At 43.6% G+C, this 144,179-nt stretch overlaps 4 protein-coding genes across 6 annotated transcripts; 1 reads left to right on the top strand and 3 right to left on the bottom strand.

Moving 5' to 3' along the window:
- Window positions 1-7,745: 7,745 nt before the first annotated feature.
- RNF26 (ring finger protein 26) lies at window positions 7,746-9,697 on the top strand. The gene has a single exon (XM_075278802.1). It carries the CDS (start codon window positions 7,953-7,955, stop codon window positions 9,270-9,272), a length of 1,320 nt encoding a protein of 439 aa, XP_075134903.1. The 5' UTR covers window positions 7,746-7,952; the 3' UTR covers window positions 9,273-9,697.
- A 14,806-nt stretch (window positions 9,698-24,503) lies between these two features.
- On the bottom strand, window positions 24,504-30,373 carry C1QTNF5 (C1q and TNF related 5). The gene is made up of 3 exons (XM_075278801.1): window positions 29,931-30,373; window positions 26,945-27,159; window positions 24,504-25,435 (listed from the first exon to the last, which is right to left on the bottom strand). Exons 2-3 carry the CDS (start codon window positions 27,153-27,155, stop codon window positions 24,897-24,899), a joined length of 750 nt encoding a protein of 249 aa, XP_075134902.1. The 5' UTR covers window positions 27,156-27,159; window positions 29,931-30,373; the 3' UTR covers window positions 24,504-24,896.
- A 1,990-nt stretch (window positions 30,374-32,363) lies between these two features.
- Window positions 32,364-57,524, bottom strand: MFRP (membrane frizzled-related protein). Its single transcript, XM_075277717.1, has 13 exons — window positions 57,446-57,524; window positions 52,600-52,767; window positions 50,829-50,931; window positions 47,294-47,407; window positions 43,989-44,093; window positions 43,351-43,558; window positions 43,135-43,265; window positions 42,939-43,064; window positions 41,392-41,617; window positions 40,432-40,562; window positions 39,856-39,990; window positions 38,038-38,165; window positions 32,364-32,760 (listed from the first exon to the last, which is right to left on the bottom strand). Exons 2-13 carry the CDS (start codon window positions 52,747-52,749, stop codon window positions 32,536-32,538), a joined length of 1,782 nt encoding a protein of 593 aa, XP_075133818.1. The 5' UTR covers window positions 52,750-52,767; window positions 57,446-57,524; the 3' UTR covers window positions 32,364-32,535.
- Window positions 57,525-65,560: 8,036 nt separating this feature from the next.
- Window positions 65,561-124,498, bottom strand: USP2 (ubiquitin specific peptidase 2). 3 transcript variants are annotated; one of them, XM_075277720.1, is made up of 13 exons: window positions 124,376-124,498; window positions 97,474-98,134; window positions 80,730-80,780; window positions 79,866-79,986; window positions 77,638-77,749; window positions 75,511-75,621; window positions 73,388-73,452; window positions 72,401-72,504; window positions 71,098-71,178; window positions 70,631-70,709; window positions 70,003-70,110; window positions 69,057-69,177; window positions 65,561-68,058 (listed from the first exon to the last, which is right to left on the bottom strand). In XM_075277720.1, exons 2-13 carry the CDS (start codon window positions 98,092-98,094, stop codon window positions 67,971-67,973), a joined length of 1,662 nt encoding a protein of 553 aa, XP_075133821.1. In that variant the 5' UTR covers window positions 98,095-98,134; window positions 124,376-124,498; the 3' UTR covers window positions 65,561-67,970. The 3 variants fall into 3 exon arrangements, with proteins under 3 accessions (XP_075133821.1, XP_075133819.1, XP_075133822.1); XM_075277718.1 differs by lacking the exon at window positions 124,376-124,498 and adding an exon at window positions 106,184-106,391; XM_075277721.1 differs by lacking the exons at window positions 97,474-98,134; window positions 124,376-124,498 and adding an exon at window positions 87,012-87,162.
- Between the last annotated feature and the right edge of the window lie 19,681 nt (window positions 124,499-144,179).

Raw genomic sequence — 144,179 nt, 5'->3', positions numbered from 1 at the left:
AAAGTTTGGACACACCTTCTCATTCGAAGAGTTTTCTGTATTTTCATGACTATACAATTGTAGATTTACACTGAAGGCATCAAAACTATGAAGTAACACATGTGGGATTATATACTTAACAAAAAAGTGTGACACAACTGAAAATCTGTCTTATATTCTCGGTTCTAAGTAGCCACCTTTTGCTTTGATTCCTGCTTTGCACACTCTTGGTATTCTCTTGATGAGCTTCAGGAGGTAGTCACCGGAAATGGTCTTCCAACAGTCTTGAAGGAGTTCCCAGAGATGCTTAGCACTTGTTGGCCCTTTTGCCTTCACTCTGTGGTCCAGCTCACCCCAAACCATCTCGATTGGGTTCAGGTCTGGTGACTGTGGAGGCCAGGTCATCTGGCGTAGCACCCCATCACTCTCCTTCGTCAAACAGCCCTTACACAGCCTGGAGGTGTGTTTGGGGTCCTGTTGAAAAATAAATGATGGTCCAACTAAATGCAAACCAGATGGAATGGCATGCCGCTGCAAGATGCTGTGGTAGCCATGCTGGTTCAGTATGCCTTCAATTTTGAATAAATTCCCAACCGTGTCACCAGCACAGCACCCCCCCCCCCCCCCACACACACACACACACACCATCACACCTCCTCCTCCATGCTTCACAGTGGGAACCAGGCATGTAGAGTCCACCCGTTCACCTTTTCTGTGTCGCACAAAGACACGGTGGTTGGAACCAAAGATCTCAAATTTGGACTCATCAGTCCAAAGCAAAGATTTCCAATGGTTTAATATCCATTCCTTGTGTTCTTTAGCCCAAACAAGTCTCTTCTGGTTGTTGCCTGTCCTTAGCAGTGGTTTTCTAGCAGCTATTTTACCATGAAGGCCTGCGGCTGCACAAAGTCTTCTCTTACCAGTTGTTGTAGAGATGTGTCTGCTGCTAGAACTTTGTGTGGCATTGACCTGCTCTCTAATCTGAGCTGCTGTTAACCTGCCATTTCTGAGGCTGGTGACTGGGATGAACTTATCCTCCGCAGCAGAGGTGACTCTTGGTCTTCTTTTCCTGGGGCGGTCCTCATGTCAGCCAGTTTCTTTGTTGATGTTGACGCTTGATGGTTTTTGCAACTGCACTTGGGGACACTTTCAAAGTTTTCGCAATTTTTCAGACTGAGTGACCTTCAATTCTTAAAGTAATGATGGCCACTCGTTTTTCTTTACTTAGCTGCTTTTTTCTTGCCATAATACAAATTCTAACAGTCTATTCAGTAGGACTCTCAGCTGTGTATCCACCTGACTTCTACACAACACAACTGATAGTCCCAACCCCATTTATAAGGCCAGAAATCCCACTTATTAAACCTGACAGGGCACACCTGTGAAGTGAGAACCATTTCCGGTGACTACCTCCTGAAGCTCATCAAGAGAATGCCAAGAGTATGCAAAGCAGGAATCAAAGCAAAAGGAACCGAGAATATAAGACAGGTTTTCAGTTTCTCTTTTTGGTTAAGTATATAATCCCACATGTGTTACTTCATAGTTTTGATGCCTTCAGTGTGAATCTACAATTGTCATAGTCATGAAAATTCAGAAAACTCTTTGAATGAGAAGGTGTGTCCAAACTTTTGGTCTGTACTGTACATCGGGGTGCAGGACCTTAGGGTCCATTCTAAATAATGGATTTATAAATTATATGAAGAGTCCTTTATTTTTTTTAACAATAATGTCTATGGCTAATGGACCTATGGTAACGGTTGGCCATCCCTTACACCATCTGTTATTTTTGTCTGTATTCTCTGTGCATACTCAGAAAGTAGGATTTTTTTAAAAAATGGATGGTATAATAACACGACATTACCGCAATCTAACTGATATTTATGTGTCCATTTTTTTTTTTATTAAGTTAATAAATGGTCACATTAACATCAATTCGTTTCCGTTAATGTCCATTATTATACCACCATTTTTTATTGGTCGTGTGAACACCCCCTTAGCCAGTCTTAATAATTCAGGTACAGAATGTCCATCTTAATAAATTCCCACCAATATATGTACCTTGAAATGGTGCTATTAAAAATAAAATAAAAAATTACAAAAAAAAACCAAGTCCTCAGATGTTGATGGGCATGATGGTTTCTGCAGTGATGTAAAAATGAAAATACTCGGTGTCCTCAAGTCTTAAAATAGCTGAATTCTAAATGGTTACGTGGCTGAAAGAGAATCAAGCTCACTTTTTTACATATATGGGAAACTTCAGTACCATTGACTGAGGGGCTATTAGTGGGTGCAGATACATAGGCTAACTTAATTTAGGCCATCCTATAGAAGAATTGTTGACTATGATCTGTGTTCCCTTAGTCCTAACATCAGTACAATATGGGGTATCTCTGCCGCTGTGTGCTGGTAGGACAAGCAGAATTTTTAATTAACATAATTAATTGAAGGATAACACCCCTATAAGAGGGAAAAAGAGACACCCCCCCCTTGTGCCAATTATAAAGAAAGAACTATATTACCCGAAGGGGGGAAGCTTGTGCTGCTGTTAGGACTAAGGGAAAGCAGATCCCCTAAGGAGGGTTCACTCGCACTACAGTGCATAAGACTGAATGTCCAAAGGCAGTAACCTCTGAACTACAGACATCTATCCGATAGTGTTTATTAAAGGTTAGTTGATATGACCAAGAAGCAACTGTGCAAATCTGCTCAAGTGACCAAGACCAACTCTCATCCCAGGAGGTCGCCACAGCCCTGATTGAATGGGCTCTGATGAACTCGGGTGGTGTTAACTCCTGAGAGCAAAAAGAAGTTTAATTGCTTTCTTAATCCATTTTGATAAAGAGGGTTTGGAAGCCTTGAGACCTTTGTCTCTACCATGCACAGTATATTAATTAAGAGGTTCTCCAATCTTCTGAAGGGCTGTCTACGCAGAAAATCAGTTTGGAGACAGCTTAGTACGTACAATGTATGGAGTTTTTTCTCTTCCTCGGAAGATGGAGCTGGGAAAAAAAATGGTAAGGAGATATTAGCCTGAGGAGGCACCTCAGGGTTAAACCCAGGAAGAAATCTGAGTTGGACCCTATCAGAAAAAAAAAATGAAATCTATTCTTCAGAAGAAAAGCCTGCAACTCTCCTGCTCTTTTTGGTGAGGTGATAGCTAGCAAAAAGGTGGTTTTGAAAGCCAAAAACTTAAGACCCCCCCATCCTCCAATGGTTCAAATGGTGGACCACAGAGACCAAAGAGAACTTTGGTTAGAACCAAAGGTCTCGTCCACTTCGAAGGCCCTAGGCCCCCTATTGGTGGAACTAGAGGCCTCCCCAAGGTCAACATCTCGGTCCCTTGACCGAATGGACTTCAGCAGCCTATGCATCCTTTCCAAGGGATAAAGGCCTGCTGGATTTTTCTGAAGGGTCTTCATTAGAGATGAGCGAACGGTGAAATGTTCGAAGTTCGATTCGAGTAGCCGCTCAATACTCGACTGTTCGATCGAACATCGAACCCCATTATAGTTTATGGGGAATAAATACTCGTTTAGGGGGAAACCACTATTCAACTCAGGAGGGTCACCAAGTCAACTATGACACCCCAGAAAATGATGCCAACACCCTGGAATGCAACTGGGACAGCAGGGGAAGCATGCCTGGGGGCATCTAACATGCCCAAGTCACTGTATTATGTCGGGATCCCTGTCAGCTTGCGATATGCGCGAGCTGACTTTTTCCCATAGGAATGCATTGACCAGCGTTGATTGGCGAATACCATAAAAGAGTACAGCATTCGGCCAATCAACGCTGGTACTGCCGGAGGCTCGTCTGTGAGGAGGCGGAGTCTAAGATCGGACCAGAATGGAGACTGCTCTGGACCGATCTTAGACTCGATGCCTCCATTGTCGTAGTTCCTGTCCCACCTCCCCTGCGCAGTTATTGGTGCAAAAAAAGTGCCAGGGAAGGTGGGAGGGGAATCAAATTTTTAGTGAGTTTGCCACCTGGTGTTCGACTCGAATCGAACATTTCGAACAGCCTGATATCCGATCGAACATGTACTCGATCGAACGCTGTTCGCTCATCTCTGTCTCTCAGTACGAGGCTTCTTAGAGATCTGAGAAATCAAGTCCCACATCTCCTTCATAAAATCTTCCACATACTCCTTGACTCAGATGGAGGTCCCGCGGCATTGGTGACAGCGAGTGTAGTCATACCCATCAGGCAGAGGGATGTCACACTCTGTACAAGCGAGATGTTTCAGCTTGGAGGACCTTTTCCTCCTGGAGTTGCCGCTGCCACCGGAAGCAGAAGAGGGCATCTATATAAGAGAAAAATTCAGAACAGTATGTTTGACAGTAACAGGAGATCGGAAAAAATGCAGAGGTATTACCCTGAAGATGGAATGGCTATATATATAAATAGCATGGTAAACAAGCATACTGACAAGCAGTAAGCAGACAGCAGCAAACCAAAAAGAAGCGTACTGAGGCCTCCCCCTATAAGAGACAAGACACCATTGCCTCAGGGAGGTAGCGAGGAGTAACCATATTTCCCCATAATTTTTACATACACAAATTCTTTTAGAAACTCTTAACAATGGGGTCTATAATACCGCTACAGTGGTGAAGAGAATGGCCTTAAAACTAGGCCGCTACCATAATCCAGTATTATCGGGAGTAGGCCCCAAAAGTGTAACAGAAAGAAGGGTTCCCAGGGAAACACTATCAGCCTAAAGGTTCTGGAGCCGAAAGTGACAACATCACTTCCGCCAGCTCTGGAGCTGAAACGCTCAGACAGAGAGCAGCGGAGAGAAACAAGGTAAAAAGCTCCTGAGGAAGGGAAGAAATGGAAAGGAAAAGATTCTCTTCTCTCCCCAGGAACCTTGGAGGAGAAAGAAAGAAAATATTTAGGATATTTTAGGAAAATATGGGAAACCTGTCTGGGGATGAGAATTACAGTGTAACTATCTAATATATACCATTTCATGTTTTCTATTGCAGACACGTCCTGCCCTCATGGTGCACATTACAAGCAGTGTGGTAAAGCAGTTGACACCGCACACGTCGCTCCTATAATAAGCTAGCTATGTACAGAGGAGTACCGTAAGCCATAAATAAGTCATGGTAACCTTCAGCGGCATGCTTCACTATTCTTGCAGTCAAAAGTGATGAAAACCTTGACCGGAACCCCTGACAGAAACTGCAAATATAGATGTAATGTAGTCTTAGATTCCTCTTGCACACAGCCATTTCTTGTGCGCTCAGGCATATGGCGGTAAATACAGAATACACGTGAGCAGAGATATAACTTGAAATTCCAATACAAAATCTATAATGGGCCCCTGCCTACCTTGTGCCCTGTAGGATAGTGGTATATTTAATGTGGCAGAGGGACCTATGGAGCCTCCTCAGGGTGCAGGGCCTGGTAGCAACCCCATATAGCTACTCAGGTTGTTGCCTCTGTTAGGCCCTGTATTTTCACCTAAAATCAACTTGAGTATACAGTATAGGTCCATAGGAGGCTTTTTTGGATGACACTATTGGCAGCTTTACAGATTGGCTATCACATCAATCCTGGAATTTTAATCCTTTACGTGATACGTCAATAGCAACCATAGCATCTGTGAGGTTAGACAGTGCGAGGTAGTTCCCAGGACAGCAATCTATTTCCATGATAGCTCAGAGCCAGTAATAGAAGTGAATGGATTTCTCAATATACTGCAATAGAGATGAGTGAGTAGTATTCGACCGAATAGCTCCCCGCCATATTCGATGCACTTAACCCCTTGGTGTTCGGCGAATACTACCGCTCATCTCTATACTGCAATATATTAGCATTGCAGTATATTGTACGGGTGATCAAGTCCTTAAGATTCAAGTACTCTTGGGAGTCTAAAAATAAAGTTTAATTTTTTTTTTATTTTTTTTTAAATGTAATAAAATTTCACGCTCTTTCTCTAGATTACATATGCAACATTTTTAATTTGCTTTTCTCAAAATAGACAAAAACAAATTATAAACACTTTAGGTATCCCCATGTCCAAAAATGGCCAAACTATGAACATATCAAAATATTTATCGCATACGGTGAACAATGTACCAGGAAGAAAATAAAAATGGCCAAACCATCAAAAAAATTTAAAACATCAGAAAATCCTCAAAATGGGGTAAATAAAAAGTACCACTTGCCATGTAACCTGACGCTAGGTTCACACTTGTGTTCTGGTTCTGTTTACCGGGTCAGCTTGGGGACCCGAAAGATGGAAACTCTATCTGCTTAAAAAGTGGATACAGGCAGAAAGCCGCAGACCCCATAGATTATAATATCCTTGAAGGACTTTCCTCTCCGACGATTTTAAGCAGAATTTAGGATGGAGTCTCCTACAGAGACTGGAACGCTAGTGTGAACCCAGCCTTACACAACTCAATTACATGGACATATACTAAAAAAAAAATTACCGGTGTCAGACTATTATGAAAAGTTTAGATTTTTTGTTAATGTGCGAACACATACTAAAAACTATATAAAAATAGTATCATCATAATTGTACTGACCCACAGATTACGATCCCTTGCACACGACCACATGTGGGCCGCCCCATACACCGGCCGCACTTTCACAGCACCATTCATTCAATGAATGGTGGCCGAGGAAGCACAGCCGCAAAAGCGAACAGGAATAGGACCTGTCCTGAGTTTGGCGGTCTAGACTGCCAGCCCGCACACTGATCTGTGTAAGGCCCTAAATATATCTGAGTTTGGGTTTCCGTTGGGTGGATTAAAAAGCGGTCCCCACTCTCCGCACACTGATGTGAACCGGGCCTAATACACAATCATGTGCACGGGCCCTCAGAAATGAATGGGCCACTGTGCTATCTGGGCGAAACTGGCTAGCACACTGACCTAGGACATGGTTGTGTGCAAGGGGCCTATAGCTCAGGCCAGGTTCACACTTGTGCTGGATTCTCTGTCGCTTGGGTCTGCCGGTGAACCTGAATGACTGAGAGCCGGAGCACAAAACACTGGTTACCCGCAGACCCCATAGACTATAATGGGCTCCGATTGGTTTCCCCATTTTTATTCTGAAACCGTCAGAAAGAAAATTCTGCTTATCAGGACTTATCTCTCCACCAATTTTTGGCGGTCTCCGACGGAGATGTGACCCTCACCTAAACATGTCACTTTGTCTTCACAGTAAACAACGGAAAACAACACCTATAAGACAATGCTGAGCATGAGTATTTTTATCCAATTCCAAGCCGTTCAGAATTTTCCCCATCTTCTCAGTACATCGTACGGAAAATTACATGGCGCCATTGTGAAGCGCAATATGTCCTGCAAAAAATAAGCCCCGGTATGGCTGTGTATAAGGAAAGCTAATAACGTTATGGCTATAGGAAAGCGGGAGTGAACAACTAAACTGGAAAAACTAAAATGGCTGCGGAGGGAAAGGGTTAATCGCACACATTACTGGTGCAGCGTGTACTCTATACTAAGTCTATGACCATCAGCCCCATAGCAGTAGCTTAATCTGTTATTACAGCAACCAGGGCATGCTGGGAGTTGTAGTTTAGCAAGGTAGAGCGTCACGTGCTCGCTACGACGCCCCGCCCCTCCGCATTATTTGAATATCCGCCACTCTCAGAAACTTTAAACCACTCTGAGGAACTTCATTGGCTAGCGCTCCGCCAATCAACAGCGCGCACCTGTTAACCCTCTCCATGACGGTTCCGGAGCCTCACCACGCATAGACTACTGCTCATGAATCGATGCGATCTTCGCTCTGTTGCTCCCGCCTGGCCCGTCTGCACTCGCTGAAACTAGCTGCTAGAGGACCAACATGGCTGCGCCCTGCGCATAGGGGAGACGTTGTTGTTTACTGGGAGCAGTGACCTGGTGAAGAGCCGCCGGTGGGGTGACATGTAGTGCACGGAGACGACATGATGTGTGTGTAGATGAAGGGCCCATCAGCTCTGCTAAGCCTCCGCCATGCAGGGCATTCTGCTGGTCATCAGTGGTCTGGGCTGGATCCTGGATCTGCTGCTCTTTGTGCTGGACTTGAATTACTGGCTGGTGTCCTCCATTGTGTCCTTTCTGCTGTGGACCGTCCATTTCATCCTCAACCTGCCGGGGACCATAACCCTGGGCCTGTTCCGCTGCTGGGAGAATGCCCTGGTGTCTGCGGCCCTGATGGGTGACGCGTGCGCTAACCTGGCGCTGACCTCCCTGCACGCGGTCGGCGATGGCGTGCGAGGGCTATTGTCCGGACTGGACAGTCTGCAGCTTCTATGGAACCTGATGTGCCACCTGTTGCTGCGGAGCAAGGAGATGATGCAACGCGGCCTTCTGAACATCGCTCTGTCTGGGCAGAACTTCCACCGCCAAGTATGGGAGGCGCTGGGTATAGCCAGTGGATTGGTGGCCTACATTGTCAACAGCTTGGTGAATGTATGTCTTATCGGGGTGCAGAACGTGTTCTCGGCCGCCCTGGGCCTGTGGCTCACTATAGTCAATGTCATCTTTGTGGGCAAAGACCTGATTACGGCTCTGCTGTCCCAGATTTCCAGCTCGGCGGTGGCCGTGGTCATCCTTTTCTGGACGCCATTCCAGTTAGCGGTGGATTTACTGGTGTCCTGCAGCACGGGGATAGGCGTGATCCTTTTTCGGCACCTTTACGAGGTTCTGCTGCTGCTCTTCTTACTTTGGGTCTCCCGCTTGGTTCTCAGGCCCTCCCCTGTTCTGCGCTCATTCCAAGAAAGGCTAAGGAGACATGGCCACCTTATCCAGATACTGATACACAATTTATTAAACTTAGAGGTTTGGAGGAGGGCAGCGGCTGGTTGTCGTCAGCTCTTCAGACTGTACCGAGCTGCGTGGGACAGAGACCAAAACCTGGCGAGGACTAGAGCACCAATAAGGGTGCCCAGAGTGCAGAATCCTGCAGGAAGTCTTCGGGCACACAATCCAACCCCTGTACGGGTACATGCCCCAGCTGAGGCTGCAGTGCCCGACCGGCCTCAGGTTCAACAGAGAGCAGCGCCGCCATCGACTGTGCCATTGCCCTATGCATCAACCTCTCGTGAACCGGAGGCGGCGGCAGAAGACCCCTGGAAACTACTAAAACAGCAGGAGGAGAGTAAGAAATGTGTGATCTGCCAAGATGAAAACAAAACCGTGCTCCTGCTGCCGTGCCGCCATCTTTGTTTGTGTGCACAATGCACTGACATCCTTCTGCAGCAACCGATACTTCAACGTAACTGTCCGCTGTGCCGGAAGATGATCCTGCAGACGCTGACTGTTTACATGTAATAACAGGGCCGGCCGGGCCGTTGCAGCTTGTACAGGGATCTTTGGAGAACTACAAGCCACCCAGTATTTTTTTTTTTTTTTTTTAACCCTTGTTTTAAAGTCAGACACTGGATCATCTTTTATAAGACGAGTCCGAGCGGAGAAAATATTTTTCTATTCTTCATGAAGGTCCACGTGTCTATGAAGCTGTGAAAGGGATTGTAAATGTCGCTTTAACGTCCTTTACGATTTCCATATTGTCACTTATGCCCTGAACATTCCTTGCGTCTTGGACGATGATTCAACTCTCTGGCTGTGACGGTGTTAAATTTAGCGATTCATTTTCTAGTCTGTGATCCGTTTTTCTGTCACATGGCACAGTGTAAGCGCCGGCACTGTTGTATGTTAAGTGCTGTTCTTTCAATTAGGATTAAACCTCCTGCTTTACAACCAAGTGACTTATTAGCTCTTGTTTTCTCGTTAATTTAACCTATAAAATGCTGAGATGCGTGCACACGGACATTTTATATGGAGTGTATGTTTGCAGAAGATGGATATGCTGCAGATTGTCGGCTGGAAATTCACAGCAGCAGCAACAACTTCCCAAATGGTGCAGTCTTTTTTTTTTTTTTGGGGGGGGGGGGGATTTCACACTATGCGTTGCAGATTTTGCCGCGTTTTTGTCCAAGCCAGGAGTGGATAGAAATTACTATATATTTCTCATTCTCTCCATAGATATTCTTTTCTTTGGCTCAAAAAAAAAAAAAAGCAGCAAAATCTGCAACAAAAAAACTGGGCTTCCACAAGGCAGGACTTCAGCTGTATGGAGTTTTTCCACCAGCGACACTAAGGTCTAGTTCACACGGGGCAAGTTAGTAGTGGATAAAAGAAGTGAACTGCCCCATCCTGCTGTGGATTCTGCGGCTGAATCAGCCGTGGCGCGAGGGTCTGGCCCATTCATTTGGGCCTAATCCATCACGGAATGCTGCGACGGGATGTCAATGCACTGCAGCTGCGTCCCATCACGCCAGCGCGACAATGGCTCGGTGATTGTGGATCTGTTGCTGCTTGGATTGTTCAGTTCATAATATAATATAATAAAATATATAGCTCATCTATCCTCAGGTCAACATTAAAAGAGCAGTGGGGGTCTGATACCGGGATCCCTGCTGATCAGCGGTTTAAAGGGACAGCAGTAATCCCTTCCCTGTTAACGTTACACGCTATCTGTTTCATAGCAACAATACAATGTAGTTACAGTTTCATCTCGTAGAAGTGAATGGGACGAGGCTGTAATTATATCACATGGCTACTATGAAAGTGGTGGTGTGCAATGCAAACAGTGCCTAGGCCTCTTCCAACAGCTGATTAGCAGTGGTCCTGGGTGTTGGACAACGTCTGATCTTTTGCTGGTAACTAGAGATGAGCGAGTACTGTTCGGATCAGCCGATCCGAACAGCACACACGCATTGAAATGAATGGAAGCACCTGGTACTTCCGCTTTGACGACGGCCGCTTAACCCCCCGCGTGCTTAACCCCCCGCGTGCCGGCTACGTCCATTCATTTCAATGCGTACGTGCTGTTTGGATTGGCTGATCCGAACAGTACTCGCTCATCTCTACTGGTAACCTATTCTGAGATTATCATTAAAAAAAACAAATCAAAGAACTGGACAACCCCTTTAAAGTCTTATAGAGTACAGCCCCAACTATCTGCATCAGGCCAATAGACTTTGAATGGAATTTAACCCAAAGAAAAAGTAATCCAATACAAGAGGTATAGGTAATAAATTACACAGACATAATATAGTAGGGGTCGGCAACCTTAGGCTCTCCAGCTGTTGTAAAACTACAACTCCCAGCATGCATACTGGCTCTGCTGTTCTTGGAACTCCCATAGAAGTGAATGGAGCATGCTGGGAGTTGTAGTTTCACAGCAGCTGGAGAGCCGAAGGTTGCTGATCCCTGTAAATATAGGGTATTGATAAAATGAGTAAAAGTAAGTGATATGTGTCAATATGCAACTAGGTATAAACAATATGTAAAGACATGATGATCTTAGTACATACAGGGTTGGACTGCTCTATTTTTTGGTATGGTAATTTAGACATAATCGCTAATGGTGGTTTATGCTTCTATGGTATTTGTGCTATGATTATCGTGTCTTTTACTTATTGTTTATACCTAGTTGCGTATTCACACATGTATATAACTCACTTTTACTCAGTTTATCAATGCCCTATATTATGTTTGTCTAATTTATTACCTATACCTCATGTATTTGTCACCAGTAGTGAATTATTATATTCTCCTCCCTAATGCCTTTTGTCTTTTTCTACTTTTTTACTATATGTCTGTGATTGTATTATTACTTTAATAAAGTTGTATTTTTTTATTTTTTTTTTTACCCTAGTGGGATTATTTTTTCTTTGGGTTAAATTCTAATATTGTAATTCCACGACTTGACTTTGAATGGAGTAACAGCATATATATATATATATATATATATATATATATATATATATATATATATATATATATATATGGCCCCCAGTGATCATATTTAAAGGGATCCTATCATTCAAAACTTTTTTTCTCATTAACATGTCGGAGTAGCTTTAAGAAAGGCTATTCTTATCCTACCTTTCGTTGTCTTCTCCGTGCCTCCATTCGCTTGAAATCCCGGTTTTCTTCAGTATGCAAATGAGTTCTCTCGCAGCACTGGGGGCGGTCCTCAGCACTCAAACAGCACTGGGGGTGCACCAATGCTGCGAGAGAACCCTCTCCAGCGCCTATCACTAATTGTATATGATTTTATTTTTAAGTTGGCATTAGTAGCTTTTGTACGACTTTCAGGCCACCCAAAACCGGCCCCAACTCTGACTCCACAGCCCTGGTATGTGTCACAGCTTCAGAGTTTCGATCTTGAATACAGAGTCTTGGACACGCCCCCATTGCACTTGAACTTCATTTGCATTTTCAAGGAATTTATCCATTCTTTTGACTGAAGGTATGATGGTGCTCAGTATAATGTCCCCTACAATGCAATGTGGCTAGTTTGAGTGCGAGCTTCCTGGTGAAAGGGAAGACTAAAACGTTAAAGTCTTAATACACTGCGCTGAGGTCAGACAGGAAACTTCTATGGACTTTCTATCAGAAGCACTGAGGGAAGACCAGCGATGTACGACCTGTAAGATGGTTAGAGAAAATCATTAAAACTTATTTATATTGGTATACAAATCTAAACATGGTTACGTTCATGGGGAAACCCCATTGAAGCTAGCCTCGGTGCTATAGGTCCTTCTTGCCCTTGTTCCTACACAGTCCAGGCATATTAATGAGACCACCTGTCAAAATCCAGAATTACCCCCTTTGGCAGAGCGGACCGCGGCGAGACGTGCAGGAAGAGAGGGGATGTTGTGGTGATGATCACTGGGATGTTGAGCCATGCCGACTCCAGTGCCGTGGCCAGCTGCGCTAGGTTATGCAGTTAAGCATCCATGGCGCGAACAACCCGATCGAGGTGGTCCCACAGATTCTCAATTGGGTTCAAATCTGGGGAATTTGCTGGCCAAGGGAGTACGGTAAACTCATCCTGGTGCTCCTCGAACCCCACACGTACATTGTGAGCTTTATGGCACGTCACATTGTCCTGCTGGTAGACGCCATCATCCTGAGGAAAAACAATTCACATGTAGGGGTGAAAATGGTCCACAAGGATAGATGCATACTTGTGTTGATCCATCGTGCCTTCCACAATGATGAGTGCACCCAGATGGCGGATGACACGTGCCTTCTGCGATTGGTTATTTAACGTTGACGTCAAAAGTAGGCGCTGGTCACATTAATATGACTGGACTGTGTATATAGTAGCTCACACTATTGTCAGTCTGAAGAAAGTTCTTCATGATCCTGACACATTTATAGAAATCCTCCAGAGAATCCTATCCTAAATAGTTGCAAGTGAAATGTTTGTTCATCACTATATACAATATTAGTGGTCACCATTTTCCTAGGCCTTCATGACCTCCAGATAGAGATGTATGGAAGTGGTATCTCACATGTAGCCTTGTCAGCAACATAAATTGTATATCGTATCCGTCCATGTGCAGTGTACACGTCTGTATATCGTATCCGTCCATGTGCGGTGTACCCGTCTGTACATCGTATCCGTCCATGTGCGGTGTACACGTCTGTACATCGTATCCGTCCATGTGCGGTGTACCCGTCTGTACATCGTATCCGTCCATGTGCGGTGTACACGTCTGTACATCGTATCCGTCCATGTGCGGTGTACCCGTCTGTACATCGTATCCGTCCATGTGCGGTGTACACGTCTGTACATCGTATCCGTCCATGTGCGGTGTACACGTCTGTACATCGTATCCGTCCATGTGCGGTGTACCCGTCTGTACATCGTATCCGTCCATGTGCGGTGTACACGTCTGTACATCGTATCCGTCCATGTGCGGTGTACCCGTCTGTACATCGTATCCGTCCATGTGCGGTGTACCCGTCTGTACATCGTATCCGTCCATGTGCGGTGTACACGTCTGTATATCGTATCCGTCCATGTGCGGTGTACACGTCTGTATATCGTATCCGTCCATGTGCGGTGTACACGTCTGTATATCGTATCCGTCCATGTGCGGTGTACACGTCTGTATATCGTATCCGTCCATGTGCGGTGTACACGTCTGTATATCGTATCCGTCCATGTGCGGTGTACACGTCTGTATATCGTATCCGTCCATGTGCGGTGTACACGTCTGTATATCGTATCCGTCCATGTGCGGTGTACACGTCTGTATATCGTATCCGTCCATGTGCGGTGTACACGTCTGTATATCGTATCCGTCCATGTGCGGTGTACACGTCTGTATATCGTATCCGTCCATGTGCGGTGCACACGTCTGTATATCGTATCCGTCCATGTGCGGTGCACACGTCTGTATATCGTATCCGTCCATGTGCGGTGCACACGTCTGTATATCGTATCCGTCCATGTGCGGTGCACACGTCTGTATATCGTATCCGTCCATGTGCGGTGCACACGTCTGTATATCGTATCCGTCCATGTGCGGTGCACACGTCTGTATATCGTATCCGTCCATGTGCGGTGCACACGTCTGTATATCGTATCCGTCCATGTGCGGTGCACACGTCTGTATATCGTATCCGTCCATGTGCGGTGCACACGTCTGTATATCGTATCCGTCCATGTGCGGTGTACACGTCTGCTACTTCTTGTAGAGTATTCTGATATGATCATATTCTCTTCACTATGAGGGCCCCAAAAAGCATTAGTTACTTCGGAGACTGTGTGAATAGGAGGAATAATAGATGCCAGTCTTAGATGTCGCTGTCACCTGTACACGGAGGCAGGAATTATTCATGAATACCTATTCTGTTAGTAACAAGCATCTTCTTCAGTCTTGTATATAGATCATCAGAGCCCGCGGAGCCTGCGCTTGTTCTATTATGTAGAGACGACAGGTGCACTTGTCAAACTACTGGGGGATAGAAGAAGGCTGCTCGCTGCTTAGAAAGAATATCTGTCATCAGAAATGAACTATGGTTTGGATCCAGTTAAAAAAGGGATTTCCAGGCTAAATAATTGATGACCTATCCTTAGAGACTCGCTGCTCGATCCCCACCCCAAATGGAGAGGGGAGAATATACTATTTATTTTAAGCCTTGGCAAGAGTTAAAAATATGAACTAGAGCACCCCTTTAAATATTGGCACTGCTATAGTAATGTATTATGCAATGTCAGATTTGGTAGGGGTCAGACTGAGTGCTCCCCCACGTTGCAGAAACGCAGCTTTTTTTGCTGCGGTTTTTTGAGCCAAAGCCAAGAATGACTACAAAACAAATGGGAAATATATAGGAAGTTTTTATACTTCTCCTTTCTTCTCAATTCACTCCTGGATATGGCTCAAACAAAACGCAACAAAATCTACAACAAAAAAAGCTGCGTTTCCTCAACGTGGGGTCTTAGCCTTAGGTCGGGGCCCCACGGGCCGGAAACGCCACGATTTGGCTGCAGCAGAAACGCCGTGGGAAAAATCGCAGTGTTTTACAGTTTTGCTAAGTGGATGGGATTGATGCGAATCCCTTGCCCACTTTGCAAAAAAAATCACAGCGTGTCCGCTGTTTTGAAAATCGCAGCATGTCAATTATATCTACAGAAGCGCCGGCGGCTTCCCCATAGATATAATGGTAACAGAATGTCCGTGGAGGAAAACTCTGTGAACTTTCTGTTCAAAGCGCTGCGGAAAGAACTGCGATGCGTTCACTCTGCAGTTGTTCCCGCAGCGCTTTAGCGCGGTAGTTTCCGGCCCGTGGGCCCTTAGCCTTAATAGGGTTTTTTTCAGGGAAGACTTTGTAGTCATAATTCCTCTGGAGTTTTTAGGAGACAAACCCAGGGGTTCCAGGTCAAGTGATCAGAACCAGCATTAAGGGTAAGTTCACACATCGTTTTTTGGTCAGGATTTTGAGGCAGTATCCGCCTCAAAATCCTGACCAAAAAGACGGCTCCCATTGAAATCAATGGGAGCTGCTCAGGAGTTTTTTCCGTGAGCCGTTTCTTCCGGCTCCCGGAAAAAAGAAGCGAGGTGCTCATTCTTCAGGCCGAGTCGCCTCACGATTTGGCTTGAAGACACTCCCTCCTCCGGACTAGATCCATTCTTTGGGCCTAATCCGTAGCGGCGTGCACAGCTGGATGCCGCTGCAGTGCACCGGCTTTCAGTCGCAGCTACCTGGCTTTTGGACCGGAAACTGAGGCGGCCTCCACCTTAGGTTCCGGCCCAAAAATTGCCGTGTGAACTTATCCTAATTCTCTGAGTTGCTGCATCTGTACTATTGGGCTTATGGTCTGCAGGAGATTAGGGAGAAGGCCGAGCACTCATCCTAAAATCTCAGAGGAGACAGCCAATGTAGTGCATTGGCTCACCTCCTGAGGATAGGTCATCAATCTTATAGGGCTGAAAAACCCCTTTAAAATCAAACTTGACCTATGACTTGTCTTGGCCAATAACCAAGGGAAATATCATTCCTTAAGAAAACACAAGTGTTTAAGTCACTTTGTCAGTTTCCTATTATTGTCTACAGTCGCATTTTTACCCTAGTTTATAGAAGGGGTTCGTGCAAAATACTATAACAGGAACCGCTGGCACAAAGACCTGGAAATGGCCGATACTCTCTGTATATACAAAACTCCCGAGAACTTGGTGTGACGTTTCTGGGTATGTTGTCATCTTTGTTTCCTGTGATTTACGGAGACACTTTAGATGCATTGTTAGTTTAGTCTGGTATGGTTGAGATCCGACAAGACTATATTGCAGAAAATATATAATGAATTGTAGGTAATATTAAAGGGATTTCCTATGAGCATAACCATATTAAATTTGTAAACAATGAAAAGTGAAATATTTCTGCAAATATAAATTATTAAAAATTTTGCAGAGTTTTAAAAATTTTCTCTAACCATCTTAGTGGTGACATCTATTGTCTTGATCGGTTGATAATGGATATGACCAGGAACGCAGGAACTTTCTATGGTCTGGGACTTGTCAGAAACCCGGCCATGATGTCCTTATTGTGTCCGGGTTATCTTCTCATACATGTAGTGTCCTCCTGATAACCAGCCATGATGTCCTTATTGTGGTCGGGTTATCTTCTCATACATGTAGTGTCCTCCTGATAACCAGCCATGATGTCCTTATTGTGGTCGGGTTATCTTCTCATACATGTATGTCCTCCTGATAACCAGCCATGAAGTCCTTATTGTGGCCGGGTTATCTTTTTATGAGTGTCCTCCAACCCCCCCATCCTGTGACCACGTCTTTTCTTTCTCTCTCACTTATAGCGGAGTTATGAACACAGCTAAACACACTTACCGTACTTGGTTGTTTTTGGAACTTCCATAGATATAAATGGAAAAGGTCTCAAGTTCGCAGCTACCTTGGGTTGGTAGACCCCCATTCTCCAGAAAGGTGCAGGGTCCAGAGGTGGGACCAGTATCTATAACACATGGATGGCATATTCTGTGGATGAACGTCTGAGATAAAAAAAAAGTTGAAAAAATTGTTGTCTACCATGGCCAACAAATGGACAGGGTGTGGAAGTGTGTCTTAGATCTTAAATGTTAAAGGCGTTGTTCAGAATATTTTAGTATTGTAGTATTGTGGCAGGAGGTCGGGGAAGGTAAAACAAAACATGTCACCTGGCTTTCCGGTATCCCCCACCGCTGTCCGATTCTCGATGTGCCTTGGAGCTTTTCCGAAGAAAGTCCCCTTTCCACATGACCACTAAGGCCAGTTAGCGGCCTAAGGAGAGGACATGGGATGTCCTGATTTCTTTTCTTAGGCCGCTGGGAAACTAGGGGACAGGTGACCTCCTGCCACAATATTAAAATATCCTGGACAATCCCTTTAAATTCTAGATATTGATCCAGAGGAACCAGGAACGGCCAGTTGAGCTGCACTTGTAGGTGTTGCAAGGCAGACTATTTTTACAGTTTCCTGCACTGTATCAGTGGTGGAAGATAGAAAGGGCAAGTGGGCAATAAGGAATCTAAAGAAAGTGATACAGAGAGTTTGAGACGGATGAGAAAGGACAGATATACCGGGACAGGCAGGATGGAGAAGGAAGTGTTATCTACATTCAGCGTTCCAAGTAGAGGAAATCATTTGCTTTTTATACTTTTGGCAACAAACTAAAAAATTTATTCTACTTTTGATTTCAGAATTTCTTGTATTAATTAGGTAGGAATGTAGATGACCTCAAGGAGTCAGGGATCAAGGAAGGCGCTGGATGTGTCTAGACACAAGTGACAGCGCCGAAACCAAGAAAGGACAAGGCTGGTATCCTATAGAGATAGGATATCGGTGTGAAACAAGACAGATTTGTCAAAAGTTTTCAAAACATTTCAGTTCTGGTCCAAACCAAGATTTTTTGGGGTTTTCCAGAGTAGAATAAGCCGTGACCCAAGCAATGAAACAAGGTATTCTCTTCTCAAAACATTATTACACTATTAAAGAGGGGCAAACCTTGCAAGATTCGTTTTGTCAATTTAATGGATCACCTGCCCGTTTCATTTCGAACTGTGAGTGCTAGTATTGTGGTGTGGGGTCTCTTCATCCTCCAGATTATAATAAGCAGGGACTCAGGGGAGGTGCACAAACATAACAGACACTAATACTCATCATCTCTCACTGTATTTGGGATTTCTAACGGTATCTGGCACGCCTTTGCAGACCTCTACAGTCATCTTTTGGCCTCTTCCAGCCTCCTGGGTGGCGTCATGGGCCCGGGGGACTGCTGAGATCTGTGATTGGGCATGTGAGGAGCGCCAACATCTTAACGCTTTCTGTCTTTAAAGGAACAACACCCTACCCCAACTGAAGGTATGATGATCTGGGGGCCATTACACTCGGTCACCCCTACAGCTCAGTGATATGTGCAGGACATATGTGTTGTCTCTCACAACTAGGTTTCTAGCTGGCATTTTTCAGTAGGATAATGCTCGCCCACATGTTTTCCAGGAATGTCTCTGCCAGATTACAACACTTCCTTGACCTGCCCATTTGCCAGTTTTATGTATGTCTCCAAGCCCTACCATATCTCATCTTGTATCCAGGCTAGAGGTGGCCCAACATTGTACTAGAGCCTCTGCCAAATTGTACGATTTTCCCCTATAAACTCCTGTTATTATTTTCATATATTACATTACATTCAGCTGCATAATGTTTCCTGCCACACTGCAAAAATTGTCCAGGAATGGCTTGAGGGATATGACAACGACCTGGCTATTACCTTCCTCTGGATCCTTTGTGGTGTACGGATATAAACGTCTGAACTCCATGAACGTCTTAGTCTTTGGAATGATATCCACTATAGGCATCAGGTCCTTGGAAAGCACTTGACATATTTACAGCCTTGTCTTACTGCAGTAACATCATTGTGTCACAGTGAATCCTCTCATGTCTCCGAAACACTTAACATGTGACAGTGTATAAGACTTCCTGACTGATCTCTACTTCCTATATGGCTAGGAAACATGTAAATATATAGACTCATCTTGTGGCCTCTTCAACAGATGAAATATGATTTTATGTCATAGCGTAGATTACATCTTACGATTTTTACAGCTTTTTTTGCTCCAGGCTGGCCTTTTTTTGTCAAAAATGCTGCAGAAAAAATACATGATGAGTTTCTGCGTTTTTTTGCTACGATTTGCTACGTGGAGTCTTATACACTGTCACATACTTGTGTTCAGTGGCGTAACTAGGAATGGCAGGGTCAAGTGGAGGACTTTTGACATGGCCACCCCCACCTAAAGACCTTAACCGAATGTTACCCTCCTCCGCTTTCCTGCACACGCACTATTATGCCCCATAGTGGCCCCTGTACACAGTATTATAGCCCATAGTGGCCCCTGTACACAGTATTATTCCCCTATAGTGGCCCTTGTGCACAGTATTATGTCCCATAGTGGCCCCTGCACACAGTATTTTGCCCCATAGTGGCCCCTGCACACAGTATTATTCCCCCATAGTGGCCCCTGCACACAGTATTATCCCCCATAGTGACCCCTGCACACAATATTATGCCCCATAGTGGCCCCTGCATACAGTATTATGCACTGTAATACATAATACTGTAATAAGTTTGCTGCCTGGGGAAGAAGGTATTATAGCACTGAATGTGGCATTGTAACTCCTTCTTCCCCAGGCAGAAGAAAGAGCAGCAGGCATCTACCAGCACAGTACTGTGTGCTGACAGCCTGCCCTGCAGACATGGGTTAAACTGACCAGTCTGCACTCACTCTTCAGAAGACTTCAGCGCTGCACTGCTCACTGCATAAGTTGAATCCCCCGGTACTATCTTCTTCCTGCACGATGTCTCTGCCCCTCCCCCCCCCCCCTCACTGTCACGACATAAACCGAGGCTTTCCCCCATCTGGAACCCGACACCTTAGGTGGCCTCGGGCCTCAAAAAGTACAACTTATTTTTTATTTCTTTTTTTTGGTGTATTAACTAGTGAGGGCAGCTGCTACCGTGGTAGTTACACCTCTGCTTGTGTTGTATTTCCTGATGTTCCTAAATAGCAAATATGAAAAGTTGTTGTTGCCTGGGGGTTATATCAGGAGGATGACCTGCTGTGGATACTGATGCATTGCCGCCATTGTATACAATTGAGCTATATTCTGATTAAAAGTGAATATAGTGGTGAGGAGGATGAGACTCCGGCCTAGTACCTAATGCGTACTTGACAATTCTTCCAGAACATACGGGAGACTCCCACATATAAGGGGTGACCTCCTGGTTTCCTGGATGTATCTCCGGAGCCCTATACAATGCTCCATCACTCATGGGCTTGTAGCCATATTATACGTGACACGGGCACTTTATTTGCCAGTCACGGCACAAAAATGGCAAATTACTGCCCATGTCACAAAAAGGGCAACAATACCCCCGAAAGGGATGGGGCTTTAAATATGGGGAGCGGCCAAGTGAAAAAAAAATTCTCAACATGATCTGCACGCTATGCTCTTTGCCATTTTGTGAGGGTCTGAGTGGTCAGACCTCTGCTGGTCCATCAACCTCATCTCATGGCGGCTGCAAGTAGAGTCGTACTTCTGCCTCTCTCTCCATTCAGTTCTTTGTGAGTTACAAACTTAGCAGAGCAAGCAATTGGAGATCAGAGATTTATGGCATATAGATGTCTAGATATATATAACATTAGCTTCTGCCGGCTACTTCGTCTGCAGGTTGTTGGAGTGGATGATCCACCTATATTCAGCAAATTGCTGCAGTCGATGGTTTTCTTGCTCTGGCATTTCAGCAGCTCTCAAGCTGTCCTGCTGCTGAACTTGTTCCTCACACCATCCCTGTGATTGTTTCGGCATCTCAGCAGCTCTCTGGGACACCATATAATGAGCGTGTTGTTGGCATTGATGATTCGCATGCTCCAGCGTTTCGTCAACTCTCAATCTGGCCTGCCGCTGAACTCGTTCCTCATGCTGTGCCCGTGATTGTTCCGGCATCTCAGCAGCTCTCTGGGATGCCATATAATGAGCATGTTGTTGGCATTGATGATCCCCCTCAGCTCAGCTTGAGGAGAAGTCTGTGACTTCTGGCTCCTTCATACTGTAGCTCTCGTTGTTTGCGACAAATTAGATTCTCTTTTTCCAGACGTTTAAAATTGACAAACTGCCAATTTGGATTAAAGGTGATTGCCCATGTCAGTGTGTCAGAAGTGTCTGGAGCAGATCAGATAGTATGCAAATGTATGTACACTGAGGGTTAGTGAGTGTTTACACAGAGAGATAACAGCCCTGGCTGAGATAAGGCTGTTGCAGCAGCAGTGTAATATAGTATATGAACATAAATTCATAACAGTCGCGAATCCTATATTTTAATCGAGGTTACAATCTGTCTATGTGCCGAATTTCATTCAAATCCATTCAGCCGTTTTTGTGGGATTGACTAACAAACACACAAACATTCAAACATCGAAACTTTCACATTTATAATATTAGTAGGATTATGGTCATCCCAATGTAAATCCGTACAGTAACTTGAGGGACCATTGTATGGACAGATGAAGGAGACTTCTCACGTTATGACTTTTGTGCCATCTTGTGGTTGAATTCATTATATACACGTCTGCTATTACCTGACATCTAAGTACTGAATAGTGGATAGTACATTGGATCATATTACAAGCATATACCATGGCCAAAAGAGGAGATTTACTAAACTAAATGTGGCAAAGTTCTGGCTTTGTTTGCACTAAAAAAATTGCAGACACTTAATACATTTCTAAGGGACAAGGGGGCATAGCGAGTCTGACCGGGGCATGATCACTAGAATTGCACATTGGTGCAAAGTAAGCAAACCAGGGTTAGTAAATCTGCCCCATATTCCCAGCTTATTCCATTGTGATTCTCTCTTAATCGCTGAAAATTGGGCTTTCTGAAATGGATTGTTTTTATATCTCCATTACTAAATACCTTACTAAATTATTGGGACAGATTCACACCCATATGCCAGCTTATTGCTGGTGCATGTTTCTGCATCATTTACCAGTGTCACTGGTCACCCTCGTCATGCCCCCTTTCAGGAGAGTGGTGAGTGCAGCACTAGAAAAGGAAAAAAATGGTATTTTATGTCCAAAACCAGCAACCCAGGCCCAGAAGACAGGGGGGCACACAAGTCACCTCCATCACACTAAACTTCTTTGATCTCCTTTCTGATCTCCTTCGATGGCTGTCTGTGCATCATAAAACTATGATCCCTGCTCTCTTGTAAGCTGGAGTGAGATTTATGATACACAGCCTTCCACTGTCAGAAAGGAGAAAAGTAATCTTTTAATGGTAAAAAAATAGCAGTCGGTCCGCAGAATGTAGTCAAAGAGGAATTCTCATGGGGAGGCTGTGGCACAAAAATGGGGGATGGTAACTATATGTATGTTTTTAATTTATTTTTCCTATTAGTATGTCTTTGTAGAATGCAGGGGGGAACATATAAACTCCTTGTAGATGTTTTTCCTAGCAGGACTTGAACCTAGGATACCAGTGCTGCAAGGCTGCAGTGCTAACCACTGAGCCACCATGTTGCCCTGAGGGTCTGATGTATTTGGCTTTCGCCTTATGAAGCTTATGCTTGAAGACACATTGTAGATACAGCCCTGTCTATTGTATATACCATCATATTTTATTGTCATTATTGTGCATGGAACATACATTGTTTATAGTGGTTTTAGCCGTGTGCTTCCTGATGGTCGATCTTATAGAAAGTGAAATCGGTGTGAATTATTTCTTCTAAGTATTTGAGGTTACGTTATCTTTATAATACAACATTTAAAGGGAGACTGCCTGCAGCCTAGACCACATGGAACTGATAACGCCATTAAATAGATTTTGAGGAATTTAGTTTAATTTCACCTATTTTGCCAATCATACTGCTCCGATGAAAGAGAGAAAAAAGTTTTAATCATATACATGCAGTACACCAAGTGTCCACTGGGCGTCTCTGAACCAGAGAAGTGTGCAGGCTTCTGTAAACCATCTCCACTAATACTAATACTGGCTGTATGCAGGGCAGTCAAGAGTTAAACAGCCATTTCTGTACAACCAGAGTGAGGATTTTAGTGTTTGTGAGGAGTCCCCAGCCTTTAGCTAGTGACTTCTTGTTCTAGTCAGACTTTAGTTACCTTTAGACAAGGGCACTCTCTTGTGGAAGAGCACATACAGCTCTTCAGGTTAGTTAGGGTTACAATAGCCAGCCCCATGTCACCAGATCCCATGCTTGGTGAACCAAGACATCTTGAACGCAGTCTATCTTAAGAAGATCTGTTTCCTTCTCCACTTATAAAGTTGTTCTCCTGCTCCTTATCATCAATCTGAACCCTTGTGTACATTATATCTGTCTCCATATTCAGCCTCACACACAGAGTTCTACGGAAGGGGAAAGTAGGATTCTCCTGCCAGCTGGTTAATTGACTTATTGTCTCCTTCTGTGCACTCACAGCCTCTTATCTACAACATAGTAATGTTAAAATATTTAGAATAGCAGAGTTTAACAGAAGCAATTATTTGAGTCTCTTTTCTTTTCCTCTCCCCTCTTCATAGACTAATATGGAGAAAGCAACTGCCTGGAAAGTGGAGAAGAAAACATATTTCTTGAATAAGATGTATTACAAAGTTCCATATGACCTGCATGCATCATGAAAAATGTCTTTATAACTGGAGGTATGCTTTAAAACAAGAGATTTTTCAACCTGTACTACAACAGGTTGAAGTGGGAATTGCATATATTTTCAGCTCTCGCTTTAACCTGGGCTACTCATATGATGCCCTGACCAGATGGAGTCTGCTGGGGTGTCGATCAAGAGCAGAGGAGAGAATTGCAGGGTTTGCAGCTGAGAATCCAGGGCATCTCCCTGGTTCAGTAGTGGCCAGCAGACACTTGGTAACTCCTTAGGATATGAATCAGGGATAGGGAACCTTTGGCTCTCCAGCTGCTGTGAAACTACAACTCCCAGCATGCTCCATTCATTTCCATGGGAGTTCCAAGAACAGCAGAGCAAGTATGCATGCTGGGAGTTGTAGTTTTGCAACAGCTGGAGAGCCGTACGTTCCCTACCCTTGATATAAATAAAATAAGCTTTCCTCTGGACCTAGAGGTTACATGGTTGGTGTGGTCATACACTGCAGATTGCTTTCAACATACATTCATAGCAAAAGTGTATATGAAGATCAGCTGGGTTATGCTTCTAAGTGTACGTTCACATGGTGGAATTTATGGTATCATTTTTTTTTTTTTACCACGTTTCCATATGGTATTTATTGAGTTCCTACTTTGGTCGGTCCAGCCGAATATCTAATGTGTATGAAATGCTCAGCCCACGTTGTGCCTATAACAAAGATAGAAAGGATTGAGCATGTTGAATTTAAATATGCTCAATCCTTTAAGATCCTTTAAGTAAGTGTCTAGTAGTGGCTTATTCCCCAGTACCCATTGAAAACACCCGTCTGCTCGGCCAAACCAAGCATGCATGTGTATGGGAGGTTGGTCAGGAATAACTGTCAGACAAATGAGCATTCAGCCGACAACTATTGGAAGTGTCGGGTTTTACACTGTCTTATGATCGGCCGTAGTCAGAGGGCGGAACACAGGATTTGGTTCCCAGTCAGAATAGATCAGAAATCCAGTGAATACACTGTCTGTCCCACTGCTGGAGTAAAGGCCGGGATAGTCTCCCAGCTGTACCCATACCTCATCACCTGGTTCTAGGTGAAATGCGGCTCCCCCACATAACCCTCCCGGCCGGGCTGCATCCCCTGGCTGGAAAAAAGAGGCCTGGGAGTGTCCATTCTTCATCAGCTGCACGTGAAGATTTCCACGGTATACAGTGCCATGGAGAGAAAAGTAGTAGAGTCCAGGGACGACACACTTAAAGCGACCAGTCTCTGGGTTGTAATGGCTTTGTTCATTGGCAAGAACATGTCCAAATTGGACTGGTTGTCCAGTGATAGGAGGGCTCCGCGACTGAGAAAGCTTGGCACTGAAAGCAGAACGGGGAGCAACTGCACACTCTCCATGCTCGCCACGCTCTCCTTGTGGACCAGGTGGTCCAGCTTCGCCTGGTTGGCCCCTGGCTCCAGATACTCCTGTAAGGACAAGTCACAGATATTAATAGTCATATTTAAGAACACTGGAACTTTAAAGGGCTTCTCCAGCTTACAAAAATTATCTACAAATACATCCACAGCAGTTCTAGTATTCACTACTCCCTTGTGCAGCCTTTGCTTGGCTTTATTTTACTTGCTGCTTCTTGTATTACTGTTATTTACATGCAGTGAATCTTTGGAAAAACTACATTTCCCATGACTCATCTGCCTGCTGTCATTTTCTGCGTATCCCTCCCTTCTCCACTCTCCCCTGCAATGAAATCGTCACTCCCGAGGTCACATGATGCTGTGATTTTTGCTAGATGAACTGTTCACAGGGAGGGATAGTAACCTTGCAAACAAGACATCACAGCTGAGGTCAATCAGATAAACTGTGTTTGTTAGGTTGGTTTACACCAGGGGTGCCCAATACGTCGATCGCGATCTACTGGTAGATCGCAAAGGATGTATGGGTCGATCGCAGGATGCAGGGATCCCCGGTGTCTGCTTGTTCACAGTGCAGGCTGAGAGTCATCTCCGGACACTGGCTGCCGCAGCCCCAGCCTGCCAGTGTCTAGAGATAACTCTCAGCCTGCGCTGTGAACAAGCAGACACCGCAGATCCCTCGGCAGTCACAGAACGCCGCTGTCTTGCTCTCGCAATCCGCCCAGCCCCACCCACATGCCCGGCCCCGCCCTCAGACACACCCACAGGCCCGCCCGGCCACGCCCCCGCCCTAGTAGATCTTTTGCCTTGGTAGCTAATAAAGTAGCTCACACGCTGAAAAAGTGTGAGCACCCCTGGTCTACACTGTCCCCATTTTACTTCTCCCAATACTGGAGAAGGGTCTTCTACAAATACCGCATATCACCGCACTGGGTTCTCATGCTCTTGATTCCAATAGTATCCAGACATTTTGTACTTACATCTAGACCCAGCGTAGCGGAGTTTAGAGAAGAAGATAACCAAAGCCATGTTAGATCTGAAATATTTTAGGAGTCTGAGTTAAATATGGTGTTTGTCGGTGGCATGAATTAATTTTGGGGTTCTTAATTTATTTCGGGGTCTTGTATGGCGTCTACATTACTTTATTGGAACTGAGCTGCCATTTCTGACACAAACCATAGACACCTGTGGCGCTGTTTCTTGAGAAAACGTTGTATAACCTCTTCAATTCTGGCCATCAAAAGAATTGTGGTGACCAAATGGATTTTGTTGTCTGATAAAGGGGTTATATGAACTACACAGGTATTAGGTTGGGGCATTTTGGGTGTGTGCCCTATATTAAGAGGCCACTCATCATTTTTGGTTCAGTATTGATCTCTCAATATCAATGACCTCTATATCAATGACCCATTATCTGGTCCACTGCAGCCAGTGACGTCATGACCAAATGCATTGATATAACGTAAATAATATTATGCCAGCCATTTTATTTATGGCTTTTGTGCTACAAAAGCAAATTTCCCCCCTTTCACAATGGATAGCAGGGCTGGAAAGCTTCTTCACCTGGTTCTCCAGGGTCTCCTTTGGCTCCACTTATCCCCGATGCTCCATCTCGACCATCTCGACCATCCCTTCCCGATGGTCCTGTATTACCCGGTGTCCCAGGAATCCCAGGAATTCCAGGATTCCCGCAGCAAGGAGATTTTATCTGGTTATCTTCTACTTGTAATGAATTTGATAAGAAGGAAAATGTAACAAGAACACGAAGGAGCATTGTCCTGTCAAAAAGAGAAATGTCTTAGTTAGAAGCAGATCAGAAATTAGATAGATAGATAGATAGATAGATAGATAGATAGATAGATAGATAGATAGGTGATAGATAGATAGATAGATAGATAGATAGGAGATAGATAGATAGATAGGAGATAGATAGATAGGAGATAGATAGATAGGTGATAGATAGATAGATAGATAGATAGATAGATAGATAGATAGATAGATAGATAGGTGATAGATAGATAGATAGGTGATAGATAGATAGATAGATAGATAGATAGATAGATAGATAGATGATAGATAGATAGATAGATAGATAGATAGATAGATAGATAGATAGGAGATAGATAGATAGATAGATAGATAGATAGATAGATGATAGATAGATAGATAGATAGATAGATAGATAGATAGATAGATAGATAGGAGATAGATAGATAGGAGATAGATAGATAGGAGATAGATAGATAGAAGATAGATAGATAGATAGATAGATAGATAGATAGATAGATAGATAGATGTCACACTGCACCTTCTAGAACCATGGCCCTGGTGTCTGAAGCAGAGTTTTCCTCTTGTGAATCGCTGCTTACGTTTTGAAGATATCACAGTTTTTGTAAATATGCAAATTAGCTCTTTAGAGCAATGAGGGAGTTGCAATTGCTCCAAAAAGTAAGTGGCAATGCCCCCATTGCTCCAAGCAGCTCATTTGAATATTGACAAAAACAAGGGAAGCCACTGTATGACTCAGGTGATAGTAACCTATCTATCTGCAGGGTTGGGTTAACATGCTGGGTTCTGATGACAGACTCCCTTTAACACCTGTCAACAGCCAGGAAAATGTAACATTACACTACCATTAGGGACGGTCATTTTGGTTCGGTTATTACAACACTTAAGAGGATCTACCTTTAGTTTAGTTAGGAACGAACACATCAGAACTGAAACTGCTACTGTTAGACTCTGGAGCTTCTTCAGATTCGGGAGTATAATAAGCGGTCACCCATAAAAAACAGTGTTACTCACCTTTCCTGGGCTCTGGGGCAACTCCCTGCTGTCTTGGGGTTTTCTTACTGATATGAGGGACCGCAGAGACCTGTGATTGAGCTTCTGGAAGTCACATGGCATCATTATGCGTAGACACATGTGTCACAATGCTACGTGATCCTCAGTGGTCCCTGACATCAATAAAAAGACCTAAAGACAGCATCTAGTGGCGCCGGAGCCCAGGAGAGGTGAGTAACACTGTTATTTCTCCTCCCCTGGGCATCTGGATATTATATTCTGGGGTCTATAATAGTAGTTTTGGTACGGATGCGCTCAGCAAACCTTGCGTAACAAATTTTGTGAGTTTCACTCAATACATGGTCATATTGTAAAAGAGGTGTGGTTTAAAAGGAGCATTACTTAAATAATCGACATTAATCGTAATTGACCTAAAATGCCCAAATAATCGCCATCAGGTGCCTTAGGGGACTTTATACTTTGCAAAAATTAAGATTCTTCTTCATTTTCCACCCCCACAGCTCCCCGGGCAGAATACTGAAGGAAGACATCTATAAGACATCTATATTCCACCGCGGAAGACATCTATATTCCACCGTGTCTTTCACAGATGAATGGGTCTTATCAGTAGGGAGTCTCGAGCCGCTGAATCTGCAACATGATCAAGCAAGCGGCTTGTATTTTCAGTGTCTTGCTCGAATCTCTGAATACAATGGGAGACAGAACCTGGGCGAAATATGTCGCAGATTTAGTAGCAGAATTCACCTCAAAGTCAGCATTAAATCCTGCTATGGGAACAGCCCTTAGAGGATAATCTAGTAATGTTTACCCATGATGACCAAACTCCACCCATTGTCCTTCCCATATTTTTATGCCCTGGTTGAGTATTTATCGGGTATTACTATATGTCCATATGGATTTTTTTATTTATTTTTTTTTCTCTTTATGTAGATTGTGAGCCCCACATAGAGCTCACAATGTACATTTTTCCCTATCAGTATGTCTTTTTTTGGAATATGGGATGGAAATCCATGCAAACATGGGGAGAACATACAAACTCCTTGCGGATGGTTTTTTGCCCGTGGCGGGATTTGAACACCAGGACTCCAGCGCTGCAAGGCTGCAGTGCTAACCACTGAGCCACCGTGTGGCCCCCCTGTCCATATGGATTCCTATGCAAAATCTAAGCCCATCTCTAACACACAATGCCCCAAACTATGCAACCTGGAACAAATGTCTTCTTTTAACCCTAACCCAGTACTATAGGGACATGGTTGGGACTACATTATAGCTACAACACCTACCTGACTATGGTATTGTCTTCCAGGTGTCTTCCCGTAATGAGAAGAGTGCATTAGTATTGCAGCATAGGGGTAGATCTATATGAAGACACCAACCTACAATTATAACGTGGCATTGCTCTGCAGTAGTTTATTAGCATGTACATATGTTCTGCGTCTCATAAGTGTATCTTGTGTGCACATATGGTATATAGCACAGTATAAGTCAAGGAAGCAAAAAAATAAGCAATCATTCACAGTGAGCAAATCCATAAATTTGCATAAAAGGGAAGATGAGAAATTTCACTCATCCTCATTGAAGTATATATATATATATATATATATATATATATATATATATATATATAGTATATACCTGGTAACTGCTTATTATTCGGCGCCCAATCCTGGGCACAATTGTTTTGGAACGTTCCTACATGCTTATACCCTCCTTACATTCACCTTTCGCACCCACTCTCTGTACTCACTCTGCTCTTTGTCTTGATCCCTTGGTGTCTGATCCAGTCCTAAACTAGTTCTTTCTCTCCTCTCCAGCCGCGACGCTTTCACCCCCTTCTCCCCCCTTTAGTGAGTCAAACTATTCTATCAGGGAGCCAAAAACCACAAGGGAGAAATATCCAGTACAGCGGGAAGAAAGGAGAGACAGGAAATGAGGTTGAGGGCACGACGGGGTTAATGGCGGGGTGAAAAATTAGGAAAGACAAAAATGGTAAATGGATGCTGAAAAAAAAGACAACTGGGGAATATACTGAAGAAGTGAAGAAAAGGACAGCCGGTGGGTCTATAACAATAGGAGCGCATGAAACTGTATAGGACTTGGCTTCAAAGGGGCAGTGAGTAATAGCGAAAGAATTGCAAAGTCAAACATGTCCATACAGTCACTGCAAAAACTTCTGCACATCAGTAGGTGAATCAGTAGCTTGAAAAACAAAATAAGTGGTAGCAGTGGTGTAATCCAAGGGGTAGCGTCAGATTGGGGTTCCTTGGGCCCACCAGATAAAATAATTCTAAGGGCCCACCCTCCAATAAATCATAGGAAGTAGACCATAACTTCAAATTTGGTTGTCTTCTCCTGTACCATCATTGTGTTGGAGCCTGGGCCAACCGGAGAATCCTCTTCTAATCTGGTGGGCCAGTCCAATACCGTATAGGGGTCCACTTCCAACATTGGTCTCTTTTTCATATGTCTTCTAGTGCCATCATATTCTGCAGAACTTTACATTGTTCCGTGTAGGGCTCACAATCTATATTCCTTATGTCTTCGAAGAGTGGGAGGAGGAAGCCCTTGCCAACACGGAACACATTCAACCCGGGGACTCCAGCACTGCAAGGAAATAGTGCTAACCACTGAGCCACCGTGCCGGCTGATGACATTACCTGTAGATTGTAGATGGAGTCTTCGTCTGGTGTCCGTCACTCTATCACTGTTGCTGTCATCTTATGACCGATGACAGCAATGGACATTCACAAAGGTAATGTGAGCTTTCCCATATCTGTAGCATCTGCCATCTTACTTGACACCCAGTTTTTCAAGATGAATATAATTTTTAACAATTTGGCCAGGAAGGACAATCCACATGATGTCACGACTTTTTATTTTGAAGAGAACATCACACTGGAATAGCGACTTACAACAGTCCAAAGATAAACCTAAATCTAAGCAGAAGAATCTACGAGATATAAATCATGAATCAGAACAAGGTAAGGAAAGCAAATGATTGTTTGTAAATTTACTCATTTTTTTAAAGTTGATTTAAAGGGGTTGTGCCGAGGTTACAACATATTACCTATGGGCAGGAGAAGTGTCTGAATAGTGGGGGTCCAGCCTATGACACCCATCTCTATGGGACTGCTGCAGAGTATCAGGCTAATGTACTCAACTGTCCCCCATAGAGATGAATAGAATAGTAAGGCATCTGCCATCTATGAAAATGGAGGTACAAAGAACCCCTTGCTCTCATGACCCTCAGCGTCAGACACTTACCACTAGAAACGGTTCGTAACAAGCCAGGATTGTTTGGAATTTTTCCAAAAATTTCAGGAGAACTTCAAATTATTGAGGTTCGCAACCTAAAAACTTTATTATACTCTGGGGTCTCTTCAGACACAAGAATATAGTATAGTATAATATAGGACCAGGGAAGGTATGAATAGATAGTAAGCACATATTCATTTCCTCTCACCTCAACTGGGCTCCACTATGGTCTTCTTCTGTCTTCTTCCAGCCACTTGGGTGATATCAAAGCATCAGGACATTGATGCGCCCAATGCCACAGGCTCTGGGAACTACTGAGGACTGTGAATGGGCCTTAGCGCCTGTGAAATCACTCCGGAAGCCAGAAGAAGCTTGAAGACCATTGAATAGGACTGTGATGGAGTGCCAGATCCTGCGAGGGAGCCCAGGAGCTATGAAGGAAGGTCAGTATTGGTGTTATGTTTCCGCACCTCTCCTTGACCTTCACTTATTATACTCTGGGGTCTGAAGAGAACCCAGACTATAATAATAGCACCAGAAACTAAACTAGCAAGTAGGGTTGAGATTTCAGGAACGATTTTAAAATCCGATTTCCGATCATTTTCCAGCCGATCGCGATCATGAAATTTGCTCGATGGCTGATAGGGATCCGATCTTTCCCGATCCCTATTGCTCAACCCTATTAATGATATAAACATGTATAGGGTTGAGCCGATATTGAGATAACCTTCGACCTCAATCCTGCCAGAAAAGATCGGGATCAGAATTCTAATTGCGATCGTGAAATTTACTCGATCGGTGATCGGAATCCGATCTTCTCCGATCCTGATCGCTCAACCCTACTAGCAAGCAAACCTCACAAATATCCGGTGAATTAATCTCACGAGGGTCACCCATCTCTACTTATCTGGAGATAAGTTGTAATTTTGGCACAACCCCATGGCTTGTAAAATATAACTTTACGTTATGAATAAAACCCAATTCACATTAATGTAATGCTATTGCAGCCAACCATAAGGAATTGGATGCAGATTTATCGTCTTTAATACATATTTGTGAAGACACGATTTCAAGGGCGTGAATACATTAGAGTGTTTTTAGGGAATCACACAGTCCGACTGCTGACTCTGAGAAGGAAAGCGGTCACAGTTAAACGGCCATGACAGACCGAGTTGTTCTAGCTGTGTCAGACAGAGGTTCATGGCGGTCAGACAGACTGAACGACACGGTTGCAATGCTCCACCATCGGGTGTACAGCTGGGAAGCAGCAAGGCACACAGGAACGGGCGCAGGGCAGGGAAACAGGGCAATTCTTGAAGTATCTGTCGAGGAAAAACAGCACTGTGTTAGAGAATCCTGAAACTATATGCATATAATACATGTCAAATGGTGGCTCAAAATGGTTCTGATATGTCAAAGAAAGTCAGAGAAGCTGAAGAAAACCCACAATGGAAGAGTGGGAACTTAATGCCACGTAAATATTGTCCTTGTGGGAATGACACTAAAAATATTCAGAAAAATTGGCATTTTCTTTACCTCCATGAACTTCAATTCTTGACATCCTTCTAGAGGGTGCTGCTCCACTGATTCTGGCACAGTTGGAATTATGTCTCTACCCCCCACCATTCCTGAGCAATCATCTACTGTCAGCTGGGCCGTCCTAGACTGGAGTACATAGCCTGGGACCACCCACCTGACAGAAGAAAGTCTAATAAGCATTTTGGTTGCAGAAACTAAAAGCACCAATTTCTCAGGAATGACAGAGACTAGAGAAAATTTTCCAACTCTAGCAGAATTAGTGGAATGGATGCAGAGTTGCAGAGATTTGGAACTGGTGGAGGTAGTGAAAGGTCCCCTTTAAATGTATTGTCCAGGGTTAGAAGAAGATGGTTTTGTTCATCACAGATATGGGCCATTGTGTAAAAGTAGACTCAGGTCTAGGGCTACACAGTAAATTTGGACGTGACTCCCAAGTCTAGTGATCCTGCATAAAGTTTGGGCGGATTGACATCTCTTGCTTGCGAAAATTTTTGCAACGTCCAGAAAATTTCTCCAGAACAGGAGTAAACATGAAACTGTGGGTCAACCAGGATGGGATGAATGAAACTGTTGGGGCTACCGGGATGTGATGAATGAAACTGTTGGAGCTACCGGGACGGGATGAATGAAACTGTTGGGGCTACCGGGACGGGATGAATGAAACTGTTGGGGCTATCGGGATGGGATGAATGAAACTGTTGGAGCTACCAGGATGGGGCGAATGAAACTGTTGGGGCTACCAGTAGGGGATATGAAACTGTTGGTACTACCAAGACGGATTGAATGAAACTGTTGGGGCAACCAGGGGGAACATGAAACTGTTGGACCAACCAGGATGGGGTGAATGAAACTGTTGGGTCTACCGGGATGGAGTGAATGAAACTGTTGGGGCTACCAGTAGGGGATATGAAACTGTTGGTGCTACCAAGACAGGTTGAATGAAACTGTTGGGGCAACCATGGGGGGACATTATACTGTAGGGGCAACTTGGGGGTATTATACTTTATACCGCAAGGGACACTGGAGAGGGACATTATAATATAATCTGAAGGGTCACTGGGAGATAGGTTAATGTGTGAAGGGTCATTATACTATATGGGACCACTGCAGGGGCCTTTGACTGTATGGTGGGCCACTGAGGGGCATTACAATGTACGGGGCCACCAAAAACGCATTATACCAGGTAAGGCCCACTAAGGGGCATTATACTATGTGGGGCCACAAAGGGGGCATTATAATGTGTGTGGTTTAGGTATGTAAGTGGTGGTGAGGGGGGGCATTTATGAAACCTTTGCACCACTGTATTAAAGCGGCCCTGGGGCAATGGTCTGCAGAAAGGGGTCATGATTATGTTGGAAGAATAAAGAACCTCAACCTCTTGTCTCCCGAATGGAAATGTTGGCGAGTTAGTTAATGTATGCTGATGTCAGAAGTGACGGATTACAAGCTACGACTCACTGCACTAATATCATCTGTTTCTGTCATATCATGAACCTTCAAGTATTCTCACTACATCTCAAGATTATACTTCAGTTCCTATTGAGGAAGCTCTTAATGATGCAGAATGAAAAAGCAATATGTCAGACACTTTAAAGCATCACATTTCCAAGAAGACATTAACATTGGAGGTTTCATAAATTGATCATTTCTTTATGACGGACACACTATGAGATGTCGGCAAAATGGGATCAATGGTGCAATGGTCCTGTAAGAGTGCCCTGTCTGTGCGCGGCACCTCCAGCAGCTCTCTACAGTCAATGGCATCCCCTCCGTGCCTCCTGAAAGAAAGCAACGCGTATAAATGGAGAGGGCTGAAATAAATGAACTGAAATGTCACTTGTACTGAGAAACCTTTTACTCCTGGCGGCGCAGGAGGTGTCTCCATTGTGTTCTGCTGCATTAAACTCAGTTTTGCAAAGTTTTATTTCCAGTAAAAGTTAAAATCCCAGAAAGAACGAAACACAGAATTAAGCAAACCTTAACATATCTAGGTGACGGGGCAAAAATATGTGACCATGAGGCCCCACTGCAAAACCTGGAAGGTCACCACGCTCCATGACCCTGAACAACATCAGCAATGAGCTCAGAACCTGAAGCTTATGATTATATCCAGTGACGTAACTAGGAATGACAAGGCTCCGTGGCGAACCTTTGACGTGGACCCCCCCCTCCCCCAACCAACGCTGAAGACCCCAACCGACCAACTTTCCCCCACATTCCTGCACGCACTATTATGCCCCAGAGTGGCCCCTGCACACAGTATTATCCCCCTTAGTGGCCCCTGAAAACAGTATTATGCCCCAGAGTGGCCCCTGCACACAGTATTATGTCCGTTAGTGGCCCCTACACACTGTATTATACCCCATAGTGGCCCCTACACACTGTATTATGCATCATTGTGGACACCCATGAACAATTATTATACTCTGGGGTCTTTTCAGACCCCTGAGTATAATAATCAGAGACCCAGGGGAGGTGAAAAACATAAAAAACACTGTTACTTACCTCTCTCTGGCTCGGTGCAGTCCCTGCTGATGTCTTCAATGACATCTTCAATGACCCGGTCCTGCATCGCAACGCATAAGGACACAGGCCTGGCCATGTGACATCAGAGATATCACACAAGTAGGCCTAAAGCCTTCTGGAGCGTAGGAGAGGTAAGTAAATAGGGCCCATTACTGTCTGGAGTTACTCCAGCCAGTAACGACCTATTTAAAAAAACGCAGCGGTAGCAGCTGTCTCCAGGCCCCAGGCCCTGTGGCAGCTGCTACCGCTGCTACCCCGATAGTTACGCCCCTGATTATATCAGCCTCTCTAATGTGCAAAAGGATGTAACAATAGCGGCAAAAATGTGCACAGTGATGTCACAGTACAGAGATAATACACACAGTGATGTCACAGTACAGAGATAATACACACAGTGATGTCACAGTACAGGGATAATACACACAGTGATGTCACAGTACAGGGATAATACACACAGTGATGTCACAGTACAGAGATAATACACACAATGATGTCACAGTACAGAGATAATACACACAGTGATGTCACAGTACAGGGATAATATACACAGTGATGTCACAGTACAGGGATAATACACACAGTGATGTCACAGTACAGAGATAATACACACAGTGATGTCACAGTACAGACAATACACATAGTGATGTCACAGTACAGAGATAATACACACAGTGATGTCACAGTACAGGGATAATACAGTGATGTCACAGTACAGGGATAATACACACAGTGATGTCACAGTACAGAGATAATACACACAGTGATGTCACAGTACAGGGATAATACACACAGTGATGTCACAGTACAGGGATAATACACACAGTGATGTCACAGTACAGGGATAATACACACAGTGATGTCACAGTACAGAGATAATACACACAGTGATGTCACAGTACAGGGATAATACACACAGTGATGTCACAGTACAGGGATAATACACACAGTGATGTCACAGTACAGGGATAATACACACAGTGATGTCACAGTACAGAGATAATACACACAGTGATGTCACAGTACAGGGATAATACACACAGTGATGTCACAGTACAGGGATAATACACACAGTGATGTCACAGTACAGGGATAATACACACAGTGATGTCACAGTACAGGGATAATACACACAGTGATGTCACAGTACAGGGATAATACACACAGTGATGTCACAGTACAGGGATAATACACACAGTGATGTCACAGTACAGGGATAATACAGTAATGTCACAGTACAGGGATAATACACACAGTGATGTCACAGTACAGGGATAATACACACAGTGATGTCACAGTACAGAGATAATACACACAGTGATGTCACAGTACAGGGATAATACACACAGTGATGTCACAGTACAGGGATAATACACACAGTGATGTCACAGTACAGGGATAATACACACAGTGATGTCACAGTACAGGGATAATACACACAGTGATGTCACAGTACAGGGATAATACACACAGTGATGTCACAGTACAGAGATAATACACACAGTGATGTCACAGTACAGAGATAATACACACAGTGATGTCACAGTACAGGGATAATACACACAGTGATGTCACAGTACAGGGATAATACACACAGTGATGTCACAGTACAGGGATAATACACACAGTGATGTCACAGTACAGAGATAATACACACAGTGATGTCACAGTACAGGGATAATACACACAGTGATGTCACAGTACAGGGATAATACACACAGTGATGTCACAGTACAGGGATAATACACACAGTGATGTCACAGTACAGGGATAATACACACAGTGATGTCACAGTACAGGGATAATACACACAGTGATGTCACAGTACAGGGATAATACACACAGTGATGTCACAGTACAGGGATAATACACACAGTGATGTCACAGTACAGGGATAATACACACAGTGATGTCACAGTACAGGGATAATACACACAGTGATGTCACAGTACAGGGATAATACACACAGTGATGTCACTGTACAGGGATAATACACACAGTGATGTCACAGTACAGGGATAATACACACAGTGATGTCACAGTACAGGGATAATACACACAGTGATGTCACAGTACAGGGATAATACACACAGTGATGTCACTGTACAGGGATAATACACACAGTGATGTCACAGTACAGGGATAATACACACAGTGATGTCACAGTACAGGGATAATACACACAGTGATGTCACAGTACAGGGATAATACACACAGTGATGTCACAGTACAGGGATAATACACACAGTGATGTCACAGTACAGGGATAATACTCACAGTGATGTCATAGTATAGATAATACACACAGTGATGTCACAGTACAGGGATAATATACACAGTGATGTCACAGTACAGGGATAATACTCATAGTGATGTCATAGTATAGATAATACACACAGTGATGTCACAGTACAGGGATAATATACACAGTGATGTCATAGTATAGATAATACACACAGTGATGTCACAGTACAGGGATAATATACACAGTGATGTCATAGAAGTTGTTTACAAGGCTGGCATTATGACAACGCTACCTCATATCCTCTCACTTGTTCACTGAGTTTTGGCTGCTCAAGAATAGAGACCCAGAAATTCGGGAAAATAGTGAGAGAGTAAGACAAGCCCTGGCACAGAGGAACCTTCAGTGGCTGGCATGGATTTTCTGCAAAAGAAAAGCAAAGGAAAAACTGGTTATTTACATGAAAAATGTCTTACAAGTGCTGTATATAACATATATGACAGATTACAGGATATATAGTGAAACTTCACCCTTATCCAAACCCGATTTCCTGTGACAGGTTTTTGGTTCCACCATAGATGAGAGAGGATTCTGTGCACACAGCACCAATATGGATGTTTGTGTATCTACATCTACCCTATAACTGACCCTACAGTCATGGGTTACTCCCTTCCCATCCATATGCCACCTTGCTAACATACAGCCATGTAGGATTTGTTTGTAGCCTATATAACATCTCTTAACAAGATATAGAATATCTAAGCCGCAATCGGCATGGTGCTGGCTAGACCGGGTGCAAAGTTTAAGGAATTGGATACCCAGTTTGCAGAATAGTCACATTTTGGCCACAGTAGCGCGGATGTAGAAGCATGGTCAGAAAAAAGGACAAGTGTTGTCATCTGGAAAATGGTGAGGATGTGACAAGCCAAAATATGAGGCAGGAATTTAGTCAGGAACAGAGCCAAGGCTCAAAGCCAGGAGTAGAATAGTCACCATGTGAAGAGTGAGGCAGGAGACATATCCAGATACAAGGCTGAGGTCAAGGTCAGGGTCAATCACTAGCCACGACGTACAAAAGTAATAGCCAGACAAAGAGTGACATCTCAATCAGAAGGGATGGTGGAAAGGCCAGAGTATACGCTAAACTTGGAGCGATGTCATCGAGGTGTTCAGATAGCTTGGGAATCTGCCATCAGTGATCTCACACCAAAGAGAGCCTTGGCCAAATTCAGCTTAGCCATGGCAAAAAAGAAGAGGCCTCTGCTGATGGAGTGGGAAGATTGCCAGATAAGCCTGGCAGCTGGGGCAATGAACACTGGGCAGAAGCATAACCAAAGGCGTACAGGTCCTGGTACAAAAGCTCAAATCGGGTCCCTTGTACAACTTCTCTTCACAACCATCAGCCACATTACATCCATACATTTTAGTAGAATTTACATTTCCGCCATGACTTGACTTGTTGCAACATGCCTGTGCACATAAACCTTCCTCCATTCCCATTCCTTATCAAGGCAACCCGCCACAGAATCACTCCTTGACTGTATTCTTCTGACCACCTGCTATTTTTGCCAGGTATAATCTCCTTTCTGACAGTGGAATGCTGTGTATCATAAATCTCGCTCCAGTGCACCAGAGGGCAGAAGGAATACATTTAGGGCCCCTTCACACGGCTGATACGCTGGCTGCTTTAGAACATGTAAACGTTCCGTAGCAGCTGCGTCTAAAGCAGTTCCCATTGTTTTCTATGGCGAGCGCGCGTCTGCTGGCTCCCATAGAAAACAATGCGATCTGCTTTAGACGCCGCTGCTACGGAACATTTACACGTTCTAAAGCAGCCAGCGTATCAGCCGTGTGAAGGGGGCCTAACAATGCAGACTGTCAGCCATTAAAGGAAATCAGAAATGAGAAGTTTAATCAGCCTTAGGTTCCTGAAGTTGACTTGTGGGACCCTCCTGGCTCCTGGACCACTACAATCCATATAGTCATGCTCGTGAAACAGAAAGAGGACAGTAATACTTTGTAACCATGGAAAAACATAGGACAAAAAACAAATGGACATAAACTTCCTTTCAGGTTTCTAGAAATAATTGACATTGCTGATAATTATTATTACCTGGTTGAGGGTCTGGTACCACCGGACAACCCTGCTCATCCCTTCCATCAAAACAGTCCAGCCAGCCGTCACAGGCCCACTGCAACGGTAGACACTTCCCATTGTCACACCGAAACTCCATCGATCCACAGTCATCTGAAGAATATTTGCAGCACTTAGAATTGCATTTGGCATAACATCATTTTAGAAAAAAACGTATGTGAAGGTTCTGTGTTATACAACGTACTGCTGATTTACTAAGGGGGTGTTCACACTACCGTTGTTAATGTCCGTTGCTGTCTTCTGTCATAGGATGACAGCAATGGACATTCAAGAGAACGGTAACAGACTAATTCTATGTCCGTCCCCATTGACACTAATGTAAAGAACATGACAAAAGCTATCTTTGTTTACTTTTGTAACTAAAGTCATGATGGACAGCTTTATGTTTCTGATAGTATATTTTGCCCCGTATATCCCAGCAGGTACAACTTATGGGGGAGCTCCTGGTAGGATAAGATTAGAGTTGTATCGAGGACTTAAATTAATGGTAGAATTCAACAATGCGCAGGTTCTATCAGATGTGATGTCACTTACATTCTGTAGCATTGAAAGCTTTATATGTGGCATAGAATCCTACGTCTGATATTTCTTCGTCTGCTACAAACAAAATGGTCATGTGGGCCCCAGAGGAAGTAAAGGTAGGTGGGATGTCAGACCCGCAGAACCTAAAAAGCATTAGAAGTAGATGGAGAAGTCAACTGTCTCTATGTTCTCACACCCTGAATGGAAAATACTCAATAAGAATACCAGACTAAAGAACCTCTTAAATTTAGCAGCATAGCTTATTTCCATAGTGTTCCCATGAAGTATTGCCAATAGAATTCCATGGATAGTTGGGTCTCCTTAATTAGAACAAGAAGCCCCTTATAGAAAAATCTTCTGGACTTTCATAGAAATACTGATATACACACATATTACAATCCTGATATGTGCAGGTATTATTTTAGAACTAGAACACATTGCAAAATGGAAATTAGGTGTATATACAGTATATATGTATATATACAGTATATATATATATATATATATATATATATATATATATATATATATATATTCTTTTAATAAACATATAATTTGTTTCACAGTCTGATTAAGTCTGTCCATATTGGACAATCTCTTTTTGTTATAAGATCACGAGGATCACCAGAGATCACCTGTAGTAAGTCTTCAGTTTCCCTGCAGTGCCACCACAGGGGAGAAAAAGTATTACAGTTCCCAAGTCCTCCACAATGAAAAATGCTCTTTGTAGCTCTCTCCTCTGGCTAAAAGGTGGTGACTGAGATTTCCTAATAGTGTATTTTACTATAGATTTTATTAACCAGATATCCCTTTAGAAAGATTACATAGAAACCTTTTCTACGTTGCTGTGCTGGTAAAACAGTCTATCGTAATTGGGAAGCCCTGATTTGGCATTTACTGGAATTTAATGATACAATGTGTAAAATAACTGGTCTTACTGGAAGGTTCCATTGCTTTGTACATTGTTCTTACCTTCCCATTAAACTTGCAATCCCTAATCCAGCACTGTCATGGACCTCCACATAGTCGTAGCTGCATCCAGTTTCTGATTCTAGGCTGAAATTGTGGAATTGAATCTGAATGATCAATCCCTCAGGGACAGAGATCACCCATCGACACACCGTTTTCTCAGGATAGTGCTCCGGATGTTTGGGTGAGGAGATGGATCCTTGTAAGGTGTTTAGTGAGCCCCCGCAATCTAAAGACATAAATATAACGTTATTGTATATGCATATTGCCTCCGAATTTATTAATGTGCATTTTTTGTCATTTTGTATAGTTTCCTTTTACATTGGTACCTTCACGATTGGGGGTTACAGTGTATTGTCTATGAAATGTAGTATTTCTATGGGAGAATCGTCCAGTTGTATTAAGACTAGGCCTCCAGTGCATTAATATGGCAAGGCTATTGGTACTTGTTTAATTACATTCACTGGTGTTACGTTGGGTCTCACAACATTAGTCAAATGCCCCTCCCCAGGCCTTATATGACACTTGACGCTAACTGATGATGTCATTGGCAGTCTTACCAGGCAGTGACGATATAACAAACTATACATGCAATTAATTCTAAATATTAATAATTAATTAATAATAATAATAATAATAATAATAATAATAATAAAAAATAATAATTGTATAATACAATTTAAAGGGGTTGTCCCATAACAAGGATCCTATCTATACTGCTTGTTAATGTGGATTTAAGACTTTTCCTAAATACATTGCTTCAGCATAACTGCTTTGTTTGTCCACTATCTTAATTTATTCACTTCATTGTTGACACTGCGTTTCTATGGACCTTGGGATTATCTGCTCAAATGTCAAGTGAGGTAGCTGCCTGCTCTCACGGGGGAGAGAGGAGGGGCTAAGTGCACGGGAGCGAGCCTGTATCTGTAGCTGTTCCTGTGTCTTCACCTCACATGTGACCTAGCTTCCTGCTCTCGGATAAAGGACAGGGAAATGAGTGCTGCTTTCTTATATAAAACAGTCTAAATCCTAGTGGGCTAAAGGACCTGGTCCCTTTGCTCACTAGGATTTAGCCGACTCTATATAGAACAAGCTAAATCCAAGTGTTATAGGACCTTTGATGACATCACAGGCCCTTCAGTCATCCCATAGGATCACACTATGTGTGGGCGGAGCTACACATTAATTTGGTTGCGGAGCGAGGTAGTCTGACAGTATGGCTTTGCAAATGAAACCCCACCCACCAATTGACGTCGAAACCCAGGAAGAACGAAGTCTTTGCAGCAGCGAAGACTGGTGAGCAAGGGACATGGGAATATATTTAATCATTTTACTTTGAAGCCAGTAGAAGTTTTGTAACTATTTTCAGACTCCGGCCTCACCCAAAATTGATCCTGAATCCAACTCCAACGTTTTGGAAATATCCAAACTCTCATTCAGTTGTTGCCAGTTCCTTACTCAGATATGGCCACTGTTGAGTTCCAATGGTTTTGTCCATTGTTTATCATTTCATTACAGACGTAAAGCTTTGTATTTTTTTACAGACATACCCCATTGCTTCTGGCTGCAGTTCTCTTCATCTTTATGGTCAGCACAATCGGAAACCCCATCACACAGGTAAGGAAGTAAGAGGCAACGTCTTCCATCACACAAGAACTCATCCCAGGAACAGCTCCCTGCCAAAAGAGAAGATCATTGACGTTGACCACCCAAAACATTTTTACAAGTATTACAAGACTTACCTACCCTGAGTGATCTCAACCATTCGATATGTCGCAAGGAAACCTGTCCCACTAGAATGATCATCAGATATAAACTGGACCTGCAACCGACTGGAGCTGGATATGTAAGTGGTTGGAGCCACGGACCCGCAGAATCTGTAATAATATCCAGAGTCGCCTCAGATAACATCAGGCTTTGGTTATTATTTCCTGATAACAAGGTTTACATTGAGAATTTTACTTGCGTGATGTATTTTCATCTTTAAGCTCCAACCAATCATAGAGACAATTTCCATAACGTCCCACATCTAGGACTATGACCTTCAACTGGACCAGACGCCCCTCACCGGCCTCCAGTATCCATGAACAGCGACAATTTGGAGGGTAGTGGGAGGGGTAATTTGGAGAATTCAAGGATCCTTCAGAGTCCCTCAAATATCCACCACATACTGGAGAAGGACACAAGTGAAAAGTGTTAAAAATCCTATGCGCCAGGCAAAAAAGATACTGTAAACTGCTGCAAGGGCTGGCATTGGAGACAACTCAGATCCTGGCCATCTGCAGCATCTAAGTGGTTAAACAGAGGCCCCCTGTAACCTCAAAAGCCCCCCTGGGGAGAAGAAGCCATCTCTAGTGTGTTAATTCTTCTCACTCCAACACCTTTGTACAAGGATCTACTGAGCATGTGTGACCACCAGCACTGGGCATGTTAGGTGGACGTTTTAAGAGGGTATCAAAACAACACCAGTGGGTGCCATGATAAGTAATATCTAGATACAACTGTATATATAGTTCCCTTTTATATAATCTTACTGAGGAGTGTAATATAAGATAAGATAATCCTTTAATATGTAATCGTGGGACAACCGTGTGACTCACTGGGAGGTGTTTCCGTGAATTCATTGATCACATTGGTTTCCGGGGCAGTCGCTACACTCTGATTGGACAGTAAAATGACCGCCTTCAGATCATCAACTTTATACCCTGCGGATAAGATAAAAGCAGTAAAGGTTACATAACTACCCACCAATATGGCCGCCCCTCCATTGTCCAAAAGACTATACAAAAATGTAAGGGGTGAATCTGAATTGTTTCTCCACTTTTCACTTGTTCCAGTTTTGATGAATCGTCCTCATTTTATAAATGACAGAGATGACCCTTTTCCATGTATTTTTCCAGCACAACAACCAATGTTTACCCATTAACCCTAAATTGTAACTCTGGCCATATTTCATTTACCGTATATACTCGAGTATAAGCCGAGGCCCCTAATTTTACCACAAAAAACTGGGAAAACTTATTGACTCGAGTATAAGCCGAGGGGGGGGGGAAATGCAGCAGCTACTGGAAAATTTCAAAAATTAAAATGGTCGGAGTTTTTGGGTGCAGTAGGTGCTGGGGAAGGGGAGGGAGTGTTTTGGTTGTCTGTCTGCCCCTTCCCTGAGCTAGAGGACTACTTTTTTTTTCCCCCACTTGGAATTCAGCCTGGCTGTATATAGGGGATCTGCAGTGCTCCTATTAACCCCTTCCCGACAGAACAGGAGCACTGCAGATCCCCTATATTCAGTAGACCGGGCACTGTCAGACACAGGGATACCTAATGTGTATGTGTTTCACAGTCATTTTCTACTTTTATATGTATTCTAGGGAAAGGAGGGATTTACATCTTTTATTTACTCTATTTTTGTATTACCGTATTTTTCGGACTATAAGACGCACTGGACTATAAGACGCACCCAGTATCCAGTATTGTCACACTCCTGCCGCTGAAGAAAACCAGCGGTGGCAGTAGCGCGGCAATCCGCAGGCCCCGGCAGCTAAGACACTCCCCGGCATCCGCCGGTCTATTACAGCAGATGCCGGGGACTGTCTTAGCTGCCGGGGCCTGCGGATTGCCGCGCTACTGCCGCTGAAGAAAACCAGCGGTGGCAGTAGCGCGGCCATGCTGCAAACCCACATTCAGACTATAAGACGCACCCTCATTTTCCTCCGAAATTTTGGGGAAAAAAAGTGCGTCTTATAGTCCGAAAAATACGGTATATTTTTTTTAAAGCTTTTTTTTTTCTCACTATTTTATGGGAGATTCTATTATCATTACTATTGCGGCTGGTCATAGACTAAACCCCCCCCCCCCCAAAAAAAAAAGTTATTTTATTTTTTGCTTGACTCGAGTATAGGCCGCGGGAGGCTTTTTCAGCACAAAAACGGTGCTGAGAAATTTGGCTTATATTCGAGTATATACGGTAATCCTATTTATTGTAGGTTCTGCAATGCCAAAATCTCAAAGCTTCTCTTAGGGCGCTTTTACACGACCAAGTGACAGCCATGAAACTCGGTCAGTGTATTGGCCGGATTTACAAGTCTGAACCTTATGCCCGGAGACGGACTCCTAGCAGTATACGAGTTATCCTCGTAGTTATCTATGCCCTAGGATTCCCTGCCTCCTAGCGACGTACTGTACCTGGCTGGGATAATCCTGGCTCTTCCATTAAACACTTTAGTTGTCAGCTGAACGCTTGTCTGGATGACAACTATTCCCCACCACCCATACCTATGCATGCCTATACCGAGTGTGCTTTGGGCCTCAGTTTGGGAGAGGCGAGTAAGCTGCTGCTGGGTACGTCTGGTGGAGGCTTATCTCCCTTGAGAGCAAATAGATTGTACATGTTGAAATACGACATGCCCAGCCCTTCTATTACCTGAAACCTTCCATAAGCAGAGAGATTCATACACATTAGATGGCCAACTGAATTTGATAAAATTTTGGCAGAGGTACATCAAAGGTTTGTGACCAGTCTAAGGATGACAATTGCTATAATTTTTACTGACATAAAGTTGGTAAACTATAACCCATGTGGGCACAATCGCATGATACGATGGTTACATATATGGATTACACTGGATTTCACGTCATACTGTACACGGTTTGGTTAAAGTGCATAATTTTTTGTATTTCTTGCACAATTTGGGGTAATTAAATAAGAAAACTTTCTAAAAAAGTATATTTTTGTAGACCTGTTTCCTTTGATAACCATTATTTTGGAAGATCTATAAGCTAAAGACTGTACGGCATGGTCATGTATGATATAGACATTTACAAGTCTTAGCACATCTAAATACCAACGGCTTTGTCATGTTAGACGTGTGCGGCCAATGCTTGAGTAGAATAACTTATTACAGTAAGCAATTACAAAGATGGACGTGCACATTATAAAATGATGACAGATGACTTCATTCGCGTTCCCACACATGGCTTGGGAAGATTAGATTCCCATCTGGATTCGCAGATTGTTTACTAACAAGTAATTCATTTTTGTTTTAATTTTCTGTGTTGTTGTGTCAACATTCCGGAATTAATAGGTTTTCCATATAAATCATATAGAAGTTCTCAGAGGTTTTCCAAGGTGGCGATGGCAAAGCATTGTTTTAGTTGTTATTCTATTATGGATACATATTCCCTATCCACAGGACAGGGGATAAGTGTCCGATTGCTGGGAACTCTTTGTAGTCTTCAATAGGCACCATTCCACTGATTCCAGTGCAGTTGGAAATTTTCTGGAGCTCCCACCATTCCTGAGCAATCAGCACTCAATATGTCAGATTACAGCAAAGAGATAGGGACCACCCACCTGACAGTAGATAGCCTAATTAGCATATTGGGTGCTGAAATTTACAGCACTAATTGCTCAGGAGTGGTGGGGGCTAGAGAGAAAATTCCAACTGCATCTGAATTAATGGAAAGGCACCTATTGAAGAAAGCAACACTTGGACGTGGTGAAAGGTTTTCTTTATAGGATATCACTGGTAAGTAGAGGGGCAATAAGTGACTATTTGTTCCCTGTATAGGGTTGAGCCGATCTTGAGATTTCAGGATCGATTTAGAAATGTGATTTACGATCATTTTCCAGTCGATCCCGATCGTGAAATTTGCTCGATCACCGATCGGGATCCGATCTTTCCCGATCCCAATCGCTCAACCGTAATCAATACTTCTCTATGGAAAAAGTCGATTTTAGGGTTGAGCCAATCTTGAGATTGCAAAATCCGATTTCTGATCATTTTCCAGCTGATCGCGATCGTGAAATTTGCTCGATCGCCGATCGGGATCCGATCTTTTCCGAACCCCATCGCTCAACCGTATCCCTGTATGAAAGATGGAAATCAAAGAGCAGTTCGTGACTCACTGTTCATCAGAATTCCTATTGTCAGGCTAACAATCAACACCATGACCAGAATAATGGCGGCAACAATGAGTATGGAGAAGCGATTCGTCTGAAGTCTTCTGCTCTGTAAAGAAACTAAGCAGAGAGAAAATTCTGTTACTTATTTAGTGTAGATTCACCTCTGTATCAGGTTTTATGACAAGCCTAAGGTGCAGATGTTGTCAAAAATCCCAGATGAAAATGTCCTGAGCTTTGCTATTGGGGAAAATGATGGACACCAAAATGGAAACCCAACAGACTCCATCATAGTCACGGCGATCTGTCAGGCTACGTTGCTGTCCATCATATAAAGTATCCATCTTTAGAGCGCTTTTTGTAGGATGGCGCCGCACCTCCCATGAGGCGACCTGAAGCGAGCGCTTCAGGCGGCGCTATGTCAGGACCCCAGGGAGGGCGGCATTTTTGATTACCTAAGCCAGTCCAGGACAAGCTGTCCTGGACTGGCTTAGCACCGAGCGGTGGTTTGGGGAGGCCACTGGAGCAGCGCTGCTCCAGCAGCCTCCACTCACGCTCAGGCAGAGAGCAGGTCCACTCCGTGCCTGCTCTCTGCCTGCGAACGGCGCTAAGCCCCACCCCCTTCGCTCGGCCACGCCCCCTTCATTCTACCCCCTCGGGGGGGGGGGGGGCTTTCTGTAGTTCACCTCGGGCGGCGAAAGGGGTAGGTTCACCCCTGGTTGTAGGTGTGAAGCAAGCCTTATAAAGGGGACCTGTCGTCAGATCTGAAAAGCCCAATGACTTACATCATAGGTAATGTCACCTTGAGCATTTTGGTAGTCTGTTCTTTGCCATTCCAAAGATATAAGCCCTGTTACTATTGATGCATATTGGGGTCTACTAGTCAAGTGAGTGTTAACATTGCATGACATACAGCACATAGAGACCCAGTCCCAGAGAATCCACAATGTTACCTCCCACTTGACTAATAGACCCTTAATTCGCTCAATGCTAAAAGGGCTTATATCTTTGGAATGGCTGAACATATTTGGCTAAAAATGGTGGTGCTGCTCTTTAAGGGTGCATTCACACTGAGTAAACGCTAGCTTATTCTGAACGTAAAACACGTTCAGAATAAGCGGCGTCTAAAGCAGCTCCATTCATTTCTATGGGAGCGGGGATACGAGCGCTCCCCATAGAAATGAATGGGCTGCTTCTTTCACTCCGTGCAGTCCCATTGAAGTGAATGGGGAGTGCCGGCGTGTACACTCCGGCATGAGCAGAGCTAGCCGTATACGCCAGCACTCCCCATTCACTTCAATGGGACTGCACGGAGTGAAAGAAGCAGCCCATTCATTTCTATGGGGAGCGCTCGTATCCCCGCTCCCATAGAAATGAATGCAGCTGCTTTAGACGCCGCTTATTCTGAACGTGTTTTACGTTCAGAATAAGCTAGCGTTTACTCAGTGTGAATGCACCCTAAGGGGGCATTCACACAGAGTATTTTGGTGTGGAGTCTGACGTGGAATCCGCGCGGAAAAAAGCCTCCCATTGACTTCAATAGGTTCTGTTTTCCACGTGGAACCCATTGAAATCAATGGGAGACTTTTCCCCATTGATTTCAATGGGTTTTGCTCAGAAAATAGAACCCATTGAAGTCAATGGGAGGCTTTTTTTCCGCATAGATTCTGATGCGAATTCTGCATCAGTATCAGCGCACGGAAACTCTGTGTGAATGCCCTGTAAAACTACTTAGCTACTAATACTCCTACTATATGGTAATTCCCCATCTAATATATTACAATATTTCTTAAAGGAGTACTCCCATCTTAAGACGTTATCCCCTATCCATTCTTTCCCGACTTCAAATCTGACCATCGTAATAAATCCTTGGATCGACAAAAATCTTCAGTAAACACACAGACATAAGCGGAGTTCCCCTTTTAGCCCTCCATATGGGCAGCAGAGTCTCACTGTATTTCACAGATTACAAATGTGATATGTAGGATCCATGGTAGATAACCATACCTCCCAACCGTCCCGATTTCCGCGGGACAGTCACGATTTGGGTGACATGTCCCGCGGTCCCGGTTGGAGGGAGGTATGTCCCGATTTCAACTCAGATCGGCGTCCAGAGGACGCCGATCTGAGTTGAACACATACGCGGCTGAAGCAAGGAGCTGACACAGATCAGCTCCTCGCTTCCCCGCTGCCCGCCTCTCTCCCTGACACATGCGGCTGAAGCTGCTCGCGTGCTCGCTTCGCCGCTGCGTCTCTCTCTCGCTGACACATGCGGCTGAAGCGAGGAGCTGACCTGTGTCAGCTCCTCGCTTCGCCGCTGCTGCCGGCTCCTGGCTTGTAGACGCGATGTACGCGATGACCTGTGTCAGCTCCTTCCTTCAGCCGCATGTGTCAGCGAGAGAGGCGGGCAGAGAGCGGCGAGGGAGCGGAGGAGAAGGTAAGTTTAATGTGGAGGTGGAACGTGAATCTGGGGGCAGATGAAGGAGAGGGCGGCATGACACTGGGGGCAGAGCTGTGGGGACATGAATCTGGGGCAGAGATGGAGGGACATGAATCTGGGAGCAGAGATGGAGTGGACATGAAACTGGGGGCAGAGATGTGGGGACATGAATCTGGGGGCAGAGATGTGGGGACATGAATCTGGGGGCAGAGATGGGGGACATGAATCTGGGGCAGAGATGGAGGGACATGAATCTGGGGGCAGAGATGGAGTGGACATGAAACTGGGGGCAGAGATGTGGGGACATGAATCTAGGGGCAGAGATGTGGGGACATGAATCTGGGGGCAGAGATGGGGGACATGAATCTGGGGGCATAGATAGGGGACATGAATCTGGGGGCAGAGATGGAGAGGACATGAATCTGGGGGCAGAGATGGAGGGACATGAATCTGGGGGCAGAGATGGAGGGACATGAATCTGGGGACAGAGATGTGGGGACATGAATCTGGGGGCAGAGATGGGGGACATGAATCTGGGGGCAGAGATTTGGGGACATGAATCTGGGGGCAGAGATTTGGGGACATGAATCTGGGGGCAGAGATTTGGGGACATGAATCTGGGGGCAGAGATGGAGAGGACATGAATCTGGGGGCAGAGATGGAGAGGACATGAATCTTGGGGCAGAGATGGAGGGACATGAATCTGGGGGCAGAGATGGAAGAGGGACATGAAACTGGGGGCAGATGAAGGGTGTATATGAAACTGGGGGAGAGATAGAGGGGGGACATATAATTTACGGGTGACTGTAGGAGGATTATACTGTGTGCGGGCACATGAAAAATTAACAAGTGGGCGGAGTCAACACAAAAGTGGGCGGGGCTAAATTTGCCGCGGCGCGCGTAGCACATTTTGTCCCTCTTTCAGTTCTTCAAAAGTTGGGAGGTATGAGATAACTGGGGCAGCACTAAACAACAATTTCCATGTGATACCGAGTTCTCTCCTAAGAAATTTTTGTTGTTTAGAAAGATTCAGGTAATGATTTACCTTGGAAAAATGAATCAAAACAAGTGATAAAATCTTACTTTTCAGATTTTTCTTACCATTGCTGACCAGACAGGAGTGTTGGACATAACTTCTGTCTGCAGAGGATCCTGTTGTTAGCAGTTCTGGTACGGGGTCAAATGCAAAGTTGCAATACTTCACCTGTCCCGGATGGAAAAGACTGAATGGTGAAAAGATAACTTCACCCAAACCCAATGTGAATATTCTTCCAGAGAACAGAATTATCATTATGGCGCAGTTAGAAGGAGTAGGGGTCATATTTTAACCCATAGTTTACATACAAGATTTCTATAGAGGTGGTAATTCTGTTATCTTCACTTGGAAGTCAAAAACTTCCATTTTTGTAACTCACTGGTGGAAATTTATTAAGATTGGCAATACGTATGCCAGTATTCACTGATTCTCCGACAGGCACATGACTTGGTAGAATTAGTAAGAGTAAATCTACAACACGTAGGTTCGTCTGATCGCAAAACTTCACCAGTCAGGAATTGGTCCCTTAGTAATTCTGAAGCATCTAGCTTCTATGGGGGAATGAATTGAAGACTGGAGTAGGGAAATTATTAAATTCCATTCAATGATCGAAATGTAGATGAAAGAACTCAAGGAACTGTCCAGTTTTCCAATTGAGGGAAAGAATGTTGTTGCATTCAATGGACTACCTACATCAGTTTTAGTAGTGCCAATTTCTTCATGATCCCTATAAATGGGTGGATAATTATTCGGGAACTAGTGGCCAAGTATTGAGTGGTTTATAGAATGACATAAGAATCATCATTCATCAACATAAAGGGATTGTCCAGGAATTTTTTTTATGGGCTATCCTTAGATTAGACCATAAATATCTGATCGTGGTGGACTGGCAGCTGGCTTATCAGCCTAGGCCTAACCTATCAGCCTATCAGTTTAGGTCTATCAGTCGGCCTATCAGCCTAGGCCTAACCTATCAGCCTATAAGTTTAGGCCTAACAACCTATCAACTGGGCTATCAGCCTAGGCCTAACCTATCAGCCTATCATTTTAGGCCTAACCTATCAGCCTATCAGTTTAGGCCTACCAGCCTATCAGCCGGCCTATCCAGCCTAGACCTAACCTATCAGCCTAGGCCTAACAGCCTATCAGCCGGCCTATCAGCCTAGGTCTAACCTATCACCCTATCAGCTGTTTGGGGCTGTGTCCCATTTCTGTACTATACAGTACTGTACACAGAGCCTGAAGCAGATCGCTCCGTACACAGAATAGTGGCTAGGTGATATTACTGTAGCTCACACGCCATTGACATTTTTGAAAGATGAGCTGCAGTAATGTCACCCGACCGCTATACAGTGTATGGAGCTATGTGCTCCTGGCTCAGTGCACTGTATAGTACGGGAACCCTAATTTAATCTATGGCTTTGCATTGATTGTCAGTTACAAGGGAGCATCCTTACTTGGCTCATACTGGTACCCTTATGTATCAGACATTTTTTGGAGATGCTTGATGGCTGACAACTTCCCAGCAAATAACCTACCACGCACGTGTATATTCATTGCACATTATAATCCATTACATAGTGAATTATTATAATCAGCTCAAATATTACCTTGGATTACAATGCAATGACATTGAATGCGAAAATGTTAAGCAGTAATTCTTAAAACAAGCAGATTATAATGAAGAAATAATCCAAATAAATTCTAAAAGAAAAAAAAAAAAGTAGATTATTCGTAAAATGAGTCCATAAACAATGGGGCTTTGTGTATGGGGGATGGTGAAAGGAGGGAAAATAAGTTTCTATGACTATTCTAGAAAGAAGGCCTGTGTTTTACCTCATCGTCAGATGTCCCATGGATGGAGATGCAGCTGTTCTCGCCCATGGCCTGCTCCTGGTGTATAAGCTCTGTATCTCCAGATCCTCCATGTTCTGGATGTGAAGGATGCAAGGTTACCCAGCTCTGGATATGCCTTGTTATGGTCATGAAGGGGGTAGAAGGATTCTGTTAAGACAAGTAGATGTTCATATGATGACTTCAAAGGAAAAATAATACCGTGTATACTCGAGTATAAGCCAACCCGAATATAAGCCAAGGCCCCTAATTTTACCTAAAAAAACTGGGAAGACTTATTGACTCGAATATAAGCCGAGGGGGGGAAATGCAGCAGCTACTGGAAAATTTCAAAAATTAAAATGGTCAGAGTTTTTGGGTGCAGTAGATGCTGGGGAAGGGGAAGGGGAGGGGGTGTTTTGGTTGTCTGTCTGCCCCTTCCCTGAGCTTGAGGACTGAGTCCCCCCCACACACACACACACACTTGGAATTCAGTCTGGCTGAATATAGGGTATCTGCAGTGCTCCTATTAACCCCTTCCCTATGTAACAGGAGCACTGCAGATCCCCTATATTCAGTAGACCGGGACTGTCAGACACAGGGATACCTAATGTGTATGTGTGTTACAGTCATTTTCTACTTTTATATGTATTCTAGGGAAAGGAGGGATTTACAACTTTTATTTACTTTATTTTTTATTATATATTTTTTAAAGCTTCTTTTTTTCACTATTTTATGGGAGATTCTATACATTATTATTGCAGCTGATCATAGACACACCCCCCCCCCAAAAAAAAAAAAAAAAAAAAATTAATTTTTTTTTTACTTGACTCGAGTATAAGCCGAGGGGGACTTTTTCAGCACAAAAACTGTGCTGAAAAATTCGGCTTATACTCGAGTATATACGGTATGTCCTAGTCACTATTTGTAGGGCCAGGATGGGTATCTGATCATGTTGAGCTCAGCCTGGGCTTGTCATATGTTACCATGCTATACACCAGGATTCTACATGAAAATGATCATGTTTGGTTTCTTGGAGTTGAGATTTTTTACTATTATATCTCATCATTTTTCTAAATGTTCTTCACATATCAGAGCAGCAAAATCCTGGTACCGAATATCCATTGGCTAGGAATAGAGATGGGTGATCCTCCCAAGATTTCTTTCGTTTTAGGTTTGGGTGACTCGGGTTGCTTATTCATTTTGTTTATTATACTCTGAGGTCTCTTCAGAGGTGCGAAAAAATAAAGACATTTATCCTCACCTTCCCTAACCTCTTTTGGACCTCCTTGCCCTCTCTCTTTCTCCTCCGCCACATCATGCTTCCAGGGTCACCAGTGAGGCCTGTGATTGGGCCTCAGCGGTGAGATGGGCACGACTAGGGTCATGAAGTCATGGCTCGGCATGCTCATGTGACTGCTATGGCCCAAACACAGGCTTCTGTGATGACCCTGAGCGCATGTTGTCTCCAAGAGAGCAGCAGAGACTGCGAGAGGCCCAAAAGAGGTGAGAGAAGACAAGTATAAATGTTTTAGATTGTTTTTTACCTCCCTTGGGCCTCCACCTATTATACTCTGGGGTATAAAGAGACTCCAGAGTATAATAATTTACTGCAATGCATGGGCAATGGCCATTGTAGTTTTGTCGAGACAAATCCCCAGTTGTTCGGTTTTAGGATATTCAGGTAAAACTTAGTTGAGAGTGAATTGGTTTGCCCATTTCTAACTATAAACATTGGGTTACAAAAACGCCTATAAAAATTATGGCTGATGATTAGACAGGGTACTGTCATACAGTTATAATGGAGAAGATGACACTGCAGCCTCGCTGACTGTACTCCCAGCAGGTAGAGCTGGTACTGGCTCTAGTTGTTCTAAGACATCATGGGGTTGACAGCAAAACATATAGAAAGAAAGACCAGGGGAAATCTATAAATCAAAATGGAGTGTTCAGAAGCAGAAATAAGGCTGACGTACAAGATGCAAGTACAGTATACATAAAGGAAGGGCAGAGTACGACGGACAGTCAGCTGGGGGTACAGTGATGGAAAGTTGCGCTTCTATGCAAGTCTTCTAGAACAATTATAATATGTATTATACATAGTAAGATAAAATATAACAACATACAATAATACTAATAAAAAATCGAGGATATAATATAGAAATATAAAATAGGATTATCTAAAATTTTTACCAAGATATCCCACAGATATTGAGACATTATTTTTCTTATTCATGACAGTTTTCTGATGTGAATTCACTGAAAATACATCAAAAGAGACTGAGACGCTCAGAACAAGAACAAAGTAATGTGTCTATACAAATCACTGTAGAGCCGCACATAGACTATTGTACGCAGTGATTGGCCCCAGTATACAAGAAGGGGCAACTGAGCTAAAGAGGGTGCAGAGCAGGGAAACCAAGATTATTAGGGGAATTGGGCGACAGAGATAGATTAACAAACTTGGGGTTATTCAGTTTAGAAAAAAAAACGTCTATGGGGAGATCTAATAACAGTGTACAAATACATGAAAGGACAACACAAAGAACGTTCTAATAATCTTTTTACTCCTAGGCCAGTGACAAGGGGACATCCTCTACACCTAGGCCAGTGACAGAGACAAGGGGACATCCTCTACACCTAGGCCGGTGACAGTGACAAGGGGACGTCCTCTACACCTAGGCCAGTGACAGTGACAAGGGGACATCCTCTACACCTAGGCCAGTGACAGTGACAAGGGGACATCCTCTACACCTAGGCCAGTGACAGTGACAAGGGGACATCCTCTACACCTAGGTCAGTGACAGTGACAAGGGGACATCCTCTACACCTAGGCCGGTGACAGTGACAAGGGGACATCCTCTACACCAAGACCAGTGACAGTGACAAGGGGACATCCTCTACACCTAGACCAGTGACAGTGACAAGGAGACATCCTCTACACCTAGACCAGTGACAGTGACAAGGGGACATCCTCTACACCTAGGCCAGTGACAGTGACAAGGGGACATCCTCTACACCTAGGCCAGTGACAGTGACATGCGGACATCCTCTACACCTAGGCCAGTGACAATGACAAGGTGACATCCTCTACACCTAGGCCAGTGACAGTGACATGCGGACATCCTCTACACCTAGGCCAGTAACAGTGACAAGGGGACATCCTCTACACCTAGGCCAGTAACAGTGACAAGGGGACATCCTCTACACCTAGGCCAGTGACAAGGGGACATCTCTACTGTACACCTAGGCCAGTGACAAGGGGACATCCTCTACATCTAGGCCAGTGACAAGGGGACATCCTCTACATCTAGGCCAGTGACAAGGGGACATCCTCTACATCTAGGCCAGTGACAAGGGGACATCTCTACTGTACACCTAGGCCAGTGACAATGACAAGGGGACATCCTCTACACCTAGGCCAGTGACAGTGATGAGGGGACATCCTCTACACCTAGACCAGTGACAAGGGGACATCCTCTACACCTAGATCAGTGACAGGGGGACATCCTCTACACCTAGATCAGTGACAGGGGGACATCCTCTACACCTAGGCCGGTAACAGTGACAAGGGGACATCCTCTACACCTACACCAGTGACAAGGGGACATCCTCTACACCTAGATCAGTGACAGGGGGACATCCTCTACACCTAGATCAGTGACAGGGGGACATCCTCTACACCTAGGCCGGTAACAGTGACAAGGGAACATCCTCTACACCTAGATCAGTGACAGGGGGACATCCTCAACGTCTGGAGGAGAGAAAGCAACATAGAAGAGGATACTTTACTATAAGAGCAGTGAGGTTGTGGAACTCTCTGCCCCAGGATGTGGTGATGGTGGATTCATTGTGCAATTTCAAAGAGTACCTGGATATCTTTGTCGAACAGAACAATATTACAGGGTTATAGGTTCTAGATTTTGTTAAGGACAAGGTGATCCAGGGTTTTATACTGACTACCAGATTGGAATCAGAAAGGAATTTTTCCCCTGACACGGGGCAATTGGCATCAGCCTCATGGATTTTTTTTTGCCTTCCCCTGGATCAACTCTGTAGGGTTATCGGTTGGACTTGTTGAACCTGTATCTAGTAACCTCATTTACTATGTTACTATACAAAATGTAGGTGTGGAATTATACCATGTTTATGAGGCTGTGGATCCACTTTTTCTGGCTGTAGGATAAAACACTACATTGTCTTCCATTATGACAATGGATTGACCTTCAGGGTTCATGCCGCATTATGTGGAGAGATTGGCGCACTATTTGTACAGTATGGCGGTATTAACTGATGATTGAGCGTGACAATAAATGCATTATCCACTTCAGGATAGAAAGCACCACGTAATATTTTTGATGTAAAGCACTTTGACTAATGGAAAACTGCAAGTCGGATATTTATGGAAGAAAACAGGAATGCACTGTCTGAACATTTTGCAATTTTTTACGACATTCACCCTGTATGACATTTCTTACATTCTCTTGTGGCTTCACCCTTGTCTCCATTTCCCCCTCTACCCTCATATCACCCCAATTTTATAGCATTTCCCATTATACCGTCACACAAAATTATCATTGTCATTTCCTGAAATCCTCTGTGCTGTGGATATGATGCAGACAGATATTACATACAAGTTTTACATCTAGGTTTTCACTCCATGATATCATAGTGTAGTATGGCGGTTGTATGTGTGCTGTGATCAGTCAGTAAAGGGTATATAGTCACCAATATAACATGACAGATAATGATGTACATGCGGATACAGGCCAACATGTAGAAATACTGGAAAAACCGCAGACCTCTTGTACCAGTATGGGTATAATACAGTAAATAGCAGACTACTCACCAGCTTTGCAGTCCAGGCAAATGTTGCTCAAGTTGTGAAACTTCTTAAGCCTTATGCAGAGTGCCAAAGCAGAGCAGGGGGCTGATAGAAAATGTGCCAGACAGACTAATCCGAGTCAGGTGAGTAACCCCCCCCCCCTACTCGTAACGGTGGAGGAAACTACCCCCAGTGTTTTCAGTCGCCTTGTGTTTTTGTATATTTACTACTATATTTATCCATAAAGTCCTCATATACCCTCATAGACTGTAAGCCCTCGCGGGCAGGGCCCTCTACCCTACTGTGCCAGTCGGTCATTGTTAGTATTATATCTACCTGTATATTCTGTGTACTGTATGTAACCTCCAAATGTAAAGCACCATGGAATTTATGGTGCTATATATATAAACAATAATAATAATAATAATATGCTTCATCTCTATTATTGTGAGGAATATTAGTGTATGTAATAACCTGTATACACATTCATTGCACTGTCATTGGACATCATAGTGTATCTTATATTTATAATATATATATATATATATATATATATATATATATATATATATATATATATTATCCAACCACATTACACCTACAAGAGCTTTTAAGACATTGCATTCTAAATCCATAGGTATTAATATGGAGCATATCCGCCTTCGTAGCTTCCACACTTTTGGGAAGGTTTTCCACACTGTGTGACCTCCTGTGTGTATTATCTACTCTCTGTGTTACTGACGTTATTCCTGATCTGCAGCATAAATGTATGTTTTTCCTTTTACTGTGATGGCACAGTGTACATTGTGACCTCTCTTGTATGCATTATTCTGGTACTGTGACATCACCGTGTGTATTATCCCTGTACTGTGACATCACTGTGTGCATTATCCTGTACTGTGACATCACTGTGTGTATTATCCCTGTACTGTGACATCACTGTGTGCATTATCCTGTACTGTGACATCACTGTGTGTATTATCCCTGTACTGTGACATCACTGTGTGTATTATCTCTGTACTGTGACATCACTGTGTGTATTATCCCTGTACTGTGACATCACTGTGTGCATTATCCTGTACTGTGACATCACTGTGTGTATTATCCCTGTACTGTGACATCACTGTGTGCATTATCCTGTACTGTGACATCACTGTGTGTATTATCCCTGTACTGTGACATCACTGTGTTTATTATCTCTGTACTGTGACATCACTGTGTGTATTATATCTGTACTGTGACATCACTGTGTGTATTATCCTGTACTGTGACATCACTGTGTATATTATCCCTGTACTGTGACATCACTGTGTGTATTATCCCTGTACTGTGACATCACTGTGTGTATTATCCTGTACTGTGACATCACTGTGTGTATTATCCCTGTACTGTGACATCACTGTGTGTATTATCCCTGTACTGTGACATCACTGTGTGTATTATCCCTGTACTGTGACATCACTGTGTGTATTATCTCTGTACTGTGACATCACTGTGTGTATTATCCCTGTACTGTGACATCACTGTGTGTATTATCCCTGTACTGTGACATCACTGTGTGTATTATCCCTGTACTGTGACATCACTGTGTGTATTATCTCTGTACTGTGACATCACTGTGTGTATTATCCCTGTACTGTGACATCACTGTGTGTATTATCCCTGTACTGTGACATCACTGTGTGTATTATCCCTGTACTGTGACATCACTGTGTGTATTATCTCTGTACTGTGACATCACTGTGTGTATTATCCCTGTACTGTGACATACCCGTGTGTATTATCTCTGTACTGTGACATCACTGTGTGTATTATCCCTGTACTGTGACATCACTGTGTGTATTATCCTGTACTGTGACATCACTGTGTGTATTATCCCTGTACTGTGACATCACTGTGTGTATTATCCCTGTACTGTGACATCACTGTGTATTATCCCTGTACTGTGACATCACTGTGTGTATTATCCCTGTACTGTCACATCACTGTGCATATTATCTCTGTACTGTGACATCACTATGTGTATAATCCCTGTACTGTGACATCACTATGTATATTATCCTGTACTGTGACATCACTGTGTGTATTATCCCTGTACTGCGACATCACTGTGTGTATTATCCCTGTACTGTCACATCACTGTGCATATTATCTCTGTACTGTGACATCACTATGTGTATAATCCCTGTACTGTGACATCACTGTGTGTATTATCCTGTACTGTGACATCACTGTGTGTATTATCCCTGTACTGTGACATCACTGTGTGTATTATTCCTGTACTGTGACATCACTGTGCGTATTATCCCTGTACTGTGACATCACTATGTGTATTATCCCTGTACTGTGACATCACTGTGCGTATTATCCCTGTACTGTGACATCACTATGTGTATTATCCCTGTACTGTGACATCACTGTGCGTATTATCCCTGTACTGTGACATCACTGTGTGTATTATCCCTGTACTGTCACATCACTGTGCATATTATCTCTGTACTGTGACATCACTATGTGTATAATCCCTGTACTGTGACATCACTATGTATATTATCCTGTACTGTGACATCACTGTGTGTATTATCCCTGTACTGCAACATCACTGTGTGTATTATCCCTGTACTGTCACATCACTGTGTGTATTATCCCTGTACTGTCACATCACTGTGCATATTATCTCTGTACTGTGACATCACTATGTGTATAATCCCTGTACTGTGACATCACTATGTATATTATCCTGTACTGTGACATCACTGTGTGTATTATCCCTGTACTGCGACATCACTGTGTGTATTATCCCTGTACTGTCACATCACTGTGCATATTATCTCTGTACTGTGACATCACTATGTGTATAATCCCTGTACTGTGACATCACTGTGTGTATTATCCTGTACTGTGACATCACTGTGTGTATTATCCCTGTACTGTGACATCACTGTGTTTATTATTCCTGTACTGTGACATCACTGTGCGTATTATCCCTGTACTGTGACATCACTATGTGTATTATCCCTGTACTGTGACATCACTGTGCGTATTATCCCTGTACTGTGACATCACTATGTGTATTATCCCTGTACTGTGACATCACTGTGCGTATTATCCCTGTACTGTGACATCACTATGTGTATTATCCCTGTACTGTGACATCACTGTGCGTATTATCCCTGTACTGTCACATCACTGTGTGTATTATCCCTGTACTGTCACATCACTGTGCATATTATCTCTGTACTGTGACATCACTATGTGTATAATCCCTGTACTGTGACATCACTATGTATATTATCCTGTACTGTGACATCACTGTGTGTATTATCCCTGTACTGCGACATCACTGTGTGTATCATCGCTGTACTGTGACATCACACACAGTGTACTGTGACATCATGACAAAATCATCAAAGTTTTCAGATACTAATCCTATTGCTAAAGGTATTCATGATGTGATTGGGGCCCTGTGGTTATTTGTTATGCCGCTGTCTCCTTGGGGTGTCTGTCTCTTGGCTCCTTGTCCCCCATTCTCTGATACATCTGCCATGTATTTGTGTTGGCTTTTCACTTTGTCAGTACGTCGAGACTCTTCTGTGCAACAGACAAATACAGTGCACGTTGCAATCCTAAATCATACATGTACATATATCCACTGACTTTAATCCATCAGTATTTATTGAGTGCTGTCCATTCTACTCTCAGCACACGGATGTGACCATCGTTCCTCTGTATAAGCTCTAAAAGTTAAAAGGAACGTCTCAGGTGGATTTTCCACCCTAAACCGGCCCCAGCACGTTCAGCACCAAGTAATGATCATTCCTATGGTGCCGCTAAGCTTTCTGTTGCTGAGAGGTCAAGTTATAAGCTTGTAAGACCTTAGATCAGCGTATATAAATTTACCTTAACTATGGTATACTCGCCTGTAGTGCAAGCTATATTCATCTATATGGTTTTTCCATGGATATAATCTTATCTCCAGGTGCAGACAATTAAACGTTATATATTTTGCAATATAAAACCTATTAATATTATAAAGGTGAAAGTATGTGTGTTTGGATGTTTGTTCCTCAATCACACCCGAACGGCTGAATGGATTTCTTTGAAATTTCTCACACACCCGGGGGCACGGGTGGGGGAAAAGGGGAGGGCCAGAAGTGCAGCAGCGGGGGTCCCGGCCCACGATGCTGTGGGAGGGGCCAGCGCCACTCCCAAGTAGGTTGGCGTGGGGGCCCCCGGGCCGCGCTGCAGGTGGTTCGCACAAGCGTGAGAGGTCCGCCGACGAAGTCGCGGGTTATAGCTAGTAATTAATAATTTTGCATCTTAGTGGTGACATCTATTGTCTTGATCAATTGCCAATGGTTACAACCAAGAATTCAGGAACTCTCTATGGTCTGGGACTTGTCAGAAACCCGGCCATGATGTTCTTATTGTGGTCAGGTTATCTTCTCATACATGTAGTGTCCTCCTGATAACCAGCCATGATGTCCTTATTGTGGTCGGGTTATCTTCTCATACATGTAGTGTCCTCCTGATAACCAGCCATGATGTCCTTATTGTGGTCGGGTTATCTTCTCATACATGTAGTGTCCCTCCCTGATAACCAGCCATGATGTCCTTATTGTGTCCAGGTTATCTTCCCATACATGTAGTGTCCTCCTGATAACCAGTCATGATGTCCTTATTGTGGTCAGGTTATCTTCTCATACATGTAGTGTCCTCCTGATAACCAGCCATGATGTCCTTATTGTGGTCAGGTTATCTTCTCATACATGTAGTGTCCTCCTGATAACCAGCCATGATGTCCTTATTGTGGTCAGGTTATCTTCTCATACATGTAGTGTCCTCCTGATAACCAGCCATGATGTCCTTATTGTGGTCAGGTTATCTTCTCATACATGTAGTGTCCTCCTGATAACCAGCCATGATGTCCTTATTGTGGCCGGGTTATCTCCTCATACATGTAGTGCCCTCCTGATAACCAGCCATCATGTCCTTATTGTGGCCGGGTTATCTTCTCATACATGTAGTGTCCTCCTGATAACCAGCCATGATGTCCTTATTGTGTCCGGGCTATCTTCTCGTACATGTAGTGTCCTCCTGATAACCAGCCATGATGTCCTTATTGTGTCCAGGTTATCTTCTCATACATGTAGTGTCCATCCCGATAACCAGCCATGATGTCCTTATTGTGGCCGGGTTATCTTCCCATACATGTAGTGTTCTGGCCTGATAACCTGTCCAGACATCATGGCCGGATTCTGACCAATTCCAAACCATAGAAAGTTCGGGTCATTGTAGCAATATGACACATATAATACCCATTAGAATACGTCAATCGTTGATCTTTAATATTCAGCAGTATTAACAGGTATTAACTTTTGTTTAGTTTGTAGTTTGAGACCTGAGAAAGTCATAAGGATAAGTCATCTAATCTGTCTTAAGAAGGCCAGAGGTTCTCTGATGATGTCATCATGTACGTAGTCATGTGGTTTTCCTGGCCAGTCTCTAGTCCTATCTGATCTTCTTCGACAATGATTTTTTTTTAAATTTGGCTAAAATTTCTAACTTTGTACCATAAGTTATGTGAAAGGTTTCCAGATTCAAGTTATTATACCGTACCTTGGTGTTAGGTGTTGCGAATGATGCCAAAATGTCCTTAACCGTAATGTCCACAATGTCTCACACACTCCACTGTACTTTTTATTCTCAGTTGCGGCCAAAAGCGCGGACCAGTACATTTCAACGGGACCATAAACAGCTGTAGGTTTTGCAGCTCTGTGTCGAGGCCGAATTGAAGAGCTGAAAAAAAATGGAGCAGGTCCCATTTTCAATGGACTCCCCAGCATTTTTTCATGTTAATGTCCCATTGACAGGAAAGGTCCTACACCTAGACCCCCCTGTGATCAGCTGATCAAAACTACAGAGATACATGGAATAGGACCAGACTTGTAGCTCCATCTACTCTATTGTGGTGGTGCCAGGTACTGCGACTCTGCACTACATGATTCCGACATATCCTGTGGATAGGTCATCAGTATGCAAAAAACACACATGGGGAACATGGAAAACCCCTCTACACATAATTTAGACACAGATATGTGTGTTTACGTCACTTTTCTATCATCCGTTTAATGGATACGCTAAAGATGGATGCAGACTGAAGAGCGTGCCTTATATATAGTGCTCAGCGCTGACTATGATTTCTGTGAATATACCCTTATACCGCCATAGAGGCCAATCATAGCAATAATCATACCGTACCATGTGCAGCAAGCTCCCCCTAGTGGCCTTACCATTGCCTGCTCTTCTGGCAGGGTATCACAGGCTAGGTAAGTATACAGTGTACCCATGTGGACAGTATAGTTTGGTACACATTATTTAGACATTTTATCAGTTAACCCCTTAAGGCCAGGCCCCACGTTGCAAAAAAGAACAACAAAAAACACCGCTGCAGTTTACAATATCTGCAAAGTATGACAGATTCTGGCTAGTCCCATCCACACGTTGCAGAAAAAAAACCTCAGCAGAAAATCAGCGATTTCAGAAACACTTGTAAATCGCAGGATGTGGGTAAACGCCACGGGAAAAATCGCGACATTATCCAGTACCTGCAAAGTGAATGGGAATCCCATGTCCACCTTCCGGTAAAAAATGCAGCGCGGACACGCGATTTCCAAAATCGGTGCGGCTTTGATAATCGCAGCATGTCAATTATATCTACGGAAACGGCGGTGGCTTCCCCATAGATATAATGGTAACAGAATGTCCGTGCAGTAAAGCACCATCACGGTTTTTCCCGCAGCGCTTTAGAGCTGCGGATCGTCCCATGGGGCCTTAGCCTTATGCAGCAAAGTCCGCGCCAAATAAGCCATAAAAACTCTGAAATGCTGCAGTGTTTCAGAAGAGACTCGGACCCTCATTCCTAAATACCGAGACAGGCCTTGTTGCTCCAGGGAACCAACTTCTTCGCCCCTGTCTTTGCTTAATTCACAGGTCTCTGGCACTTGTATGTAAGGAGGGGGCTATCAGTTAGAGGACTAGCTCCATGCTCACGACCTTGTGCCTTTTCAGTGTGGTAGCCATGTTTTTCACAACTAGCACACACACGTTAATTTGAATATTCCTGCCAGTCTTTCGACCTGGGCTCACTGATGTCAGTGAATGGGGCTGTGGATATACAGGTGTTACACGTACGTCAACCATGTAATCTCCGTGACGTTTATAACCACCCTGCTACATACATATTGTGGTGTGTATGTAGTCTTAATCATTGATGACTCTTCCTCAAGATAGGTCCTTACTATGTGATTAGTGGGGTCTGCACTAGAGACCCCTAGAGGTCACCTGGTTGAAAAAGCGATGGAGTCTGGATGAGCACTTTTTACAAAACACAGTGGTGTGTGTAAGCTTCGCCTGCGTTTTGTTGGCGTCAATGATCCGCCTATATTCAGCAAATTGCTACCATCAATGGTTCGCCTGCTCCGGTGTTTCAGCAGCTGTCAAGCCGGCCTGCTGCTGAACTCGTTCCTCGCGCCATGTCTGTGATTGTTCCAGCATCTCAGCAGCTCGCTGGGACGTGTGTGTTGTTGGTGCTGATTATCTCCGTCAGCTCCACTTGAGGAGAACTCTGTGACTTCTGGCTCCATTCATAGCTCTCGCTGTTTTAGAATTTTGTGACAAATTAGATTTTTTTTTTTTACCCGACATGTTTAAAATTGGCAAACTGGCAAGGTGTTTTCCCGGCCTGTTTATCAGCGCTGCTTGGAGAAGATCAGATAATATGCAAATGTATGTACACACTCACTTAAGAGCCCGCCGTTTCCACCCAGGAATCTCCACCAATAAACCACTTTGGGGGTTATTTTTTATGCAGACCCCTTTCCCAGGACTGATGATGTCAGCTGTATAAGACTAGGTTCACATGGTGCAGATCCCATCCAGAAGATGATGCAGAAGCACATCACAACGTGCTCCAAGTTCCTCTGTGTGAACACTCCCCAAAAACCAGCACCCATAAATGATGACTTGGGTACAACTCCTGTGCACACGCCATGACTCTGACATACAATTACAGGAGCATGCGGCTTACCGTGATGTAATAACATGCCGCTGTATAGGTGAACATAGTGAAGAAACGCGTTGGAGTCGTCCATGTTTTTAATACAGAGTATAATTAAGATATGTACATTTGCATAGAACACATAGGGTCCTTAGGGTTACAGCAGAACTCTTTACAAATACTACACACTTACATGGTAAGCACCAGCTCAGTGTGGCCTGAGAGGGGTTGTGGGTGACCCCAAAATACTCACTGTCTAGTAGATATGCAGCAGGTATAGTTCCAGTTCACTACATTGTTATCAATACATTAAATGTTACACACACACGGCTCGTCATATCTCATGCTTACATATTACACATACAACACGCATGCACGTCTCTATAGTACATAGACACTCAGTAGTTCTTTACAGTGCAAATACAGTCGGTTATTGCTAATACTGCTAGATCAAATGTACCACGACTGATATAGTTAAAATAACCTGGTGCGTGGAGTGAATGCTGGGAATCCATATTTGTCTACAAGACGCAGAGCCTATGGGGTGAAATGAAAGCTTGGGAGGTGAATAGGAAGCTAGTTTATTTTCACACATTGAGGGAGATTTATGAAAACTAGTGCAAAAGAAAAAAAAATAAAATGGAGGAGTCACCTAAGGAACTGGTAAGGTTGTAACGTTCTTTTTCCAAAGTGGATTTGGAAAATGATGTCTGAATCCGATAGCTGATAATGTAGAATTCATTCCTGGGTAAGTTCCTCGTGTCCTTCTTCACCGGAGTCGGCGCCACTTGTGAGTAGTGTTTATCATATCACTGCTTGTCCAACATCCCTGCACCTTAGGACTAGTTCACACAGGGCGCAGATTGGCGGATTTTGGTCCTGATTGTGACGTGGCCAAAACGCGCCTGCCACGACTTTCTGCTCCGGAGTAGGCCCAAATGACTGGGCCCAGTTAGGAGGGTGCTGTTGCGAGGTGGACGCCAGGGCTGACTCAGCCGCAGAATCCGCCTGAAGAAAGGCCAGCTCATTTCTTTTTTCCGTGAGCCGGAACATATCGCTCACGGAAAAAAGGAAGCTAGTGGTCTACATAGACCTCTATTGTGAGGGGCCGGATTCTGAGGTGGATTTGGTGTCAGAATCCACCACCTCTTGCCCCGTGTGAACGAGTCCTAAATAGGCTGGGTGAGAAGCCTAAATAACAGAGAGGGACTCTCTACGGCAAAGCAGACAGCCATTCATCCGGACCTCCCTCTATATAAAGGCATGCTTGCTTAAGCCAAGAATCCATGCACTCAATTTGGGAAGAGGGGAGTAAACTACTACAAGACACCTCTGGCAGTGTCTTATCTCCTGCAAGAGCAAAGGATTTCAGATGTTGAAATTCAGACCAATTCTTCCTTCGAAGAAGGTTTAGGACTGACCCGTGAGTACACGCTAGTTGGCTGCTTTGGCAGACTTTGCTCTTAGGCGTATGGACACCTTAAGGAACCATAACTCCCTTCACCTGAAATCCTATCTAGTCATGTTCATATCAGTGACTCCAGTTCCTACTATCTAACAGTCTTTGACCTAATATTCGGCATTATTCTTGTAACTCACTATCATATTACAGAATAAATATGACTGCAAACTCATCTGTGCCTGTACAAAAAAAAGTTACAAAAAAAGCTGGTTTTGTCATCTATATAACACTGTTGTGGATGCCACACAGCTCTCAAGCAAGTGCATACATGATATTATTCTTATGGCCCCACAGGTCCATCTCATGAGAACCCTAGGCACCGGCGAACACATCGGAGTGACGTTACGAGTGGTCTCTCTACACACAGAAACACGGAAAAACCAAGTAGTACGTTCCCCATCATAGGACTGCAAGAAGTCCTGAGAGGAGGAATCCGCTTGGTAGATTATCACACACATCACATCAGCATTATTATTATTTACAATGGGGACCCTCTGGATCAATAGGAGATCTCATTGGAGTGGCCCCTCTCCGCTGTGGTTCTTGAAATATCAATTCTCATTACGTTGTCAATGAAGTCTTGAGGGTGTTTCACGTGAATGAGATGTTCGTCACATAAAGAAGCTTTCCTGAGAATGAGAATTCTGATCAGTACTTGGAATCTATGAAGATTCCTCTCCGAACACCCAGATAGAGCAGCAACAACATGTTGTCTGGAGCAGCATCACTGTGCAAACCCAGAGGAGGCAGAACTACACTGGCTTAGACACCTATCACTTATATTACAGAGTACCAATGCAACTATCACATCTGGATTTGGAAATCTTTCCTTGTCCCCCGTTACAAGGGTCCTGTTTAAGGCAGCGATCCGATTTCTTTTTGGCTCTGCAGGTAAGGCAACCGGTGAGTGTCATGCTGGTGTTTCAAGGAAAAAAAAAAAGTCCCATTGCTGACTACGGTATAATCGTAGGTTTGCGCGTGAGCCTCTTCGGAAGTATCTCTTGTCGCCAGTCATTATGGCAATCAGGCTACATTCTGGAGGATGGCCCAGTTAGCTCATAAAATAGAACATAAGCGTCACTGCTCCGGACCTGGCTGGAAGACATTGCCGTGACCCTGAAGAAAGAACAAAAATATGTAAAATGATTTGTGGATTTGCAAAACAAAGTGATAACCATGTCAAAAACTGTGATAAAACATAGCCACAAGGAGACCCTCTCTATTCAGTACTAGGCATATTCGCTGTACCTGGCCATGGCATGCAGTATAAGAAGCCCACTCCTTTTCAGGTCAGTGGACCATTTCCAAAGGCCACTATAAAACGGATCTAGGGCATTTACGGTATATTGAAAGCTCTGTGCAGCTGTCTGCACTGTAGTGTTATGCAACTCAAGTCATTATTGCCCGCATTAACCACCAAAAAAAAAACAAACAAACAAACAAAAAAAAAAAAAAAAAACACACAACATACTCTTGCATGGCCACCCTCCTTTACTTCTTTCCAGTGTCAGAGACCCCTTTCTGAAAAGGTTTGGGTGTCCCAGAGATGGCACACTCCACCTTTATTACTTTACCATCTGTCCTCCTGTCTTATGAACTTGTCCTATCTAAAGCTGAGTTCACACAGTTTTTTGGTCTGGATTTTGACATGGGAATCCGCATCAGAATCAGGCTCCAAAAAACGCTTCCCGCAGCTAGCCGCGACTGGATGGCAGTGCAACGGCATCCAGTCGCGGAATTCCACTCCAGATTAGGGCCAAATGAATGGGCCTAGACGGGAGAGAGTCTTCGAGCCGCGGCTGATTTAGCTGCAGAATCCACGGCAAGACAGGGCAGCTCTCTTCATTTTCTCGTGAGCAGGAAGAAACCGCTAGCAGAAGAAAGAAGTAAACAACTCCCATTGAAGTCAATGGGAGGCGTCTTTTGAAGCCGGATTCCCGCGTCAAAATCCGCTCCAAAACACTCTGTGTGAACTCAGCTTAACATGAAAATAGCTAGCAGATACAGACAAGTATAGCTGTGGTTGCACAGATTACACCAGGGGCACACAACCTGTGGCCCACAATGCTAATGGATATAAATATGTTAATTTAACCTTCTACATTGATCATTACCTTGAGTCGTTAAAGGTGTGCCACTCTCCATTGTTCGGGTTCTTGCAGTAAGCGGTATAGTGTCCTCCCATGGTTGTACCCGAGTGGTTGGACACGGCATATAGATTATAGGTTGCATGAGCTGAAAAAAAGACAGTACAAGAAACATTTACAATGCAGAACAATAGCAATCACTATGCAAGTTTTTTTTTTCTCTTGGGAGGGGGGGGATTTATCAAGACTAGCATTTATTACGCCAGCTTTCATAATCCGTGCACCCCTAGAGAATGTGCCTTATCATAAATTAGACGCATCCCTTGGGGGGGGGGGGGGACCATGTGCCTGTACTGAAATCTATGCCAACTCGTAGCTGACAAAGAATTCAGGCATCATTTTTGCCATGGTGTAAGTGATCAGAAATCTGATGGGCCCTTTAGACACAAGAAAGAGGCGCGGGCAGTGTGAAAGAGAAACACTGCACAAAAATTTCAAATTTCTGATGCTTTATACGCCAGAAAGCTCCTGTACAAGGTGCGATAACTATCCCCATACGGTTACAGCCCCAATATCTTTGATTTCTATACCATGGCTGCTCAGTGCTGCCACAGGAACATTGAGGGAAGTTTACCAAGCAAAATATTCCACAATTTTAGTGTAATTTGCACAAAAACACACGACCATGCCATACTCATCAAGTGTTTTTACACAGTCTTCAGACCCAATTATGACTTGTACGAAAAGGGGTTTGGCTTCATTGAACGTGGATGTGGCCTAAGCTGCAGCACCATGCACCAAAAAAATGCAAACATTTTTGGAGCATTTTTCCAGTATCAACTATTAGGAGGTGTAATGTTAGACTAGACAGTCTAATAACACATCAGTTAGCAAACAGTCTAAAACCCCACGGTGTCAATCCAATCCTCCATTCAATGTCCTCATGTAATTAGACTAAGTGACAGTCACTTACCGCTGGGTTCCGAGGAGAATTCACGCAAGTCTAAATCTTTTAGTGGGAAATTCACAAACGTGGAAAGTTTGCTGCTCCGGATACGACCTTCAGAGAACCTTTTCAGATCTAAAGCGGGTAAGGGTTAAGGAACAAAATTCATGCAAAAACAATAGCCTGCAGGTAAATGGGGGGGAAGCGAGTAGACAAGTGTGCGTCATGGGTTGCTCTGGACTTTCTAAGTGGTTTACTATAATAACCAGTGCTTAGGTTTAATAGCTATCCCAGTGACAATACTGATTCATCCCCTGTACATGTAGCTCAGTGACCTACAATTTGTCCTAGGCCATCAGACAATTATTTCCATTTTGCTCACGTCATGATATAATGGGATGTTGGCTAAGGGGCTGACACAAGTATAACAAGTACGGACAATAAACATGAGCTTACTGAGCGACGGCCATGATGGATGGAGAGAAGACCCCGGAGGAGGTTACATATACAGAGGAGAGGGGCACAGCTCTAGGAGAGGGTAGACGCTACTTATACACAGGTCTTTGTAAGAGTTTGGATGTGAGTGTTTACTGGAGAAAGGTGTAGAGTAAGGGGTGCACGAGATAAGTTTTTGAGGTGACCTTGGAAAGGATACGTAATACAAGGATCTTGGGGAATTTCTGGATGGTGAACTTCTTGGTACATCTACGTCGAGCTTTACATCTGCAGCAGGTCTGAAAAAAAAGGAAAAGGATGTTTAAATGCAACTTACTAAAGCTCATTCCCCTATAGGTGCCGTAGTTTCCTCTTGTTCTCTCTGGACATCATTTTGCTCCTGCTCGCCAACCCACCGACTTCCTAGTGAGCCTGTGATCGATGTGCATTTACACACAGCAACCCATCTGTGGCGACAGAGAGTCGGCTCCAGTCTACTGCTGCCTAGGGCCATGGCTATGCCGTAAAGCAGATCACTAAATGCTGTTACCAGAGAAGTAAAGAAGCTCAGGCAAGATGGCCACCCCAAAACATTCCAGAAAAGGCTGCTTTGTACATTGACATTTGGCACCGCATCTATATGCATTTGCTCACAGCTCCTGTAGGACCATTACTAGAGATACTTACTGGCTTTTCATCGCCATCCAAGACATCTTCCTTGGTGAAGAGGCGGATGCAGTCCATTAGGGAAACCTCAGGGACGCTTTTCTGTAGAAGAAAGATGCACATGTAAGATATTCTGTAGTCAGCCGAGCACGAGAGCCTTATGGATTGTATGTACCAACTTATATACTGCAAGAAGAATACTAAGGAGGAGATAATGGGGCACATGTATCGCTGCAAATGTAATTATATGGAAACGAATAAGGCTCCCAATTTATTAATGACAACATAAAAGTGTGGGAGATTTGGGTGACACTGGTACCCCAGTGAGGAATGAATTAAGACTCACAGAGTCTTAAATTCCCCATTTCTTTATTGCATGCCATAGATCTTGTGAACAATGGTCAGGACATCATCACTTCCTATGGACAGGACGGCAGCCCCAAGAACCAGACCCCTAGTTCTGGAATACAAACTAGGTTAAGATCTTTCTTTCCTTCCCTGCAGATAATCTTGTCGGACAACCCACCTAACATACACTTATGTACGGTGGAAACTAGCCCCATTCAGGATCATATTGAGAAAAATTGCTGAGCAGTCTCCCAGGGACAAGTAATGGGATTAATACAATGGTCATGTTCTTCTCAGAGGGAGATGACGCAGCTCATGAATACGCTCATTATGTAATGGCTAGGATTAACCCAATGCCACAGGTAGGTGGTTCGTCTTCTGCCCGGATTTACCAGGCATGCCAGGGTCATTTAGCTAGAAAAATTTACTGATGATTATATATTGAAGATTAGAGGTGGTTAGATGGGAGGCAACAAAGAAGGGCATTGTGTATAGATAAGAGCATATAGAACAGCTGCTTAGAGTGATTTAGGCCATGGACAGGGAGTACATAGCCTAAGGGTGTCTAAGAAGAAGGCACTAGTGGATCGCACCCATACCTTAGAGGGATTTCCCCCATGAACAACACTTATCCCATTCCACATGATGGGTGATACATGTAGGACCACTATTGAGACCCCCCACTGATCAAAACCATGGGTGTCACATAGTTTTGTCGCGGAGACCACAAAACGCTCACAGGCACACACTTTGCAGAATGAATGGGTTTGAAAAGTGACTGCTGGTTTTCCGTCTCCTGTCCAGTTTCTCGAGCAGAAGACGGAAACCAAAGGCGGAGACCAGGCGCTGGTGTGAACCTGGCCGAAGAGGCATTGCTCTTTGATAATATGAATACAAAGTTTCTTACAATCACCTGAATTATTCATTTATACAAATAATTGTTTGTTGAAATGTATTTAATGTATTTCAGTCATACCTTAGCTATGGGTAGAGACAAGTCCCAGAAGGGGTCGAATACAGTTGAGCAATATCCACATTCGGTGCATGTGAGGGAACTCTTCAACTGGCCTACAAACAGTTCTGTAAGACGATGGAGAAATGTTATAAGACAATTATACAACAATGTGTCTTAACAATTCCCTACCCATAGATTCTTATTTAAAAATAAATAAAAAAATATTATTATTATTAATTATTATTATTATTATTATAATAAATAAATAATAATAATAATATTATATAGCCAAACTACTGCGTTTATGCCACGTGCTGCCCCGGTCTTAAACTTGGCTAGAGAGGAGTCTCATCTTTATCACTGGCACTTGTGCAGCACTTCACTATCGGTGGAGGAGCACACTTTGGCTTTACTGCGCATGCACCCTGTCACCGAGGTATCTACTCCATCTTCAATGAAGCGCTGCACAAGTACTCGGAGTACAGGAGCCGGATAGGTAAATACTAGCCATGAACAACATTAGCATTGGCGTCTTTGAGACACTCAGGGTAAGTTCACGCGGGTTTGTTTTTGGACCGGAACCTGAGACGGAGGCTGCCTCAGGTTCTGGTCCAAAATATGGGCAGCTGCAACTGGATGCCGATCCAGTACACCGGCATCCAGTAGCACACTCCGCTCTGGATTAGGCCCAAATGAATGGGTCTAGTCAGAAGGGAGTGTCTTCAGGTGGATGTTGCGAGGTGAATCCACCTGAAAGAATGAGCATGTCGCTTCTTTTTCGGAACAAACAGTTCCCGGAAAAAAAAAACAAAAAAAAACAAAACACCGAACTAACTGGCTCCCATTAATTTCAATGGGAGCCGTCTTTTTGGTCAGGATTTTAAGGTGGATATGGCCTCAAAATCCTGAGCGAAAAACCCCATGTGAACTTACCCTAAGTCACCATAAGGAGTGACAGCTTCGACACGATGCAGACCTGAACACATATTTCCCATCATTTCAACTTACCCACAATCCTGCTGTCTTCCCTTTCCAGGTACCGCTTCCACATTTGCCTGCCTTTTTCTGCATCACTTGAGGGAAAAAAAAACAAAAACAAATCAATAAGCAAGAAAAACCCCCAGCAAGCAGCAAAATGAACGCAATACTTTCAGTACACAGCAACCTCCATTAGGATACATATACACATGTGATCTTTGCTGGCCGAGTGCCACAAAATAAAACCTATACTAGCTGCGGCTCCTTGCACATACTGTGTGCAGGCCGCTGACCATGACTGGTGCACACTCCACCCCCTCTGCTAAACCCCGCCCACTGTCACTTTCTGAGTTTACAGAAGCATCAAGTTGTCAATTTCTGTGCAAAAGCGTTGTATATCAAAATGTGAGCTTTTACGCCAGAGAACAGGGTCAAGGCCCGTGCTGAAGACAAGGGCCATTAAATAGTGTGTGAAAGAGAACGTTAGTAATCCTTCTGGCGTGTGATGTAAGGGAGACGTCTTGTGTGTTTGCTCAGAAGAACGAAACAACAGCGGAGAGCTGCCATAGGCAATTACAGCAACGAGTCATTACAGTTACATAATGAGAAATAAATCAGCAGTGGAAATGGCGAGCCGGGCAGGACTCCAGGTATTCCTAATGTTGTGAAAGCTGACTTTCTGGTTATGCTTTGTATACAACACAGTTGCTTCTAGGCCAACTCGACCTTGGCAGGGGGAAGCTCATAAGAAAATCATATGCGAGTGGAAAACTACGAAGCCTAGGAAAAGGTCTCCGCACAATGCACAACAAAAGGCTGCGGTTTTCCTTTTGATACGGTTTATTTTTGTACACCGCAGCAGTGTCATGGAAATTTTATTGACCATCACGTGAAGAACTCGATCCTCTTTTATTATTACTTAATTTGCCTTTTTTCGAGATGAAAAGGGAAATTGTGCAAAGCTAATTAAAGACCAGATATCGGAAAATGAAGGGGAGTAAGGCTGACGTCTTTCTTAAACCACAGATTCTGCAGAAGAATTGACCGTAGAATCCTTGGGGAGATGGAACGTGATGCTTATTTTTTTTTTTTAGAGTCCTGTTTCAATCTTTGCTTCCCATTGAAAATTATGGGAAGCATAATCGAGGTAAAACATGGAATCTGCTTCAGAATCAGCACCAGATTTCGCCATGTGAACGGGCACTAAGATATACTGAAATAAGGTGGATTCTGTAAGATGTAACAGACAGACATGCGTGGATATGCTCATGTACCTCACAGCCATTGTACATATATATGGGGCAGACAGTAGGCTCTGAAGTAGTGCCTGGAGGCTGTACTACTTCTTAAGCCCCATTCACACGGGGCATGGGATGGCCTATTTTGGTCCTGATTTTGATGAAGGAAGCCGCATCAGAATAGCACCAAAATGCTCCTGTCGCGGCTTCCAACAGTCGTGGCTTCCTGCTCCAGAGTAGGCCCAAATGAATGGGCCTAGACCCGAGGGTGCTGCCACGAGGCGGACACTGGGGCTGAATCAGCCGCGGAATCCGCCTGAAGAAAGGGCAGCTCGCTTCTTTGTTCTGTGAGCTGGCGGTCTACATAGACCTCTATTGTGAGGGGGCGGATTATGACGTGGATTCAGCGCCAAAATCCACCCCCTCTTGCCCCATGTGAACGAGCCCTTATGGTGTACATGGGGACTGTAGATTTCTTTTTTTTTTTTTCAATTTTATATACATGGTTATGGGGGCAGCCATCTTGTCTGAGCTCCTGTTACCAGCATTCAAAGGTATGCTTTAGTATAGCAACATGGACCGTAGGAATTAGAGAAGACTCACTGAGTATGGGGGAGTGTTGTGGGCATACCCTGTAACCTGTGCAGGGGTCACGTACTAGAAGGGGGAGGAGATAAACTGTAACCATTGCCAATTGTAAATCCATTGTATACCAGTGTTCTGTGACATTGTAATACTGTATGCAATCATTTGGGAAGTGATCTCTACAGAACAGGAAGTGTTAATAGTAAGGCTCAGAGCTATATCCTGTATATGGCAGTCCACAGCTTGCGAACTACCATATATCAACAACACGATCAGGCCAATATGACCAAATATTTAAACGTTGATTGTAATGTTTATCTTGCAACTTACGGTAAATGGTCCAAATCCTGAGAGCAGGCTTTTGGTCTGACGGTTATCCTGTTGACTTCATTATGGAGCCCATCCAGAAGAAATCTCAGGAACTCTTGTGCATCTTGTTGGCTGTGGAATGAAGAGGCCACAAAAATTATATAAAACCTAGAGATATTCCAATAAAACAAACAATTCTGGAGTGACTTTCCATATAATTTTGCATTGTGTCGGTCCTCGGTTACCATTCTCCTTGTCATGAGAGACAAGTTCCTACCCAGTAGCCAGTGCCATACATCTCCTGATGACAAGGTCAAGTAATTCGTACATTTCCAGGGGGTATGACAGAGGAACATCACAAGGCAGAGTTGTAAATAAACGCGCACCGGAATGGTTATGCTATGAAGCATTTACTATAACAGACATGTCAGGAGAGGTGACCGATCCTCTATAATGTTATTACCACCACTACAGCCATTCCATACAACTACATTAGTGCAGATAATGTGCATGTGGGGAAAACACTGCCACATACTTGTCCTGTGTTATTATTGTTTACGACCAGTCAGTTTCGCTGCCAGCTCGTGGTTACAGTCACTGCGGTCATCGCTCCGGTGAGTCACATGTTATGTGTTCCTGCTCACACACATATGTAATGCAGTGCGCCACATAAATGGTTATATGTGGAGTGCCATGACTTAAAGATATCACCTAGGTGGTGTCTGACTTTTGGAGTCCCCACCAATCACAATGTCCTGTGCCCCTCTACACCAATGTATGAAAGCAGCGCCATTCCAGCATGGAGATAAACTAGCCGGGATTTGTACTTGGCAGTCCCATTAAGATAAATGGAGGTGCAGCGAGCATGCCGAACCATCGCTCCATTCATACAGAGGACACGTAATGAGCAGGCGTAGACCTAGTGGTATAAATGTGCGCTACTTTCCCTTACTGCATATCCTGGGAGACCGTGCCCGCTCTTCTAGTCTCAATTCAGTCTTACGTGAATGAATAATCCGAGGTGGATGATATTATTAGGCAAGGTGGATTAGAATGATATAACAATACAGACAAAGGGTAGGGCTAAGACAATGATTCTGGAGAGCGCTTGTGTAATAAGGGGTTATGATGTAAAATCCTGCCGTCACAATAATAATGGCAGTGACTTACTATTATGTAGTCATTGTGGCCATTGTATTCTTTTGGGTTTAACCGTTTATGGTTTATAATTAAACTATAACAATTAAGTGGTAACAAGAGTAGAATATAAAAAGCGACAAAAAAAAAAAACCACGCGCATACAGTAACGTATACAGACGAAGCTGGATATAGTATAGTCTATGTTATAAATAGCTACAAGATCCCGATTTATAGGATTTTTTTAGTGTAGCTTGCTCACAATAAGACTGTGACAGTGCGATGGATCCAATCTTAAAGGAGGTTTTCCCGCCATAGAAAGTTATCCCCTATTCATAGTTAAAGGGATCCTATCATTGGATATCCTTTTCTTCTGACTAACACGTAGGAATAGCCTTAAGAAAGGCTACTCTTCTCCTACCTTTAGAGGTCTTCTCCGCGCCGCCATTCGGTAGAAATCCCGGTTTTCTTGGGTATGCAAATGAGTTCTCTCGCAGTTCTCTTCTAGGCTTCGGGTAGAGCCGACTGCGCCACAAGAAAATGGCCGCTTACACAGTAAGCTGGTGTAAGTGGCCATTTTCTTGTGGCCCGGGCATGCGCAGTCAGCTCTGTCCGAGGCCTTGAAGCCCAGAATGGAAGGAAACACAGGGAGAGGCCGTTCCAGAAGAAGATGGAGGTGGCACTGGAGATTTGCATACCAAAGAAAACCCGCATTTCTAACGAACGGCGGTGCAGAGAAGACATCTAAAGGTAGGAGAAGAATAGTCTTTCTTAAGGCTATTCCTAGATGTTAGTCAGAAAAAAAGGGTATCCAATGATAGGATCTCTTTAAGGGGATTACTTGCAGATCGGAGAGGGTCCGACCACTCAGACCCCCCACTGATCAGAAGTGCGGGGGACAAAAGTCCCTTTTTGACTGGAACGGTGACCAGGCTATCTCCGGCACTCCCATGTTCTCCTGATCAGTCATTCTATATCTACATAGGAATACCATTAATATTTGCCTCTTACTTGTATCCCATAAAGCGTGGAGCGTATCTCTGTATCTGGGTTTTGAATTCGGAAGGGCTGACTACTTCATTGACTGAGCTGGTCCATATTGCCTGCAGCAGGTGTGCAAACTCTAGAGGAGAGAATAGAAATATAGTGTCAATATCAAAGAACTCCATGAATGTACAGTTGTGTATACCGCCATATGTTTGCCTATACATTCCCCTAATACCCAGCGTGTCACCGTACCGTGTCCTGGATGCAGCTTTGTCAGTGTTTGGAGACTATTGCTAGGTGTGCCTGTGACTCACAGGACGTATTGTCCTAATTACAGTTTTGAGATTCGGCTCTTAGCAGGTCGGTGTCTATTTCTGTTCGTGAGTCATATTAAAAACAGGAGCAACGCTGGTTGTTGAGATCAGCAGGCAGAAATGTAGCGTATAAAACTTGTATACAGCTTTATATACTGCATGCATTCCCTCACATAGGTACACAAGTCTCCTGTCATCATTACTGTACGTCACTGCCTCCAAAAATACTTGTTCGCTTCTGCCAAACAAAAATAACATGTCTGCTGTATGAATATGTGCACCTACTACATGGAAAACAGGCAGCACAGGAGTTACATAATCTCAGCGCCTGGGAAATTTCTGGCTGGCTGAGACTTCCCTCAGCTAAATCAGCTCTTGTGATTGGAGCAAAACCCATCACTTTCTGCTAACTGGAGTGAACTGCAGCAAGAGGACCCCTTTAATACAGAAATATAAGTAGATTGCTTATAGTTCTATAACATGTGTATCATTACACTTTGCCTCAGCCTGCAGAGGATGGCAACAATAAGGGGGCACTATTTTATAGTCCATCCAACACTCAGGACCCACACTGATCAGCTTATGAAGGGTGCACTGTGGCCTCTCCATTGTTTACCAGACACAGTACGGTCCATTCTGTAGGGGCTTTACTAGGTATTACACATATCACAGTCCCATTGACTCAGATAGACTTGTACAGCTGATATGATATGGACGGCACTTTGCCTAGTACATGATGAAGTGGAGAAATGCTCCCCCAAGCACCATGGCCCCTTCAACAGCTGATCAGTGGGGGTGCTGAGAGTTGGACTTACACGATCATTGAAATCAATGGGAACCGGTCATTTCCTTTTTCCATGAGCAGTTTGTTCTTGCTCGCGGAAAAAAGAAGCGAGCGGCCCTTTCTTCAGGCGGATTCCACGGCTGATTCAGCCGCAGAGTCCTCCTCGTGACACCACCCTCTGGACTAGGCCCATTCAATTGGGCCTAATCCGGAGTGGAAAGCCTTGTGAACAAGGTCTAACAACAGGCGCAATTACGTTAAAGCAGTTGTCCATCAAGTTTTTTTTTTCCCCACCTTCTTCTGAGGTGGGTATTAGATTCTGTGTCTAGGGGTTCAAGGCTGGTTACATCCCTGAATCACATAATCACAACCAGCACCCAGACCCTGGGTCGCTCCGCCACCTCTCTCCCTGTGACTTAGGGGTTGGTAGACCATTATAAAGCTAGCCCCAATACCACATCGAACTAGCAGTGAAAATCGTAGAGGAGGGAAGAGGCAGAGCAACTTGGAGACAGGCTGGTCCTGATGACATGAACTGGGGTCCGAACCAGGTCAGTACTCCTCGGTACAGCATCTAAAACGCCCAGAGAAATTTCCCTACAGATCCCTTTTAAGGGTAAGGGCTCGTTCACATCTGCGTTGTGCTCTCCGTACTGCAGGTTTCCGTTTCCTGCATAAAACAGAGCAGGAGACGGAAACCTGCAGGAGTCATTTGAATGGGTGAGAGAGATGTCCGGCCGTGAGCGGCGGTGAGCGTTTTGCGCTCTCCGCCGCAAAACCGGGTTTTTTAATCCGGACACAGAGTCGGACATGGAGTACTCTGTGTCCGGATTAAAAAATCCGGTTTCGCGGCGGAGAGCATAAAACGCTCACCGCCGCTCATGGCCGGACCCGGTCTGTGCTTACCGTCTTCTGGCATGCAGAAGACGGAAAGCACAGAACAGAGAGTAGAACGCAGGTGTGAACCCAGCGTTACCTGCTTTATTTGTTTGTAAGGTGATGTGTTGTATGGGAACTGCTTTTATCACAATATTGTTCTATTATCCGAATCTCTAGTTGTACAGATAAATAAGCTTTCTGGCAGCTCCTTCTGAAATGCAATCGCTTCTATTTTGGTGCTTGCGTTGAGGCTTTACGTGTCTGTCATCACCCACCTTCCATTATTGCTGTACTGCAGGTCCTGGAGTTCAGGTCACGTTTATAGGAGTTATGCAAACAATAGTCCCTCAGATCCTTGGTATTGCTCAGACACTGGAGAATGGAGTTCATGAAGCACTGTATAGAAGGATAAAGTGATCAGATTCCCTCCATACTAGACCTCTGGCCATAAAATACAGGTAATAATCAATAATAACTAATAGATCACTGATATGTATCCTTCATGAGATCTACAGGATACAATGGAAGATCTGGCGAGCTGGGTGGTAGACTGATAAATATATAAGATACAGGACGTAACATACAGTGATGAGGAACTAAGTCAGGGGCTCCACTGCCAATGTATACATATTATAAATATACGGGTACGGATTCAACGGGGGAACATCTTGACTGTGTTAACAGAATTTAGATATGCTTTACTGCAGCCACATGGGGACTATGGAGATGAATCACTGACTTCTACATGAGTAGTGGGTGTGCTCTGTGGCCTGTGCATAGGAAGGGGAATAGATAAGCCTTTTCGGAATAGTGGATCCAATAATATAGGTGTAATCTTTGACTGTAATAATGCCTGAGATGACTGCTGAAAAATGGACAGGGCAGTGTACAGAACAGGAAGAATCGACATATTATTAGGCTTAGTGGTCAGTGTAAAAATTGCAGGACCTATGATAATATTATATGGATAATATATGCAAAATAATATCCACAAAAATTCTTAAAAAATAAGACAGTCCAGGACAAAAAAAAATAAATAAAAATTCACTAGCAAGTGTGAACTAGACACGTGTGTGCAAACATCTGGTTCACAATTGCAGACTGTGCCCTAATATAAAAAACCCCCCAAAATAACTTACCGTGTTACCCAGGTTTCTTAAACCAACCAAGCCTTGGACCACTTTTGCAGGCTGCAAGACATAAAGGTATAGGAAGAATTAGTTTAGTCCTAAATATAACAATATCCAGCATACACCAAATGAACTTCATCTGAGCCATCTCATGTGTATACGGACGTTGGGAAAAATATATATGTATGCACTTTCAATAGGTAGAAGGGAATAATCCAACCAGATACAGGAGATAGTCCATGCCAAGAGATAAGAGCAAAGAAGCGGACGTGATGAAATCCTACATGCGCGATTCCTTGTACTCATAGGCCACAGCCAGAACTATCTGGAAGTCACTTATTCCCTTCTCCTCGCTAAAAAATTGCATGCATGCTTGGACAAGTGCGTCCTGGTATTAAAAATAATACAAGCAAAATTCATATTGGTAAACCAGGATCGTGTCGGGATCAGAAAAACATTACCAACCCCGACTTCATGAAATCTGCCTGACTCCCGTTGTAATAAATGGGATAGATTTTTTTAGAGGCTGAAGTGTTGCCCTTCACATTGCTTGCTCTGCTAATGGAGATTTCCTGTGTTTGCAGGACCACCAGTTTATAGTGCGCTGAACCTTGTGACATTGATCCCTATTGTTTTCACCACCTGTATTCGTATTGACACAGTCCACAGATATCCAACCACTTCTCGGCTTTACTGCTGCATTGTGCTGGATTTCATAACGTCCGTAATTCCTAAGCAAACCGTCGGTCACAAAAGACTTGGGATATTTGTTGGGCGATCTGATCTAGTGAATTTATCCAATGTTTTACGACTCGCCTTTAGAACGGCATATGTGGCCGTAAACATAAGATAGCTGCCGACCCAACGATTGTTTGACAGCTATATTGACCGACAGCCCCATATACGTGAACACTCGGCTCAGCTTACCAGTGCAAAAGGATCGATAGTTGAAATCTAAGTGCCCGATCCTCCTCATCTCCCCCACATCTGCCGTATCGGGAGGGAGAACAATGAGGCAGTAAAGCCGAGAGGTGTTTTGGTATCAGTTTTATCTGTGTGATGTAGAGGGAGTAAGTAAGATTACAGGCAATAGGGATCAATGCCATGAGTTTCAGGGCCTTATAAACCAATATAGGCCCCCAAACACATTAGATGGATGGACAAACCTGCGGATATCTGCAAAGTCTGACAGTACACATGTAAAGTGTATGGGCTGCTTAAGGGGGCACATAAAAGTCTTGTCAGCTGACACTAGGTTCTGCATGGAGACTCAAAAAAAAAATGGAGGGCCTGTCTGCTAAAAAGTGGTTACCCACGGTTACCATATACTACAGTGGGGTCCACCGGGTTTGTACTGAACCCATCGGAGAGAAAAGTCCTCCATGCAAGACTTTTCTCTGTCAATTTTATGCTAGGTTTACACCGGTGTCTGGACTCTGTTCTGAGGTTTCAGTCTTCTGCATGAAACCAGTCAGACAGAGTCCGGCTGTGAGTGCCGGTGAGCGTTTTGTGCTCTCCACGGCGAAACCGGACACAAAGTCCTGCATGTCCGACTCTGTGTCCAGTTAAAAAACCCCAAAAAAACAGCTACAGTACATAACGTTCACAGCCGGACACTTTTCAAACCCATTCAAATGAAACATGTCTGCCGGTTCCCGTCTCCTGCCCAGCTTCGGGCAGGAAACGGAAACCTGAAAGCGGAGACCCCGGGCGCAGATGTGAACGAGCCCTAAGATGGAATCTGCGATGGAGAATCCAATGCACATGGGAACCTACTGCGACAGCCATCTATCCTGAACCCCATACACACGCAGAATCAGCTCAAAAGACATCAATATGAGTAAAGGGAGTGGAAAAAGCCTCGGCTGAACATCAGAAGCTTATCATACAAAAGTATAGGATATGCTGAAATCCAAAATGCCCAGAACTTCTCTCCCCTGACATTTGTGAGACCCTATATACCGAATGGTCAACTGGTTCTGCCAAAGTTGACATAACGCTAATGTATATGGCCAGTCTAAAAAAAACAAAAAACAAACAAAGAAAAACAAAAACTGACCTACAATAAAGGTGGCCATACACAGATGAAAGTCAAGCAAACCTGTCAAATTTTGGTGGGACAAGTTGACTTTCTAATGTGTATGGCAACATAAGACTTCTTCCCAAAAGCAGATGGTAGCCATGCACCCCTTTCTCTGTTGTTTAGGGAGTAAGGGGATAGATTGTTTCATCACAAGCATTTCCAATATGCCTCCCTAAACAACGGGGCAAATTTGTACAGTACACATGGGGTTTTTTGGACCGGAACCTGAGGCGGAGGCCACCAAAATACGGTAGCTGCAGCATCCAGTCGCGCACTCCGCTCTGGATTAGGCCCAAACGAATGGGTCTAGTCGGGAGAGTCTTCAGGCGGACGTCACAAGGCGAATCCACCTGAAAGAATGAGCGTGTCGCTTCTTTTTCTGGGAGCCGGAAAAAAGAACTGACCGGCTCCCATTGATTTCGATGGTAGCCGTCTTTTTGGTCAGGATTTTGCGGTGGATACGGCCTCAAAACCCTGACCAAAAAACTCTGTGGGAACTTACCCTTATCAAGAGGCTGAGGCCTGGCATGAGTTATAATAAATCAGTCGGAGAATGTGGTGGACGAGGCGCAAATCGGGGCTCGAGGCACACGTTTAGTGCGAGAACATGCTTTGCACCAAACGTGGGCATCAATATCATCCAAGTCAGAAAACTTAAGTAGAGGAAACGATGAATTCCCCCCAATGTCTGTTTATTGTTCTGATTCTAGTGAGAAATATTCACAGGACAGATTTTTCACAAGTAATGGACACTATAATGCACAGTAGTCACAATAGTAGCGGTAGACGTCAATACAGCTGCCTACAGACGTAAAATGCTGAACATTCACCTTCCGTCCTGATGGTTCTGGTGAGAATTTCAGACATTTTCACTGGAAATGGGTAAAAATGGACTTTGCTCACTAGTTCCTAGAAGTTACAGAGAGCGGCGTGTACTAGAGGAGTAAGGAGAAGCTGAGGTAACATCTCAATAGCATGTTGTGCAACGCAAACATCTGAAGAATTTACTATCTTCTGGCCATTTAACCCTTTTGTGGCGACATAACACATTGTGCTGCCATTCAAGATCCAGCCCTACATTCACTCGAGAAGTACTCAACTCCTACGCCTGTCATCGGAAACCTAGCGATGGTTGGTCAAATACGTGGGAGGACTAGGGCGAGGTTACAAAGGGCCTCATATGAGATAATCACCCCCGACAACACACAATCTTCATCCCGGATTACTGCCCCCTGTAGACATATTGAGGTAGTACATGAATAGACAATCGCTGTTTTTACATGCTCATGGTGGGCCAGTCGGCTTACATATACAGTAGATGTGCCAATAATGATAATATAACAATGGAAAAGAACCTAGGCCAAGTTTCGACCAGATCTAATGTCCACACAGTTAGCAGACATTAGATCAAAGACCCCCAGAGGGTGAGGAATGAATAGCGTAGCCCAGACCACCAACCATGGGTTGGGGTGAACGAGTTGCTCTTTTAATAGTCATTAGAGCGGAGCGAGTACTGTTCGGATCAGCCGATCCGAAAAGCACGCTCGCATAGAAACGAATGGACGTAGCCGGCACACGGGGGGGGGGGGTATTAAGCGGCCGGCCGCCGTCAAAGTGGAAGTACCAGGTGCATCTATTCATTTCTATGGAGCATGCTGTTCGGATCGACTGATCCGAACAGTACTCGCTCATCTCTAATAGTCATTTATTTTTACCTTTTTTGTTCAAGAACACGCTTTTAGATATTTCTAATAATACATTTTATACTTATAGTCCTCGTGAAATCCGGTTATTGTTTACAAGACAATTGCTCGCCTATCACGGTGCTTGGGAGATATCAATTTCCCGATGAGATGTAGTAGCTCATTCCAAAATACCGCCCACAGCGCGTTACAACCTTTACGAGAGTACACTACTGAACATACTGCACTCTACGTTCTTGTAAAAAGACACTGGCATCGCAACTCGTGTTTATGGTTTATTAGAAAATGAATGTTTATTCTCGGTGTATGGGATCAGAGTTTATGGTGTTTCCTAAGGGATCGTTCACACAGAGCAAGAGGTGGCGGATTCTGACGCCGAATCCACCTCAAAATCCGTCCCCTCACAATAGAGGTTTATAGACCGTTAGTTTCCTTTTTCCGTGAGCGGTATGTTCCGGCGCACGGAAAAAAGAAGCGAGCTGCCCTTTCTTCAGGTGGATTTCGCGGCTGAGTCAGCCCCGGCGTCCGCCTCGCGACAGCACCCTCCAGACTAGGCGCATTCATTTAAGCCTACTCCGGAGGGGGAAGCCGCGACTGTCGGAAGCCGTGACAGTCATGGCAGGCACATTTTGGTCCAATTCTGATGCAGCTTCCCACCTCAGAATCAGGACCAAAATACACGTCCTGTGCCCCATGTGAACAAGGCCTTAGAGGTCATTTATTGGGACCCGATAAAGTCGGACATGCAGGACTTAGTGTCCGGCTAAAAACAAACAGTTTCCCCACGGACAGGCAATAGACGCACACGTGCGGTCACCTTTGCTAACCCATTCAAGTGAATAGGTTTTAAAACTGACCGCCGGGTTTCCATCCCCTGTCCAGTTTCCCCGGGGCAGAAGATGGACACCCGGTGGAATGCACTAACTGGACAACGAACACAAGTGTGAAAGGATCCTTATAAAAAAAAAATAAAAAATAAAATCACACACGCATTTTTTTTTTCCTTTAGCTGCAAGCTATACTAGGCAGTACAATAAAAAGGGAAATACCTACCCAGATAAGAACCTATGAAGTGTGTGCCAAATGTATGCTCAAAAACTTACAAGAATGTTGCTGTGTACATATGCCCCTAAAGTAATGTGAATGGAGCTTGAATGAAATTTTTCTTCAACCTCAGAGGGTTAATTCTGTCAGCTGATGGACAGACCGGTTCTGCTCCTGCACTTCCGAGTATCCCAGCCCCATTCATGATGGCGGAGCAGGAATAGACTGGTCATGGCAAGTACTGTAAAGTACCGAAGTTCAAACACTAAGAAAGGTCAAGGAGGTGATTAAGGAGAAAAAAAAAAAAAAATTAGTCTGCTAGTGTGTACAGTGCTCAGAATTCCTGGAATCACCAGATCAAGCCAGAAAAGGGTTCAGGTTCTGCAATGACCTATAGTCACAAATGCCGATGTCATTGTAATGCCGTCAGTACGTCCAACTCACTTCTATAGATCTCATTCTATCACTACATATAAAGTGCAGGAAAACTTGAAAAAAAACGCAACGGTTTTTGAAAATGCAGCTTTCTTGCAATGTGTGCATGGGATTAACCAGAATCCTATTCACTTTGCAGGTAATGTAAAATGCTGAATTTTCCCAACATGGTTCTTCAGCCTAAAGGAAAGGTATACCCATCTGCAGTATTACTGCTATACCGGGCTTACGCTAGCTTCACCTCTGCATTCAGATTTCCGTTCATGGAGTCTGCCTGGAGACCCCACGATCGGAAACCTAATCTGCTTAAAAAAGTGGTTACCCAAAAAAGGCAAATTCGGGGACAGAAACCCAAAGGGTGACAGGGTGCAGGTGTGATGCTAGCCTTAAAGGAGAGGGATCAAGGTACACTGGCAGCATATAGTACATGCCAACAAAGTCTGATCAGTGGGGATCAAAGCAACGTGACTGCGACTACAGCAAAGTGGAAGCGGTGACAGCGACCGCACACCACACTTTTTGTGTCCTGTTCGTTTCTTCTAGACATTGCATAGGTTGGTCAAGGATTATACCCACATAGCCTCCAAAGACACACTCTCCTGCTATAGTATATCGTTAAATAAATATGAATTATATAATGTATGCATGTAATAATAGACCAGGGAGGGTGTCCTGCACCTCATCAGGTATATCCATATACAATATAATGTAATATGCATGTAATAATAGACCAGGGAGGGCGTCCTGCACCTCTCCAGGTATATCCATATACAATATAATGTAATATGTATGTAATAATAGACATAATATAATATTCATGTACAGACTCAGTACCTCAGCAGGCAGATCTATGTACTATACCCTATATAATGCATGCTACAATAGCCCTGGCCAGGCTTGCACTCACTATACAGGACAGGTGTCTGCTACCTGTGGCACTCCTGGCTGTTGTAGTTTGGCAGTGCCAGGTTGCAGACCTTTGTCCTATAGTCCTGTGAATGGCAGGTGCACCCCGATCCCTCTCACCTTGGTCCTGTGCAGCATGAAGTCCAGCAGGCTGTGTATGACCACTGCGCCAGGGACCTGCGGCTGCTGCCGGCTGCGGGAGCCCAGACCGGTCATTGTGATGGTGTATAAGGAAGGCATAGAGGAATGTCCCTAGTGCACAACACACACGGTGCGGTGACCTCCACGAATCGCGGCTGTGAGGGGCAGGCAGCAGTACTTGAGGCTCCTGGAAGCCGCTCAGGCCCCGCCCCCTCTAGAAGCCGCTCAGGCCACGCCCCCTCTGGTAGCCGCTCAGGCCACGCCCCCTCTGACAGCTGCTCAGGTCACGCCCCCCTCTGGCAGCCGCTCAGGCCACGCCCTCTCCGTCATCACTCCAGGATCGCCGGCCGGTGGAATGTGACGAGAGTCTGCTGCTGACGTCAGAGGGCGGGAAAACCTGCGAGCGCTGAGGAATGAGAGCCGCCCCCTCAGGGACATGTGTACACGGAGTACATGTTACATGACACATGTCACACACATGTAGCGCCGGTATCAGGGCTCACAGTGACAGCGGGGACATGTTACATCACACAGGTTATATCAGTGATCTGTAGCCACAAGTATCGGGGCACAGTTACCTCATGACAGACATCGCACTTATGGCGCCAAATTCTTTTACGTAGTTTAGGTCGAACGATAAAGCCGTATACAGCGATGCATAAAGATTCCTGTACCCGTTAGATACAACCGAACGATCTGAGGTGAACTTAACTGACCGCCACTAATTATTATGTCCCCACACAGTATAATGCCCTATAGTGGCCCCCACACAGTATAATGCCCTATAGTGGCCCCCACACAGTATAATGCCCTATAGTGGCCCCCACACAGTATAATGCCCTATAGTGGCCCCCACACAGTATAATGCCCTATAGTGGCCCCCACACAGTATAATGCCCTATAGTGGCCCCCACACAGTATAATGCCCTATAGTGGCCCCCACACAGTATAATGCCCTATAGTGGCCCCCACACAGTATAATGCCCTATAGTGGCCCCCACACAGTATAATGCCCTATAGTGGCCCCCACACAGTATAATGCCCTATAGTGGCCCCCACACAGTATAATGCCCTATAGTGGCCCCCACACAGTATAATGCCCTATAGTGGCCCCCACACAGTATAATGCCCTATAGTGGCCCCCACACAGTATAATGCCCTATAGTGGCCCCCACACAGTATAATGCCCTATAGTGGCCCCTCCACACAGTATAATGCCCTATAGTGGCCCCTCCACACAGTATAATGCCCTATAGTGGCCCCTCCACACAGTATACATGAGTCCCCCTTTGACAACAATAACAAAGGATTAAGTCCCGCCCTTCCTATTTCCGGTCGAAGATCTCTTTCCGGTTTTGAGAGTTTGCCATGTCTAGCAGGGGTATAGGCATACTGTTTCGTGGTTACGACGAGCCTGCTGCAGAACCTCATTTGCTAAATGCTATACAGTATATATATTTATTTGCCGAATGCTATATATATGTATAGCATTCGGCAAATGAACACTGATTCTGCAGCAGGCACGTCCTTGCCACGGGCAGGCAAGAGTTTTTCTCATTGGAATGAATAGTCCGATGTTAGACTCCGCCTCCTCAGACGAGCCTCTGGCAGAACCAGCGTTGATTGGCCAAATCACTGGCAACTGGCCAATCAACGCTGGTCTATTCATTTCAATGAGAAAAAGTCAACTGGTAACAGCATACTTACCTGCTCGTAGCAAGGACGAGCCTGCTACACAATCAGCCTTCATTTGCCGAATGCTATACACTGTATAGCATTCAGAAAATGAGGTTCTGCAGCAGGCTCGTCGTAACCCGAGGACCATACCCTGAAGTACATACCCAGCCCTGGTTAATTCACTAAGGAACAGGAAGTCTTCTTGCCGCCCTTCCATTGCGCATGTGCCAACCGGAAGTTCGCAGGGGGACTCATGTATAATGCCCTATAGTGGCCCCCACACAGTATAATGCCCTATAGTGGCCCCCACACAGTATAATGCCCTGTAGTGACCCACACACAGTATAATGCCCCTTTGGCCCCATACAATATAATTCCCCTCAGTGACTCATCAAACAGTCAAATGCTCCTGCAGTGGCATTGTCCCCCTGTGGCCTCTCAGATATTAATCTGTCTCTCCCAGTGGCCCTTCATGGTATAATGTGTCTCTCCACTTGTCCCCACAGTTTCATGTCCCCCCCTTAGTTTCCCCCACAGCTTCATGTCCCCTTCTCCAACTCCCATAGAAGTAAATAGGACTTATGGAAATACTTGCACCTGCCCGCGACTTCATCTGCGGGTTGGAGTTGGCCCTGAGCCGCTGATATTTAGGCAATCGCTGTTGGTTATGATCCGCCGTGTGCTGCCACGTCCACTCCATTTGCTCCTCGCCTGTCCCCGCGGGCTCTTTATCTACTGGCTGCTCTTGGCTCCCCGCAGCCACACTCGTTCCCCGCGCTCATGCCCCTTCCCGACCCCCCTTTCTCTTTCATGGCCCCAGCCACACCCCCGCGGCACCCCCTGCACTCCATTCTTTCCGTGCCCCCGCAGCGCCCTGGGTCAACCTCCCCACCCCCCTTTTCCTGCAGGACCCCCTCCTATGGCCCCCACCTGTCGAGCACCCTCGGCACCCAACCCCCCCTCTTTAGCAGGGACCCCTCCGCAAAATCCCCTAACGCCCCTGCCGTCACATGCACTGTCCCGCTGCCGAATGACACAGCGAACTCAGCAGAGCTAAGCTGGAGGGTCGGGAAGACACAAGACCAGTAAGTTGAGTGCGGCATCGGGGAATGTCGTGGGCTGCTGAGGACTTCTGGCGCTGCGGCCTAGGCTACAGCCGCCAAGTGTTGGCGTCCTGGAAGATGTTCTGTATGTCGGCAATGTGCGCATACTCCTGCAAATACAGTGTCGTTGCTGTGGCTGGCCGGGCAGTGTCTCAGAACCTGATTGCTCTGGTGATCGGCAAAGATGCCGGGTCCGGAGCGTGGAAGAGGTAGGCCGCTGGAGTAACCTTAACGTGAGCGGGGAAGTGTGAAAGTATATGTAAATGTTATTGCCTGGGGTTAGGGGCTAGCCCGAGGCAGCAATAGGGAGTTTGTGGCTTTTTATGCTAAGAAGTGTGTGGGATTGCAGAGCTGCTGCTATGAGTTCTGGTTTTCTGTGGCTCCTGGCAAGAACATATGTCCGTGATTGTTCTGAAAAGTAGCCTATCTTTCCATCCTGCCTATGAACTATGTTTGTGGAAAATTTCACGCAAATTGGTTGAGTGGTTTTTGCGTGATTAGTAGTACTATAGCCCAACAAGCTATGCCGTTTCCGCAACTTCCACAGGTATTAAACAGCACAAACTATATAAATTTGGTATTGCTGTGATAAAAGGAACGTCATTCTTACTGCACAGTGAACATCAGAAAAACAAAACCCTAAATTGACTATTTATACATGGAAGACACTACTAGTAATGGTTTCCCTGCTAATTATTCCTAAATATCATCTATTTCTATTACTACAAACCTCATTCTCCTCATTGGCTAAAAATACTTCTCAAAAATGATAACAGGAGTATTTTTACTTTTCCCGGAAAAACAATGTGGAGTGATCTTCTGCAGAGATTGTTCAGCAATGGTGTTGACCTCCAAATTCCTCGGATTTCATCGGATCCAGCATTGTGGGATGAGTCGAAAAACAAGTTTGTTCTATGGAGGCCAAACCTTACCATATACCAACCGGGCTTACAGAATCTGCAGCTAAAGTCTTGATACCAGATTGTACAGGACACCTTCGGAGGTCATGTAGAGTCCATGCCTCAGTCAGTCCAAGCTGGTTAGGTGGCATGAGTAAAGCCTGAAAAAAACGCCACAATTTGCCGCCGCAGGAAAAATTGCGGCATTATACAGTACTTAGAAATTGGATGGGATTCATGTGAATCCCATCCCCAATTTGCGCAAAAAAATCGCAGCGTGAACATTCTGTGATTTCCAAAACCACTGCGGTTTTGAAAATCGCAGCATGTCAATTTTATCTACGGAAATGCCGGCGGCTTTCCCATAGATATAATGGTAAGAGAAAGTCTGCAGAGGGAAACTCCCTGAACTTTCTCTTCAAAGCGCTGGGGGAAGAACCACAATGCGTTCACGCCGCGGTTCTTCCTGGGGCGCTTTAGAGCTGCGTTTCCAGCCCGTGGGGCCTCAGCCTAAGGGGCTCGCCTTCTCTTCTTAGCCTTATCCTGCTGGATGAATAGCAATCTCCAGAGCTAATCTCAGCTGAGCCAATAGGCAGCACTATGGAGTCGATATGACAAAACCACGACTCCTTTATTTTTAGTCCCATTGTGACTCCTTCATAAATGGCTGACTCCCATGGTCAATCAAAACCAGCAAAGCTGCTCTAACTCAGCAATCAAGCCAGTAATTGAATTGCTATGAAAGTACATATATGACAATATACATCTAATTATACAATGCCAATAATTGTAGAATATATAATAATTTATCATTTTATTCCGAACCCAAGGTCATATTCAGTCATTTTTTTTCTAACTGTATCCAGTAACTGGCCCTGACTAGAAATGAGGGAACCTCACTAGACTTGTTTCGATGAATATTCGTCAGGTTTGACCGGTCAGTTTTTCAGGCGGAACTTGTTTGGCATGAAATAGAAGTGCTATCAATATACTTGACCCCGGAGTATAATAAGTGGAGGTCCAGAGGAGGTGAGTAAAAATAAAAAGGAGTTATACCCTCCTTTCCTCACCGCATCCTTGCAGTCCACAGTTTATTCTTCTTGCCTGTACTGATGTCATGCTGAAGCCTGTGACTGGGCCTCAGTGGTCACATGGAGCACGCTGACGTCATGATGCTGGATCATAGCACCGTGATGCTAGTGCGGCCCATGTGATCACTGAGGCCCAATCACAGGCTTCAGCATTGACCCGGGGCCACGTGACATCAAGCCATTCGCTGGGCTTCCACTTTTTATAGTCTGGGGTCTTACGCCCAGAAGATTTGGTCGAAAGCCAAACTTGGAAAATACTGATCGAATACAGTTCTAACCAAATCAGTTCCCTTATCCCTAGCCCTAACTCTGACTCCACAGCCCTACTGGCCGGTGGACGGTCACATGTTGCTAGGACAGCTATGGTGGTGGCAAGAGGAACAAAAATGAGTCTTGGATCATGTCTCTTTATAGAGAGTGCTTCATTGTTTTATAGCTCAATGAATGAACTGGCCAACCCCTCCAACATGTAGAAGCGAAGCGCCCGGACTGTGGTGCAGAATTATACGAAGGACAACCTTCATCCTTCACATGTCTTTATGTAATGAGTTCACGGAACGGAAACAAGAAGTATCTGTATAGAGTGGCCCCTTGGGTTATAACAGCCTTAGGATACACAATTTTATTATACAATGGCCTTTCTTGCAACACTGTAACATTAAACCACATTCAACATTCATTGTAACAAACACTGACTTGTTGATCTGTGGCACGTGTGATTATATACTGTATACAGTATGTGTGGTCTATACAAAGAACTGACACTATTTATTCTTTTCAGAGACCTCACAAAGGACGAGGGGACATTCATCACATGTGGAGGAAAGACGACCAAGAAATCGTTTGAGGAAAGGGATCTCTACGGTCAGAGAAATCTAAGAGGTAATAATGGCAGATACTGTATCAGCATTTAGGAAAGGCCTAGATGCATTTCTAATGACAAACGGTATTGAGAATTATAATTAGTCTGTTAATGAAAGACGTATAATTGATGGTAAATGCTTGAACCTGATGGACCTGTGTTGTTTTCAGCCAACCATATAACATATTAAGGTCAGGTTCACACGGGGTTTTTGGTCCGGAACCTGAGGCGGAGGCTGCATCAGGTTCCGGTCCAAAATATGGGTAGCTGTGATTGGATGCTGGTGCAGTGCATCCAGTTGAGTACTCTGCAAATTAATGGACCTAGTCGGGAGGAGGGAGTGTCGCGAGGCGATTCCGCCTGAAGAATGAGCACTTCCGTTCTTTTTTCTGGGAGTCGGAAACAAACCGCTCCCAGAAAGAAGAACTGACCGGCTCCCATTGATTTCAAAATACCCTGTGTGAACTTAGCCAAAGTGAGTTACAGTTCAGTTGTCCTTTCTGACTTTTAGGTGGGTTTACGTGTCTGAGACTCCAACCATTTGTGTGTTGGATTTCCCAGTCTTTATATACTATGTAAGGAGACGGACTCCTAGCATTATACAGTAGTTATCCACGATGCTAGGAGTCCCTGTTTCTCCTCTACATTCAGTCCCATATTGTAATCACTATAGGGCAGTATTTCGCGGGGAGGAAGGGACTTCTAGCATCATGGATAACTGTAATGATAGGAGTACATCTGCTGACATAGTGTACAGACTGGTATATCTAGTGCACACATGGACTGAGTCAGACATCTGAGGGAAACCACACAGACCCCATTATAGTCTATGGCAGGGGTCTCAAACTCAACTCAGCATGTGGGCCGCAGAGCAAGATCCCAGCCAGTCGGCGGGCCGCACTAGGTCTACAAACAATTGCTGGAGCTCTAGAAAAGGGCACCAGCATAACAATAGTGTGGGACATTATCTATATAGGGTGGGTGCACTACAACTCCCAGCAGCTCTAGGGCATCTGGAGCTGCTGGGAGTTGTAGTAATTGAAAGATTTGGGGGCAAAATAGGGGACAATAAAAGCAGTTTTTTGGGGTTTGTAAAATTGGCACTTACCTTGTCACTGCAGGTCTGGCCTCCGCTGCTAAAATCCAGCCGCCGCGCTCAGCGTCAGGACATCAATGACGCATGAGGAAAAGGGCCCAAGGTCCGGGACATTCTCCCGCCGCTGCGCTACAGCCGGCCATTTTTATGTAGCGTAGCGGCGGTCACCACTAAATGGAACATACTAGGCTTGGCGTGGATTAGCCCGCGAGTTTGAGACCCCTGGTCTATGGGGTCTGCAGGTTTCCTAAGGTAACCGCTTTTTTATGCAGATAAGTTTCCATTAGTGGTGTCGCCAAGTGGAACCCAAGAACGGAACCTGAACCTAGATGTGAACTGGGCCTTAGTTTTGTGCTTATTTTCCTTGTTTCTATTTCTCATTTACATGAACGTTTTGGGGTCATACAACCCATTAGTAGTTTTTGTCCCATTTTCTTCTTTCTTAAAATGCAATTTCAGATTGCGGTGGTTGTCCTTTAAGTTGAGGGGCCACTGCCTATAATAAAACTGAATTGTTTATTAGTATAGTGACAGCGCTATACTGTATGCAGGTATTGCCTCATTGTCCCTACTAGTACTATAATAGCTTGTAAGACTGAAAAAAAGACATCCAGCCAGTTCAGCCTGTTCTACCACAATGCTGACCCAATAAACTCGTTTTCTTCACCTTAAGGAAAAATTCCTTCTTGATTCCAAATACGGCAATCTAAATAAATCCCTGAATTATAAAACACTATCGCAACTCTGCACTTCCTTTTGAGATCAGGCAGAAAACTTTATTCAATGTGACAGAAAAGCTTTATTTAATGTATTTGTTCAGGGGTCCTCAAACTGCGGCCCGAGGGCCACATGCGGCCCGCCAAGCACTTCTGTCAGGCCCAGCCGACAACGCCGGCAGGCGTGCATTTATAGTGAAGTTCCTGGGGAGCTCAGGCCATGCCATGGAGCGCACTTCACTCTACCTATTGGGGGGCACCGCTCCCGATGTCTGTGCGATTTGCTCTGCCTCCGGCCCACTATTTAAAAAGTTTGAGGACCCCTGTATTTGTTTAATCTTTACAATTTCTATCTATTGACGTGTCTCTGGTTACAATCAAGTATTTCTGCACCCACTCGTTTTCTTACTTTATTACTTAACATATCATGCCTTGGTGACTTGATAGAAGTCTCATGATTTATTTGGTAATCACAATATATGTCACTACTTAAAACACTGCCACAACATGCATTGCTGTAAATTATTATGCTTTTAGGTCTCCTAAGATCCCATAGTATAATAGGCATACCCTAAGGAGGTGAAAAAAAAGTTTTAAAAAAAATCATTCATACTCTCCTTCTCCTCCTTTACCTCATTGGGCCTTTTGCGGTATCCGGTGTCCGGGGTCACTACTGAGGCTTGTGATTAAGCTACAGTGGTCACATGGGCACACCAATGTCATGACACTCAGCATTTCAATGTGATCACTGAGGCCCAATCAGAGGCCTCAACAGTGACCCCAGATACATGACGTCACCAAGGAGACAGAGAGAGAGCCCCAGACGCCACAAGGAGGCCCAAAACAGATGAGGGAAGGTGAATTTAAATGTTTTTTCTTTTTTACATCTGCCCCGGTCCTCCACCTGTTATACTTTGGCCTCATTCACACGGGGCATGGGACCGCTTATTTTGGTCCTGATTCTGAAGCGGGAAGCCGCATCAGAATTGGACCAAAATGCGCCTGTCGCGACTGTCACTACTTCCGACAGTCGCGGCTTCTCACTCTGGAGTAGACCCAAATGAATGGGCCTAGTCCGGAAGGTGCTGTCACGAGGCAGACGCCGGGGCTGACTCACCTGCGCAATCTGCCTGAAGAAAGGGCAGCTCGCTTCTTTTTACCGTGAGCCAGAACATGCCGCTCATGGAAAAAAGGAAGCTAGCGGTTTACATAGACCTCTATTGTGAGGGGGCGGATTCTGAGGTGGATTCGGCGTGACAATCCGCCCCCTCTTGCCCCGTGTGAACACGCCCTTTGGGGTCTGAGAAGATCTGAGAATAATAATTTCACTTCTGCTTCTGTCTGTACAAGTTGGACTTCTGGTAACTCGGAATTACAAGGCCTGTATGTAATGTAAAGTTTGGAGAAAAAATAGGTGTAATGTAGAAGGGTCCATGGTCTTTATGGGGGTTATTAGTAGGACAGTTCATCAAAGAAGAGAACAAGCGGCTGACCACTATTCCTCTGGACCTCTGTAGTAGTGGCTTATTTGCCTTGAGAAAAAAAAGTAGAGGCCATATCAAACTCCAACTACCTTATTCTTCTTACTCCCTTCAACTGTCATTGGGGAAGAGTCTGGACTATTGCTGGGTGAACCTTGCAAGACCAGTTTCCCTGAAAATTCAAGAGTTCGCCTGGCAGTTTTATTTCTGGACCTAAGGGCCATGACCCACATGCCCACTGAGGCCTTAACACAGGGCTTAGTAGTTTCCTAAGGGTATGTTCAGGTATGTTGTTTGCAAGCTGAAAAAATCTGCTTCAGCAATTAGGAAATGCTTTTTTGACGCTTTTTTACCTGACGCATTTTTTGAGGCGCTTTTAGTTTTTCACTCCAGCACAGTGTATGGACTGGCAGGCTTCTCTTTGAAAAACACTAGCAGTTTTTGAAGCGATTTTTGCGTCACGGTTTTTCCACCTCCCATTGACTTCAATAGGTTTTTCCAGGCGGAATTCGCCTGAAGATAGGTCATGTTGCTTTTTTTTCCCGCTACCGGATTGAAATGAATGGAAGACGTTTATACAGGCGGATTTTGAGGCGGATTTCGCTTCAAAATCCTCCTGCAAAAAACTCTGTGTGAACAGACCCTAAGGTCATTGACGTCATTCTGGAGACCAGAAGAGGACACCCAGGATCATCAAATGCCACGACAGAGCACAGAAGAGGTGAGTAAGACTTTGTTATGTTTATTCACCTCCCTCGGGCCTTCTTTATTATACTCTTCAGACCCCAGAGTAGTGGGTAGTGGATGGCCAACTCCAAATTTCTGGAAAACTTTTAACATATTACGAACCGGTTTGCCCATCTCTAGTCTGAACACCCCCGTACAACTTAGATAGTCAGCTGATTCTATTGAAATTGGCAGGTTTGGCCATCTTTAGAGATGCAAAACTGGTGGCCAAGGCAGCTGTCTTTCTTAAAGAGGACCTTTCATGACTTTGGGCACAGGCAGTTCTATATACTGCTGGAAAGCAGACAGTGCGCTAAATTCAGCGCACTGTCAGCTTTCCCGATCTGTGCCCCAGGTAAAGAGCTATCGGTGCCGGTACCGTAGCTCTTCACAGTCAGTCAGGTACGTCCTTCTCCACAGCAGCGCCTATAGCGCTGTACAGTGTGAGCGGGGAGGAACGCCTCCTCCCTCTGCTCACAGTGCTCGTCCATAGACAAATATTATCAGGAGGGGAGGGGGCACATTTTTAACGGATAGGGGTTGTATTCTTGTACACTCACTGTTCAGACTGTGTAAAGCCCAGATATCAATATATTAATACATTTCAAGGATTTGCTGCAATGCATAATCTGTAAAGCGGATCCTAACTACCTTTTGCCATTTAGAATAGTGAAATATGTTATATGGCAAGGGAACCTTTGGGGATCCCTCCGGGTCCAGGGCCCAGACGCATCCTCTACACCCCCTATAGCTATGCCATTTGAACAAACCAATATGAAATACCACCTACCGACATCTCTTTACTGTTGGATCCTTCGTTCTTGTCATATGAGTATGTGAACCGTGACGTAGACTTGACAGGCTCTGGTGCAGATAGTCCATATCCATTAGTGGAGCCTCCTTTCTTTCTATAGACATCACCAAACTCACTGTGGTTGGAAGTACGGGAAGTCCGAGAAGTAGTATCCAAATCGTGGCGTGATCGCGTTAATCCTGGACTATGAGGGTAATAAGTATCTGACGTACGTAGTTCTGAGAATCCAAGGGACAGGTCTGTATGACTGGATGACTTTTTCCGAGACAGTGAGGTGATGGGGGATGACTGAAAGGTAGAATAACTGCTGTTGTAGCCATAGGAATATGCACTTGGTGTATATTTAGATGGGGAGCGTGCTAAGATGTCCGTCCTTTTTGTGGATGAATCCAGGGGTGGAAGGCTTCTGTCAAGATCTCCGTAAGAACGAAGAGGAGTACTGGTGTAATAGGAGCTGTGCACATTGGTCTTATAAGGCAGTTTATTTCTGTCACTGTATGAAGAGCTATGGTTGGAAGCGTATGAACCATATCCAACATAACTTTTGGAGTAGTCTGTGTCTGTATATCTCTTGAGGGTAGAAGATAAGTGAGACATACTGGAAGTGAATGGGTGCAACGTAAATTCCCAGCTTGGCCTGTAAGAAGAGGAAAAGGAAGATTACGAAGTGATATAGCAATAAGCAACCGCAATATTACTTGTTTTATTTGCATTTGTTTGTAAAAGATCCTTACAGAATATTTCAAGGAACCTTTAAGTTCTTGTGTCTCAGAATGTAACATAAAACGTCTACGTTTGACCTCATAGGCTATAAACTAGGATGGAAGCTTTGGTCTGTTTGACACATCCCTAATAGCCAAATAAGCATCCAGTCACTGATACCAGCTCATGTTTTACAGATTCCGTCAGGCACGTCTCTTCCCTGATATGGGTGGGAGGATGATGAGAGAGTAGAGAGGAGGACTCTTTTTGTGCCTGGTGACAGATAAAAGCTTTCCCTTGAGACCCGTAAAGCTGACAATTGTCGCTGCCAGATAAGTTACTCTTGTCACAGAAACTGAAGGCAGGCGACATTCTTACCACAAACAGCTGAACTTACAAATCAAATGTTGTCCTCAGAAACTGCATGGAAGGTCTTACCCCCGACAGTTATTCCTCCCAACACCCTCATACACATGTACACTTAGATCAACTTCTGCTAAAAACATCCCAAAATTAACGTAACACTGACTTCTTTACTGGTTCGAAGGACTAGAACAATGGTTACCCCAGTGCAGATATGAACGTAGCCTAAACCCATATTCGCATGAACTTTTCCCCTGTCCATGTGTTCGCCGGGAGAGGGACTTGTAGCATTATACTGTTATCATGATGGGACGGTATGTCACTGGGAGGCCAGGACTCCTACTATCATAGATAACCATACTGCTAGGAGTCCCAGCATAATGTTCAGATCAGTAAATCCAGCGCACACACGGATCACGTTTCACCCGTCGGTCAAGTCCGTGCAGGGTTGTACTGAATCTTTTCCAACAAGCCTATATATCAATTTTCTCAGCTTTACCTGCTCTATAACATGCCGTCTGCCGATTGAGCAGCATGTAACAAGTCTCCTTTAATAATTAATATTAATAATTATATTATTACTAGCCTCTGCCCCCGATTTCATCTACATGTTGTTGGCGTTGATGGTCTGCCTATATTCAGCAAATTGCTGCTGTCGATGGTCCGCCTGCTCTGGTGTTTCGGCACTTGTTAAGCTGTTCTGTTGCTGAACTCGTTCCTCGTAGCGTGCCTGTGATTGTTCCGGTATCTCAGCAGCTCGCTGGGATGCCATATAATGAGCCTATTGTTGGCGTTGATGAGCTCCTTGAGCTCCGTTTGAGGAGAACTCTGTGACTTCTGGCTACCTTCATAGCTCTCGTTGTTTTAGAATTTTGCGACAAATTAGATTTTCTTTAATTAGTTTTTCCCGGCATGTTTAAAACTGCCAATTTGGATTAAAGGGGTTTGTCAGCACTCTGCCTGGAGCAGATCAGATAATATTCAAATACATGTACACAATGGACTCAGTGTTATCTGTGTGTTTACATAGAGAGATAACAGACCTGGGACCTGAGATAAGCTGCTGCCAAGAGCAGTGTAATATTGTGTGTGAACATAAATTCATAACATTCGTGAAGCCATGTCATGTACCCGGATAAAAAGTAGCCTATGTGTTAATCCAGGTTACAATCTATCTATGTGCCAAATCTCATCCAAATCCGTCCAGCCGTTTTTGCGTGATCGAGTAACAAACACACAAACATCCAAACTTTCACATTTATAATATTAATAGGATATATTATATTTAACTAATTATTAAGAGGGGGTCACATACTATACTGTGTTTTTTTGTAGGTACAGAATTCCAAAATAAATTCTTGATAAATGACAGTCTGTAAACAGGAACATTGTTTTTACCCGTATCAAGTTTTTCATAGCAATAGAAAAGCTGAAATGCCATTTTCATGAGATTAGCTTCGGTATGAAGCACCAATCCTCTGTATTTATCTGATATCTTCTCAGAAATAACTGTTCTCTTCCATGTTACATTGTGAATGGTGCAGAATATTTCTTTAGAACTTCTCTGCATACGTTGAATCAGAGCTGTACGTTATTGATCTGGACTTATTTTATAGTACTTTGTCATCACTTTGCATACAGAGACCTAGTTGGCAAAAGAAACTAATGATTGAAAAATAAGGTCACAGGGTGTAGGAGGTGACATGAAGCCGTGAGTAAGTGAAGATTTAACTTCCCTAATTATGTATTACATAAGAACACCTCCCGGACTCCGAACAGGGCGAAGGAGTGAAATGTGTTAATGACATGCAATGGATCTGAATGAAGGGGGATTGTACGTGAAAAGGAGCAGTACAAGATCATCGGGGCAGATTTATTAAGACTGGAATATCATAACCCAGTCTTAATAAAATCCCCGACTTGTATATGGCACCATTGATTTGGGAGGAGGCTCCTGAATAGAGGAACTGGCATAGCTTTCCATTAAAACTGACACCAGAAAACCATCATGAGCAAATGTGTTTGGCTGAGATGTCCTTCCATGGCCCGACCTGCTCTCTACTTTTCTCTCTGCTGGTTTCAGTATAAAATTGGTGGAAACCGGTTTGACCCCATTATAGTCTATTAAGTCTGTAGGTAACCGCTTTTTAAGTGGACAGGGTCTCCTTTTTTTGGGGCCGCATGTGAACCTGAACGCTAATGTTAACCTAGCATGGTTTTATTTTTTTTAATTTAATGTAGATTGTGAGCCCCGTATAAGGATCACAATGTACATTTTTTTTTCCTATCAGAATGTCTTTGTAGAATGGGAGGAAATCCACGCAAACACGGGGAGAACATACAAACTCCTTACAGATGTTGTTCCTGGCAGGATTCGAACCCAGGACCCCAGTGCTGTAAGGCTGCAGTGCTAACTACTGAGCCACCGTGTTGCCCCCTAGCATGGTTTTATTTGTGCCGAAGCTCAGGTTCTAGGCTGGTTTAAACCCTGAGTCACTGGATCAGAACCAGCACCTGACCATTTAATGGCTCTGCCTCCTCCCATGTTCACTACTAGAGCTCTGCTATGAGGACTGGCTTTACCATTATAATGATCTAGTCTGCCATCCCCATAATACAAGTAACTAATAGTGAACATAGCAACTCTGGGGCCGGATGCTGGTTCTGATTGTTTGACTTGGAGTCGAAACCAGCCCAGAAACCACAGAGGAAGTGAGAATAGAAACTGGAGAACCCCTTTATTTTCTATAGTGGTTACTATGCCGCTATTGTGGCAGTTCCTAATGCAGTTTTTTTAAGCCAACTTAGAAACACATCCAAAAGACAGCTGTATCGGCATTTCTACACAGTCCAGTCATATTAATGTGACCACTGCCTACTTTTGACCTCAATGTTAAATAACCAATCGCAGAAGGCACGTGTCATCAGCCATCTGAGTGCACTCATCATTGTGAAAGGCACGATGGATCACCACAAGTATGCATCTATCCTTGCGGACCATGTTCACCCCTACTGCAAATTTGCAAATTGTTTTTCCTCAGGATGATGGCATCTACCAGCAGGACAATGTGACGTGTTATAAAGCTCGCAGTGTACGTGTGTAGTTCACGGAGCACCAGGATGAGTTTACCGTTCTCCCTTGGCCAGCAAATTCCCTGGATTGAACCCAATTGAAAATCTGTGGGACCACCTCGATCGGGTTGTTCGCGCCATGGATGCTCAACCGCGTAACCTAGCTCAGCTGGCCACGGCACTGGAGTCGGCATGGCTCAACATCCCAGTGACCATCACCACAACATCCCCTCTCTTCCTGTACGTCTCGCAGCGGTCCGTTCTGCCAAAGGTGGCTATTCTGGACAGGTGGTCACATTAATGTGACTGGACTTTGTATTATACTTTTTTGTCTTTCTACATCTATTCCTAGGTGCGGTGTAAAGAATCTACCACAAATATCGCCTGTATGAGCCCAGCCTAGGACAAGGCCACACGTGACAAACAAGCTGCAGAATTTACATGAGGGAACATCTGCCGCATGTTTCTCAGCAAGAAATCACACAAAATCAGGTAGTTTTTGCTGCAGTTCACCTGCAGGTTTCTCTGCATGACCACCACAGGAAATGCAGCGATTTTCTTACTGCAATAACGTAGAAGAAAATAAACGCTGTATTTTATAGTGCAAGCAAAGTGAATAATCCCATCCTAACACTGTAGAAAAAAAAAATGTAAATTTTACCTGCGGGTTTCCCTATATATTTAATTAGGGAAGAAAAAAAAACCTAGAGGCAATTGCAATGAAAAATGCTGCAAAAGAAAATACGTTGTAAACCTGGAATTTTAGCTGTGGAATCACGTTAATAAGGGAAGGTAGAAAATACAGAGAAAAACATCAAAAACTCGAAAATTTCTGTGGAAAGAAGCAATGCAATTTCATTGCATTTTGCTACGTAGGGCCTTAGGGAGAATAAACTATACAGTCACAATGACACATTGGTAAACATTCCTATAGGCCAGGAGGATACAGTATGACAAATTTAGAAGTCTTAATACTGAAAAGTAATTAAGAGAGGATCTTTCATGTCCTCAGGCACATACGGTTTTATATACCGACAGTGCGCTCAATTCAGCCCGTTATGTGCCCCGGGCTGGAGATATCTGTGCTGTTAGTTTCAGCACCGATCTCTGCCCACTGTCAGAAGGGTGTTCCTGACAGTCTAGTTGGGCTGTGAGGAACGTCCCCTCTGACAGTACTCGTCCATAGCCCTGTACTGTCAGAGGTGACGTTGATCGAGGGCACAGAACGGGAAAGCCGACAGTGCACTGAATTCAGAGCGCTGTTGGCCTTATAGCGGTATATAAAACCGCATGTGCCCGAGGACATGAAAGGTCCTCTTTGAGAATGTCTGGGGAACTTTCCAGTCATTGACACAAGACTCATCTAACACCCGGACTTATGAGCTTTTACGAGGATCCACTTTACACCCCCGTACCACAGCAGACTGACTCCACCTGACATCACGATTCTGCTCTTCTTACATACTGCTCAGTCCTCACTAACATAGTCACATGAGACACAAACCTCTCTAAAGATCAACACCCTCAACTAAAGCAATTATCATAGAACTAGAGCCCCGGAGATGTGAAACTGAAATATTTTTAGATGCAAATCTCTCCTTTCCTTTCTTTTTTGCAAATAAAGAGCGAGGGAAGGGAACAGTGAAGTGTTGTAAGGCCTTATCGTGAGTTCTAACTATAAAAATAACCTCACGTCTGAAGTTGCAGCTTGGTTGTGCAGTACGAACATTTTAGGATTCAAAGGAACTGACAAGAGATGAACTTGATCAGCAGAGCAAAGGGTTAATGGTGCTTTCTGGGTCACTTATAGTGTTCCAGCTATTTGTGTGCTTGCACCTGCAACATAGAACTGCAGTACTAAAAACAGCGGTGTGGAGGGGCATAGGGGGTGCAGAGATAGCAGTCACTATCGGGTCCTGCAGACTGATGGGACCCAAATGCCTCATTAGAGCATTATATAGTATTATACACAGCACATATACACAGCACATGATAACTGGGGGCCCTGTTACAGATCAGGGCCCAGGAGCTTCTAGTTACACCTCTGTCTCATGTTATCACTGCAAAGCTGCCCCTTTTTGTACTGAAACCCCCCAGGTGTGACGAGTTAACACCAATATCTCACGCCTCCCCCTCCCAGTATCACCCTCCCAGATTTCCAATCACCTGTTGTTTTATAGGATACTCGCACAGATGAGATGCTTGTCACTGGGTAAGGGTAATAACAATCGGAAGCACGCATTGCTCTATGAAATAGGAACAAGGGCAAGAAACCCTATAGCACAGAGGATAGCTTCAATGGGGTTGTCCCATGAACATAACCATGTTTAGATTTGTATACCAATAGAAATAAGATTTAATGATTTTTTTTCTAACCATCTAACAGGTGACATGTTTGTTTTGATCACTTACCAATGCATATCACCATGACTGCTGGAACTTTCTATGGTCTGGGACTTATTTTGGCCGGGTTATCTTCTCATACATGTTGTATACCTGCTTGATAATCTGTCCACAATAAGGACATCATGGACGGGTTTTTGACCAGTCTCAGACCATAGAAAGTTCCTGCGTTTATGGTTGTATCCATTGGCAACTGATCAAAACTACAGACTGTCATCATTAAGATGCTGCAGTGAAGCACAGCCTTTTTTTTACTCAAAATCCCCTGAAAACAGGTGTGTGAAGAGTTAATACCCATATCTCACTCCTTCCAATATCACCCTTAGGGCTAGTTCACACGGGGCACGGAATGGCGTATTTTGGTCCTGATTCTTGGTGCGGGAAGCCGCATCAGAATTGTACCAAAATGTACCTGCCGCGGCTTCCTGCTCCGGAGTAGGCTCAAATAAATGGGCCTAGTCCGGAGGGTTCTGTTACAAGGCAGACGCCGGGGCTGACTCAGCTGCGAAATCCACATGAACACGGAAAAAGAACGTTAGCGGACTACATAGACCATTATTTTGAGGGGGCGGATTCTGAGGTGGAGTCAGCGTCAGAATCCGCCCCCTCTTGCCCCGTGTGAATGAGCCCTAATGCACCTATTTTCAGCAACTGCAAAGTGGATAGAATTTGAGCGAATCCCTTGAAAAAAGCGCTGCGGGAAAAACTGCGGCAGAAACTTTTTGTGTTTTTTTTCCCAAAGTGCTTTTTACTGAAAGTTCTCAGACTTCTCCCCTGCAGACTTTCTCTTTCAGTTATACCTACCGTGAAAACGCCAGCTTATCTGTAAGTATAATTGACATGCTGCGATTTCCAAAAACCCAATGTTTTGTACATCGCTGTATTTCCGCTGTGGTTATTTTACTACAATGTGTGGCTGAGATTAGCCAGAATCCTGTTCACTTGCAGGTACTGTAAAACGCAGCAATTTTTGCAACGTGGGGCTTCAGCTTTAAAACAATGGACCCCGTTATAGTCAATGGGCTCCGCTTATAACTGCTGTTTTAGTGGTCCGTCTCTACCACAACTGACCCGAACAACGCGTGACGCTTCTGGGAACCTGCTGTAAGGGGTCATTCCCCACTAAGACATGTATGACAAACCTGTGAGTTGTGATATAGCTCTGTCTAACCATCCTTAGATTAAAAGAAGAAAAGAATCATTACCACATGTGAACACAGGCCAATGATCTGATGTCAGCGCTGAAGCCCAGTAAACAAACACCGGCACTAAGTATTAGAGAAGCAATATGGGGGGGAAGGGGGTTCAGAAGGAAACTAATAATTATTTTATTAAATTTTTTTGCCTTTGCCATCATTTTTACAGTTTTGGACAATCCCTTTAACCCGTAGAATTGACGAAAATTGCATCTTTTTTATCCACACGCATAATTTTGACATCATCGCAAGGTATTCAGACTTGAAACCGAGTATGTTGCGACACAGATAGTGGCTATATACTGTATTACATTTCCTGGCGTGCTTTCAAGCTGCCCTCCCTGTCCTGAACCTGATGCTTGTATAACCCCACACGTCCTGTACAAATAAGCTCACAAAGCTACAAATAGCATAAAGCACAGAAACTCCTAAATATACCAAGTGGGCGCACATATTTATTGGCCACAACAACAAAGGTCATGTGATACGATCGGCCGTGTCGATATAAACAATCTTAATCTATCTGCAAAGAAAGAGGATTGCTAAACATAACTTTACAGATGAAAAAGTTTTCGGGCCTGACATGCACTTAGTGCAGGGCTCCGGCCTAACAAGGGAAAAGCTTCATCCACAATACAAAGACCCTCACCCCCTTCCTCCGTGCTGCGGCAGGCCCTGTTTTCAGTGCCGTAGCTGGACCCTTTGTCCTACAGATGGACGTCTCTCGCTTTCCTTTCATCGCCCCTCTTTCCCTTTTGTGTCTGATGAACTTTTCCTCTAATCCTTTCTTAAGCGTTAGTTTTGCATCCTCGACTACTTTAGTACTACATTTCAGCCCTGTAAAAGTTTAGTAAGAGCTCCCACCGCCGATCGTAGCTTTTCCCCGTTATCGTCTGGATCTTTCTCTACGGTATTAGTTGCTAGTTCTCCTATAGATCTTTTATCTTTACCTCTGGACCGATGTCTTCGTAGAGTGGCTGCCTTCTTCAAGTTTCTCTTTGGATTTTAACGCATCCTTCAGATTTTCGATGAGTGCCTTTCGTGTGGATTCCTGAATTATTTTCGAGTCTTGAAAGGCTGTGTAGCATGTGCGTGTTAGTCTGTCTCCGTCTCCAGTCCTCTGCCTGTTTTCCTCCTCACTCCTGTAAGAGGAGCCGCTGTGTCTCACATGGCTGCTGAGTCCCTGTTACCTTGGGAATGACCCTGATTACAAACACTTTTCATGCTGCTCATTGAAAGAGCTGAAAGCACAGTGACTTACCCAAGTCTACCTAGTATTTACCCAGCCAAACAAGTACAGACCTGTCCTACAAATAAACAGGGGATCTGCTACACAGAAAGGACCTAGAGTCACATGGAATATCTCTTTACTATTGCACTAGATATTAAAGGGGCTCTATCATTGGGAAAAGTCATTTTTAACTAATCACATCCTTGCATAGCCTTTAGAAAGGCTATTCCACACCAACCTTTAGTATGTAGATTGCCTCAGTGGTTCTTAAATAAGTTCGTTTTTATTCATATGCTAATTAGACTGGTGCACGATACATCGTGCACCCCTTTGCTATTGTTTCCTATGGGAGGCTGCTGATAATGATGATGACTCAGCTTCCTGTTTGCTTCCCACACATAGAAGATAATAGGAGAGAGGAGGCTGCTGGGAACTTCCTGTGCTGGCTGGAAGCTCATTACCATATGAATAAATACAGACTTATTCAGAAACCACTGAGGCAATCTACATACTAAAGGTAGGTGTGGAATAGACTTTCTAAAGCCTATGCAAGGATGTGATTAGTTAAAAATGACTTTTACCAGTGATAGAGCCCCTTTAATGGTGAGATATATTTTCTCTGCAGAAAAATGCACTCAATTCCTGATGCTACCCATCACTTCATGTACCCATCCTTCCAAAACCTGAGACCATTTCCATAAAATGACCAACTGTTATATAAGAATGAATTGTACAGTATATGTTTACCAATACTTGTGCATTGTTTTCTTAGACCCGGTTCCCATCTAGGTTTGGGCCATTCCGTTCCTCTATCTGCATGAAATATATCCTGCAAGCAGCACCTTTCTCTCAGAATTTTTCGTGCGCAAACCACATGGACCCCATTATAGGTCATGCGGTCTGCGGGTTTCTTTAGGCTTACATTCGAGGGGGTCCCCAGATGGACTCCCCGACTGCAGATGTGAACCGGGACTTAGGGATTCTAACAGTGGCGTAACTAGGAATGGCGGGGCCCTGTGGCGAATTTTTGACATGGGCCCCCTCCCCTTGACCAACCAACCATTCCTGCATGCACTATTGGCCCCTGCACACAGTATTATGCCCCATAGTGGCCCTTGCACACAGTATTGCGCCCCATTGTAGCCCCTGCACTCAGTATTATGCCCCATAGTGGCCCCTGCAGACAGTATTATTCTCCATAGTGGCCCCTGCACACAGTATTATGCCCCATAGTGATCCCTGCCCACAGTATTATGCCCCATAGTGGCCCCTGCACACAGTATTATAACCCATAGTGGTTCCTGCACACAGTATTATGACCCATTGTGGACAAACATGAACAATTAATATACTCTGTGGTCTTTTCATACCCCAGAGTATAATAATCGGAGACCCAGGGGGGATAAAAACATAAAAAAACATTGTTACTTACCTCTTCCTGGCTCCGCTGCAATCTCCGCCACTATCGGCCATATGACGCATATGGACCCAGGCCCGGTCACGCAAGTAGGCCCGAAGCCTGCCCGGCGAGGTAAGTAACACTGTTTTTTTTTTTATGTTCCCTTAACTCTCCTGGGCCTCCGATCATTATACTCAAGGGTCCGAAAAGACCCCCAATTATAGTGCTTGTCACTTAACGATCCCGGCTCCTGCTAGGATCGGTAAGTAAGTAGGGTCTGTTACTGGCTGGAGAAACTCCAGCCGGTAACAGCCTATTAAGAAAAAAAAACTTGCGTAACTATCACTGCTACCCCGTTAGTTACACCCCTGGATTCTAACTACGGAAGGGTTTACATTAGGAATTATGATAGGCCTATCTGAAAAGATGTATCTATAGTTTGCTCTTGAAGCTGTACATCTAATATTTACCTTGTCAATCAGAGGAAGTAGGGAGGGGTGTAAGGCCTGCACATAGTATTGGGAGGCTTATCTTTTCACAGCAACCTCAAAGCCAACATTCCTCCAAACACAATATTTCCATATTGACAAAAACTCTATTATCTTTGTAGTGCCTATATTCACAAGGGGAAAACTCTGCTAGGCTGAGCCCCCAGGTGGCGTAAATGCGTTTTTTGTTGTTGCAGGTTTTGCTGCCGTTCTTTGAGCCAAAGTCAGGAGAAGATTGAGCAGAAGGTAGAAGTATAAGAACTTCCTATATATTTGCCATTCCTTTTGTAGTCATTCTTGGCTTGGACTCAAAAAAACACTGCCATATCTGGAACAAAAAAAAAAATCTGTGTTTCTGCAATGTGGGGCCTCAGCCTGACCCTGGGTTGATATTTTGGGTTCCAGTGACAGACTTCCCTTAAAGAGTCGATCAGGTGAATGGCATATTTGTATGATGTTTTCCCACAAATCTGTCCTGTGTGTATTCAGGCTTTTTGCACACATATCCTACTGCTTCACTATGTGCAAAAACCTTACTGTACTAGTATTTTTTTTATTTGAAGAAGTAAATGATTAAAATTCCACAATGGTTTACTGTGTAAACAGCATTGAAAAAACTGCAATGTAATGCATATATGCAGCTAAAGGAAAAATAATTAACAGGCTCACTTTCACAGAAACCCTCGACATAGTCACATGCTCCCGTGACAGGAACAGATCCTTTCAATATTGTCCATTGGAATTCAGTTTTTTCTTGCATACACTTGACCACGAGACATTGAGACATCTTATCTGGTGTCTAATCATGCCCTCCTAAATCCTTTTAAGACTTGTTGATCATTGTGTGACATATGCATGAAACGCGTTGCGACATTTTCAAGTGTGCAGAAGGGTTAGATATAGATGACAGTAAGTAACTGCTAAGGCTGTGTTCACACATGTGTCAGAGGCTCTTTCATTACGCCATATTGACAGGTAGAAGAATAGCACAACATGCAGAGCTGTTCTAGCCATCAAAAAGTGTGGTAATCGACAGACCCCGCTATACGACAATGGGGTCTGTAAGTCACTACTAGGGTGCATCATGTGAAGTAGCCACATCATAGTTTTCGTTTATGCCGATTTCGTCAGAGCCTAAATCTGGACATACACATTAGGTTTTCCTTGCCCATGGAAATGCTGAGAATGTTCAACTGTAATAGCTGTCGGCAGAATTTAGTTGGCCAAAAAGAAGAATGGTTGTGCTGAATAGTTTCGGCTTGGCGATCACTTTTGGCCAATCAACAGCCAACTTTTACTAGTAACATGGTGTGGACGCACACCTTGAACATTTAGCCTGGGAAGGGTTAAATCCTGCCAAAACTATGCCTGTAACTAGAGTAAGAGCATGGCTGTAGCACGTTAGTAGACCATAACTTGGCATAGTAAGGTTGGTGGTTATAGCGTGTGTTACAGTGTACTTGTACTATGATGATGTGTTATATACTTGTCTATGGTCACGTTGGAATCGTGGAACTTAGTACATGAGAGTTGCACTGTGGAAGAAATTGTATGTTGCTCTCAAGTGAGGTTCTGGAGAGTATATTATAATGTGTGCGGTCGCTGTGGAGCATTATACTGGGGAGAGGTCTCTGGGAGTATATTATACTGTGTGGGACTCCTGTGGCGCATTATACTGTGGGGGGAGGGATCACTTTGTAAAGCAGTTTATACTGTGTGGGGCAAGTGTGGAACATTATATTGGGTGGCTCTGGGGAGCATGGAGCATATTATATGGTATGGGGGACACTGTGGGGAGCATATTATACTGTGTGGGCCCAGTATGGAGCAGCACACTGTGATGGGGAGGGCTCTGGGAAGTATATTATGTTGTGTGGGGCTGCCTCTAAATCAGTTCCAAATTTTGCCTGACACCAGCCTCTATTCAAAAATCTGGTGCATTTTTAGACTACCTAACTATGCACTGGCTAACTATTAGTAAATCTAGGCTAGTGTATCCAATGAGAGGAATGTAACAATTAAATCTAATGTAGTCAACGGTTGGAGCATAACGGTTGACTTAAGTCTATTGCAGTGGGTGGTGACTGTCGGGGCAGGTAGGTGATCGGAGGTGTAGGTTGTTATGGTGAGTGTCTGAAGAGATAATTTAGTGAGGTGAAAATCATCTGTCACACTGATAGTCTATTTTGCACAATACTTGTAGCATGAGGCAGCATTACGGTAGTACACACTGTTCTGTTAGTATAATTGTGGAGTAAACATGCTGAGCAGAAGGAGGTTTATTGAGGTAAGGATGGAGCTAGCATCGAATTTAGTAGTTACATTTCAGGTCAATGAGCTAGCTAGGTTTATAGAGTTGTCCCCAGATAGAGAACTATTCCTATATAATTTGTGTTGGGCCTCGTACAGACAGGCCTGCTGGTCTATGTTTAACAGTCCATATTCCTCATAGCACTGTCTAGTTCTACTTGTAACCTTATTCCCTCTTACAGTAAGCTGTGTGGATTGTTCACCTGTTGTGTTTATTATGCCCTCAAGTAATTGCCATGTTATATTGTGTGCTGGAATGTGTGGTGTAACTATCGGCTATACACAGGGGCACTGCCAGACCCTTTCAGTGTCACAAATGGGCTTCAGAGCAGATTCAGAAACATAGAAAATGGAGCTGTGCAACCTGGGCCGAGTTACAACTTTGTGAGACTAGCAAATGGGTTTGTGCCAGTAGCTATAAGACCTCAAAGAGTCTGAGTGGTGCTGTGTGGGTGGGGTAGGCTTTTGGCATGAGGACCCACAGTAGCACATAGGGGCAGGCAAGAGGCAAAAGTCATTGTAGCACAGCCTGACTATGGTGAAACAGCAGGAGTACTATGAGGTCTTTGTAAGGACCCCCCCAGAATTGTTTGTGCCACAGTTGCTAACCACTTAACATGCATGAGTGTTAGTTGAAGAATACCTTTCACCACCTCCTGCAAGCCCAGTTCTTTAAATCAATTAAAATTGCTGCTCCACTGATTCTGGCACAGTTGGCTTTTTTTCTCTAGCCCCCTCCATTCCTAAGCAATCAATACTGTTAGTTTTGGTGCCTGATATTCTATATAGACTCCTGTACTGTCAGGAGGGCATTGTCAGGCAGGAGCAGACAAGAGGTGTGACTCTGAGCTCTGACACTGGCTGCCTCTGATTGGAGCTCTGAGTCACACCCCCTGCCTGACACTGCCCTCCTGACATTTCAGAGCTGCAATAGCACACCAGGCACCAAAACTACCTACACTAGTTGCTCAGGAACAGTGGAGGCTAGAGAAATCCCAACTGTGCTGGAATCAGTGGATCAGCAGCTATTAACAGATGCTAAGAACTAGAATTGGTGGAGGCGGTGAAAGGTCCTGTTTAACATGACACTATACTATTACAGGATGAGCTACAGTCTCACTAGTAGGTGTCACTTATGACATATATTTGACATATTGCTGCAACAGCCGTGATTACTGTTGTCACCAGTTACATCCATCTAACAAACATACTGACTGCAACAGCTAAGTGGTTTCTGTGTGTCTCTAGTCAAGCATTGCCAAACCCTTAACTGAGAGGGTGGGGTGCCAATGCATTGCCATGGTGATGTGGGTGCTTATTTAAAGGGGTATTCCCAACTTGCCTGTTCACCATCCAGCAGGCTGCCTGCTCTGTTCACTTCCTGGCTTTCTCGGTGAGTTGGTGGGCAGGGTTTCACTTGCTGTCTCCCAGACAAAGCCAGCTCTGGTATCTCTCTTCATAGTAGAACATGTTTGCAGTTAGTAATGAGGGATGGTTGTAAATAAATTAGCACAATATCACTGGAAGATGCACAATATGAAGCTGATGTAGCAGCGCTGGATTTGATAGGTGATGTGAATCCCAAATTTACATGCTACAGGAACAAGAGTCAGTTTGCAATAAACTCCGTCTTAGGTCTCTGTATACATTACATTCAGAGGTAACGGACTCCCTGTCTCAGCCCTTATCAGCAAAATTCAATTAGCAGACTGATAGCTGGAGATAAACAGCGCAGAAATACAAGCTCTGAGCACTCAGCTCCACCTCCCTCCTAAGAGCAGGGAGCTACATCACCTATCCTGGGCGGAGAGATAAGATCATCCCAGGTCAGTGGTTATGGAGACGCAGTGTAAACAATGAAGAGAATAATCTCAGATAGCAGCCAAACAAAGCAGTTTTGCTGAAGCAATGTATTTAGGAAAAGTCTTAAATCCACATAAGCTACCAGTATAGATAGGATCCTTGAGATGGGACAACCCCTTTAAGGTTGTCATATCAACATCAGTCAGAGTTAAAGGGGGTTCTCCCATCTCAGTCTTTCAGCCAGGCTGCATGCAGTGTCTGCTTCTCACTTCCTGTATTTCTTCTCTCTCCTCCCCTTCTGAATGGGGACACACAACACTTAAGCAGATCAGATATTATGCACATTCTTGTACAGAACCTACTCAGTGTTATCTGTGTGTTTACATAGAGAAATAACAGACTTGGCTTTATCAGCAAACAAGCAAATTAGCTGAACATTTTGTAAGTGAAGTCACTTGTCCTCTCTCCCAAGTCTGTGGTTATAGCAATGCTTTGTAATCAATGGAAGGAATAAGGTCACATAGCAGGCAAACAAAGCAAAATTTCTAAAGCAATATGTTTAAGAAAAGTCTTCAATTTACATAAGCTAGCAGTATAGATAGTATCCTTGAAATGGACCAACCCCTTTGACCTACTGGATCCGATCAGAGGCAGAGTATAATAGGCTTACCAAATAGCCTTAGACTGAATAGAATAACAAACTACCACACAGAAATATTGCAGTTTATTATACTATCCCTCAGGCCCCCTACTGACATAAGTCCCAAAATTAAATAACATACAATATTTTCAAACTGTAAAAAATTGACAAAAATAATTCTCCCATTAAAAATGAATTTATTACCATAAAATATGACATTGATGTGTTCATAACAACCCATACTATAAAAATAATAAATTTTTTATCCTGAACGGTGAACACTGTTAAAAAAGGAAAAAAATAAGGTCCTTAAGGAGTTAAAGTGTTGTGATGTTACCCATGACTCAAGCTCGGGCATAGGATACGTCACCAGTGTCACCTGCTCATTATATTACATCCACATGCCATAGTAAGATTAGACATGGCGGGTAAAAGACTCCTAAAGTCTCCCAAACTGAACTATGTCAAAAACTAAACTGAAAGACAATCCAACAGGCCAAAGAATGGTACGCCATTGTTCATGTCCTAGGTTTTGTGTACATTAGGCCGCCTTGTGCCAGGGTAGACATCTCTGTGCAGTGACTGGAACATAACATAATGCCTTCCAGCTTTGTGTAGCTGACAACATTATGCATTGAGGAAACCCTAACCCTAAGGAGAAGCTCTGCCTTGCAGTCATTGTCTCATTTGGTCATACAGATGATGATCTTGCTCTCTCAATCACTCCTGTCATGTCTATCATGTACGACTTGTTCTGTATACATGTAGAGGGAGCAGACTCATGCACTCACTCAATCCTGTGAAGCACTTACCCAGCTTTCGCTCTAATGTAAAGCATCAGATTATATAAGATGATATATGCGTTAAAGCTTGGCTATACACATGAGATTCACCCGACTACTGGAAGAGATAGGCTCAAGTCAGAAGAGCATGCATGTGTAACACTGGCCGACAAAAAAAAACACTTTTTGAAAAAAAAATTTGTCTGGTAAAGTGGTTTTAATTGTTTTTTAGGTGCTGATCACTAATCTGTAATTAGTTTTTCTGTATCACCCACCGTTTTTTTTTCTAATTAGCCTCAACCGTTATTTCGGATATCACGCGCAACAAATGAAATTTATAATAGAAAAATTGAAAATGTAACATCCATTTATAATGAACATTGTTTATTTACTTTCTTTATGGTATTACTTTACATCTGTTTGTATTTTCGAATTCTTTTGCCAGTAAAACTGCGTACATTGCCTTTCCTCTTGTACGATTTTTCTGGTTGGTCTCGATGTAGCGACCAGCAGTAGTCTTCCATCATTGCAACGTTCCAACGACCCTGATATCTTTTCTCCATCACCTTGATATCCTGTTGGAAGAGTTCGCCTTGTTCTTCACTAACTGCTCCAAGATTTTCAGGGAAAAATCTCACATGCGAATTCAAAAAGTGAAGTTTGAGGCTCATTAGACATCCTAGATTTTGAAATTTTTGCAGCATATTTTTTCGTAGTCTGGATCTTTGTGATTTCCAAGAAACTTGGATACCACATCTTTGAATGCGTTCCATGCCTCCTTTTCATCTTCTGTCATCGTCACTTCAAAGTTAATATCAAACATCAGATTTCGGATATCAGGCCCAACAAAAACACCTTCTTTAAGTTTCGCTTCTGAGAGGTGAGGAAATTTTTCTCTCAAATATGTGAAACATGGTCTAGTCTTAGGTAAGGCTTTCACAAATTGTTTCATAATGCCTAATTTGATGTGAAGAGGAGGGAGCAAAATCTTTTTCGGATCAACCAAGCTCCTCCTCAGAACATTTCTCTCCAGGAGTAAGGGATTGACAAACAGGCCATTCTTTTTTTATCCAATGAAGGTGACGAGCTCTACTGTCCCACTGACACAAAAAACATGGGAATTTAGTAAATCCTGACGGCTGACCTAGTAGCATGCACAGTACCTTTAAATCTCCAAAGAGCACTCATTCATGTTCTAGATACTTTATCTTGTCTAGGATTAGTTGAAGATTTTCATAACTTTCTTCAAGACGCACAGAATGAGCAACAGGAACAGAAGCGTATTGGTTGCCATTATTGAGCAGAACAGCTTTCAAGCTTCTTTTGGAGGAATCAATGAAGAGCCTCCATGCATCTGCTACGTACTATATACCAAAATCAGTCATCAATCCAGGGACATCATGACAAAACACCAGGTTTTCTTCCTGTTCAAAATAAGGAGTAAACTTGAGTTCTCTCTTTCTATAAAAATACACTGACGTTCCTTCGACCAATAGATTTTTTTTCTTGTAAAAGTGAACCCAGTAGTTCTGAATTTTCTTTGCTAAGTCCAAGATCCCTCACTAGGTCATTCAACTCATCTTGGAAGAACAACTGGGGCTGAGCGCGCAAATTACATTCAAACTCTGGATCCGTTTCACCTTTCTGTCCATCACTTTCGGGAGAATCTGTATCCAAAGGCATCTCTAACAATACAGAGGCACAGGAATTTCTTCACTGTGAGGCACTGGACGAATGGCAGATGGAAGGTTTGGGTACAAAATATTCTTTTTGTTCTTGGAATTGTAACCACTAACTTCAATGCAGCAGAAATAGCAATCATTAAGGTGATCTCTTTGTTCCCTCCAAATCATCAAGATGCCAAATTTAAAAGCTTTCTTCTTTCCTTTCAACCATCTTCACAAATCTTCAACACAAATATAGCACACTTTGTGAGGTGCCCAAGTCTTGTCTTCATCTCCAAGTCTAATGCCAAAGTAGGCAAAATACACTCTCTTAACAAACTCAGACACAGGCCGCTGTTTTTTTTAAACAGTAAATTCACCACATACATAGCAAAAGGAATTTGGAGATGTAACACAACCACGAACGTCATGGGATGCCATTTAAAAAAATACTGAATGAAACTATAATAAAGCAGAAACAGACCTTAGGGTGCATGCACACTACGTAACGCCGGGCGTGTATGAGAGCCGTACACGCCGGCATTACGGCAGACTGCCGAACACTTCCCATTCACTTCAATGGGAGCGCTCGTAACAGCGGCGTTTACGAGCGCTCCCATTGAAGTGAATGGGAAGTGTTCGGCAGCCCTGCTGTAACGCCGGCGTGTACGGCTCTCATACACGCCCGGCGTTACGTAGTGTGCATGCACCCTTATGCAGTATTGCGTGGCTTTATATAGCCAGGATAAAATCGCGTTTAACCAATCGACTTACGATGATTGGTAAATGAATTAGATGTGTAATTATATTGGGAGATAATGATACGTAAAATAGAACTTAGCTCTGATTGGCTTAAACGTGCTTCCAATAATGAAAAAGGGGCGGGGCTTTTGTCTAAATCTGAGATGTGATAGACAAATTTGGAGGTCATTTTCAGTTTCAGCGCACAAAAATACATGGAAATAGCCTATTACTCAAGAAAAAGTTTTTTGGTCGTTGGCCTGTGTATCTATGGCATGAGAGGAGACCATGTCAATGATCTGGGATATTGAGATCTAACTTGCCCAACATCTACTGTCCAAGAAAAGTCTGGAGGGCTCCAAACATATAAGATAGCCTGACAATCCCGATGAACCTGGAGAATTTGGCTGATATCTAATGTGTATGGCCAGTGTTAAGGAGCTCTATCATTAGGAAAAGTCATTTTTAGCTAAGCACATCCTTGCATAGCCTTTAGAAAGGCTATTCCACACCTACCTTTTGTATGTAAATTGTGTCAGTAGTTTTTGAATAAGTCTGTTTTTATTCATATGCTGATTAGGCTTCTCCATGCACCCTGGAGGTTTCTGTGTGCACCCTCTGCTATTCTCTATGTGTATGTACAGCAGAGGCTGCTGTGCTGATGACTCCTCTCTCTGCTCTCACACACATAGAGAATAGCAGAGGGTGCACGCAGACAGTTCCAGGGTGCACGAAGAAGGCTAATTAGCATATGTATAAAATGAACTTATTCAAAAACTACTGAGCTAATTTACATACTAAAGGTAGGTGTGGAATAGCCTTTCTAAAGGCTATGCAAGGATGTGCTCAGTTAAAAATGACTTTACCCATTGATAGAACCCCGTTAAACTTTCCACTCCTTTATTTTTTGCAACCCTCAGGGCAGAAAAGGTGACTTGACTAATTCACTTTAGATTTCATCCAACTTTCTAATCTTGATAGTCTATTCTTAGGATAGGTCTTTAGTGTTAGATCAGCAGGTTTGTCCTGCATGACTCCTGCTAATGTATACATGCTGGTAGTGACGCTAGTCACTTGGCATACGATGTGTAATGGCAGGTTTAGGTTTGTCCAAGGCAGTGCCAGTATCATAAGTCTATAGTATATATAATAGCCTATCCCAGGGGTCATCTGCTGTGAAACTACCCTTCCCGGCATGCACGCAGGTTTGACTGTTCTTGCAATTATATTAATATTAATAATATTATTATAATGCTAAATTTTCTAACATTAAATCTTTTCTTCTTTACAACTTGAAGATGGCGTACATTAAAAGGTATGAAATGCGACTGTAGATCTGGAGCTTTATCAGTATTTTTCCTGTCAAAATAAGGAACATCATGATACAACCCTGATGGACCCCGGTGTTAAATCAGTGACGCATGGAACGCGATGATCGCCATGTACCTGGTACACTACAATAATAGTAGCCTATACTGAAATGGTATATGTAAAACAGGAACTTGAGAAATGATAGGAAGTCTCTATGCACAGTGAATGGGAACATATCCTGAGATTTATAGCCAGCCAGGCAAAAGTCCAAGGTACAATATGCCAAAAGCATCCACCATAATAATTATAGTGATAAATGAGTCAGACTGGCAATGTGCCTCCCTGGTTGTAGCAGCCCGTACATCAAGCTCTTGTGTATAAAGCCAATACCTTAGCCCATACCGACTATGAATGCATAGGTACCGTAATAAGGTTATATGTTATGCCGTATAATGTCCACACATTGTAAAATAACGTGGTCATTTGTATACTGGGACAACTCTATTACGTTTTATTACCGTACTTCATCTTTGTGTATTCAGCATGGTGTGTTACAGTCCCTGCAAAGTGGATGGGATTTGCTAGATCACATTGCAGAAAAATATCAGCAGAGAAATGCTACAATTTCCAAAACCATTGCGTTTTTGGAAATATTAGCACGTCAATTATACCTCCGGAAATGCCGCCGGTTTCCCTATAGGTATAATGGATGCAGAAAGATTGCAGAGGAAAATTCTGTGGACTTTCAGTGACAACCCACAATGCTTTCCAAAGCATTTTTTCCCCAAAGCGCTTTTTCGTTGTCACCCGCTACATGGGGCCTTAGCCTAGAAGATCATTCAGGAGCGGGACTAGAGACCAAAGTGTCTGGCAGCCAGTCTGGTAATAAAAGGCATTCTGCAGCTTACTATGTATTTCTACTATGAGTTCAGGATCGGTGTCAAAATCCTGACCAAAAAAATGTCTCCCATTGAAATCACAGAAAAAAAGAAACGACATGCCCTTTCTTCAGGCAGATTCCGTGGCCGATTCAGCTGCGGACGTCTGCCTGAAAACACTCCCTCCCGACTAGGCCCATTCATTTGGGCCTAATCTGGAGCGGAGTTCTGCGACTGCACCGGCATCCAGTCGCAGCTACTGTTTTTTTTGTCCGGAATCTGAGGAGGCTTCCGCGTCAAATTCCAGACCAAAAACCCCCGTCTGAACTCAGCCTTAGAATACATGCCGGCTACCTACAACAGTCAAATGGTCCAAATCTTTTAAATAAAGACCTAAGTAAAGCATTTTGGGTTGGATGAAGTTATATTTTATTTCAGTATTTTGGATTGGAAAAAGATATTCCTTCTCCTCTGCTGGCTCCTCGTGTATTTGGGGACTTAAATTGTGTACGTAGTAGACAAATCCCACAAGCTTGCCAGCCAGAGTTCTTACAAATTTCCTTGATATTTTGTTAGTCGATATGGATTCGTTTTCTTAGCTTACATTCACATGAATATGATAATTGGCTGACAAAAAGTGGCATTAAAATCCATTCATGTGAATAGGGGCTATCCAAATGACCGATTTTTTTGACAGCCCATCCAATAATAGGTCATATTCTGTTTTTGGACGTTTACATTGATCCCTTAATTCACTCAAATGTATGAGAAATCTGTGAAAACGTCACCACTCAGGTGCAAAACGGTTGTGAAAAATGGTTTTATCCGTTCCCAATAATCAGTCTAAGGCCTTACTGACATGGCTGTGAAAGACACAGATTTTTTTTAAAGTTTCTGCACCGATATCTCCCCACTGTCAGAAAGGCTGGCCTTATAGCCTAGCTCCATCGCTGGGCTGTCAGGTACGCAAATTTCCCCCATCTTCTCCGACAGTACTCTTCCATAGCCTTGTACTGTCAGGGTGGACATTTCTCACAGCCCAGCAATGACGCTAGGCTGTAAGGCCCGCCCTTCTGACATCGGTGGCGAAAGTAACAGCTCCGATATCTCCATCATTGGGGCACATATCGCGAGCGCTGACAGTGTGCTGAATTCATCTTACTTTTGCCTTTCTAGCAGTATGTGAAATCACACATCTATGTGGTATGTAATATCACATATCTTTGAGAACATGAAAAGACCTCATAATAGTGCTGGCCACTTGATTTCACCAAGCCAAAAAAACCATCGTTCACTGGCAGTACATGCCCCTGTGTAATATGGGCAGTGCTGCTGGCAAACAATGAAATGACATGCTGTTAAAACAATTTTCCCCTGGCTTGTGCTCTGCATCGCACTGTGAAATCTGGCTTAGAAAGAGTCTAAGTACGGTTGAGAAGAAGTCTTTGTATCTAATACCGTCCTTACTGTCAGACTGGCTCCTAGAATCTGTAGTAAAGTTTCTTCCACTATTATAGTAATAACATTGCTTTCTCCATGTCCTCACATAACATTGTAGTGTGTAGCCTTACAGCAGCAGAGACATATCTACACGTTGCAATATTCGGTGTTGATTTGCATTGCAAGGAGTTGATTATTAGTGGATGATCCTATCAAACCTTGGGACCGATGGAGAAACTGGATGCCTTGCCCGGGCTCGGTTTCCTTGAAATGCGCTGACATGTTGTTCGAACAGGGAACAGAAAATGACTGCTGACAGATTTGCAAGCTCACAAACATTTCACCAGGCATTATTTTTTTTCATGAGGATTCGATGCGTATTCTAAGCCAAAATTCATCTGAAATCTTTCTCCAACTAATTTTACTGGGAATCTATGCAGTGGTTTCTATGACTTAGATGTTTTCTGTGCAGATATGAAATCCACGTCAATAAGTGACTAGTCTTATTGATGGACGGCTTATTCTTAGTCATCTCTCTTACTGTTTTTGTTTTTTTTGTTATCGTACAATTCCCGTTTCCTGTTTGAGGTTATTGTTTCATCCTGATCTGACTGATTTATCTAAAAGGTATCAGAACTTTTGTCAAACTTTAACCTCTCACACACGACTGAGCATGCAGTCCGATGGGGTTTCAGATGCTCCATTCTGTAAGATACGGAGTATGTCCTATCCAACTCCGTGACAACAGAACAGAGCAGAACCTGAAATTTTTTAAATGGCCAACTACTTCCATTTCTTTGTACTGCGACGTCCCTCTAAGTGGGTAGATAATACGCAATGCTGTAATAGTAAGGAAGCTGTGCCTGGTACATTGCTGAAGTAGACTTAGATTCTGTCATTTTATCCCCCAAAAACATGATCACGACATTAAAGTGGTTAGAGAGGGGATAGGCCCCTTCTCTCAACCTATCAGCCCTTATGACAAAATTGCCAGCCTTTAAGGGTTTGCCATGGCAGCGAGGAACCATAACCATGGCCAGTGGCATAACTACCGGGGTAGCAGGCGTAGCAGCTGTGTTTTTTTTCGTTTCTTAATAGGCTGTTACCGGCTACAGTTACTCCAGCTGGTAAAGGGCCCTATTTACTTATCAATCCTGGCAGGAGCCGGGATCGGTAAGTGACACCGCGGGCCCCACAAACACTATTATTACACTCGTGAATCTTATCAGACCCCCGAGTATAATGATTGGAGGTCCAGGGGAGGTAAGGTAACATAACGGACACTGTTACTTGCCTCTCCAGGCAGGTTCGGACCTACTTATGTGACTCTCCCTGACGTCACATGACCGGGGCCTGCGTCCCGGGTCATGTGACATTCTGGGAAGATGGCCGACACCACCGAGGACTACAGCGGAGCCGGAGATAGGTAAGTAACAGTGTTTTTTATGTTGGTACCCCCCTTCGGTCTCCGATTATTATACTCTGGGGTCTGAAAAGACCCCAGAGTATAATAATTGTTTATGGGTGTCCACAGTGGGACATAATATTGTGTGTAGGGGTTAATATGGGACATAACACTGTGTGCAGGGGCCACTATGGGGCATAATAGAGAGCGCAGGAATTCGTTCTGGGTCTTCGGTGGGAGTTAGTTGGGGGTGGGCATGTCAAAAGTTTGCCACGGGGCCCCGCCGTTCCTAGGTTCCTAGTTACGCCACTGACCATGGCCTTCAGGCTGTCATGTATAGATGCCTATGAGGCCCTGCCGGGAACAGTGCCTATTAGGCTCTGCTAAAATGTAGAATACATAGCAATTACAATATTGCAGTATATTGTACTGGTGATCTTGGAAATGAATACTCAAATCCCCTTGTGGGACTGTTTAAAAAAATGCTTAAATATTAAAAATATTTAAAAAATCTGTAAAGTTCACAAAACCTCTTTCTTATATAAATAAATTGTATTGCTGCATGCTTAAAACCTAATCTAAAAACTAGAATTGATTAATGGTTATTCAGTACACCTTGTCATAAAGGAGGCGCACTCTTTGCCACCTCAGGGGTTATCTGCCCCAATATTTATACCGCTTTGTAGTTGGCTTACTAATTTTTGACACTATTATGTCACATTTTTGGAGTGTTCTGGTGTAGATAAGCTGCTCCCTTCTTTCTGATTATTTACACCCGTATATCTAAGGCCCAGTTCACATCTGCATTCGGGCCATTCCGTTCCCTCTCCGCATGAAATATGTGGAGAGAAAGGTCCTGGAGGCAGCACTTTATCTACGCATTTTTTGTGCGGAAACCACATGGACCCCATTATAGTCTATGGGGTCTGGTGGTTTCCTAAGGTAACTGCTTTTTTATGCGGTTTAGGTTTCCAAGAAGACACACTGAAAGGAATCCCGAACGCAGATGTGAACCAGGCCTAACATGTTGGAAATTTTCAGCCCAAACAAGATGTAATATTTCCCCAGAGACGCGCCGTGTTTAGTCATAACCACAACAACAAATCTGTACCCAGCAGGGCTCACAATCTCAACTCTCTACATAATTTCTTTGGATGTTTCAGAGCAAACTGTGAGTACAAGCTCCTTGCAGATGTTGTCCATGGCTGGTTTGAGCCCAATGACCCCAGCACTGTGAGGAATCAGGACTACACACTGAGCCACCTGGTTGCCCGCACAGCCCGGGGCTGTCTCATGTGGAGAGTCATAACATGAAGAACAAACAAAGGCATTGCAGTTTTTTTCAGGCATTCCCCCCAAAACCTTAATAATATCTAAACAAACCATTACATGTACTCCAAACAGTATACGTGATACCTAATATATAACTTGTATAAAAAGTTTATGGTTTTTAAAATACAGATATGACCTGCAACTAGGGATGAGGCTTCATGCACACAACTTTTTTCTACTCCGTGTGTCTGTTCTAATTATTTTACAGCGTGTCCTATTGAGATCTGTTTCATGGTTATAGGCCACCCATTGTAAACAATGCAACTGTAAAAAAAAATGGATGTCAACCTGGAAGACACTCAGATTGCAAAAATGTGCATGAAGCCTTAAGGAAAGTTCACACAGTGGAAAATGAACAGGAATTCCTAATTTTCCCGCCACTGGTTACCAAAAACGGGATCCCAATACAGGACAGCGGCATTCACTCGAGGGGTTCTGCTACTGGTTAGGCCCACATGAATGCTTATTTTGTAGCATCCTGCTGCCATCTCTGACTCCCATTGAAAACAATGGGCGCCAGACTCTGACGCTGATTCGAGGGCGGAATCTGCAAATTCCTCCGTATGAAGGAACCCTTAGTGGGGGTAACCTACGGAAATCCAATCAAAACAAAACATTTCTGACCATAATAATAAATGCAACCATAAACCTTGGGACGCAATAAAATCAGCCAGTGGTATTTCATTTACCTCATTTCCACACATGCAGATTCCTTGCTACAATCCAAACAAAGGCTCCCATTCTTGGAATCCAGTTGTTGACTTTACCAACGTATCACAGACTTTGTGATACATTATACGATGCAGTACATATGGTTCTTATACTATTAATAACTATATGGTCAGCCCCTTGTAACTAGATGAGCATTTTATAAGTCCAACTCTCTCGGCTGGACTCATAAATGCTCATATTACTATCAGGACTAGACAGCACATTCTGTCATGGATTCTCAACGTTAGTCTACGAGTCTCAGCAGGTCTAAAAGATACAGTAAATAATACATGCGGTTTGTATTGTGAAATCTGCTGACAGATCCTTTTTAGTGACAATGCCTCGCTGTGACGTCGAGGTCTTAACTACCTAGTGAGATCATCGCTCTTGGTAATGGGCACCTTTTACAGAGTACTACCGAAATATAGTGACAGGGTATGAATTGTAGAGTAAATGGGGAAGCTCAGCACACGAGTATCAGTGAAGCCCCCTGAATTGGCTTATATATATATATATATATATATATAATTTTTTTTTTCTGCCAATTTTCTGACATGGCTTACTTTGTTGCGAAAATTTTTTTAAAAAATGTCTTAAGCTGGTTCATAAATTTGCTGCAATTCTCTAGGTAGAGGGCTCCAGTGTTCATTAAAAAAAAAATTTTGGGTGCATTTTCTAAGCCAATCAATAGAGGATGTGCATATGGCAAAATAGGTATACTGGTAACAGGTCAATATAACAATGGTGCACAACAATAATAAATGCGGAGCAATGAAGGAAAAAGTAGCAAAACCCCTAAAACAAGCCCAAGTTCCAATGGAAGAATAACCATAAGTGTCAGTGACCCTGAAAATTAGCCATTAAGGTAAGTTTTATTCCTTATTTACTTCTTTAACCCATTTGTCTTTCTTGGCCACCCAGTTAGCATTATTTTAACACCCATTGCAATAAAACAGATGAGCGTGAGTCCAGGAGAGTGGACACATCATGGCCATGTCTGATCTCACCTTCTATAGGGTAGCAGCTGTTTGTGGTTAGGTCTCAAACTCCTTTTAATGCCATTCACCTCTTCTCTGGCAGAAATCGACAGCGATATGAAGGCTGTCCGGTAGATACGTAACCCCAGATCTGTCCAGGCAGGGCCTGTCTTGGAAACTCAGATCTGCTCTTCCCCCTGGAATCCTTGACTCAGGTTACAGTGAGGATATATATAGCTGCTGACTCTCTGCACACTATCTCAGATTCCAGCCTTTCACGGTAATTAACCACTCATCTTCCAGAGAGAGGTCCACATATAATTAATCTCCAAATAATTACCCCTAAATCCAAATCTCCCAAATCTCTCACTTTTGGATGGACAGTCGCTACTTTTGACCCAAATTCCTCTGTCTGTCTTTGTTACCTAAATGTCCATCTATAATCATATATATAGTTGTATTAATAAACTGAGGCTACTTGTATGCCCGTAAATATATGGTCAGCTGATCGATGATGTAGTAAGCCCATGTGGCAGTGATCACGAGGGGTTGGCACGAACAATCGTCTCTCCTCTTACACACTATACTTTATTATTAGCCGCACATTCCCTGTTTACACAAAGGGATATTCGGCCGAAAAACTAGGACATGCTTCATAATTTGTGGCGCTTGAACATGGTACGGATATATGGTGGCAAAAATTGTGGTCTTATGTCTGGGCCCATAGAAAAGAATAAAAACTACAGTCATGTGCATGATGCCTATATTGCTCCAGAAACTGGTTTCCAATTCTATATCAGAGCCCAAAATGATATTATTTATTTATTTGGATCATTTTGACCTTAAAGATATCTATACTTAGATTATTTTTGTGCTTCTATTTTGAGAAAAATTAATTGACACAGAAAAATGTTGGTGACATGACAAAAACAACAACAATTTAGTCTTTCCAACTTTATGGTACGTTTACAGCAAGGACAATAACTTGTTGTACTTCACAGTTCCTAGTCACTTAAGGGTAAGTTCACACTGGGGTTTTTTTTGTCAGGATTTTGAGGCCTCATCCGCCTCAAAATCCTGACCAAAAAGACAGCTCCCATTGAAATCAATGGGAGTCGGTCAGTTCTTTTTTCTGGGAGCCGTTTGTTCCAGGTCCCGGAAAAAAGAAGCGACATGTTCATTCTTTCAGGTGGATTTGCCTCGCGATACGGCCTGAAGACACTCCCTCCTCCTGACTAGGCTCATTCATTTGGGCCTAATCCGGAGCGGAGTGCACAACTGGATGCCGGTGCAGTGCACCAGCATCCAGTCCCAGCTACCCGTATTTTGGTCCGTAACCTGAGGCGGCAACCGCCTCAGGTTCCGGTCCAAAAAAACCCATGTCAACTTACTCTAAAACACTTGGGGGAATATTTACTAAGCAAAATATGCCAGAATTCTGGAGTAATTTCTGCTAAAAAACCGTCTAAAATGTCTTGTACGACATTTTTCAAGGCACTTTTAGATACTTTTATGACTTTTCTACAAGAAATAGCGTGATTTTGTGGGGAAAGGGTTTGGCTTCTTGGTAAGTGAACATGGCCTAGGTTGCGACACCATAAGCCAAAAAATGTACCAAATATGGGCTCACTTTTCTTTCATGAACTAAGCCAACTAATAGGAGGTGTAAAGTTCAACTAGACTGTTTAATAATATGACAGATTTATCAAACAGTCATGAGGACTCCCCGGAACAGAATACCAAACGCATCTGCAAGCGGTGGGCCAGTGAAAGCACAAGGACTATAATGGGGTCTGTGTATTTGCCATCAGATCTTCGCAGGGATCAATCAGACAGGAAAGTACTTCACAATCTACTTTTCTGCACGCATGATTCGTGCAGCGTGCGACAAGCACACAGATCCCATTATCGTCTATGGGGTCCATGTGCTTTTACTGCACAGCGCTTGCAATTGCTTTTTTTATTCCGTTCGAGGGGTCCCCATGCAGACTCCCCCGGACGGAATCCCAACGCAGATGTGAACGAGGCCTTAGACACTATGATAAATCTGGCGCAGTTTCAGACTGTCTACTCTAAATTTTCATTGTCTATCTCTTACGCTGGGGCCCCATGTAGCATAAATGACACTATTTGGCTGTGGCAAAAAACGCAGTGTTTTACAGTACCTGCAAAGTGGATGGGATTCTGTCTAATCCTATCCAAACATTGCAGAAAATATCCACAATGTAAAAATTGTGTTTTAAAAACGTATGTGTTTTTGTAAATCGCAGCATGTCAAATGTACCTGTGAGGTTTTTTTCCACTTTTCCCCTACATCCTACTATGTGGCACCTTAGCCACATAGTAAAGAGCAGCTAAGATAAAAAGCTGTGGAAAGAAACACATTTCTCATAAAGTTTTTGCTGAATTTTTTCCTCCATTTTTAGGCTCAGGCCCCACATAGCAAAACACGACTAAGGCTGCTTTCACACGGAGTTAACGCTCCGCTCATTCTGACACATAAACACGTGTCAGAGTGAGCAGAGTAAAACAGAATCCCATTGAGTTCAATGGGTGTCGGCATACGCGCACTGCCCATTGAACTCAATGGGAGGCTTTTTTACCTATTGCTTTCAATGTGATATATGCGTATGCCGACACCCATAGAAATCAATGGGAGCTGGTTTTTACGCCGCTCACTCTGAACGCGTTTTACTTTAAGAATAAGCGGAGCGGAACTCCGTGTGCAGGCTCCCTAAATGAGATCAATGAAATCTCATTCACTTTTCTGGTACTGTAAAACGCATTGTGGGGCCTTATGCATTATTAGTAAATCTGTCCTGTGTATTAATGATTATATTTTTTATTTTATTTTTCACCATCTTACCTACATTTCTAGAACAGGCACTGAGATATTATTGATTATCATAAGCAGATGGAAGGTATGACCCAGTCCTTAGATATGTAGCAGTTACACGACATGTTGTGCACATTCCAGTTCTCAGTATTTCCTGTATCCTACAGCTCTGTCTTGCTGACATTGCTCTTATACATCAGTGTTTGTCCCAGGTCTGGTCACAATATTTCACTCTTTTTACACTTCATTAGTATAAAAACATTAAAAACTAATAGCTACTGATAGATGTGGGTTTTGTTTTTGTATTTTATTCTGTTTTATGTGTATGTACTCTAGGTTAAATAAGGTTTAAAGCTGGCCATGTTTTTTGTGTATGGTCATGAAAGCTTACTTGGGCCTTATTCACATCTGGAATGGTTATTCTTACTCTGCTCTGGAAATGAAGAATGAAACAAAGTCGCACAACAGATTCCATTGACTATGGGCTCCATCAGGTTTCTGTAAGTACTAAGTCACATGACAATGAAAAACAGACGGCTGTTTTTAAAAGCATAAATGCCTGTGGGTCTATTCATATGTCCCATTTTTTGACGGATTGTTTTTCACGCTTCACGTTAGTCCAAAAAACCCTGACATGTTCTATCTTTGGGAGCCTTCACACGGAGTAAAGGCGCGTGTATTCTTGCAAAATACACGTGTAAAAATAAGACCCCCATTGTCTTCAGTGACATTTTACAGGCGTATTTTTACATGTGTAGAAAATATCATTGAAGTCAATGGGAGTCTTATTTTTACACGTGTATTTTTACATGTGTATTTTGCAAAAATACACGCGCCTTTACTCCGTGTGAAGGCTTCCTTTATCTGTTTTGATGGCCATAGATATAGCCATGTGAATAGAGCCATAGACAAATTGGTTTTAAAACATTTGAAAAATGTTTTCCAACAGGCTTTAACAAATCAATATGGCTAATTTTCACATATTAGGTCTTGTGACTAAGAACGAATGGGGTCCATTGGCATTGCGTTTGGTGTCCAGTGCTCAATGGAGTGCTTCCACCCTTTCGTGTCAGCGATTGGTGACTGTTACAGTACCCAGACCCACACAGTGAGCCTCAGCCAAAAAGTGGTTCCGGAAAAACGGTGGCAGAAACACATCACAGTTTTTCCCACAGCACTTTTTAACAGAAAGTCCACAGAGTTTTGCTCTGCAGACTCTCTGCTTCTATCATACCTATACAGAACACAGCAGCGTTTCCATAGGTACAACTGGCGTGCTGCAATTTATACAAAAAGCGTTTTTGAAATCGCAACATTTATGCTACATGGGGGCCTGGCTTAAAAGTATAAAGAAACAACAGTTACTCTTGAGGCCCCACGGGAAAAATTGCAGCGTTTTACAGTAACTGCAAAGTGGATGAGATTCCTGCGAAGTTTTGGATATCGCAGCGTGTCAATTATATCTACGGTTTCCCCATAGATATAATTGTAACAGGAAAACCCTTTGCACTTTCTGTTTAAAGCGCTGCAGGAAGAACCACGAAACATTGTCGCCACGGTTTGTCCCACAGCGCTTTATAGCTGCGGGTCATCCCGTGGAGCCTTAGGGTCGGTTCACATTAGCGTTCAGCTTCCGTCCAGAAAGAGTCTGCACGAGGACCCTGCGAACGGAATACAAATGCTAATGCAAGCGCTGTTTAGTTAAGCACACAGTGCTTGCCGCGCGCTGCCCGCACGAATCATGCGGACAGGAAAGTAGATGGTGAAATGCTTTCCTGTCTGCACGATCCCTGCGGAGATCTGGCGGCAAACACACGGACCCCATTATAGTCTATGGGCTCTGTGTGCTTTCACTACACAATGCTTGCAAATGCGTTTGGTATTCCATTCGGGGGGTCATTTTGCATCCATGCTGCTTTTCTGTTTTTGATGGCCAAGTGTCATCTGTTTTGTTTCAGTTTTAACAGTGAAAAAAACAGATACTGTATTTTTTAGACTATACGACACATCGGACTATAAGACGCACCTAGGTTTAAGAGGAGAAAAATATGTAAAAAATTTTGAAGCAAAAATTGTGGTAAAATATTTATTAACATAAATAACATATGGGAGTTTATAGTTTTGCGACAGCTGCAAGACCACATTGACAAGTAGCTCTGCAGCTGTATAGGGCATCTTTTTTTGCAGGAACAGCCGTACTTTTTAGTTATGCCATTTTGGGTAATGTCTATTGCTTTGATCACTTTTTATTAAAATTTTTATCAGAGGTTTTTAATGGACCTAACGCTGACGTCAGTCTGCTTTATACCAGTTAAATACGGATCCATTGATTTCTACTGCATCTGTGTGTCCATGAAAACGAACAAAAATGTGAAAGCCATGTGATGGAAATTGTAAAAAGTGTTTGTAACACGGCCATTTTTCATGTTGTTTGAATAAACCCTAAGTCTAAAGCCCTAAATTGCAAAATGCAGTGTTTTCCATTACCTGCAAAGTGAATGAGATTCAGGCTAATCCCATCCACACACTACAGAAGAAAATCTGCTGCAGAGAAGTTCTGATTTTCAAAACTGCCTATCCATTAACCAGCGAAAATGCTTTTTCCTAAGAAAATCCGCTGAGAAAAACTCAGCGACCAAAATACTGTGAAAGAGGAGTAGTTTGTCTCATTTGTCATAGTTGTAGGACTGGAATAAGGGTCAGAGCCCGCAGTACAAAACACAGGTATCACCAGCTTTGTAGCATTCTCACTAAGCCATTGCAGACTTCTGCCAATTTTTGCTAATTTTCATGGAATCTGCTAATTCTAGTTCAGTAACCCTTATACAGTCCACAATAAGTAATATTTTCTCCAAATATTCGTCTCCTTAGGATGTATTGTTTATTACACAAATGATTCATCTGTGAGTTTTCTTTAGGACACGGTTCCAGTCTCATTTACATATTACAAATGATGACTTCTCGTCAGTAGATGTAGCCAAGAGCACAAGAGTCATTTTATCATATAAGATGTACAAGAAGCTCTAAACTGTGATGAAAAAGCTTTACTGTGAAGGATTTGGCCTCTCACATACCGCCAGGGTCAGACGTCGATTTTGACCAAGGCTCATCTCGTCGCCCCGTGATTCCTTTTGTGAATGGAATTGCTTTGCAACTTCTAGTTGTAAAAAGTCGATCATGGCTTGACTTTTTTTGCGGCAGTCTCTGCCCCTTTGGGTCACGTTGTTAACATGAGTGCGTCGTGGACCATCATGGACTCCGCGATCTCTGGGAGTCAACACCAAAGTCACCACGTGGCCCTAGCCTTAAAGTGTGACATAGAATCCAACATAACCATCCTTCTTTGTGACACCACCATACACCTTTGATGGATAGTAGTTTCTGCCAAAATTGTTTGGTTCAGCTCATATTTAATGTCCGTTCACCCTTAGGGTACCCTTAGCTGGTGCATCCCCTCTGCATTCATCTTGTAATATTTGCCAAGTAATGATACGTCATTCAAGAAAAGCTTCTCACGGTCGTACATCAATATAATTAGAAATTCTGGAACTCAAGTGTTGGCTTCCAATAAATCCAAAATTTTATTTTATGAAAACAAAACGGTCCATTCCCGCATCATCTTCATCAGTTATCGGTTAAGAAGAGTAAATGCAGCCATAGCTAGGAAGTAGAGTTGAGCGATCAGGAAAGATCGGATCCCGATTGGCGATTGAGTAAATTTCATGATTGCAATCACGGCTGGGAAAAGATCGAAAATCAGATTTTAAAAACGATCCTGAAACCTCAAGATCGGCTCAACCCTACTCCATAAACATAGAGTAACTAGGGTTGAGGGATCGGGAAAGATTGGATCACGAACGGCGATCAAGCAAATATCGGAATCGGCTCAAAAATGATCAAAAATCGGATTTTAAAAATGATCCTGAAATCTCAAGATCGGCTCAACCCCACTAGGAAGCAGTAAAGACAGAAGTGTGTGACACATAGATGCCTCCCTGCACGCTTCTGATGAAGGTCCGGCTAAGGACCGAAAATTATGTTTGGATAAAATAAAATTTTTGATTTATTGGAAGAAAACACATTTTTACTATAGTAATATTTGCCAAGACCAGAGGCGTAACTTGAAGCTCCTGTGATTGGACCTTGGCTGATGTTGTGCCATTTAGAATAGTGATATATTTTATGTGGCAGAGGGATCTTTGGGCTCCCCTCAGGGTCCAGGTCCTGGTAGTGACTCTACAGTCCTGACCAGGACACACTTGTTCTCATCCATTTCAAGCAGCCTGGCAATTAATATATGACAGCCTATATCACATCACTACCATGAGACCCATAGAAAAGCCTGCCTGGCACAGCTACAGGGGTCCCTCAAGTTACATTGTGTTAATTGTTACAAGTGTCCAATGTAACTTGAAACTGGACTCAACATAAGTTGCTTGGCCAGAGGTTCCAAAAACTCGTTATGGTCATTTGACTGGCTAGTTGACTAGTAGCGCCCTTCTACTACCTTACTACATGTTCTGTACAGCTCCTTAGCTGTCCCAGGATGAGCATCTCCTTTAGACACCAGGTGGGAGCAGCTCCATGTTATTTTGGGGATCCTGAAGAAGCAGCTCAGAGAAAGTAATATTCAGCTTCCAGCAGTTCTTTCTGACTTTTCTGATTTCCTAAATCTATATTAGTTATCTAATGGTTTTTCTTACTTCATACTTCCTTTTCATACTCTTGGTGATATTTGTTGGTCTTCGGAACCAATGACTAGTTTTCCATTGAGTTATGGTCTCAAGTTACAATGGGTTCAAATTACAATGGTCGCCCGGAACCAATTAATATTGTAACCCGAGGAAGCACTGTATCTCCACTTGTCCCCAGCTAGTTATCCTGGTCACATCACTCCACACTTCACATTTGTGCTGAGACCGAGTGGGCAAACAGTTCATAAAATTTTATTTATATTCCCCTTTTCAACGAAGACGTGCTGCCTGTACGAAATCACCACCAGGTATCTATTTCGGGTTAATGTATTAAAGCCTGTACACCAAGGGCCTGGCAACAAAATTGTATGTTGTGATGTTTGGGGCAAATATGCACAAAAGAGTTATGAAATTCTGTATTTTTCTTGCTGTTCACTGTATTATCAAATGTGACTTAAAAAAAAGTGGGTGTACTGGCCCATGCATCACTCTACAGGGGTTGGGGAGCATGGGCTCAGAGTGGCCCCCAGTAGCATGGGCCCAACGGGGACATTCATCTGCTCCCCTGTGGGCCAGTCCAAGCCTGAGTAGGAGGCGGCATAAAAAGTGAAGTAACATCTTAGGAAAAAAGTGTGCTCAAATATCTCAAACCTTATAGATCTGACTAGGGCAATTCCGACTCTAGTAAAATTTCCCTTTTAGAAGTCTTGTCCGTTGTGTGGAATTGTAAGGTGTTATGCACAGGACTTTCAGAAGGTTCATCAGCCACAAATGTACTTTGCCAGATACCAGTTTTAGTTTCAACCATATGCATTAGAGAAATAGTAGGAAGGCTTCCAGAAGTTGATGGAGGCAAGAGGGGGTGGATTTAGGCACTGAATCCATGTCATAATCCGCCCCCTCACAATGGAGGTCTATGTAAACCGCTAGCTTACTTTTTTCCATGAGCGGCATGTTCCCACTCACGGAAAAAGAAGCGAGCTGCCCTTTCTTCAGGCAGATTCTGCGGCTGATTCAGCCTCGTCGTCCGCCACGCGACAGCACCCTCCGGACTAGGCCCATTCATTTAGGCCTACTCCGGAGCGGGAAGCCGCGACTGTCAGAAGTCACGGCAGGCGCATTTTGGCCCTATTCTGATGCGGCTTCCCGTGTCAGAATAAGGACCAAAATATGCCATACCGCACCCCGTGTAAACGGGGCTTTACAGAAAATCAGGTTCTAAAAGTTAACTACCGATAAGTAGAGCAGGTTGAACCTCATAAGGTAACTCAGGTAGACAGGTTGTCACAAACTGGAAGTGCCCTTATGATAGTCGAGGTCTCTTCACACCCCAGACTATAATGATCATTGGTGTATAAACATAATAAACCATTATACTCACCTTCCCTCTCCTCCTCTGGGCCTCCTCCAGGTGCTCCTTGTTCCTTTGTGGTCCTCTTCCGGCCTCCTGGGTGACAGCTTGAGCCTAACGGGTACGCTTACATCACGATGTTAGCTTTAAAGCATGATGACGGCGTGCCCATATGACCATTTTGGCCCAAACACAAATCTCAGCGATCCCCTGGGACACATGAGGTCACCCAAAAGTACAGAAGAGGGAGCTTAGGACGCAGCAAGGATGTCAATGACAGGTGAAGGAATCTGAGTATAACCATTATGTTTTTGTACCTCCCTCAGGTCTTCACATGTTATACACCGGGGTCCTACAAATCCGCAATTCTGGTTTAGGTTGAACTGGAAACTTTAGATTGAATCCATGTAGTATCCTCTAGAAATATCAGGAATTTTACTAGTGACCTTATTGATTTCGATGTAACTCGTAAAAAGAAAATATTATTGATGAACGATTCTCCTGACACAAAGGAATAAGATGTATAAGACAAAGTGTCCATATATTACAGGTATTAATCTCCCAGAAATGTTTATATAGTAACCGCTATATAACAGCAGTGTGACAGATCATTATGTAAGGCTGTGAGTCACACAATGGATGACTGAAACTCCTGCCCAGGGAGAACAGGTAGTACAGAACAGCAGTCTGGTGCCTGAGTATTGCCCAATTTATTGGCATCGGGTGCTTAATTTATGGCATAAGGCAAAGAACCAATAAGATTCGTACTCCACCTTTAGCCATGTTAGCGATATTGGGTGATTTCTAAGGCACTTGAGCAATAATTGTACAGTATTATAAACTTAAGAAAACTTATTATAGTGGAATATCTTGTCCTCTTTATTTTCTTATTATTTTTTGTATCACATCAGATTGGCTACTCGGACCTATAGAGTGAAAAGTCAAAGTGGTCCTAAATGATATTCCTATTGTAGAATCCAGGTACAAGGAATAGCTTCAGATGGTTTTACATCTCGCAAAGGGCGATTTGAGTAATATATATATATATATATATATATACAGTATATATAAAATTTATATGTATATATATATATATATATATATATATATATATATGTATATATATTTATATTTTATATATGTATATAGTTGCCGTAATAGTTTCTAGTCTTAAAGGGACTCTATTACCTCCCCCAACCATATTTAGCTGCCACCACCGTGTCACAGAGCACATTACAGTGACAAACAATACACCTCTGTTATGTAGGTCATTTTTGTAAATTTGGAGAATAACAACTTTAAAGTCTTATGCAAATGAGGCGGGGGTGGGCCTTCAGCCCTAGGAGCACTATTCTTGACACTCAGACCCCTATCGTCTCCTGCCTATACCACCACATGCAGTGCTATGATATCAGCCATCCTACTTGAGCAGAAAGAGCAGTGCTCCCAGGACTGAAGGCCCGCCCCAAGTGCACCAAAGGCCTCAGTTCAAAGTTATTTTTCTCCAAATCTAAAAAAGTGACACATATAATAGAGGTATATTGTGTTTATCAGTGTAATGTGCTCTGTGACACATTGATGGCATCTGAATATGCGTGGGGGAAGTGATAGACTCCCTTTAAGTGACATTCTATGCCTTCTTAGTATGTTCTATAATTCTATGCCCTCTCAGTATGTTTCATTACTAGTTTGGCTACTTATATACATAATTTACTACCATTTACCACCCAACAATAACATTAAACCAAGAGTATAACATTGATTCTTCTCGTGTCATGGAAAGGAATATATAAAGCAGCAAGGGAATAGGGACATCTTTAAACTCCCATGTTAGAAGCCAAAAAAATGGTGACGTTGGCAAGAACCAAATTCTGATGGCTGGACAACTCCTGTGGGGTGTTTCCAGTATGCAGTGGTTTGTATGGAGCAACATTGATGAACATCTGAAGGACATGCTAAGGCCGGGTTCAGACAGGGTTTTTGGGGACGGATTTTGACGTGGAATCCATGTCAGAATTCAGCTAAAAAAAACGCCTCTCATTGAAATCAATGGGAGCCGGTCATTTCCTCTTGCCATGAGGAAGGTACATACCGAAACACGTAGCATTATACAATTAATCTTCTGAGTTACGATGTAACTTTTTACTTGTTATGGACAACAATAAAAGTTACATTTTATTTTTATATATTGGAGTCGATTTGGATCCTTCCTGGTTGGAGCGGAATTTTTACCAAAGGTTTTTGTGTCAATATATTTGGCTCATCATTCTCTTTATCATGATGCTTGTAGATTTGCCTACATATTCAGAGTGACAAGTTCCCTTTCACGCGAACATTTAGTACATGTGAAGAACAAGTGAATGACTAGTAATAGTCTTGTACATGCCTGGAGGGATCAGCTCTCCCACATTACACAATCATAATAGCAGAGCCCTTTTTCGGCAGAATAATCCAAACTCAAAACATTGCTCAAGAATAAGGGTGTTGACCTGGTCTCCAGATTCCCCTACTCCTGTGCTCAATGTGTATTCCTAGTATGCACAGATGTAGCAATTGCCAAAGGGGAGAAGGGCCATTAGCTGTAGCTCTGGTTTTCTACTAACTAGAAAAGTTCTTCTTTTGTTATAGGAAAGCTGAGGGTCACAGCTCTATCTGTAATAAAAACAGAGTTATCATTAGTTTAAGCTGATTGGTATTGCTTCCATATGACACCAGAACCACCCTTCTAGGTCATAATTCAGCTATTTCACTTGGCCCTCCTCCACTTAGGCAACTACTGTATCGGTATGTACTGGCAATGTGTATGCTTTCTTCCTGGTAATGTTTAGGCCTCATGCTCACAACCGAATTGTGCAAGACGAGGCTCTTCAGTCATTCCGTCAGGTCCATTTCGATTAAGCAGGTCCTATCCCACTCCATGGCATTGGTACGGAACCCTCCATTGAAGACAATGGGTAATGGAAGGTGCTTGGATGACCCGGATGTAGCTTAAGTCGGAGGGTTGCTAGGAAGAACTTTAGAGCCTGTTTTCTATTAAAATGAAAGTTAGGTTAAGAAAGTATTTTGCAAAAGTGGTGACTAAACACCGAAATACACAATAGTAAAAAGAAAAAATACACTTTAAAAAAATCTTCTGCTAGTCTTTTGGTGCCAGATATTACAGGACTCCTTCAGAGGTTTTGTACAGTCCATGCATTGATAAGTCAGAGCCGTTTCGTCAGCACTAAGAGGACCTACCCAATATTACATTCACTGTTCACACCATTAGGGCATATTCATAAGCAGCAATTGATGTGCTTTCCAACAAACAACCCCATTCAAAGAGAACTGTGAATATACCCATACATCCGATCAGCATTCTTTCTGAATTCTGAATGCTACATTGTGTCTGTTCTATGTTCATGCTGATGAAATGAAACTTTATGCATATTAAAGTCCAGCTAATGTCAGACAAGCTATAAGTGTGCGATAATATAAGAGGATTATAATGGCCCTTCTAGTAGTAATGGGCCTGGCGTTGAGCTGCAGCATGGTTTGTGCTGTGACACAATGTGTGAGTCATGTATCGCTCACTCTTATTATGTCACCTATAAAAACACTTTCATTTTTCTAATGGTTTCTTGTTGTACTTTACCATGTACTTGTACTCTGCTTTGTAGAGAGGGAGAAAATTTATATATGTGTGTAGCAATGACTCTATAGAACCATCCACATGGACATACAGTACCATACACCTATGTTCATACGAGTACTACACTCTTTTCTGAGTGTTTTACACCTCTGTTAAAATTCTCTTAATGTAAACTCTGATACGCAGTATACTGTATCCATACCTCATAACCATCCCAGATTTGGCGGGACAGTCCTGGATTGTGGGTCCTATCTCGTGGCAAGAATGTCCCGAATTCAACTCATCTGCGTCCTGAGAGGACGTAGATGAGTTGAATACAGCGATGAAGCAGAAGCATTACTGTGCTCCTGTATGTACAAGCCCTGGGAGATGTAGACATGATGTGATGATGTCACTCACATCCCGCCTGTAGCTCCCTCAAGTTTGGAGAGGTAACCCTAAGACAGAGCAGCAGGGGAGTGAGGAGAGGTAAGTATCAGTGTTTTATTATGTTAAACTGTGGGAGCAAATGGTGGGGAAACATTAAACTGGGGGTAGATGGAGGGAGGGACATTAAACGGGGGCAGATGGAGGGGTGTCAGATTGAGCACAATATTAAACTGGGGGTAAGTTGGAAGGGGAGATTAAACTGGGGGCAACTGGAGGGGCACATTACACCATGGGGGTTGCTGGAGGGGGACATGTCTTTCTCTAGTTGCCCCCAGTTTAATGTCCAACTCCAGTAGTCCCCAGTTTAATGTTCCCATCCATTTACCCCCACAGTTTGATGTCCCCCTCTAGTTTCCCCCAGTTTAAACTGGGGCACCAAGAGAGGGACTTCATAATGTCGGGACATATAATGGGTGACTGTAGGAGCATTATATTTTGTGGGGGATCATAGAAAAATGGAAGGGTGGGTGGAGTCAACAGAAATGTGTGGAGCTAAATTTGCCACGTTGCGCATGGTGCGTTGTACATACTGTCCCTCTTTCTGTCCTTTGAAAGCTGAGAGGTCTGTGTATGCTTCATTTGGCACACCCTGTGGATACAAAATCCTGTTTATACAGTCCTATGAAAAAGTTTGGGCACCCCTATTAATCTTAATCATTTTTAGTTCTAAATATTTTGGTATTTGCAACAGCCATTTCAGTTTGATATATCTAATAACTGATGGACACAGTAATATTTCAGGATTGAAATGAGGTTTATTGTACTAACAGAAAATGTGCAATATGCATTAAACCAAAATTTGACCGGTGCAAAAGTATGGACACCTCAACAGAAAAGTGACATTAATATTTAGTAGATCCTCCTTTTGCAAAGATAACAGCCTCTAGTCGCTTCCTGTAGCTTTTAATCAGTCCCTTGATCCTGGATAAAGGTATTTTGGACAAACAATTCAAGTTCAGTTAAGTTAGATAGTCGCCGAGCATGGACAGCCCGCTTCAAATCATCCCACAGATGTTCAATGATATTCAGGTCTGGGGACTGGGATGGCCATTCCAGAACATTGTAATTGTTCCTCTGCATGAATGCCTGAGGATTTGGAGCGGTGTTTTGGATCATTGTCTTGCTGAAATATCCATCCCCGGCGTAACTTCAACTTCGTCACTGATTCTTGAACATTATTCTCAAGAATCTGCTGATACTGAGTGGAATCCATGCGACCCTCAACTTTAACAAGATTCCCGGTGCCGGCATTGGCCATAAAGCCCCAAAGCATGATGGAACCTCCACCAAATTTTACAGTGGGTAGCATGTGTTTTTCTTGGAATGCTGTTTCTTTTTGGACGCCATGCATAACGCCTTTTTTTATAACCAAACAACTCAATTTTTGTTTCCAAAATGAAGCTGCCTTGTCCAAATGTGCTTTTTCATACCTCAGGCAACTCTATTTGTGGCGTACGTGCAGAAACGGCTTCTTTCTCATCACTCTCCCATACAGCTTCTATTTGTGCAAAGTGCGCTGTATAGTTGACCGATGCACAGTGACACCATCTGCAGCAAGATGATGCTGCAGCTCTTTGGAGGTGGTCTGTGGATTGTCCTTGACTGTTCTCACCATTCTTCTTCTCTGCCTTTCTGATATTTTTCTTGGCCTGCCACTTCTGGGCTTAACAAGAACTGTCCCTGTGGTCTTCCATTTCCTTACTATGTTCCTCACAGTGGAAACTGACAGGTTAAATCTCTGAGACAACGTTTTGTATCCTTCCCCTGAACAACTATGTTGAACAATCTTTGTTTTCAGATCATTTGAGAGCGGGCTGTCCATGTTCGGCGACCATCAAACTTAACTGAACTTGAATTGTTTTGTAGAAAGAAATGGTCCAAAATCCCTTCATCCAGGATCCAGGAACTGATTAAAAGCTACAGGAAGCGACTAGAGGCTGTTATCTTTGCAAAAGGAGGATCTACTAAATATTAATGTCACTTTTCTGTTGAGGTGCCCATATTTTTGCACTGGTCAAATTTTGGTTTAATGCATATTGCGCATTTTCTGTTAGTACAATAAACCTCATTTCAATCCTGAAATATTACTGTGTCCATCAGTTATTAGATATATCAAACTGAAATGGCTGTAGCAAACACCAAAATATTTAGAACTAAAAATGATTAAGATTAATAGGGGTGCCCAAACTTTTTCATAGGACTGTATGTCATAAACATGGAAGCTGGTAACACCTCTTTTACTTTCAGGCTATAACAGTTGGACTTTGCCTGTGCATCCATACACATAAGGGAAAGATTTGTCAAATCCACCGATTTGGACAGCAACTGCAGCAACCGGGCCCAGAAGCCAGGAGGGCCCACAGGTCACCTTCAACACACTGGTTAAACTTTCTTTTTATCTCCTTTGCTGTCTGGCAGTCTGTTCATGGTAAATGTATTCTGCTGCCCTCCATGCATTGGAATGAAAAGATTTATGATACACAGCCTTCCACTGTCAGAAAGGAGGAACTGAATCGTTTAATGGCAAACAACAGTTGGACAGCGACGTATAGTATTTGGAGGGATACTTTGGCAGAAAGGCGGACATGGGTACTATGTATGTGGCAGTGCACTGACAGGGGATGGGAACGTGCTGTGGACAAGTCTTTATGATGTTCTGGGCCCAGATAGATCAGGAAAGGGAAATATAAATGCTGCTAAAATGTATGGATGAGATATCACTGATGGCTGTAACAAAAGGTTGCACAGTGGCCCAAGCTGAGCTTTGTACAGAGATCTGTGAGCCATTCATGGCCATTGGGGCTTCCCAAATCACCCCTGACAAATGATATTGGGGTAAGGAAGTATCTTACCTCCCTGGGAGATAAACCACCAGCAGCAGCATATCCCTGTCCTCATTGAAAACACATACATGTTCAGCTAAGTGTGCAGGTATATGAGACAGCAGGGAGGAATAGCTGTCAGCCAAATGAGCGTTTTCAGCTATAGCAGGTGTAGTGTCACCTTTATGTGAGTCACTTATAGTATTGGAAAGCTACATGTAACAATTATGGCGATATCCCACATACAAGACATCAGACGTCAATGACCGATCATACACGCTGCTGATACACATGTTTATTTGCCAGAAGTTACACTAGAAAACAAATGACAATGTAATGGAAGCATGCAGACGTTTCCAAGTACCATTTTTAACCCAATAATTTCTTATACCTCTCTTTGCTAAATGGGGTTTCCCATTGAAGGGTTTAAGTGATCTCCTATCCATGGCATAGAGCATCATTTTTATATTGTTGGGACCCCACAGATCAGCTGTTTCCTACTACCGGGGGGAGCTGCAATGCTCAGTGGCTGTGCTGTTATTAGCAGCCATAGTGACATTCAAGTCTATGGTACCGGCATGGGGTCCCCGACAGCCCAACCAAAATGAATGTCCTATCCCATAGATAGCAGATAAATTTTAAGATGGATAAACCCTTTAATAACATTTATCCCTATACACAAGACTGTCCGCTGGGACTTCCAGTGATCACAAACCGTAGTGCCCCATGTGTGACCACCACTCTATTCACTTCTATGGGGCTGCTGTTCTACGCCCTTCTGAATAGATTGGTGGCCATATAAGTGCACCACTGCTCCATTCACCAGTCAGATCCCCAATTCATCCTCTGTTTAGGGAATAAGTGTTACGATGGGATAACCCTTTGAAGCTAAAGAGACTTGTCAGTGGAATGTAAATATCAAGCGCATATATCTCTATCTATAGTTTACGGCCATACTAAACGACAGGTAGAGAAGACATAGACACTCCTACAGTCTGTGACATGTAAACATACACTAGATACTAAGCTGACAGAGCACGACGTTCCAAAGACAGTATATATATAATATACAGTACATACTATGGCGTTCAGGTTGTTTCTATGGTCCTGCTTCTGACTAGCCATGCAAAGTAGAACAGTTAACATTTCCTTCATACTACATTGATGATGTCTATGTATTTCTTATGTGTTTCCTTATACTTATTAGTTCTCTGTAAGTTACTAACAACAGTGTTAGGCCCGGTTCACATCTGCACGTGGGTTTCCGTTTAGGGAATGCGCTTAGGGACCCCCAAACGGCAACCTAGTCCGCATGAAAAAGTGGTTACCTTAGGAAACCCGCGGACCCCATAGACTATAATGGAGTCCATGTGGAAAGGGGAATGGAATAACCCGAACCGAGCCTTAGTCCTCTTTGTAACGAAAGGTGTAGAGCCATGTGCTCCAATATGGTGCTCTTGTATGGCACCGTCTTATGGAGTAATTCTCCATTAGAGGTGTTGTCTGGGATTTTAAGAAAGAAGAAATCATCCTGTAAATACCAACACCGCTCCGGTGGTCCTTGCCGATTCAGCAGCAATGATGTCACATCCTTAGTAGCCAATCACATGACTGATGTGTGAAACATCATCAATGCAGGAATGATGGAAGTCAATGGCTACATTTTATCCTATACTATTGCTGCTCGTAGGTAACTTTATCAAAATCACAGACACCCCTTTATACTTTTGGGGGAAAATATAATATATTATATATAATATGGCATCAGATGGAGCATGCCATGATTGTGCATGCACCCGCAGGCTATATTTACATGACCGTGACTGTTTCTCGGCCATGAAAAATTGACAAATCAGTCCATTTTTAACAGCTATTTTGCCATATCGTCCATTTAGCGTCCGTTTTTACGGACCGTCCAAGCAGACAGACATAGGTCATGTTGTGATTTTTTTAACTGACCGTATTTTCCGTCCGTCACTCATCCTTCATTCACTTTCATTGTCGGCCATTAAAAAAAAATGGTCATTTTTCGCAGTCATGTTAATAAGCCCTTGGGGTATGATCCATGGTTGGCCTGTTTAAGATCATATTGCGTGTGACACAAAAATACCAAAAAACACCACGTGGGAATATACACATCTCCCCAGTCATTGGATACCAAGCTAACGTACCAATGGCATTTTATTTTTGTGTATAAAAAACAACCAAATTCATTTTAATATATAATATCTGTCACATTTGTAAAGGTATAAAAGAGGATCAGAACATTGACTATATACTGTATATATATATATGCACATATTGTAGAATTTAATCATAAGAAAACTTATACAAAGGACACGTGTATGAAAATACATTGTGAGTATAGCTAATACATTGTGAGTGAGGCTAAGTGATTGTTGTATAATCTTCATATATTGTATACGGTACTGTATATATAGTATGTAATCGACAACATCATACCATTGGAAAGACTTACATTCAGGTAGGTGAACACAAATGTGAGTGGAGTCGTTACGTTAAAGTGATCCCATCATTAAAACAACATTTTTTCTTGATAACATGTAGGAATAGTCTTAAGAAAGGCTATTCTTCTCCTACCTTTAGATGTCTTCTCCGCGCCGCTGTTTGGTAGAAATCCCGGTTTTCTTCGGCATGCAAATGAGTTCTTTCGCAGCATTGGGGGCATCCCCAATGCTGAGAGAGAAATCTCCATCGACGCCTCTATCTTCCTCTGGAACGGCCTTTCCCCGCGTCTTCTTCCGCGCGCATGTGCAGTCGGCTCTGTCCGAGGCCCGATGGCAGAGCCGACTTGTGCATGTGTAGAAGTTTGACCCCAGCGCCGGAAGAAGACGTGGAGAGAGGTCGTTCCAGAAGAAGATGGAGGCGTTGCTGAAGATTTCTCTCGCAGCACCGGGGACGACCCTAGTGCTGTTTGAGCGCTGAGGGCCGCCCCCAGTGCTGCAAGAGAACTCATTTGCATACCGGGATTTCTACCGAATGGCGGTGCGGAGAAGACATCTAAAGGAAGGAGAAGAATAGACTTTCTTAAGGCTATTCCTACATGTTAGTCAGAAAAAAAAAACATGTTAATGATAGGATCCCTTTAAGTATTAGTGATTATTTACTGTCTAAACAGTAACTTTATGTGACTTTTTATATCTTTTTTTTATAGATGGGTCTTGATATATAACTTTTATAAGACATTTTCAAAGAGGACGATTTTTTAGGTGTTTTTAAGGAATCTGTTGAATTAAAACTTGCATATTCACTTTTATTTACTGCAAAGTTAACATTATCTTTATTACTTTTACTTTTGTTTTTTGCAGATGACTATAATCTGCTAATGGATGAGCCCACACACCGCAGGGTATTCTTATTCATTGCAAAGGGTAAAATCTTCTGGGACAATCAATGAAAATCTACTGCATTTTTATCACCCCATTCATATGCATTATACTGTAAATTGTGACAGATATTCGGAGTGGAATCCAATTCCGCTGCATATAAATTCACCCATGGAGAAATGGCTTTAAAATGTAATTTATATAGTCTTATTTTAACCACTTTTGGAGCACTGAGTGTCAGGATTATCTTCCTATATTGCTTCTAAATGTCTGTGATGTAGAGAAACTTAGACTCCCCATAGAGAAGGCTGAGAAGGTTTATTACCATCTTGGCCTATTTGATTGCTATATACATGGCACTCATTGAACACTGTGTATACAGATCAGGTATCATGAATGCCAGGTATTGGGTTGCTACGTACAAGAGATGCTGGGACTTAAAATACCCAAATTACCACTATAGTGTAGTTAGGCTATTTCCTTATTACTAGGGACAGTATGTAAACCTTAATTCTAAGGTAAAATGCTAAGGTATAAGATATATTATGACCTTATGGGGGCACAATATGTATAAAAAAAATGTAAAAAGCAAATAAAATAAACAATAATAAGAAAAAACAAAGAACACGACTACTATCACAAACTACAGCTAAAGCCCCGCCCCCGAGGAACCAAAAGTATACACCCCTTATATAAAAATGACCGTAAGAAATAGGAGGACACA

The sequence above is a fragment of the Leptodactylus fuscus genome, chromosome 6, assembly GCF_031893055.1.
Source record: "Leptodactylus fuscus isolate aLepFus1 chromosome 6, aLepFus1.hap2, whole genome shotgun sequence".
Taxonomy (NCBI): Eukaryota; Metazoa; Chordata; class Amphibia; order Anura; family Leptodactylidae; genus Leptodactylus; species Leptodactylus fuscus.
This window is presented reverse-complemented; position numbering and strand designations above follow the sequence as displayed.

Coding starts and splice junctions, on each gene's coding strand:
- RNF26 (XM_075278802.1), top strand. CDS start 7,953: ATGCAGGGCATTCTGCTGGTCATCAGTGGTCTGGGCTGGATCCTGGAT.
- MFRP (XM_075277717.1), bottom strand. CDS start 52,749: ATGACCATAACAAGGCATATCCAGAGCTGGGTAACCTTGCATCCTTCA. Junction 43,065..43,134: donor AATGGTTGAGATCACTCAGG/GTAGGTAAGTCT, acceptor CTCTTTTGGCAG/GGAGCTGTTCCTGGGATGAG. Junction 32,761..38,037: donor AACAAGTGAGAGGATATGAG/GTAGCGTTGTCA, acceptor TTTCCTCGACAG/ATACTTCAAGAATTGCCCTG.
- C1QTNF5 (XM_075278801.1), bottom strand. CDS start 27,155: ATGCTCCTTCGTGTTCTTGTTACATTTTCCTTCTTATCAAATTCATTA. Junction 25,436..26,944: donor AGGAGACCCTGGAGAACCAG/GTGAAGAAGCTT, acceptor TTGTCCTTACAG/GAGTATCTGGAGCCAGGGGC.
- USP2 (XM_075277720.1), bottom strand. CDS start 98,094: ATGTCTCACTTATCTTCTACCCTCAAGAGATATACAGACACAGACTAC. Junction 75,622..77,637: donor CCACGCTTTATGGGATACAA/GTAAGAGGCAAA, acceptor TTCATTCCACAG/CCAACAAGATGCACAAGAGT. Junction 71,179..72,400: donor TGTCTCTACCCATAGCTAAG/GTATGACTGAAA, acceptor TTTCTTCTACAG/AAAAGCGTCCCTGAGGTTTC.